Here is a 124,230-nt window from a genome sequence, read left to right on the forward strand (position 1 = left end):
AGCTAGTGCTCAGAAATCAGAAATGGAGCGGCATGATGTAGTCTATGAAGGGAGACCAAGAGATGCCAGCCCCTGCATCCCAAAGGCTCATAAAACACTGTGGGCCCTTAGAAACAGAAAATGAAGGCACAAAAACTTGTAAATCAAGAAGAAAGAAGAAAGATTAAGTCCTTACACCTCCTTAGTGTTATTCTTTCCTCAGAGATCTGCAGAGCAATTAGTAAAAAAGAAGCCAAGCCAAGTTACCCCGTTCCAGATTTCAGGATAGTCCTGGGATTTTTGCCATCCTCTTCTGATGCTCCTGAAATTTACAACACTGATCTCAATGTGTAGGATTGGGCACTGCAAATCCCACACTAGTAGGGCATGTAAGTTCAAAATTAGGACTGGCCAAAAGTCTCCAGCCTGGATGGTCACCACATTACAAGAAACCAAAGAGTGTAGGAGGCCAAAGGAGTGAAGACCTAAGCCACAGGTATCAACAAGGATCTTTATTAACAAAAACAGATCCTAAATGGCCATGTTTCAGCAGCAATGCCTACGTCAGGGGTCTCTGTTGTTTCAGGAGACAGATGTATATGATTTTGGCCACTGTAATTGTATTAAAAAACAGACAAAATCATCTCGCAATTGAAAATGGTACAATACTCATAAAACCGTGGCTCTTTGTTGAGTATTGTGCCATTTTCGGTTGCAAGACGTTTTTGCCTGTTGCTTGATGACAATACAATTGCTGGAATAATATACACCTGTCTCCAGAAACAACAAAGACTCCTGTTGTAGGCATTGCTACCAAAACACGGCTGTATCAGGTCTGTCATTATTAATAAACATCATTGTTGATACCTGTGGCTTAGGTCTTTGTTCCTTTGGCTACCTATGCTCTTTGGTTTCCTGTGATGTAGTGACCCTCCATATGTGCACTGAAACAGGAGTCAGAACCCCTTTCTACCCTCTGCAGAATAACAGGGACATTGCCATGTTAATGAAAGGAACCGGCTTTATTTTTATTAATTAGAAATATGCAGTAAGGGAGTCACTGCCTCCGCCAGTGGAGTGCAAGGTACCATGATAACATTTACACAGTGCATTTGATCTCGTGGATCATAGAATTCTGATTAAATATTTAGATGCAATTGGTATTTTGGGTTGTGTTCTCCAATGGTTTGAAGGGTTTTTAAAATAATTCAGGTTCGTATTGATCAACAATATTCTCATGTCTGGAGTAACACAAGTGGAATTCCGCAAAGCTCTCTGCTTTCTCCCTCACTGTGCAATGTTTATTTGGAATCTTTAGGCAATAAACTATTAAGTCTAGGCTTGAAATTATAGAGTTATGCAGATGATATTAATTTATTTATTTAAAAACTTAATAAACCGACTAGAGTCACAGCGGTTTCCAAATAAACATACGTAGATCAAAAACAAAAACAATACAAATCATTCTTCAAAATAATATCAACACATATGAAAACATGACCGACATATTCTTTAAAAATGTTACAAAAATGCCCAAACAGTGTTAGGAAAGACAGATCAAAAGTTTGCATCTACAAACAGCTCGTTAACATCGGATACTCAACATTTTCTATCGGTCAAAAGAATTTAGACTAAAATTAAACTCTAATAAAACTAAGATTTTTTGGGCAAGTCCAGAAAATTCTTTAACGTTGGATTGAATTAATTATCCTTATGTTCTATCAGTCCAGCTATTAAAATCTTAGGAGTATATCTTGACCAAAACTTATCATTCGATGCTCAACTTGATGCTTTAGTAACAAAAAGTATTTCACACTATGGAAGCATCGCACAATTACATCTTATTTTGACTTTTTGTCTTTTAGATTGATTGTGCAATCCTTGGTTCTGAGTACTTTAGACTATTGTAACATCATTTATCTAGGTTCTTATCAAAAAATCATTAGGAGGATGCGAATCATCCAAAATACGGCTGTGCATCTAATTTTCAATCTAAAAGAAATCAGAACATGTAACACCATACTGTCGAAAGTTGGATTGTCTTCCGGTAGAGGCAAGAATAATTTTTAAATTATATGGTCTTCTACCAAGTTACCTTTTAGATAATTTTGAACTCGTATAAAACAGACGTTCTTCACGAAACACAACCTTATTTTTTCCCCCTCAATAAAAGGTTGTGTACTTACTGTATACAAAAGACTTCTTCATAGAACCCTCTCCTTTCAGGCAGGACTTTGGAACAAAAGTTTTAGTGGTTTGATCTTAAATTCTTCTTTTTACCAGGCCTTTAGAAGATTGTTAAAAACTTATCTGTTTGATAGCACAGTTACTTACAGGTGTTATCCAGGGACAGCAGGCAGATATTCTCAAATGTGGGTGACGTCATCCACGGAGCCTGAATGCGGATAGTTTCGCAAGCAGACTTGCTTGTAGAACTTCAGAAAGTTCGCAACTGCCGCACCGCGCATGCACGAGTGCCTTCCCGCCTGCGTAGGGCGCGTCTCTCCTCAGTTCAGATAGCTAGCAGAGAAGCCAACCAAGGGAGGTGAGTGGGTTGTGAGAATATCTGCCTGCTGTCCCTGGATAACACCTGTTATGGTAAGTAACTGTGCTTTATCTCAGGACAAGCAGGCAGCATTTTCTCACATGTGTGTGACCTCCAAGCTAACCAGAATGGGATGGTGGGAGTGTTGGCAACTTAGAAGAATAAATTTTGTAAAACTGCCTGGCCAAATGGCCATCCCGTCTGGAAAAAATATCCAGACAATAATGAGAAGTGAATATATGAACAAAGGACCAAGTGGCAGCTTTGCAGATTTCCTCAATAGGAGTAGATCTGAGGAAAGCTACTGATGCCGCCATGGCTCTGACTCTATGGGCTGTGACTCGACTCTGTAGATGCAGTCCAGCTTGAGCATAGCAGAAAGAGATACAAGCAGCTAACCAGTTGGAGATAGTGCGCTTGGAAATTGGATGTCCCAACTTCTTTGGATCGAAGGAGACAAAAAGTTGAGGTGCAGATCTATGTGGTTGAGTGTGTTGCAAGTAGAAAGCCAAAGCACGCTTACAGCCCAGAGTGTGAAGAGCTGTTTCTCCAGGGTGAGAATGAGGCTTTGGAAAAAACACTGGAAGTACAATAGATTGATTGAGATGAAATTCTGAAACCACTTTAGGTAATAATTTAGGATGAGTACGAAGGACCACCTTGTCATGATGGACTCGACTCCTTGTATAGAGTGAGGAGGATCAGCTCGAGGTACAGCCAAGCACTCGGCTCCTTGTAATATTGCTAAGTGCTCAGGCTGGATTGCAGGAAGCAGAATCGAGGTAGGAGCATGTTTGGCAAGCATATTACCAAACTGATGATCCAAGATGGTCTAGATCATAGACTCCAAATGTGACACCGAGACCTGAGGATCTGGTACATTTCGTGTGGCTATAGTCTCTGAGGAAGAGGAGGAAGCATGACTCTTCGACTTGGAGACTTGCTTCTTGGGTATCTCAATAACCATTGCTGGTACCTGACTTGAGGGAGGCAGTGAGGCAAGCGTTTCGTCAGGAGAAGACTTAGCAGATTTACTCAAGAGGATGGCTTGATTAAAGTTGAAGCCGAGGTCAAGGCAGAAGGGGGAACTCATGTAAGCTTGACTGGATTTGAGGTCGAGACCGGGGCAAGTGGATCCATACCTCCGAAGAGTTTTTCCACCTGAACTCAACAACGTTTGCAGGCACAAGGTTGAAGGGTAGCACAGCGAACACACGACTCCGGACGATGGTCAGGTCCCAAACACTGAATGTGGGTCAGTGAGGTTGATCGCGCACTGCCAATGGCTACACTTCTTGAAGCTTGTTACTGGCCAGGACATATACGGGAAGATATCATTAAAAGAATTGCAAACAGCATTGAAATCTCTTAGAGTAGGGACCGCTCCAGGTGGTGATGGTTTTACGGTAGAGTTTTATAAAACATTTCAAATTACCCTATTACCTTATTTATTAAATTTATACCAGAATCAACTAAATAAAGGTTGTATTTCAGGCACTATGGCAGAATAGTTGACCATTGTTTTGCCAAAGCCAAATAAAGATCCCATATTGGTTTCAAACTACAGGCCTATTTCTTTGATTAATGTTGATGGTAAGTTATTAGCCAAGCTTTTGGCCATGCGTTTGGCAAAGGCTCTTCCTCATATAGTTGGTATGCACCAGACTGGTTTTGTTGCTCAGAGACACTCTTCTAATAATACTAGATTGGCTTTGCAGATGTTATACCTAACAAAGGAAATAGGAAATCCAGCCTTCTCTGTATCTTTGAATGCAGAGAAGGCTTTTGATCGGGTGGAATGGACGTTTATGTATCAGGCTATGGAATGGTTTGGCATTCGTTCGGGATTTATACAAATGATTAAAACCTTGTATAGCTCTCTTGTTGCTAGATTATATATAAATAATAATCTTTCTGATTGTTTTAAATTGCAAAGGGGGGTTAGGCAGGGTTGTCCTTTTCTCCTTTGCTTTTTGATATAGTGCTTGAACCCTTATTATTAGCTATTCAACAAGTGAAGGAGATACAGGGTATTCCACGTTCTGGAAAGGAATATAAAGTATCTGCTTATGCGGATGATATATTGCTTCATTTGAGAAATCCTGAAACAACTATTCCATGTTTACTTGAGTTGATTGAGAAATTTGGAAAATTCTCAGGATATAAAATACATTGGTCCAATCAGAAGTTCTTCCTTTAAACGTGCATTGTACAAGAGGACTATTTGATGCATTCCCTTTTATATGGAAAGAAGAAGGAATAAAATATTTAGGTATATGGTTAAAAAATATACTTGATGAGACAGTAAAAGTGAATGAAAAATTTTTATTGCAAAAAGTAACAGAGTTATGTGAGCAATGGAATCCTTTACATTTGTCGTGGTGGGGAAGAGTACAAACTGTCAAAATGATGATTTTGCCTGTTGTTTGTTACCAAATGGGAATGATTCCAGTTTTTTTCCAGGGGTCTTTTTATAAAAGTTAAACAGTATTATTACTAAATTTATTTGGCTGGGTAAAATTGCTAGAATTGCCTTAGTGACTTTACAAAAACTAATTGAGGAGGGAGGGGTAAATTTGCCAAACTTCTATAGGTATCATCAATCTTATATATTGCGCCAAGGTATGTACTGGGTCCTCCCAGAACTCATGGAGAAACTTCCGGACTGATTATGGTTGGAATGGCAGCTTATGTTTCCTATAAGGCTTCGTCATTTACTTAGTATTAAAATGCCTAGGATACGAAAAAGTAATAGGATAATTATGGACACATGGAAAACTTTAAAATATATTAATAATTTAACTCCTCTTACAATTCAAAAATCGACTTATCAAAATATATGGCTAAACTCCAAGATCCAAATAGGCGGTTTTAAGATTGTCTGGAGGGATTGGATGAAAGCAGGAATACGTACTCTAAATGATGTTATAGAAAATGGTAAAATGCTGGAGTTTTTACAATTGCAATCTAAATTTGGTCTTGATAAAAAAACAAAGTTATAAATGGTTGCAATTGAAGCAGGCTATTCAGGCGGGGTTCCCTGAATGGAAATTACTTAATAATCAATTTAGCTTAGAATTCTTATGCTTTCAGGCAGACTTTCTGGGTCACCAGGCCGCACAGTGGTATAAAGTATTATCTGGCTATTTGAACAAGAAACCAAAAAGTGGACTTAGAGAAATTTGGAGCATTAGATTAAGTATCAAATTAATGCATCTCAATGGCCACGCATTTGGTCTTAGAGGATGAGATGTACAATGTCTGCGTCTATGAGGCAAACATGGTTTTTCCTGTTGCATAGAGCACTCTGGACCCCTGTGCGTTTACAAAAATTGGATTGCTCTAAGTCTAATAGGTGTTGGCAGTCATCTTGAGGCTGGAACTCTAGATCATTTATTATTTTATTGTCCTTTTATTAATGCTTTTTGGAAATTGATTTGGGATCAAGTAAATTGTATGTTAGAAAATCCTGTAGCTTTATCATATGACACCATCTTATTTGGTATGTCTATGAGGGCTAAATCTCAAATATCTTCCAATAATAATAAGCTTTTAATGATTCTAACAGGAGTTGCCATTCAACAGATAACTTTTAATTGGAAAGATTACACAAGATTAAATTACTCTTTTGGGTGGAATACGGTGTGTCATGTGTATAAAATGGAGAGAATATTAGCTGTTAGAAAAGGATGTTTTAAGAAATTTAAAGATGTATGGGGCCATTAATGAATTATTATAATGAATAATCAGTATTTTTCCCCTTTTTAATATAGATGGTATAGGGAGGGTGGGTGGGTTTTAGTTTTATTAGGGTTAAATGGAAAAGATGTAATATTATATTATGGGATATCTATTATAAAGTTTGTTGTATATGGGGTGGGGAGGGATTAAACTTTTTTCTGTGAGAATTGTAGAAATTCAAGTGGAATTGTATATTATATGAATGATTTTCTGTACGCTTGTTGTAAAATTTAAAATGAATAAAGATTTATAAAAAAAAAAAAAAAGGACCGAGAAGGAGAAAATTACATTTTTTTTTCCAAATCTTTATTCATTTTTATATCTCACAACAAGTGAACAATAATACAACAATTGATTCATACAAATCACTTGAAAATCTTTTCTACTATCATTGTAAGTACATAAATTTAAATCCCTCCCCCACCCTCCCCTTCCACCAATAATATAATTCAAGCATATTATACATATATTATATTCAAAGATACTGAAAAGCCAGTAAAATAACAATATACCCCCCCTTTCCATTCTTATAACATACTATTTGTACAAAAAAGGTGTCTAATCATCACAATATGCTGTCAATGGCCCCCAAATCTTTTTAAAATTATTATAGTTCCCTTTTTGTATGGCAATTATTCTTTCCATTTTATATATATGGCACAGTGAATTCCACCAGAAGGTGTAATTAAGTCTGGTGTAATCCTTCCAATTGCTGGTGATATGCTGAATGGCAACTCCTGTCATTTTTAATAAAAGTTTGTTATTATTTGCTGAAATTTGACTTTTTATTCTCATAGATGTTCCAAATAAAATTGTGTCATACGATAGAGCTACATGATTTTCTAATAAACAATTAATTTGAGACTAAATTGAGTTCCAAAAGGCCATGATGCAGGGACAGAAAAATATGAAATGATCAAGAGTCCCTACTTCCAGATTACAGTGCCAACATCTATTAGACTTAGAGCTATCTAACTGGGGTCCAAAATGCTCTTTGTAATAAAAAGAACCAAGTTTGTCTCATAGATGCAGACACTGTACATCTCATTCTCCAAGACCAAATTCGTGGCCATTGAGATGCAGAAATTTGATGCTTAATCTCAATGCTCCAAATGTCTCTAAGACCAGTCTTTGGTTTTTTTGTTCATATATCCAGATATTAATTTATACCACTGTGCGGCTTGGTGCCCGAGAAAATTACATTTTTCCTTCCATTGGTCTACCTTCAGTTTTAGAATGGGAACAGCCAAGTTACCTAGTTCCTGGAGGGAGACGTTTTAGCCAGTCGTGGTTTTAAACATACATCCTAAAGCAGCATGGGATTTGTAGTCCCTGATTTTACCCACTGAATTTGGTGCTGCAGATCCCATGTAGGGCACCCCGCACCAGTTAAGCTTCCAGTATATCCAAATGAATACACATGAACTAGGATAGAGGGTAATGGATTTGATATACAGCTTTTCTGTGCTACAACCAAAGTGGTTTACATTTATTATAAGAAGGTACTTTATAGTGGACTCCCAGTCTAGGTTTTGTTCTTGGGGCAGTGGAGGGTTAAGTGACTTGCCCAGGGTCACAAGGAGCCACAATAGAAAGCAAAACTCAGTTCCCAAGGTCTCAACACACTACGTTAGCCACTGGGCTTCTCCACCATGCACTGCCTCCTTGGTATGCAAATCTATCTCATGCATATTCATTGTGGATATCCTGAAAATCAGACAGGCTGGGCGTGCCCTGAGGACTGGGTTGAGAAGTAAAGCCATAATGCATCAGGATGAGGTAGTCAGAAATCCAGAACTGGCCTGAAATCTCAACCCTGGAACTGGGTAATCTGGAGGCTCTGAATGTGCCTGAGGTGGTCACTTGGGCTGCAAGGCCTTTGACCCCTTTGCAGCACAATCGCAGCTAGAGAAATCTTTTGCAGCTTCCAGTCAAGGCCACACTAATGCTCCTCTTCAGGTCAGTTCTCCAAGCCACGGGAAATTCTGTCATCTCTATTTATACTTATGGTGACTAGTCAGTACCTTATGTTCCATAGTATGGCCTCGCTGGGAGCAGTCGCAGCACTGAGAAACCAGGGTATGGAAGGACTTCCAAACCTGGGAGTCACTGGTGCAGACAGTGCCCCCGCCCCGCTTCTCCTCCTCCTTGTTGCGATTCATGTCCCCAATGCAGGTCCAGGGTCTGCTAGAGTTGGAAACGCCCCATTTAGAGTGATCAATGTGCGAGGAGAAGCTAAGTTCCTGAGAGAAGAAGATTTGTTCCACATTGTAGACATGGTAGGAAAGGCTGCAATTGGACTGCAAGGTACCTCGAGAGTTGAGCCAGAATTGCACTAGTAGATCAACCTTCAGGGCTTGGGAGACCCAGCCAGAGTACAGATCTGCAAGGCAGGAAGGAAGACAGAGCTTATAATGCGAAGCAAGTTATGGCAGCCACTTCTGACATCCTCTCTGCCTCTGTCTATGGAAACCAGCCTCTTCCTAAAGAGCAAAAGACAGCACACAGAGGGTCTGGCCAAAGAGAGACAGCTCTCCTCCAATTCCCCCCAGTACACACCATTACAGCATAGAGCTCTCCTGCCAGAACTGATGTTAAACATGCTGGGGAGACCCCAAAGCCCACAAGCAGGTTGTACCTGTATATTATTTGGAAATGCTTTGATTGTAACCACAGAAAGGTGGTATATCAAATCCCATCCCCTTTCCGATTTAGGCAGGCTTGTTTGCAACCTCATGATGCCAGTCAGCCCTGCTCCCTGCACACTGAGAATATGTCCATAGAGAGACAACTCTCCTCCAATCTTCCCAAGCCCCCTGCCAGCTTACCATCATCAAACAGCTTATATTTAGAAAAGCTGATGAATTTCTTCCCACCCAGTGAAGTGAGCGTCACTTGACGGTTCCACGGAGCTGTTTTCAAGTGCATCCTCTTTGCTGCAGACAGAAGGTCAGGAAAATCCTGGGCAAAGGAGCCAGTTATGGAGAAATCATAGGAAAAAATATCATTGTACCGGAGCTGTTGTCCTGCGTAGAGGAAGAGATGGAGGAGTATAGCTAGAAACCACCTTGCTGGCTTTGAGAACCAGGCAAAAGACCACAGTAAAGCAGATAGCATGCTCATTTTGCACTGAGAAAATCTCCATATACAGCTCTGCCCTCTACTGTTCCAGTACTGAGACCTCCATAAACAGCTAAGAATGCACCCTATCCCTGCTATTCCAGTACTGAGAAATCCATAAACAGCTCTAATCGGTGCACTTCAGTCCTGAGATCCTCACATACAAATCTCTACCAATGCACATCAACCCTGCTAGTCCAATACTGAAATTCCCCCCAACAGCTATATCAATGCACCTCAATTCTGCTCTGCAACACCCCTTACTAGTCCAGTTCTAGGGCCCCCCCCAACCCCCAGCTGAGTCTGGATTGTCCAGCTTCACTCATTACAGCTCAATGCTCACTCACCGATCTCTTTGAATTGGTCAAAGCCGTAAGTGATGCACAAGAAGGACTGACCGTTATGCAGCCCACTTTCTGGCCAGCTGTACTCTTCCTTTGTTGTGGGAGGAAAATGAGGTGTGCTGTGGACTAACCAGAATCCTTGTGCTTTATCAAGCAGGACAACACCTAAGATGCAAGAAAAAAAGGCCTGTTCTTGAAATTCCTGGAGAATTAATCTGGTGTCCCACAAGACTTTTTGCCCTCCTGGAAGTTGAGCACTTGACTCTTGCAGGGTTGTAAACCCTATATTCTTTTTCTTCATCACTCATTGCACTTACTGAGGAAAGAGACTTTTATAGACCTGAGCAAGCTGTACCTTTTGTGTGCCCACCATTGCTGGGATTGAACCCATTCGGGGGCTGGTCATTGTACAGTACGTAGGCAAAATCTCCAGTCTGAAAGACAATAGAAAAAGGCGCTTCAGGGACTTGTTGGGTGATGGGATTGACATACAAGGAGGTGTTACAGCTGTTGAGATACACAACAGCCATCAGTTACATCTACTCTATGAAATCTGCAAGCTACAGGGCAGCCACCAGATGGCACTGTTCTGTGTGTTGGTTGCTTTCTGTTATTAATCCACTCACTCCATCCCAAATTGTGAAATGGGAACTAAACAAAATATCTCCTGTTGGCACTCATTAGACTTACAAAGGAACTGGTCTGCATTTCCATTTGACCTCCTTGATAAGAAGGTAAGACATGCCAGATCAGATCAGACCAATGGCCCATTAAACCCTGCCCCATATCCGTCTCTGGAAGTTTCAGCAGATCCTAAAAAGACAATCCCTATCTTGCCACTCACTTCAAGAAATAAAAGGTAGTGATGGTCTCTTCCACCTGGCTAATACTTCTTAATGAACCTGCCCTTCAGAAATGTCTCCAAACTAGAGAATAACAAATTTCCTCATCCCCGTCCCGTCCCCATTCCTGCAAGCTCTGTCCTCATCTGCACAAGCCTCGACAGGGCCTTGGACAAAGTTCATAGGGAATGGATGGGGATATTAAGATCCTGTGGGGATGGGGACAATTTGTCTCTGTGTTGTTTCCCAGTTTGGAGAAATTTCTGAAGGACAGAAATTTGTCCCCATGTCCTTCTCCACTCCAAACGCTATAGCTCTACTATTATCTTTGACTCAAAATAGATGTATAGTCTACTACACCCAAATTGCAACTCAGCTTCAACACAGGTTGATAAAGGGAAGTAATTAAACTCAATCGCCAAATCCTCCAGCAACAAATTCCACTGTCTGCACCTCCACAATCTAGGAACAGAAGGGCACCTTTTTGGCTAGAGGTGGTCAAAAACAAAATCTTCATCCCCACCTCTCTAGTACCTGATACTGTGTTGGACATACTAGGACTAGAGGATATTCAATGAAGCTACTTAAAACAAACCTGGGAAAATATTTCTTCATTCAACATGTAATTAAACATTGGAATTCTTTTGCCAGAAAAATGTGGTGATAGTAGTTAGCTTAGTAGGATTTAAAAAAGGTCTGTATAATTTCCTAAAACAAAAGTTCATAAGATAGTATTAGGATGGATTTGGGGAAGTCCACTGCTTATTCCTTACTCCTTGGGATCTTGCCAGGTACTTGTGACCTGGATTGGCCACTCTTGGAAACAGGATACTGGGCTTGATGGACCTTCAGTCTGTCCCAGTTTTCCCCCACTACTTATGCCCACATCTTACCTGGTTCCCTCTAGCCCTGTAGAGCTGTTGTAAGGTTCTTCCCACTGCCCCTTCTGTACTGTTCATGAGGGCCTTGCCACTCTCCCAGCCACAGGTCATAGCATCCTGGTACATGTATCTCATCCCATCGCTCAGTGGAAAGTTCTTAAGTTTTGGCAGCTTGTAGACAATAAACCTATACATAGAAAGGGCATCCTGAGTCAGAGGCCAGGCAACAATAGGCAAACTAATCCTGCACTTCACCTACTGTGTTTTGGGCATGGAGAACTAGCTAGTAGATAAGAGCAGCAACCCTAGAACAAAGGAAGACAGGGTTCAAATTCCACTGGTGACACTGAGCAAACCAATTCATTCTCTGCTGCCTTGGGTAGAAACTTACTGTAGATTGCAAGTCCTCTAGAGACAATGGGACTGACCAATAAAAGGCATGGACTATTATTAAAGGCAATATAGCAAAACTATTACGGTAAACTAAATACATAAAAAATATAGTTCATATACTCATAAGAAAAGCAGGACTACAAGACTATGACTGACTTCCTTCCACCTACCTGTCTCTGAAGAGTTGCATCAAGTTGAAAAAGAAAATAATGGTTCTAATTGAGAGATGTCATCACTAGCACATAAAAAGAAGTGCTATGGATGGGGGAGTGACAAAATCTTTCAAAATGTTGGACAAGCTTCAATAAACTATGAAAAGGTAAAACCTGGCTTAGAAGAAGTTCAAGAAGAGTGTTTTTGGATGAGAAGCTGCAGGAAGGAAGGTGCTGAGGAAACCTGAGAAAATATTTTTTATTGAGAGAGTGACTGAAGTCTGAAAAGCCTTCTGGCAGAGGGAATTTTTAAGTCTTGGGAAGTCAGGTAGAATGATGGTAAAGGGCTTTAGGTGGATAATCAGTAGAAGACAGGAAAGAAGGTGGTGGTGGAAGTGGGGTTGGAGATGTGGAAGGAAGCTGCTGTTGGTTTGTACAATAGGAACATACAAACTCATCTACAGCATCATAATCTGGGTGGACTGGTTGGGCCAATTAATCTGCTACCTCTGTAAACTGATGACTTGATTTCATAATCTCTTGCAAAATCACCATCACTGCCAATCAACTCACCAGTCAACAGGCTGCCCACTTTCACCATAACAGGAAATGCTTGCCCTGGTACAAAAGGCAAGGCTGGTCAACACAAGAAGGTGGTACATGATGAAACCACACTGGGAAATCACTGCAGATTCAGCCTGTCAGTAAAGTTTGAAGAGAAAACAATTTACGAGAAAGAAAAGCTTCCACTGCCAAATAGTTTCAGACATAACAAAGAGGAATTTATTCAGGTGCTTAAGCCATAGTGAAAACACTTTGGGAATAAAGGCATGCTGAGCGAAAAGGTATCAAAAGTGGGGGATGCGATTTATTTATGAAACAAGGTAGAGAGAGGGAGAGACTCAGCATAATCCTGTAAAATTTCAGCTTCAGGTATGAATTAATTATGTCTTGAAAAAATTAAGTACCTACAGTGCTTAGGCTGTAGAACATAAAAGCATCAAAGTTATGGAAAAAATTGCACTGTCCCATTCTACTGACCCCATAGGACATAAAATGTTCAGAAATGAAAGCTGCCCCTCCAAAACCTTTATAGGCTTAACTTTTGTTATGTGTAATGCCGCTCTTGGTACCTTTCGCTCAGCAAGTCCCATATGTATTGGCTTTCTTTTGCTGTGTGAACATAAGGATTGCCGCTGCTGGGTCAGACCAGTGGTCCATTATGCCCAGCAGTCTGCTCACGCGGTGGCCCTCTGGTCTAAGACCAGCGCCCTGAGACTAGCCCTATCAGTGTATGTCCTTGTTCAGCAGGAACTTGTCTAACTTTGTCTTGAATCCCTGGAGGGTGTTTTCCCCTATGACAGACTCTGGAAGATTGTTCCAGTTTTCTATCACTCTCTGGGTGAAGAAGAACTTCCTTATGTTTGTACGGAATCTATCCCCTTTTAACTTTAGAGAGTGCCCTCTCGTTCTCCCTACCTTGGAGAGGGTGAACAACCTGTCCTTATCTACTAAGTCTATCCCCTTCAGTACCTTGATTGTTTCAATCATGTCCCCTCTCAATCTCCTCTGTTCGAGGGAGAAGAGGCCCAGTTTCTCTAATCTTTCGCTGTACGGAAGCTCCTCCAACCCCTTAACCATTTTAGTCACTCTTCTCTGGACCCTCTCGAGTAGTACCGTGTCCTTCTTCATGTACGGCGACCAATGCTGGACGCAGTACTCCAGGTGAGGGCGCACCATGGCCCAGTACAGCGGCATGATAACCTTCTCTGATCTGTTCGTGATTCCCTTCTTTATCATTCCTAGTGTTCTGTTTGCCCTTTTTGCCGCCGCCGCACATTGTGTGAACGGCTTCATCGACTTGTCGATCATAATTCCCAAGTCCCTTTCCTGGGAGGTCTCTCCAAGTTCCGCCCCGGACATCCTGTATTCGTGCATGAGATTTTTGTTACCGACATGCATCACTTTACACTTATCCACGTTGAACCTCATCTGCCATGTCAATGCCCATTTCTCAAGCCTGATTATGTCACGTTGCAGATCTTCGCAATCCCCCTGTGTCTTCACTACTCTGAATAACTTTGTATCGTCTGCAAATTTAATCACCTCGCTTGTCGTACCTATGTCCAGATCATTTATAAAGATGTTAAAAAGCACGGGTCCAAGCACCGAGCCCTGTGGCACCTCAGTGGGTGCACTGAGTTCAAAGTGCAGTGCTTGTCCTTTCAAGTCATGCACGGTTTCTGTCCTCCTTATCTGACTTTGCAATCTCGGATATGTTCTTCTAGACAAAATTATCAGTATCAATTCAAACTTTTTTTTCTTATTCAATAATTATTTTTGATCATTGTTTATTGGGAACTTCAGAGTTTACGGAACTCTTTACCTTTCAAATTATGTACTGAAATAAGTTACCCTTTATTCAGAGTGCCTAAACTTGGCTTCTTACAAAATAATTATCTTTAAAATTGTTCTATTATTTTAATGATATGATTTTTAATGTGATTTTATATATATATCTCATTATATTAAGATAGTTTTGTAAACTGCCCAGAACCTGCTATATGATTATATCCACAGATTAATTCTTTATGGACTCTCCAATTAAGATATAATAACAGTACAGTTTCTTCACCAGAAGAGGGTGGAGTACAGTTAACAAAGGATGCCCTTAAAATAATATTTTTTTCAGGGTATAACTTTCATAGGAGTCCTTTTACAAAGCTGCATTTTTGGATTGTGCGTGCTATCCAAGTACTAAAAAATAAAGGGCCCCTTTTACAATGCCACAGTAGTGATTCTCCTGCAGCAAAAGCCCATTCAATTCTTATGGGCTTTGATGCATTTGCCATGGGAGAAATGCTACCGCGGCTCTGTAAAAAGAGGCCCAAAAGTTATGTTTTGGCACCATGGGTATGTTTAAGGGCAGACAGTAGACCTGTTTTGCGCTGACTGGCTACAGCAGCTACACTGCCGTGCACAAACTGATTAGCATGTGAGCCCTTACCGTCTATATAATGGGTGGGCAATGCCCGCATGCTAATGGTAAAATTAGCATATGAACATTAATTAAAAAAAAAAAAAATAGAAAATTCAGCTATTTTACCCCAGCAATAAAAATGTCCTTAGTGCATGGGAAAAGCCTTAACGCTAAGCGCTTTTTTACCACTGTTGGGTATAAGTGCTCTTTTGTTTAGGATATAGGCTCAGGAGTAATCTAAGGAAATACTTTTTTACAGAAAAGATGGTGGATGCGTGGAACAGTCTCCCGGAAGAGGTGGTGAAGACAGAGACTGTGTCTGATTTCAAGAAAGCCTGGAATAGTCACATGTGATCTCTTAGAGAGAGGAAGAAACTGTTTGTTCTAACAAACTTCATTAAAACCTCCATTTGTTTTGTTTCTGGTGACTTTAGTCATTTTTTCAGGCTGTGTATCCCAAAAGAGCAGAGGAAGAGAAGCACTGGCTGTTAGTAGCTTACGGATCAGATGTCCTGTTGTGTGTTTGCAGATCCTGCTCCAGGCTTGCCTCTGCTCAGTGATGGGGAGACGGGACCTTCTTGTGCAAACGCTCTGCATATGGTGTTCCACTTCCTGTATTCTGTGTACAGATCATGTGCCCAGCTCATCACGTGAAACAAACTCTTCCTCTTCTTCCCACTGCTCCTAAACAGCTTACTCAAACAGACAGCGTGAATAGCAGGACTCTGCATGCAATGCAACACCAGTACAATACAATACGCATACCTATTGGCCACATCTTACCAGAAGGCTTAGAGCAGACTGGAGTATAATTATAATTATGGGAGGGGGGTTTATAGTTATAATATAGGTTTAATTAATATTTATGAATATAGCATATATATGTTAATTTTTGATTATAATATCTGTGAATGGGGGAGGGGGATAATTTATGTACTTCAGATGATAATAGAAAGAATTTCAAGTGGTGTGTATGAATTAATTGATGTAATATTGTATACTTGATGGAAGATGAAAAAAGAGCAGACTGGAGAAATTTAAGGCAAAAAGACTTTCCCTGAAATACAATACAAAAAATTACAATCTTCATCCATGAGGCCAGAAATTTGTAATATATTACTACTACAACTACTTACTACTTATCACTTATATAGCCCTGAAAGGCAAACACAGTACAGAATGACACAGGGACAAATTTGTCCCTATCCCCCCAGGAACTCAATTTCCCTGTGAGTTTTGTCGCTGTCTCTGTCCCATTTCTGTAAGCTCAAACATTTATGATTTTAAAGTGTTTGAGGCTTGTGAAGATGAGGACGGAGCTTGCAGGAATGGGGCAGGGACAGGAAAAGAACTCATGGGGATGGGATGGGGAAAAATTTGTCCCCCCATATCATTCTCTAGTAAGCAGTACTCTACATTTTGACATTTATAGACAGTCCCTACTCGGAAGAGTTTACAATCTAACTTGGACAGACAGATATGACATATAGTGTTGGGGATGTAGAACCCAAGGTGAGAGGAGTCGAAAGCACTCTCAAAGAGGTGGGCTTTTAACTCAGCCTTGAACACTGCCCGAGACGGAGCCCGCTGTAGGGATTCGGGCAGCTTGTTCCAAAAATTTGGTGCAGTAAGGTAGAAAGGATAGAGTTGGCAGAGGAAGAGAAGGGCACAGATAGGAGGGAGTTACCAGCTGAGCAGAGCTCACGGGGGGGGGGGGGGGAATCATAGGGGGAGATAAGTGAAGAAAGATAGTGAGGGGCAGCTGAGTGAGTGCTTTAGAAGGTCTATAAGAGGAGTTTGAATTGTATTCAGAAATGGATGGGAAGCCAATGAAGTGACTTTAGGAGAGGGCTAACGTGAGTATAGCAGCTCTCCCTGAATATAAGTTGTGCAGCTGAATTCTGGACGGATTGGAGTGGAGCAAGATGGTTAAACAGAAGGCCTGAGAGTAGCGAGTTGCAATAGTCTAAGGGCAAGGTGATGAGGGCGTGGATAAGTGTTTTGCTAGTGTGCTCAGAGATTTCAGTAATTTCCAAAATCTGAGGTAGGAAGACTAATTTCCAGGGGTAGACAGTTCCCCTATTTAACAACCTGATATGAAAAAGAGGCAGTAAAATTCCAAAAATACACACAGAAATGTATTTCCACTTATGCAGTGCAAAGTACAGAAGACAGTCACATTTTTGCAGAAGTGAGAGAAAAACAAAAGAATGACAGGAATGAAAAGATGGTTCTTTGTGTAGGGTTAAAAACCAGCGACTGCCATAGGAAATATATGCTGATGAAATGGCCATGAAAATCCACCTGGAAATGGTGGTCTTTGGCGCTGGTCTGTCATATCGAGCTTGACTGGGGAGCACAAACAGATGGGGAGCAGAGGAGTGGAATTTTTTCTTTAAAGTTTTTTGAGCTCTTAAGAGACTGACACCCAGCATATAAGACTTGTGTCTTCTGAACTTGTTCCGTTTTGGCTTCCTGAAGAAATACTGAAATGTGGCACTTCAAGGCCAAAGAATTTTATTTAACAGATAAGTCTTACTGATTTTTAAAGCATTGCATAGTAGTATTAATCTGTTAATTGAAAGTATTGCAATGATTGGGTGGTGAGCTTTTTTGGCGAACTTGTTCCCCTTTGTCCTCCATGTCTCTGAGCACTATCTTCCTACATGATAATATGCATTGAAATTAGTTTTAAAGTTTTTTGATATTAACACAGTTATTGTGTAAGCATGCTATCATTTTTTGTGCTGAAGTAATAAACCTGGACATTGTCTACTCCCACTACATGCGCTGCCGAAAGTTCCTGAAAGTATTACTCTGCTCACCAGAACAATAAGCGGGCCTTCAGACTCAGCTGGGAACTCTTGATGCCTCCTTGGCGATTGATATACGCCACCATTGTTGCATTGTATGAGAAAACTCGGACTGCCTGATCATCCAGCCTCTTTTCCAGCTGAATGGCCCAGAGCTCCAATCTGCCGTCATATTCTATTCTATTCTATGACCACCGACTAATGTCTGTGGACTGGGTGCCCATTGCAGTGATCTCCCCAGCCAAACAGATTGGCATCCATGGTCGCAATCACTCACATAGCAGAGACATCTGCAGAGAGTCTGATTGGGGTGCCCATTGTGATAGCAGTGGGTTCTGATGAAAGCTGCTTATGAGTTTTCGCACACAGAACCACAACTATAGTGGCCACAATGGAGCCTAGCACTCGCAGGTAGTGCCATGTGGACGAAGCTGACTTGGCTCACAAAGATGGGGAGAAACAGAAATTTGACAGCAGAAGAGGTAAAGTTACCATATGGCTCCAGAAAAAATGAGGACGGATTGAGACATCTGTTGAAAGCAATGGATGTCTCAGTATATCCTCTTTACTTCCATTGCTTTCAATGGAAGTAAAACCCGGATGACTCAATCCGTCCTCTTTTTTCTGGAGCCATATGGTAACGGGTTACCAGATGTCCGGATTTACCCGGACATGTCCTCTTCTGGGCATCCAGATGGGTTTTGAAAAGCTTCCACCTCGGGACCGCATCGGGAGGGCATCTGCGCATGCACAGATGCAAAACGGTGGCATCACACGCACGCTCGCATGCGTGATGTCATCACATTGCATCTGCGCATGCAAAGATGTCCTCCCGACGCGGTCCCGAGGATGAGAACAGGTTGAAGGGGCGGGGCTGGGTGGAATGATGGCTCATCCGCTGCATCCACTATCCCCTCCTCTAAGAGATCCCACCTGGCTGTCCCTAGCGTTCAACATGACAAACCTACTGCACTAGAAAAGGGATTATGCACTAACTCCAAAATGAAAACTATGAGGCCTTTCTGAATCTTGCACCAATTCGCCCTCTCCACTCTCTTGCCATCCTGGTGCTGTAAATTAAAACAACAGGACCCTGGGGTGGAGGCAGAGCTGCTTGCTTTTATTCTCTGCACTAAAAAAAACAAAGGCTTTTCACAGCCTCCTTCAAGCAAGCCCTCAAAACAGTAGCTGTGACTCAGCATCTGATTGGGAAGACAAGGCTTCCCTTCCCGCCTTTCCCTTGCCCGCCATTTTCCCCTCTATCGCGCCCGCCTTTTTTTTTTTTTAATAAACGACGGCGGGTCGGGTGTTGAGCGCATGCGCCTGACAATGGGGCGGGGGAGCGGAGTCGGAATTGCTACGAGCGCGCTCTCTCGCCGTTTCAGATTGGTCTCTTCTCCCGCCCCATGATTTTTTTTAACCAACTCCGCCTCCACCACGGCCACGCCCCATCTACTACGTGGTATCAAACGGCCGTTGGAAATCGCGCATGCGCAGCTCGTGAGGGCGGGAAGCGTCCTATGGAGCTGGTGTGCGTTATAATCCAATATTTCAAAATTGGAAAATGCCACCTATGTATTATCTATATTAATAAGCATATATTTGACAGTTAACTATAGAATATTGGGCTTTGTTTCTTTTTTAAATTTCAATGTATTTTCAAAATGTTTTTAATCATTTAATTTCTGAGTGAGGGTGTGAGAAAAGTGACAATATTCCTTCCAACACCATGTGGTCAGATGGGGCCTTTTCAACAATCACTAACAGCTCCTCCAGCCAAACAAGGAACTTCTACATCTGCTTAAAGTTCATGATGTTCTGCTTCAACGTCATCATATTTGTGCGTATTATTTGGGGCAGGAAGACAGTAGATTCTCTATACTGCGTCTAAACTTAGGCATGGTTTAGACGTCCCGTAACGCGTCTGTAGAACGCTGAGCGCAAGGTAGAAGCGGCTGTCTCAAACGTCATCTAGACGTCTGATTTATTATCATTATTTCAACATTGTAAGCTTTCACATAATTAACCCAAAGTATAGGATCATTAAAAAGATAATAAAAACACATTATACCATTTTTAAAAGTATATTTTGTATAATAATAATAATAATAACTTTATTCTTATATACCGCCAACAATCTTGCGACTTCTAGGTGGTTTACAATGAAGAGAAACTGTACAGACAGCGAATTACAGAGTATAGCATTGAACATCTAGTGATAGTAACAGGAGAGTTACAGGGTCTGTGTATTACACGGTTTCACAATGAGTAGCATTATACAGTCGACGATATTCAGAGCATAAGTAGGAGAAGAGAAAGGAGATTGCGCTTTGAGTTACAAAGGTGCAAGACTGCGAAGGTGAAAAAGATAACATAAGATGTTGATGAGAAGTAAGTTGTTAACTTGGTACATTTGAACGAAGGACGGGCACCAGTGGGAAAAACTGGTAACAATTAAAGATAGAAATTTTGGCAGAAGAGGGTAGACGGACTCCTTGGGATGGGAGGAGGCTCCGATTTTAGGGGAGAAGTCTGGTTAGGTTATAAATTTCTTAAACAAGGTGGTTTTTAGTTCTTTCCTAAAGATACTATATGATTCTCTGGTGGCATCAGTGAAGTAGCCTGTCCAAGTTTGCAGTCTACCTGCTTGGAATTTGAATGTTCTATCAAAGAAGGTGCGATATCTACAGCCTATGATATTTGGGTAGGTAAAGAGGTTACGGTTTCTGGTAGGCCTAATAGAAGAGTGGAATTCGAAGCGAGGTAGTAGGTAGCTGGGGGCCAATCCCCAGATTAGTTTATAGCAGAGGCAGGAGAATTTGAATAGAATTCGTGCTTCAATTGGTAACCAATGAAGGAGTTTGTAGAATGGACTAACATGATCGCTCTTCTTTAGTCCGAATATTAGACGGATGGCCGTATTTTGAACTATTCTCAGTTTTCTCACATTTTTTTTAGATATTCCCAAGTAGACAATGTTACAGTAGTCCAGGGTGGATAAAATCAGTGATTGTACCAATAATCTGAAGGATAGCGGGTCGAAGTATTTTTTTATGGTTTTCAGTTTCCAAAGGATGAAAAAGCATTTTTTAGTCACCGAGTTTATGTGCTCGGTCAGGGTCAGATGGGTATCCAGGGTGACTCCCAGTATTTTTATGGTTTTTAGTATTGGGTGATCATGGCCGTTTATATATATTGTAGTTGCGGAGATTTTCTCGTTTGGGCTAGCAAGGAAAATCTTTGTCTTTTCTGAGTTTAATTTCAGTTTGAAGTTTAAAGTCCATTTTTCTATTTCGAGCATGATGGAGGAGATATGTTTTGAGTTGGTTGAGGTCACATTTGTTATTGGTATTAGTATGGTGATGTCGTCTGCATATATATAATAAGTTAGGTTAAGCTTTTGTAAAAGGTGGCCTAGAGAAGAGATGTATATATTGAACAAGGTGGGAGATAGGGGGGATCCTTGTGGGACTCCCGAGGGGCTTTTCCAGGGTTCAGAGTAATTTCCTTCATGGACCACTTGATAAGATCGTTTGGTTAGGAAACCTTGGAACCAGGTCCACACTCTTCCTGATATTCCCATTTCGTCGAGGCACCTAAGCATAGTTTCATGGTCCACGAGATCGAAGGCACTGCTGAAGTCTAACTGTAGGATCAAGGCGCTGGAACCTTGATTGAAAAGGTCATATAGGTGGTTAAGGAGAGAGCCTAGGACTGTCTCGGTGCTGAATCCTTTTCTGAATCCAGATTGGTGATCATTTAGGAGAGAGAACTTATCTAAGTGATTTACTAATTCCAAGTTGACCAGCCCTTCCAGCATTTTGGTGAAAAAGGGGGTGCTCGCTATGGGTCTGTAGTTGGACGCCAGTGTGAGCGAGATCTTCTGGTCTTTGGGTATGGGTGTGATTAGGATGTGTCCCATATTTTCCAGGTAGGTTCCGTTTTTGAGAGAGTAAGTTGCCCAGTTAAATAGGCCCCTCTTAAATTCTGGTATTGCATCTTGCATGATCTTAGTTTCAGCGGGAGTTGATCTGGGAATATCACTGAGTATATTGAAAAAGATGACATGCTAACCTTCAGTCTAATCTGTTGTGCTAGACAACGAACCATGTAATAATAGCAATTCTGATTTGATTATACTACACCTTATAGGTAGGGAATGGCAGTTAATTCTGCTAGGAGACAGAAAACACTGCTGTGTTGTATCTTTATCCTTCATGATTTTTTAGAAGTGATATTTTGCTCTAAATAACACTCTCCTCGTCTTAAAACATTGCTACAATCAGCTCATTCTTCAAACCAAAGGGAATTCCCATAACTTACAATGGACAAACTTAAAAACAGAATAAAAACACAGAACAGACCTGAATGTGGCTTCTAGTTCATAGCAAAAGGAAGTAGCCAGCAGCACAATGCTGACCTCATTGTGACATCATCTAGGTGCACCTGGAAGGTAGATATGCCACAAGTAAAAGACAAGCTGGGAGTTTAACTCACAACCTCCGGAAGATCAGTATAGTGCTTTTACTGATTGAGCTACAGCACCTTTTACTCCAGTATCTCTGGCTCCCCTGTCATAGCATACCTTAATGATCTGCTAAGGTATAATCTGCTTAGCTATTATCTCACAGCTAGCTGAGACAAAAGACTGGTAGCTCAATGGTTTAAAACACTGCTGTCAGTGATGCAAAACCCATATTCTCAAATATGGTTCAATAAATGGAGTCAAATTATGCTGTTTTCTATCAAACGCAAGCTCAACTTTTTAATGTATTGTGCGTAGTATTGCTAATATGTTTGAGATGAAAATTAGATGGGATTGCTCTGTATCTTGTAATATTAAAATGAGTATTGTGTCAGCTGAAGGAGTTGAGGGAGTCAAACCCAGACCATGCTCATACGCTAACCTTCCTTGTAACCACTGTGCTACTGAATCAGGTATAAATTTGTAAGTATTCTTCTGTTTCACATAGGCGTTGTATGCGGAAAATAGGCGTAATTTGCGCTTTACGATCAGCGTCATTGTGGATCTATAAGCACGCCTACCCTAACCCTAATCTATAAGCACCCCTAACCCTAACCCTAATGATGAAAACAGCAAAGTCCACCATATATATATACTCCTTTGAGAGCTAATAGGAAGCTGTGAAAAAGAGGGATGGTGAGGGTGGGAGTTGAACCGGTGAGCTTGAGAGGTTGGACCAGGCGCATTAATCTAGTGAGCAAGAAATGCTTTCTTTGAGCTAACTGTGACATGATAGCTAATGAGATGATACATAGGCAGGTTAGTCAAGTATGATATGAAAGGGCAGTGAGATCCACCTAAATAGAAGCTGCTGTAGCTCTATGGGTTAAAATCCTGTGCTAGTCGTACAGAGATTGTGAGTTCTACACCCAGCACATCTTTTAATTGTGGCATAATATCTTGAAGGTGCAGCTTGATCTCACAATGAGGTCAGCTTTGTGAAGCTGAAGAACTCCATTTTGCAATGAGGGAAAATGCATGTTAAGGTGTGTATCTGGTTTTTCTCTTTTTAAGCGCTGAGAGATGAAGGATATATTTCTCATGTTCTTTCTTTGCTCTCAAGAAAGAGCTGATTGCAGGACTGTTTGTTGAGAAAAAAAGGGGTTCTTTTTAAGCAGGAAAACCAGAGGTGGTATAATGAGCAAACTATATTACCTTTTGGGCAGAAAAGTGCTGTTTCCCATGCAATATGTTTATATTTATGTGCTCTATTGATATGTTGGCTTATTAAATCTATTAGGAGGGAGAAAAAAGAAGATAAAACACATATTCAACATCGCTATAAAAAATATTACAGATGCAGAACGGACGTCTAAGTGAGTTGGCGGGACAAACGTTGAAACTGCGTTGCGATGAAAGAGATAGACCAGGTTTTCGTTCGCCTATATTTTAGACGCTAGTTAGATGCTCTGAAGTGTGTATTTTAGCGTCTAAGCTGTGCCTGCTGGTAACCACGCCCTGGTTATGCCCAGTTACGTCCACGTCCATAAGGTTGGACGCGTGTAGGTACTACCTCTGCGTCTACCTTGGCACAGCGGGTTCTAGACGTCTTACCGACGCCTAAGTCCCAATTAACGCTTAAGATCATTAATTGGCTCATTATCTACTTAACTCGGACGTCTAAACCACGCCTAAGTTTAGACGCAGTATAGATAATCTACTCCAAAGAGCTTATTTACAAAGTGAACACTATGGGCTAGATTCACTAAGTAAACTGATCGTGTACCGATCGGTTTACAAGCCTTTTGCGACCCGATTCACTAACCTGTGTCCTGATCATCCTCCGATCCGTGCATGCAAATGAGGGGGAACGGCATTCAAATGATGGCAGGCAGCGATTCACAAAACAAAACCCTGCAACACTGACTGGGCTGGCCGATCACAAACAAGCGACTGCTGAGGACCAGTCGCTCAGGTCCTTTCCAACTGCCCTGCCTTCTGCCCCGTTTTTCTGCTCTGTGCCCCGAACTCCTGCTTTCAGCCCTGATCTCCTGCAGCCTCGACTCTCCCGCCTGTCCTGATCTGCTGCCCCAAACTCCTGCAGCCCCAACTCTCCCACCCTTCCCTGCAGTGCAAGCCCATGGTTTTAACCCGCAGGCTTAAAGCTGGCTAAAACCACAGGCTTGCAAAAAAACCCAAAAAATTCCTACTGAGAGCATGCGCAGACCATCTAATATAGGCAAGAAAGATGGTCTTCGCATGCTCAAGGATCGCTCTCTAGCGATTCATGCGGTGGGTGGGGGGGGCGTGTCAATGATCGTCCCCATTTGCATACAGGCCTTTACTGAATTCGTCAGCCTGCATGCAATCGGACATGGAATCGGGGCTTAGTGAATCTAGCCCTATGAAGCCTGTTGGATATTGCTTCTTTGAGATAGTCCAGGTTTTATTCTCGGCCTAAACAGAAAAGAGAGGATTACCAGATGTCTGGATTTCCCCAGACATGTCCTCGTTTTCGAGGACATGTCCGTCTGGCTTTTCAAAACAAGGCACTTTGTCCGGGTTTTGAAAAGGTTCAAGCTATCAGTGACATCCGGACAGCATCTGCGCATGCGTGTGATGTCCTCCCAACAAGTGACTGGGTTAAGGGGGTGGGCCTGGATTTTTGGTCCCGAAAATCTGGTAACCCTAACTCAGAGTGAAAATGAGACTGACACAGACTGCCTTGGAAGAGGACCCTTAAAATATCCCTTAATTTTCAGAATGTTTTTTTCAATTAGCCTTAAAAAATGTTTTTGGTTTAGTCTGAGGAGAAAGAAGGGCGGAGTGTTAAGTTGCCAAACATTAATTTCCTGTGAAAATAGAATACGATTCCTTACTGATGGATTAAGCAAGGATCACACAGTGAATTAGTGGGAATTGAGGGATTTGATCAGCTTTGCCCACCAAACAATATGACCACATAAGTCCCTGTCTACGGAGATGTGGCACTGCTTTTCCTATTTATTTAAAAATATATAGCCTGCTCTGTCCAATGTACTAGAGGTGTTACAATAAAATGCACTGCCAATAATATAAACAAACAAGTTACATTAATAATTAAATTATATTCTTATGTTCCTCATCTGTATTTGCATTATCTGTCAATATGTATCATCTACTCATACTATTCTGAAAAGGCCTTCCTTATGGGATGCCATAGGGAAGACTACATATTTTAATACTGGATGGGTAAAGTTAGACGTGGAACTGTGTGGTCACTCTATCATAAACCTCATTGTCTCCAGCTATAACCTGAAAACAGCATCCCAGCTCCCACCAGGGCAGGATTAACCAATAGGCCAAGTAGGCACGTGCCTAGGGCCTGAAATGTTCAGGGGGGCCCGATGACGAAGGGCATCAACATTGGTTTTTCCAAATAGCGATGGGCCCCCCCCAGCATCAATCGGCAACGCAGGCCCCACCCCGATCGGCAATGTGCCCCCTCCAATTGACGGAAAGTAAGACAAGCAAGCAACAACGCTTATAAGAAAGGCAACGGGAACTGTAAATGTCCAAAGCTTCCCTCTGACGCAGCTTCCTGTTTCTGTCTGGGCGCATGGTGGGGTGGGGTGGGGCGGGGCAAGGGGCCCAGTGTACTTGTGTGCCTAATCCTGCCCTGGCTCCCACCCCACAACAGATGTTGTTTGCTGCTTTCAAAACCATTTTTCCTCCCCAACAACTGAACAAAGTAGAATAATTCTTTCATCTTTTCCAGGTTTCTGGCGGCATTCTGCTTGGTTTGGGTTTATGGATCAGATTTGGTGGTTTGCTATTTTCTAAGATCTTGGGATACTATGCCGTGCATTTCCTCAACATTGGATGCTTTAGCATAGTGATAGGCGTTATGCTCATCGTGCTTGGCTTCCTCGGATGCCTGGGTGCAGTGAAGGAAAGTCGCTGTCTCCTCATGATGGTATGTGAAATAAAACAGAACAAACCAAAAGACTACTATTTTTGATTAGCTTTTGAAGGCAAAACTCTCTTCTTCCGATCTAATCTGGTCTACCCCCTGTTAGGACTCCCTTCCTTCCCTTCCTGCTGATATTAACCATCCCTGATCTTTCCCTTCTCCCTAAGCCACTGAACATCTTAACACTTCACCCTTCATAACTTACCTCCTAGCAGGTTGAATGTTAATGATGTATTGGAAGCCACTGGAGTCCAGAAAAAATCCCTACTGGTGGCTTTCATGTATCAAATCTGATTGACTAATTTGAAGACAAATCTGAATCTCCGTTCTAAAAACTATTATCTGTTCACTAATTACATTTCAGTTCAGAAGTAATGTCTACCAACTAGAAAGTTCAGAACAAACAGAGAGTATTTGTCTTGAGCAAATGGGCAAACAAAACAAAAGAAAAAGGCAAGAGAGATGTCCTAATCAACCAATATATATGAAAAGGGTCCCAAGGATCCCAGTTTCGGCACTGAATGATGCCGTCCTAAGTGTTAGAATATGCAGCTGGGAATGTCGGTGAATCACTCAACAAATTATGCCCATGCCCACAATTAATCTCCTCCATCGCCACCTGTGCCAGCAAAAGTCAAGGCTATGATTTCCTTGCTTGAAGCCCTCTGTTTCTACCCAACCCCAATAGCCTGAGTCTGGTGTTCCAGCTACCTCTCTAGGCATTACAAGCCTTATTACTTAGCACTTGCTTTCTTTTAGGCCTCATTCTGGTACTCCTGTTGCCTCTCGTCACCCAGAGGTTTGGACTCCTGTGGCAACTTCTTCCTCACCCACAGGTTCTGCAGGATTCCCACAGTTCACATTCCTGTGTTGTTTAAAAAAAATCCAGGTGGCAAGTGGCAGTACTGGCTTTTAAGAATTGGTTATTATGGGAGAACTGTTATAAAGCATTTTCTGCAGATGCTAACAAGAGCATGCATATCTTTCAATGATTTGCACATGGGATGGCATTTGGCCAGAGCTGGGATTTAGTTTGGTTGCATACATGTCCTTTATAAAGTATATGCAGGTGTCCAGCACTAGTCACTTTACAATGGCTTTATAATTTTTTAACTTTGTTTCCTATCAAATATGGATTTCTTTTAGCTATCAGTTTTACATATATTTGTACACCACCTGACATTTTTATAAAGAGTGGGGTAACAAATTGAAAATAAGCACAAAGAGGATATTTTGGTAAATTTCAGAAGATTTAGGGACCATTAACAGATTTTTGTAATGAGTAATAACGTTTTCCCAAAGTAAGGGGTATGGGTGGGTAATAAAGATTAAATCCTATAATGTATAAGAGTATTTAACTGTTTTTGATGTATTGGGAATGGAACTTTTGTAAGGGGAGGGAGGGGTTGGGAGGGTTTTCTAACTTGATATCAATTGTTTAGATACTTAGAATATAGGTATTGGCTTAAAAGTTATATTTTTAATGATATATGAAAGTTAATCAAGTGTATATTTATAAGTTTGAATGATTTTTCTTATACACTTGTTGTAATATGTAAAAATGAATAAAGAATTAAAAGAAAAAGAAAATAAACCTGAATTAAAATAGTAGAATATTACACCCAACAAATGCAGCCGTTTCACTTGAGTTGAGCATATCATTTGTGACACACCACCACCACCTTTAAATCCCTTAGGCTGCCAAAAGAAAGTTTGGAATTAGAAAGAATCAAAACAGGAAGCAGAAAAAGTCACTTAACGTAAAAAAAAAAAAAAAGAATCCCAGTGTGATATGTGGCAGAAGTGAAGGCAGAGCCAGGCAGTGAGGTCAAAGAGATTGTGGAACTTAGCCCAGAAAGGGAGTGGGCCAAAAAGGTTCTCTTCATGCTTTTTGCCCATTCTTTGCACAGGCCCGATTAGCAGACATTACCGGTACCTTTTGGAGGACTTTCAGGGATATTATTAATTCCTTGGTTGCTATTATATCATCAAGTATGCTTTATTTTCATGGCCTGTAATTCAGAACTTTAAAAATATCTACTTATTTTACAGTTCATCATGATAATGTTGGTAATTTTTATTGCAAAAATTGCCGCAGCCATCCTAGCTTTAACTTTCGCACAAATGGTAAGTCGAAAAGTCACTTGTATTATCCCCCAAAAGCTTGAACTTTGTTTACAGTGAACTGACCCTAGCTGGTATTTAGTTTTCCTTCCACTGTTATCACATCGAAATTCATTTTCTTATTCCAAGAAATGTTTAAAGATTATGTAATCACATAAATTCTTAAAAAAGATGAGAGTACACAAAGTATCTTTTCTGTTGCCATGAAATGAGATAGAAACGCTTTTATTTTTCTCATTTTTCTACCTTAATAGACTAGTTTGCCAGTTGTGGGAATGGAACAAATAATTACCCCTTTTAAAATCAAATGGGCATTTGTGATTAATAGCAGCCAGTTATGGTACTTTCACATTTTATTATTTATTTCTGGTCATTTGTCTTTAAGGTTGAGACTGTTCTTTATGAAAGAGGATCAAAATCGTTAAAAGAACATTATACTGCTAATGGTAAAGATGATGCTGTGATTCATGGTTGGGACACTGTCATGCAGAAAGTGAGTTCACAAAACGAAAAGACTGACCTGTTTCCTTTCTGTGGTGTCTATAAAGGTTTATTACTCTGGACAGCACAATGATTACCAGATGCAGTTCTGGACTTTCTTAGCTGCATTTCCTCTGTCTACTCCTACACGGATGAATTTCAGAGACACAAGAGTCCAGCAAAAATGCAAGCACTTTAAAAAGTTAGCCAATATTTACTCTCTCTCTCTTTTTCAGTTGAAGTGCTGTGGGTTTAATAATTATACCGACTTTTCCGATTCCGAGTTTATAAATAATACTGGCCAGTTATACCCCAAGACCTGCTGCAGGGCCCCAGCTAATGCTATCTGTGATGGAAATAATATAAACAGCACTATCATTTTTATGAAGGTACGGAACTGTTTAGTTTTATGGTCCTCTATGTAAATCACATCTTCATTTTTTTTTTTTCTTATTAGAAAATGATTTGTTCCATTTGGATACACTTTACTAAGCTGTGTTGAGAAGATTGCATGGTAGACCCACAAAAGCTGCTTCGATAAAAATCCAAGTTAGCTGCCTAACCACGGGAGTGGGCATGACCTGGGCATGACATAGGCAGCTGGAGGTAGCACACAGGTCTATACTGCATGCTAGCTGTTAGTACAAACAACTCAGAAGCAGTGAAAAATCTAATATCAATATATAAAACACATTCACATGGATTGTGCAAAAAGTACAAATAGCCTCCCACCTCCACAGCTGTGGCATAGGGTGTTTAGGCAGAGAACCTCATTGGCAAAAAACCTCCCGTGGGGCCTAATAAAGCTCTGTTGTGCAATACAAATAAATAACAAATGGTCAAAAATTTAGGTATGAAAGTGACTCAGACTTATCTTTTCCAATGTAATAATTTATAAAGCTCAGCCAGCGTTTCACATAATGCTGACTCAGGGTGTAACCTCTGATCGTGAGCTAAAATTTCAAAGAGAAAAAGCAGATGAGAATGAAAATATAAATTACCTGAAAATCATGTCAAACAAGTAAAGCCTACCTATCAAAATGGGGCACGCTAAATCGTGTCTCCTTACACAAAAAAGATGGCGCCTAGAACACAGAGATGGATGGGATTTAAACTAACTGATGTAAAGACGCAACCAGAAGTGACCTCAAGGCACAGTCATTGCAACAGCCACGCCACAGAGAAAGGCCACCCAGAAGGCGTCAAAATTTAAAAATGAAATTTGAAAAGATTACCAACATTGGCTCCATTCGATCTTCTGATTTTTGACCACTTGTGATTTATTTGTATTGCACAACATAGAGCTTTATTAGGCCCCACGGGAGTTTTTTTGCCAATGAGGTTCTCCCCCTAAACACCTTATGCCACAGCTGTGGCAGTGGGAAGGCTTTGTCTGAGGCTTTACCTCTCAGTGGTGGGTCACTTGACTCATGTTGTAGCTATTTGTACTTTCTGCATGCCAGTGGCACAATCGAATTTACTGCCAACTCAAGAGGCAGTAGATGAAGCTGTACTACCAGGAGTACATCAAGATGGCACTTCCCTCCTCTCTCCACCTCTGTTTCAATCCCTCCTGTCACATTTTAGACTATCTCTATATCAGCGAGTCTGAACACCCCCCCCCCCCCAGTGACCAAGGCTTGATTCCCCTATCACATCTGATCAAATCTAGACCTCTTGTGCACACATGCAGAACTATTTGGAAATTCTCTAAAGTCAACAGATCCTGTAACCTACAAACCCTTCTTAGTTTAAAGAACACATGACCAATATGACTTCATAGATAATTTAGTTTATCCCAGGACAAGCAGGCAGCCTATTCTCACATATGGGTGACGTCATCCACGGAGCTTGGATGCGGACAGCCTCGCAAGCATACTTGCTTGTAGAAAACTTCAGAAGTTTCAAGTCAGCCGCACCGTGCATGCATGAGTGCCTTCCCTTTCAGCACAGAGCGAGTCTCCTCAGTTCTCAGTTTTCTGCGGAGCCAAGAAGTCTGTACTTTGACGTTCTGTGCTGAACTTCGTTCGCTTCATGCCTTCTCTCACCGCGGTTTGTGCTCATTTTAGTCACAAATCGCTGTGTTACTTTCTTTAATTTCTATTTTTAAAAAAGAAGACTTTTATTTTTCTTCGTCGACTGCGGCCGCAGCCTGCGGGCTTCAACTTCGCCGCAGCTATCTTCCATCCTATGTCCTGGCCAGTCACGGGCTTCAAAAAGTGTAGCCAGTGCAAGCGTGTGATTTCTCCAACAGACCCATACCGCTGGTGCCTTAAGTGCCTCGGGCCTGACCATAGTCCTAAGTCGTGCGAGCGCTGTGCTGCTCTTCAACCTCGAGCCCTTAACGTCATCGGGTTTTAGTGAAAAAACTCTTCAGGATGGACTCTTCAGTGACACCCTCGATTTCGAGTGCTACCTTGGTCCCACCTTCCACGAGGGTCCTCCTGCTTCCATGACTCCGACCTCGAGTCTCATCAGACCTTCCTCGTTTGGATCATCTTTGGCAGTGGTCTCAAACTCAAACCATTTGCAGGGCCACATTTTGGATTTGTAGATACTTGGAGGGCCGCAGAAAAAATAGTTAATGTCTTATTAAAGAAATGACAATTTTGCAAGAGATAAAACTCTTTATAGTTTATAAAACTTTCCTTTAACAGTTAAAAGGAAAGATATATAAACTATAAAGAGTTTTACCTTATGCAAAATTGTCATTTCTTTAATAAGACATTAACTATTTTTTCTGCGGCCCTCCAAGTACTCTATTTTTTCTGCAGCCCTCACATTTAAAGTTTAATATCTTTTCTTTCTCAAAACTGACACATTTCAATCACTATATTGAAAATAAAATCATTTTCCCTACCTTTGTTGTCTGGTGACTTTATTTTTCTGTGCTTTCAACTATGTTTCCAGAGCTTTCTTGTCCTTTGACTGTTTTTCTCTCCGTCTTCACTTTCTGCCTTGCATCCATCTTTGGCATTAACTTAATGTTCAATTTTTCTGCTTTCTTTTCAAAATCATGTCTTGCCTTCCCTTCCTATCTCTCTCTTCTTCCGTCCTATTTCCATGGCCTGGCATCTTTCCTTCCTTTCTCTCCCTCCCTCCTTCCTTCCTTTCCCCTGGTCTAGCATCTGTCTCCTTCCCTTCCCCCATGCCCTGGCATCTCTCCCTCCCCCTCCATGGTCTGATATCTCCTTTCCTTCCCTCCCTCCCATGAACTTGGCTTCTCTTGTTCCTCTCCTCTCCCTTGTCTTCCTTCTCCTTCCTTCCCTCTATTTCCCCAATTGGGTGCAGCAGCAACAGAAGCAGCATTTCCCTTCCCCCTTTCCTGTGCAGCAGAAGCATTTCTCTTCCCCTTTCCCTTCCTCTCCCTTTCCCTGTGCAGCAGCAGCAGCAGCAGAATTTCCCTAGGGTCCCCCTTTCCTATGCAGCAGAAGCATTTCTCTTTCCCCTCCCCTTCCGTTCCCTTCCTTTTGGAGCAGCAGCATGTCTGGCCGGCTCAGTTGATCGTTCCGTTCAAAGCTGCGGTTGGCGGCTCCTGGCGAGATCCGCGCCTGCGTCTGAAGCCTCTCTGATGTTGTGACGTCAGAGAGGCTTCCGATGCAGGAATGGATAGCGCGAGGATCCGCCAACCCGTGGCTTTGAACGGAATGATCGACTGAGCCGGCCAGATACGCTGCTGCTCCAAAAGGAAGGGAAGGGGGAAGAGAAATGCTGTGTTGATCACGTCTAGACTGCGGGCCGCAAAATAGCACCCGGAGAGCCGCATGCGGCTCGTGGGCCGCGTGTTTGAGACCGCTGATCTTTGGCCTCGAGTACACCTGCTTTATCTTCTCCTGAGTTTCCCTCGAGTCAGATACCTAAGCAGAAGGTTCTGGTGGTAGTCTTCAAGCTCTCCAAGACCTCCAAGTCGAAGCATATCTCCACTGCCACTTTGGAGCCTTCAGCCTCTGCAAGTGGTCCAGTTTCAGACGTGGATCCACATTTTCAGGCTTTTCTCCAGACCTTGTTGGAGCAGCAATTTGTTCAGTTACTGAGCAAATATGGTTCTGCCTCAACTCTGCCTCCTGTAACCCAGCCTGGGCAATCAGCAGTCTTCCGCAAGGTCGAGTCCCTGCTTGTGCCTCGAGCTGAAGCTTCACACTCTGTGCAAGGAGTCGAGTCTTTGTGAGTGTCTGGTCTGGCATATACACACTCTATGCAAGGAGTAGATTTTTTGCGAGTGTCTCGACAGTAATCCTCACATTTCATACAAGGAGCAGAGTCTTTGGGAGTGCTTCGAGATTCCTTGATCCAAACCACTGAGTTTCGATCTACAGCTTCTAGCCCTATCCATTCACCAGCAGCGTTACCTGTTTCCATTCATAGGGCGAAGTCTCCTCGATCCTACTGGAGACCTGCTTCCAGACATCACTCTCGACGTAATCGAGGCCCTCATTGAGGCATCCATCAAGGCGCTGGTCTTCTTCCAAAGAGCAGCCTTCCTCGTTTAGGCCTCATTCAAGACCTTCCAGCTCTTCGAGGCCTCCAACTCCTCGATCGAGGTCACTGCTTCCTCAGACCCTGAGGAATCAACTGCTTCCATTGCCTCCTCCAAGTCTCCATATTCTTTGGATTGCCACTACTCCAGAGAGGCTTCACCCTCGTTCTCTGCTCGAGACGCCTCAAGGTCATCGAGCCCCTCGAGGCAGGGCCCTGGTGGATCAGCTGTCTTTCTCTTTCTTCCTTCGTCAGATGGCTGATGACCTGGAAATTAAATTAGATGCTGGTTCTAAATGCTCTAGGAAATGCATCTGTCTCAACCTCCTGCAGAGTCACTTAAGCTCCCTCTTAACCGGCTTTTGTCTCAAAAGATGCCTGGAGACTCCTTATGCTATACTGGCTATTCCAGGCAAGTTGGACTCGAGGTATAGAACTCTACATTGCAAAGGGTTTGAGAATTCACAGTTATCTCACCAATCCCTCCTTGTGGAGTCATCATTGAAAAGAACCCACCCTTCCAGAGTCTATGCTGCAGTTTCTCCTGGAAAAGAGGGTAAGACCATGGACAAGTTTGGACGTCGTCTTTATCAAAATGCTATGATATACTCCAAAGTCCTCAACTACAATTTTGTCTTCATTGCTTATCTCAAGTTCCTCATTGATATTCTTCCAGGTTTTCTGAAGAACCTGGATCAACATAGGCATTTCGAGTTCCAAGAAGTCACTGCTACTCTGTCACAACTCAGATTACGTCTTCTCCAGTCTTCTTATGATGCCTTTGAACTGTCTGCTAGGGCCACTGCTTTCTCTGTAGCGATGCGCTGCTTGGCCTGGCTTCATACCATTGACATGGACCCTAATCTTCAGGACCATCTGGCTAACATTCCTTGTGACGGCAATGACCTCTTTGATGAATCCATAGAGACTGCCACTAAGAAATTGTCTGAACATGAAAAATCTTTTGCTTCTATTGTCAGACCAAAGCCAAAGCCAGCTCCTGCAAAATCTTTACGCCCTCCTCCAGTTTTCCAGAGGCGTTATACTCCAAGGGCAGATCCTTACACTCAAGCACCTCCCAAGAAACCACAGCAGCAGAAGTAACAGAAACCTCAGCCTTCTTCTGCGCCTAAGGCTGCACAGCCTTTTTGACTGTTTAACACAGAGCATAACCTCCATCATTCTGCCTCTGTCCTCCCTTCCCCCCATAGGCAGTCGTCTCTATCATTTTTACCATTGATGGGAGACCATTACATCCGACCTCTGAGTGCTGTCAATAATCAGGGAAGGATACTCTGTTCATTTCACTCAGATTCCACCAGAGCTTCCTCCAAGAGAGTATCCTTCCAAACCATCCCAGACCGCCTTCTTCTTCAGGAAGCTCAGGCTCTGCTTCATCTTGGTGCCATCGAAGAAGTTCTTCTGGAACAGCAGTGCAGGGGTTTTTACTCCCGTTACTTACTAGTTCCAAAGAAGACGGGCGATCTGCGACCCATTCTGGATCTCAGGGCTCTCAACAAATTTTTAGTCAAAGAAAAATTTTGCATGTTATCCCTGGCGTCCCTTTACCCCCTTCTAGATCAGAATGATTGGCTATGTTCTCTAGATCTCAAGGAGGCTTATACTCGCATCCCCATCCATCCGACCTCCCGTCAGTACCTCAGATTTTGGGTGGGGAATCTGCATTACTAATACTGGCTCATCAAAGATTCAACATCTCAGGGGGTTATTGTAGCGACCCAATGGACTACGTAGTTCCTACAAAGCTTGGAATTTGAAATCAACTTTCCCAAATCCCAACCTCAGCTCTCTCAGAAATCTACAATTCATCGGTGCTGTTCTGGAAACTATCCAACTAAGAGCATTACTTCCTCAACAATGTCTGCAAGCTCTTATTCAAATCTGTCACAAAGTGCCTTCCCGCTCTTCACTCTCAGCATGACACACGATGGTACTACTAGGTCACATGGCCTCCACAGTACACGTGACTCCTTTTGCCAGACTTCACCTCCGAATTTCTCAGTGGACCCTGGCATCTCAATGGACGCAGGCTTGCGATCCACTATCTCGACATATTACACTCACTCCTTCGTTGAGACAGTCTCTCCGCTGGTGGATGCTCTCTTCCAATCTCTCCAGAGGCTTGCTGTTTCAAACGCCCCCTTATCAGAAGGTCCTCATGACAGATTCCTCGACCTACGCTTGGGGGAGGGCTCATCTCGATGGTCTCCATACTCAAGGCCATTGAACCAGCACGGATCGTCAGTGTCACATCAATCTGTTGGAACTCAGAGCAATCTTTAATGCTCTCAAAGCTTTCTAACATCTTCTTCACGACCAGGTAGTCCTCATTCGGACGGACAACAAGTCGCCATGTACTATGTCAACAAACAGGGAGGGACGGGATCTCTCTCCCTTTGTCAAGAAGCTCTGAAGGTTTGGGACTGGGCAATCCTCCACAACACCTTCCTGAAAGCTGTCTACATCCAAAGGGCAAAAAACTGTTTGGCGGACAAATTGAGTCATCTTCTGCAACCTCACGAATGGACACTCAATTCCTCGTCTCTTTGTCACATTTTTTCGCAGTGGAGAACTCCTCAGATAGATCTCTTTGCATCTCCCCACAACCACAAACTGCCTCAGTTCTGCTCAAGGATATATTCATTTCATCGCCTTGAGGCAGATGCTCTTCTACTGGAATGGACGAATCTCTTCCTGTATGCATTCCCTCCATTCCCTCTCATTCTCAAGACTCTTGTCAAGTTGAAGAATGGTCATGCCACCATGATTCTGAGAGCTCCTCGGTGGCCGAGACAACCTTGGTACTCCCTTCTACTTCAACTCAGCAGCACGGAGCTATCCTTCTACCAGGTTTTCCGTCTCTGCTTACACAGAGTCAGGGATCTCTACTTCATCCCAACCTGCAGTTTCTGCACCTGACAGCTTGGTACCTCTCAACATAACTCCTCTTCAGTTTTCTCAACCTGTAAGAGACATTTTAGAGGCTTACTTGAATAAAAAACCAAAGAATGGTCTGAGAGACATTTGGAGCATTGAGATTAAGCATCAAATTTCTGCATCTCAATGGCCACGAATTTGGTCTTGGAGAATGAGATGTACAGTGTCAGCATCTATGAGACAAACTTGGTTCTTTTTGTTACATAGAGTGTTTTGGACCCCTGTTCGTTTACAAAAACTAGATAGTTCGAAGTCCAATAAATGCTGGCACTGTAATCTGGAACCTGGGACATTAGATCATCTACTTTATTATTGTCCCTATATTAAGATATTTTGGAATTCAATATGGTCTCAAGTAAATGCATTATTGGAAAATCATGTGGCACTTTCTTACGATACAGTGTTATTTGGAATGATGATAAGTTTAAGAAGATTTGGGGATCATTAACAGATTTTTGTAATGATTGATATAATTTTTCCCATAATAAGATACTTGATAAAGAAGGGGGGGGGGTAGGTTTATTCTCTTTATCATAAAATATAAATAAATTATCATAATAGTTGTTATATTGTGTGCAACTAACAAAATAAGGGGAGGGAAGGGGATTCATAATTGAATAATAGTTGATAAAATTATTAAATTTTATATGATGTCTAAAATTGTAGTAAGGATTATATAAGATACTAGTCTTTAAGCCCGTTAGATTAATGGGTGCTAGAACATATGTGTGTGTGTCTGTCTTTTTTTCTCTCTCTCTCCTTAGCCGCTTTCTTTCTTTCTGCCTTTCTTTTTCCTTGGCTGTCCATCACCACCCCTTGCCTGCTCCCCCTGTCCATTTTCCCTTCCTTTTACCTCCACTGTGTCCACCACCACCCCTTCACTGCTCTCCTTATGCAGCAGCAGCCCTTCTCCCTTTGTTTTACCTCCCCCCTGTCCAGCAGCACCTCTTTCCTTCTCCCCCTGTCCAACATTAGTCCTCCGTTCTTTTTTCTTCACCTCCCCTGTCCATCAGCATCTCTTTCCTTCTCCCCCTGTCCAGCAGTAGGCATCCCTTCCTTTTTTATCCTCCCTCCTCCTTCTTATCCCTATGATACTCTTACCTTGCTCTGCCCCTGATCAGAGGTTCCCGACAGCTGCCCAGTTGCACTCATTGGAAAAGTTCCCACTGCCGCATCCCGCACCCCTCCTGACGCAGCTCCCACTGTCCTTTCTGTCTGTCTCTGTCCCTGGCCCCCTTTGCCTGTCTGTCTTTCTGTGTATCTCCCTGCCCCTGTGTCTTTCTTCTTTCCTTTCTGTCTCCCTTCCTCTCTCTGTCTGTCTGTCCAAAGCAGCATTCCATCCCCCTCCCCCTCCCCCCACACCAGTTCCCTGTGCACCTGCCCCTGTGTCTTTCTTATTTTCTTTGTGTTTCCCTTCCTCTCTCTGTCTGTCCAAAGCAGCATTCCATCCCCCTCCATTTCCCTCCCCCCACACCAGTTCCCTGAGCACCTGCCCCTGTGTATTTCTTATTTTCTTTGTGTTTCCCTTCCTCTCTCTGTCTGTCTGTCCGTCCAAAGCAGCATTCCCTTCCCCTCCATTTCCCTCCCCCCCCCCCCACCAGTTCCCTGTGCAGCAGCATTAGCGTTTCCTCTACCCGCCCCTGTCCCTTCCCCTTCCCGCGGGCCGGACTACAAAGGTGGTGATTCCAGCAGCGCTTTTATCAGTCTCCACACGCTGCTTCGGGCCCTTCTGCCCTGATTTACTCTGGCACGTCCCTATTGACATCATCAGAGACGCGGCAGAGCAAATCAGGGCAGTAGAAGGGCCCGAAGCAGCGTGTGGAGACTGATAAAAGCGCTGCTTGAATCGCCATTCGGACCCGCGGGAAGAGAAGGGGGTGGGCGGCAAAGGAGAAACGGAGATCGGCGGCGGCGACAGGAGAAACGGAGAACGTCGTCTGGCTGCGGTCCGGCTTGTGGAGGCGATCTGGTTGTGACGTATTCGCGCGCATGCGCACTCCTTCGGCCACAGACCTACAGCGCACGGAACACGAAAATAGGACTGCGCATGCGCGAGTTAGCCTTTTATTATATAGGATGTTGTATGTACAATATGTTATGGAGATATCAAGTGTATACTTAAGGTAATTGTATGAATTTTTATGATACACTTGTTGTTATATGAAAAAATTAATAAAAAATGTTAAACAGGAATGATGATGAGAAAAAAGAGTCAAATATCATCAGAGAACAACAAGCTTTTATTAGTTATGACAGGGGTTGCCATCCATTGGAAAAATCACAGCAACCTTAGTTATACTTTTTGGTGGAATACATTATGCCATATATTTAAAATGGAATGAGCAATAGCAGTACAAAGAGGGACATATACTAACTTTATAAAAATATGGGGGCCATTGGCAAAATATTGTGGTGAATAGTCATCAATTCTTTACATAATTTTACATAATATGTTATAATATGCTATATAATATGTGTATATTCCTATTGAAAATGTGATAAAGGATGGGTGGTTGGGGGGGTTATTGCATCATTAGATTTTTATGTGGTAGATATTAATGTGCTATTGTGGAATAATTTGTATAATATATTATTTTGTGCACTTGCTATTCAATTTGAAAACGAATAAAGAATTTAAAAAATAAAATAAAATACTGGCTGGCACTGTGCTGTACAGAGTAGTTATAGGCTCATCGTGAGGCTAGTGTTTCTAAGACTCCATCTGCTGGTAGGAGTTCATAACCCACTCATCTGAACTGGTCTGAAGGAAAAAAAATGATCTCCTTCAGCTGTATTATCAAATGCTTGACCCTTGACAGCCTTGTACTGGCCCTGGCCAGCTTATTTTATTAAGTTGTGAATTTTAATGAAGGCTCGTTGTGTGGTTTAGGGCTGTTTTGAGGTGATGCGTGAAAAGCTTCAGAATAACAGCCTGTTTGTCGGTGGAGCTGCAGCTGCTGCCACAGCATTAGAAGTAAGTAAAAAAAAAAAGTAAATCTCCATTGCAGAGCATGGACTTTTCAATATCAGGAAGAAAGCAGAGTCCAGCTGGGCAAAGTACAAGTAACACGTTAAAGATCGCTCTAAAGCTATTCCAGTACAGTGGTGAAGCAAAGGTGATCAGTGCCCCCCTGCCGCACACCCCTTCTCCATACCAGCAGCCACCAACATACTGCCCACATCGGCTTTGGCACTCTCTCTGATGTTACTTCCTAGGTGTGGATCCCGAAAGTGACATCAGACAGCATGCCAAAGCCGACGAGGGCAGTAAGTTGGTGGCTGCTCGTGCCTAAGTTAAAAAGGGAAGGGAAGGGGGAGGGTTGCCAGCGTCCCAAGAAGATAGCGCCCGGGACGGACCGCCCCCCCCTACTACGCTACTGTTCCAGTGCAATAGGTGAGACATTATAGACAGATGAGTTATATCCCTATAGCCATGTGTATCTGCAGAGGGAATCCACTCCGGATTTTTCTTCTTGCCCATGTCCATGGAAGGAAGGATTAGGTTCTTACCTCGATGATCCTCTTTCCTGTAGAACAGCCTTTGATTCCTTATGGATGGGTTAAGCACCTCATCTTGTGAGTTGCTTGCAGAAGACATCAATTTTTTTTTCTCTCTCCACCCCCTTGTCTCTCTGGGCAGTGCCCACTCTCCTCAGTCCATAGTAATAACCCTTAGGGGGAAATGAAAACAAGGGGAAACTCCCCAATCCAGATAAGTTCGATCTGCTCTGCAATAGTAAATAAGAGTTAATAAACAACCACCCAATAGGGCAACAAAGAATGGTGGTGAAACAAAAAAAACACCTACCTGTGTGCAACTGGCACTAACACTTGTACATCTCTCAGCAAAACATGGTGATATGGATTTCAGCACTAATATGCCAGCTAGGAGGTGCTACTCAGAATGGTCAGTGGTAAAAGGAAGCAGGGGAGACCAAAGGCCCATTGGCTGGATACCATCATGAATGAAACGGGAATGAACATCAAGCAATTGAAAGAAGCTGTGGAAAACAGGGAAACATGGTGAGGACTGGCCTACACAGTATCCATGGGTCGGACATGCTAGTATTCAAAGGCCTCTGTTTCTCTTCCTTGGCTGCCTTGAGCCAAGCTGCTGGATATTCTTCCTAGCCTATAGACCAATGTAGGCATATCATCTATCTGACAGGGTGAGGCATAAGTAGATTGCAGTAATCTAAGTCTGAGGTTACGAAAGTGTGGGCGGGTAGTGTGCTTAGAGAGGAAGGGACGAATTTTGGTGATATAGAAAGAGAAGCGACAGGCCTTAGCAGTTTGTTGGATGTGCATAGAAAATGAGAGGTTGGAATTGAAGACGACTCCAAGGTTGAGAGCAGAGGAGACTGGAATGATGGCTGCAGGAGTGTTTGTTCTGCTCTCCACATTTTATTATTTTATTGAGTGTATTTTCATCCCTTTTTTGGGGATTCTGGCACTTGGAGCATTTTCTCAGCTTTGCCTGCTTTGAGAACACACAGTCTTCAGTCTGTAGATGACAGGCCGATCCCACTGGGTACCTGTTAGCCAGCCTCCATTGTTTTCTCCGAAGCTCAAGCTCAGGGCCATCCCTGCTGTGTTATCTGGAGGTCACTAACAAGTTTTGTCTCTCTAACCATTTGTTTGTGCTGACTTCCAGATGGATTCGTAAGACCATTTCGTAAGCCTACATTCTTTCTGGGAAACAGTCCTCCATTTCTGTCAAGGCACATTCTACCAAGAATGTGGCTTCTTCGTGAGGTGCAGCTGGAGCTGTCTCCCCTGCGGTGATTTGCAGGGAGGCAATGTGGTCTTCTCTTCACACTTTTGCAGAGTTTTTCACAGTGGCTGTGGTGGCAAGACATGACTCTGCCTTGGGGTCCTCAGTCTTAAGGTTCGGCACAGCAAGCCCACCCTAGCTTTTTGGGGACTGCATTTGTACGTCCATCTGTCTAAAAGGTCTCACCTATTGCACTGGAAAAAAAAGAGATTATGTACTTACCCTGGTAAGCTCTTTTCCAGTAGATAGTAGAGACATTCTAGACTCCCAACTAGTCCTTCCTACACCTGTCTATTGTTTTAGTCTGTTTATGCTTCTCCAAGTTGATTCTTGGATGTCTGTTAGCCCTTGGGAACTGGGAGGAATACTATATATATATATATATATGTTTCTGTTTTCTGTGGAGTAGTTCTGAGCTCCTTTGAAGTCTTTGTTGGCGGTTGACATTATTGTCAGATATACTTCTTGAGCAGAACAGTTTATTGCTAAGCCTGTTGCTACAGAGCCCTCTACTTCACGTGTATTGGGGTGGCTCTCAGTGCTTGGGTACTAACTGTAGATGGAGCTAAGGAGCCCAGTGAAGTACAGCAGAGGCAGAGTGAAAAATCTGGTGTGGATTCCTTCTGTAGATGCATTTGGCTATAGGGATATAACCCATATGTCTAGAATGTCTCACCTGGAAAAGAGCTTACCAGGATAAGTACATAATCTCTCTTTCTTTTGGAGAAAAAATTAATTTTTTTTATTATTTATTTTTATTTGAACAAATTGTCAAGAAAAAACTTCTTATACAGAATATGATTAAGACATCATTAATATAACAATCAAAAGAAAAATAACAATTAGAAGAGAACTTATTCACTTAATCATTTTAAAGTCCCAAATATAGAGATCCAAGATGCAATCATGAGTGAAGAACAAAATAAAAAAAAAGAAAAAGACAATGTCAAATTACCAATTAGGCGGATAGCTGAGAATGGTACAAGAGTAATCTAATAAATTAGGTTGTTTCTGTAGTAGTGACCTGTCAGTTTTCCTATGTCTGCCCTTTAAGCACAATGGACGACAAAAAGAAAACAGGGTCTTTGTACAAAATGCAATTAGTATACAACCATGGTGAATAGAAGGTAGATCGAGTTGTTTTCCCATTATCTGTTGGTCTTTTCCCAACAATATTATGAACCAATTGTCAGGGGGCAGTTTCTCACTACAGGAACAGCCAAACATGCTCATAAAATCAGGGGCTTTCTTGAGCTTTGAGAGAAGAACAACTGCTGGGGGGCTAGGGCTACTTTCCACTTTTCTGGGTACAATACCAGGTGCTGTCAATGAGGAAAACCCCTTCTTCACTTACTTCTTACAGTGGCACTTACTGTTGTAATTTTTCATTTCAGCTGGCATCCATCTTTGTAGCCATGGTGCTGTTTCTAAAAGTGGGCTGAGATGTGTTCCAGTATCCTGAGCTTGTAGTAGTAGCAGCATCAGAACCTGCACTAAATCCCAGTCAACACAGAAAGGAGCCAAGGCATAAATTATATGCAGACATCATTCTTTCTCCAACAACACCCAACGATGCCTTTTACTGCCTATCCTTTTTGTCTTGGAGCTTGATCCTACGGCAGATGTCAAAGGAACCATGCATCGACAGTTAAGGAATTTCTGTGCATTGAAAGGAATACGGTAGCCTTCTATGCAGATGTATTGCTATTCCTAGTAAATCCAGAAAATATGCTCCCAAAGCCATCGTCTCTTATTGAGTAGTTTCTGGGACTGGTGAGATAAATATCTGAGACGATCCTGCTATTAAAATGTCCAGTTCACTAAAGGTTTATTTTCTCAGTTCCTTTTTAAATGGGCTGAATCTGGACTGACTTATCCTACCATCCAATGACTAACAGAGTTCAAGCAAATGGAGATTGAGCCAATGGAGATTGAGTACTTCTGTAAGTTAAAGAGCTCTGCTTAAAGTAGAGCCCCTTATTTCTGTTGTGGAGACCAATCACAGATGACTGTTGCTCCTATGAGCATAATACTAATACTATCCCCCCCCCCTATATCTGTAAAGAACTGCATTTCTCCGGAGACAAGAAAGGGATATGCAGGCACACTTGAAGGTGAAGTCCTCTGACTGAGCCTGAGTGCCAGTGCTCTCCCCTAGCTTATGGTAAGCTTTGAGCTTACTGGGCATGCACAAGGGGACCCTATTCTTAGAGCCCTTCCCTTTGCCCTGAAAGGTTGCAGCTCTCACCCTAAAAAAAAAGAGAGATTAGGGAAAGGCAAGATAAAACCTAGCTTAAAAAGGAAAGAAAGAAGTAGACTGAAATGAACCTTTATTTTAACTTCTTAAAAAAAAAAAAGGGGGGGGCGATATACTTACAACACATTATTGAAGAGAGAACGATAAGTATTTCTTCTCACCGGATTGCGAAGATGTTGCTTTTGGCTACAAGTTACCACGATGTATGATGCTTCCTCCACAGCTCCTCTTCACGCCAAAACTTCAAAGAAGGCCACCAGGACAGAAAATTTGCAGCTCCCTCCCTCCCCCCAGGGCCCTGTCTCAGTACTGCAAGAAAAAGTGAGCAGACTCGGCAAGCCACAAAAAGCTCCTCCCAACATTGGAAAAATGCATAGAAACATAGAAAAATGACGGCCATAGCCCATCAAGTCTGCCCACACTAATGACCCACCCCCCTAACTTTGCCCTCTTAGATATCCCATAGCCCATCAAGTCTGTCAACTCTGATGACTCTCCCCCAAGTTTACCCTCTTAGAGATCCCACATGTGCATCCCATTTATACCAGATTCTTAGAATCTGGCACGCTGCTGGCCTCGATCACCTGCACTGGGAGTTCATTCCAATGATCAACCACTCTTTCGGTGAAGAAATACTTCCTGGTGTCGCCATGAAATTTCCCGCCCCTGATTTTTAGCGGGTGTCCTCTTGTGACCGAGGGACCTTTAAGAAAGAAAATATTATCTTCCTCCTCGATACGACCAGTGATATATTTAAACGTCTCAATCATGTCTCCCCTCTCTCTATGTTCTTCGAGAGAGTACAGCCGCAATTTAGTCAGCCTCTCTCCGTATGAGAGATCCTTGAGCCCCGAGACCATCTTGGTGGCCATTCGTTGAACCGATTCAACTCTCAGCACATCTTTTCGGTAGTGTGGCCTCCAGAATTGTACACAGTATTCCAGATGAGGTCTCACCATGGATCTGTACAAAGACATTATGACCTCGGGTTTCCTGCTAACGAAGCTTCTACGGATACACCTTCTTCACTGGCAGCTACTTTGACACGGAGCTTGGAATCTGGAGCAGTTACTGTAAGTTATAATGTTTCAATGAAGGCTCCCTTGGGCTCTGTCTCAGCTTCACGGTCTTCTCCTGGCCTCTCTCAACAAGATTCGGCTGTACAACCAGGTACCTCTAAAGCTGTTAAAGCCTATTTAAATCTAAAAGAACAACCTTTCCACTTCCTCCTGGTTAGGAACCAGTTCCTCCTAAGTGTCTCTCTCTCTCAGTTCTGTCAGAGCCATTTTCCAGTACTTTTAGAGTCCATACAGACAGTATAAAATTTTTTCCTCCTTCTTCAGATGTTTATGCAAGATAGTGCAGCTTTAATATAGCCTTCTACTCCTACTCCTTCTATGCTTGTTAGTGGCCCAGTAATGTCCTGAATGTGTAGACCAGGATCCTTCAGAAGATATTCCTCTGTCCACTCCCTTGGAAGTTCGTCAAAACATAAATTGGAACCCCTGTTCTTACCCAGCGCAGGGAAAGGTTTCTCTTCATGACTGGGCAGATCAGGAAGATAATGTCATTTCCAATATGGTCCAGCCTGCCCATCCCCCACCACAACAGGCCCTCAACTGAGAAATATTCTTATCCAAAGTCTTTGAAAAGGTTTCTGATCTTTTGAGTCTTAACCAGGCTACAACACCTACAGGAACTAAGGATTTCCAAAGTATCCTCCAATCTTGTAAGACTCCATTAAAAGAACTAGTTGCACTTCCAGTACATCAGGTATTGCAAGACTTACAGCTTACTAACTGGCAGAAGTCCTTATCAGTGTCTACAGCCTCCAAACATTTAGGGTTAAAAGTATGAGGTACAAAAAGCACCTGGTCATGACTTACAGCAACTCCCAGTGCTCTACTCCATGGTGTCAGAGTCAGTTATCAAAGAGGCCAAGATGATAAAGTCTCCCTCTGTTGTTCCTCCAGGGAAAGATTGATTCTATAGGACGCAAGGTCTATCAAGGCTCTATGCTGTCTTCCAAGCTCCAAGTTTTGCATTTTCAGCATTCTGTTCTGCAGCAACTTGACTCTGCTTCTCTGGAGGCGCTCCCGAGTCTCCACATTGCATTGCAAGACTCCACTAATTATGATGCCTAGAATACGATGTCTAGAACGGCAGCAGTGGCAATTGCATGGCTTAGGGCATTGGACCTCAGAGAGGACCTCCGTAACAGGCTGGCAGCTGCCCCTTGTTGGCAAAACTCCCAAAAGTAGCACCATTCCATGCTACCGATCCAGCAGCCTATGTATTTTTCCTCCAGGAACTTGTCCAAACCTTTTTAAAGAGCATGTACTTTAACCGCTGTTACCACATCCTCAGAGAACACGTTCCAGAGCTTAACTATTCTTTGAGTGAAAATATATTTCCTCCTATTGGTTTTAAAAGTATTAATGCCCTGTAACTTCAAGTGTCCCTTGGTCTTTATAATTTTTGATGGAGTAAAATAAATGATCCACTTTTAACCAAAGTATTTATATGAGGTTCAGAAGATAAATTCTGTTTACCAGGGGAAAATATCTGAGGACAAGCAGGCATAATATTCTCATATGGGGGTGGCATCATCCACAAAACCCAGGACAGACATACCTGGAGCGAGCAAGGTTTGAATCCAATCCAACAGTAGTAATTTAAATTAAAAAGGTGCCGATTTATTTAATTCATTTTCCCCAAAGAGCTCAGAACGAGTTACAGGTTAAACATACATAATATACAGTTAACAGGTTACGATTTGCCATAATGACAGTACAAGTTTTCATCCTAGGGGTCTAAAACTAATATACATAATATACAGTTTACAGGTTATCATTTGCTATAGTTGTCCTTACAGTGCAAATTGGACAACTGACTGACAGTGTTTTTGAATATTTTAAAAACAATGCATGGAAATGTCTCCATTTTACAGTATAGGAAAGAAAATCTAGCCATATCCTAAATATCCCACAATTCCAGCTTCTATTAACAGTCTTAGAATAAAACGTCAACACATACAAATATAAGCCCTACCACAGCACAGTTGCCTGCCTCAAATTGCTATAACAGCAGCCTACTAGGGAAAGCGCAAATGGTCTTCCAAAAAAATCTGGGATACGAAATTTGGAGTAGCAGCGCAACAGAATAATTTTGGAAGAATGCAACATCTGGGGTCCTAAAATGATTGCTCTTCTTCTTGTGGACTTCAAATCACATTGAATACGTCCCTCTCCAGCTTGTTGGTCTTACAAATCGAATATTGGTACACTAGATCAGTGTGGACATGTACAAGCATTCTGAGAGAAAATAAGGTTCAAAATTCAAGCTAGTTTTCTGTTCCAGGCATCACTCATTTAATAAATCACCCTAACATTACTTCACTTGCCTAGAGGGCTACCAAAAGAAGGTGGTCACTTGCTGAACATATTAAAAATATATCTGTGTCAATTGGAAGACATTACATTATTGAATTAACAGTATCTGATTCAGTATGTCTCACTTGTAGATATGAGCAGCAGAGTTGATACAGGAATGGAGGTAGCTATAAGGATATGTAGAGGTATCCAAATCCAAGTCATCGTATTATGGGCTATTGGTTAGTTGTTGCCAAGATAAGCTGACCCACTTTGCACACTGGTGAATGACTAGCAATCAAGAATCTTTCCAATGTCCAACACCATTGATTCTGCACCTCTTTTAGCCTATCATGAGCAAGTGGATGGAAGGTCAGTATGTAGCTAACCTTTGGGTCTTATGTCCCTCAAGCACCTGACATACATGCATTTCTTTCCAGAATTATGGTAAGAGTCAGCCTACTTTCTTCCCTAAGGTTGTCTCCAAATCCTACCTCATCCTGGGTCTCTTCCAAAGCTCTACTTGAACAAGGGAAATGAACTTTATGCAGCTTGGACGTCAGACATGCCTTATTGTACTCCCTACAGGACACCAAAGACATATGAACATTTTCACAGCTTTTTATTTCTTTTAATTCCGACTCACATGTAGCTAAACCAGCTGGTTCCACAAGAGCACAGATTTCTATCCACTAGCTCTGGACACTGCTGACCTCTATTCTGCATCGGTACTAGATATCTACAAAGTGGCTACTTGGTCCTCCATCCGTCTGGTACTTGTTTGGCGATCTCCATACAATTTGTTCAGTAAATTCAAAAAATGATTATTGTATGGTTTGATTGTACATTCGACAGTTAATTTGCCATTCATAAAAATAAAGTTTTATAGGTTTGGGATTTTTTTTCTAATGTGCAGCAGCCACTTCCTTGTGTGTAGCCAGCAGGGAAATTGGCCATACTTTCCCACCCTCTTTTCCTGGTGTTCTGTTTTGATAACATAGCTATATACAAATTGAGTTATGCATGCCCGGGAGCCTTCAAAGCCACGGTTTGGTTCCAACTCCTGGAAGGCACGTTTCTGCTGTCTATAGAGGACTGCTTTACAAGCGAGCAACTGTATCTGAACTGAATGGTGATTTTAAATGTTGCTAATAAATCACAGCAAAGGGAGCTAAAAATTCTGGACCACGAGTGTAATTGCAGGAGTGCAAAGCAGTGTTTTACACTTAATAAAATGGTCTAGAGATAAGTTCACAGATGCAGAGTCTGAATTTGTAGGATATACTTAATGTAGGTGTTGCACTTACCTAATTACTTAAAAAATATATATATGCATATGGAGCAGGTGAGCGTGTGTAAGGTCCGTTTAAAGGCCCTAAGTGCCTTTTCAGTCACTGACTGTGTGAAACAAATGCGGTGCATGGCATAGCATGAAACTCTGCAATCAGACTGAGATGAAGATATTAGGACTGGGACTAGGCTTTGCTGGTCTTATTCCAGTTTGTACAGCCTATGATCTCATGTGCTGGCAAGAATCAAAGTACAGACTCCCAGATAGTCAAGCTCTGCATACAATGACTGAAACCTTTATTTTCCCCTCAGACTTTACAGTGAATGGATTGTTCACATTTAAAGACTACATAGAACAATATAAATTATGGCATATGCGCTTAGTAGTGTATCAACATTGGGGGGTTTGTGGGGGGAAGGGGGTACGATGAAGAGCATTAGTTAATCCCTTTTCATGCCAATGTTGTACAAGAGAAATTATGGCAGAGACAATAGCAACAGATTCCACAGGTCCCTGAACATCAGACATAATGTAACAGGTTGTGCTCCCAACACACTGTGGGCTCTCTAAAAAAAAAAAAAAAACCCTAAATGAGAAGTGTTTGCTTCTAGAGCAGTGCTTCTCACCCCATTCCTTAGGGCATACATAGCCAGTCAGGTCCACACTGAATTGGCATGCTGAGAAAGCAGTGAATGCAAAGCTGACTGGGTAACATTTCCAAGCCTTGTATCTTGAGCTCTGTTCTTGCCAAATCCCCCCAAACATATACACACAATATAGCCGATCTACAGCAGGAGTATTTTCACCTTACTAAGAGGCTCTTATCTCAAACTTCAACCACATTTGCCAATGAAGAGGGCCAGAAATACATGCATACAGATTAGCTGGACATTACAGCTGCAGTAGACCCACACCTAAAAATGAAATGGAGAGGGGAAGAGAGACGCCATTAGAAACAGTTTGTAAGCTCAAAAAAGGAGGGAAGGAGACTCCAAAAAGAGGAAGGGAACAGTTGAAAGTCACTGCAACAGAGTACAACAATTGTAATTGCTAAACATGAGTGACTATCAAGGAACATCCAGGTCCTGAGGATGCACTGGGCTGGGTTTCTTTTCTTCAATGCTTACAGAAAACAGCTTCAACAAATGAAACCCCTTAATGTACATTTGTGGGATCATATTTTCATCCTGAGGATAATTGACATAATAGTAGCTTCAAACACCAATGGAGAGGAATCCAAACAAAGCACCAATCCAATTACGCTCCCACCAAGAATTCTCATTTTGTTTTGGACCATCAGAATTTTACTTTTGCAGGAATAAGCATTTCTACGCTCAATGCCCATCCACTAAAAGCTAATAATGTATCAGATACAACACTTAGCTTAAATATGTCTTCAATGACCAAAATATCCAAAACCATGGCTTTCCAAACTTCCAATATAAAGTCCCCCTTACAAGCTCATTTGAAAATAAGGGTTCTCATCTCAGTCTTCAGGAAACACTCAAGTCAGTCAGGTTTTCAGGATCTCCACAGTGAAAATGGAGGAGATAGATTTGCATACAAACAGGCATGCCTATTCTTTGTGGATCCCTGTTCAAAGAGCACGGGTGACTACTGCATCCCGCATCACTCATGCAGCTTCACCAAACGCCCAGGCCAGCAATTAGTGAGAGCCGGGAAAACTGGAGTTCAAATGCCAGAGTTGGTGACTTGGCTAAGTCATTTGCTCTCCTTTGCCTCAGGTACAAACTAGATTGCAGACTCTCTGGGAACAAGGAAACATAAAACAATGATCAACTGTCATGAGATTTCCTACTGTTTTAAAAGCAATTGTTTTCCCAGATGGAAATTAATACGGGGATTAAATCAAGCCCAGTATTCCTAGTAGTTCATCCCCCAAAAAGGCATCATGGCATGTGAGGAGAATGTGTCCAGTGCTTTCACTGTTTATTCCTGCTTTTCCCTATCCTATAGCAAGTAAAAAGGAAAAGCTTGGTTCTGCAGCAGAGTTGGGCATGACAGGGCAGCAAGAAGTGCAAGTGCTACTGGGTTTAACAGCAGCCATATAAATACTTATTATTCTGAGTGCTGTTACACATATCCCTTTGTTGTTTCAGTATTCTGAAACTCTTTCGGCCTCCAGGAAATTCAGTTTAGAATAGCGAAAGCAATTATAAATTCCTCAGTTTCTTTGTTTTTTGACAGGAGATTAACAGGTAGAATAAAACTTATCTAATGGACGGGCACCTTTGTCACCCGAGATCAGATTTCCGTAGCCTAGCCTTTTTCTAACAGAGGCCCCTGGATGACATGTGCTTTCTAATCTAGTTCTCCTTTCCACTCTAACACAGTTGGTCTTTATTCAGTACTAAACTCAAGCCGACACATCTATAGGCCTTTAAAAGGGTTGATCTTTCTAGGCTCAGCCTTGCTTATAGTAGGGCATCATAAATCCAGACCTAAGATCTCACAGGTCTTTAGTTTAAAGTTAAATCCAGCATAGGTGGTAATCCAAGTCAGAGTATCAAAGATAAAGGCATTGCGGGGAAGCCTATCAAAATTGCACAGATTCTGTATTAAAAATGTGTGTGGATATAAGTGTATATTCCATAAAGAACAGGGAGATGATAGAGACATTCAAATACATAAAGAGGTCATGCTATGAGATATGGGGCGGCAGATGCATGGAATGGCCTCCCAGCGGACATGGGATAAAAATGGCAAGAGAGTCCAAAAGGATCATGAAGACGGGAATGACGTTTATAGAAAATGGCCCAAAGTGCTTACTGGTACCTAGAAAAATAGCGCCTTCATCACAGCTACAGAGGCACTTTATGACATCCAATGCCACTGTAGGCGTGGCTAACGCTGGACGTGACGTTAGATATTGTAAAGCGCTTCCATAGCTGTGATTCATGTAAAAAGGTAGGCCTTAAAAACCTTGGCCTACGTTTCTGGCGCCTTTCATGAAGGTGCGGTTTTTGAAACGGCGCCTTTATGCGATTGACACGTGATCAGCGGCACTGTTTATAGAATCCAGCCTTTAATACTTATTTTCACTACCCATCACCTCAGTTTTAAGCTACTTTTCCACTGAAACTTAGGCACCTGAAATTTAGGAACTGAGAATTCATTAAAATTGACCCTAAGGTAGATGGGCACAGAGAAAAGTAATGAAGTTATGAGAGCGGGTTAATGGTAGCTGGGTTCTGTTCAGCATGGGTAAGAGAGAATGAGAAGGAGCTTGTTGGCAAGACAGGAGTGGGCTTATGAATGCAGTATGTATTGATTGCACATATTTTGTAAGTTGTGATGAGCCTTTGGTATGCAAATAAATACAATTTGGACTCGTGTGTTCTCATCTACCTAGGATGAAGGGGCAAGACTGGTATTTTACAAGAGTTCTTGTTTCTATGGCCAACAGCTGACAAACATCTATGCAGACTAGATGTAGCAATTGGTCTTTTTCTGCCATCATCTAACATGTTAAAAGATTATGTTTGCTGTCAGTGCTTTTGCATACTTCTGAAAAGGTCTGGTCGGTTTATTGAATGGTTAGAGCAGAGAGAGAGGGAAGGTTTAAAAAATGCCAGCATTTACTAAGGACAGAGAAATTGCAAATCAGGGAAGGGAAGGAGAATGATGTGGGACACTGCAGGGAGAAGGAGGGGAGAGAGACAACGGGGAAGTACGGTGGAGAGAAAGATAAGACTGCTGGACACCTGGGGGAGGAGGAGGAGGGAAAGAGAGAGATTCCTGAGGATGGGAGATGCTGGGCTACAAACAGGTGAGAGCACATAGCTGGTGGTTTGCTTAGACTGTTGCATATCCTTGAGCAGGTCCTGCAGAGACTTGCAAACAAGTCCCTACCTAACGGAGAGCACCAGCACTGGCTCCTCTTGCACACAGATAAGGAACCCAGAGAAGTAGTGGAGGACAAGAAGGAAGCGAGACATCACCAGACAAACTTCACTGTAATAAATATCCTTCCTTCACAGCCTTGGGCACAATAGTGCCTGCTGTCATCATCTCAAAGGCAGACTGTGCCTTGGTATTTCCTACTGGGCAAACTATTTATTACTTTTGAGTGCTAGGAGTGGAGTGGAGTGGCAAAAAGGCTTGAGAATCGTAATATTGCACTAAATCTCACATTTCCATAGAAACATGTGCCATCATAAAGGGTGTCTTGCCATTATAGATGGAAAAGGCTTTGCTGAATGCAGGGCACATCTTGCAGGGAGAGATGAGAGATGGGGTGCAGAAAATGAGGTCATGGGAGCCATTGGATTCTTGCAAGCACACACACTGAATTGTTAGCTATGGGAAGCAGTGAAAGACGCAGCAGTAGGTATTATAAGTCTTCCTCCCTTTTGTTAACAGATTTGACCCTGCCAGCTCTCCACAACTTCTTTTCAAGTTCAGAACTGGATTCTGAAGCACCTTTTGTCCTGTGAAATGATGGTGAGAGAGTAAAGCCTAGTATGGCCTGATCATCTGGTATCCATTTGTAGAACCGGAGTTTCCTGAACTGTAAAATCAGAGCACTTCAGAAATTACAGATGTGGACAGAAGGCACAGCTGTAGAAAAGCTTGCCAGAGAGGTAGAGGTGAAAATACAGTGTTCCAACTCAGGAGTTAGGCAAAATGAAGCAGAGGGCAAGGCAATACAGAGTGCTAGGGCTTAAAACCCCCAAAGTGCATTCTCTTCCTCCCCGCCGCTAGAGCTCTAGAAGGAGATGACTATTTTTAACTAGTCAAACTCATCAACTTTAGACATTTTAGCCCTCTTGCAAATACTGTTCCCAGTTTCCCCACCTGGACCCTGAGTTGTGCACTTCCTTTGACGTCACCTTGATTTTCTTCCCTGAACAGTTTGCCTTGACTAAGGAAGCAATGCGTTTGCATTTTGGCAATTATGTTGAGAAGGGGAGCTGAAGGGTGGGGGATAGAAGAGGAAAGCACCAACAGGAAAAGTGGAGGTATGTCTTTGGTTGTTCAGCAAGAGCAACCACTGGATTGCTGCGAGGGGGCCTCACTCAGATTGGCACTCTTGCTGTTGCTGGTGGGGGAGGAATTGGCATCTAGGCTCTCGTTCATCTTTTCACATATAGTGTCCACCAGACGCTCAAAAACCTGTTTCACATTGATGTTCTCCTTTGCGCTGGCTTCAAAAAATTCAAAACCTGGAGGGTAGAAGGGAAAAAAGGAACATGAAAAGTCCTGTGAGCAACAGCCCAAAACAACTAATTCCCAGGCGTGTAGGCTGGCATGATGTGAAGCTCATGTTCAACTTATTAAATCCCGTCTCAATTTTCTGTAACACGATGTACTGATCTAGTAAGAGGGAGAAGGGTGGTCTACCCTGGGCACGGGCTTCCTAAGGGCCCTGTACCCTTCCTCTTGTTCATCCCCTCCCATGCACGCACGTCCTTTGGCTTCCCCCAGCACGAGGTTGCTGACTGCATTGGCATTGGTGCTCTCTCTGATGTCACTTCCAGGACCCGTGCCTAGGAAGTGACGTCAAAGGGCGAGCAGACAACGATGTATGGGTAAAGGGAAGGGGGCACATGTGCAGCGGGGGGGGAGGGGGGGCGGGAAAGAGGGAAGGAGAGGAGCACCATCGCCCTGAGCGCCGCTCACACTTACTACGCTATTGCCTGTAGCTTGCTATTGTTCCTGTACTATGTGTGTTATTTATCCTGAAAACTTCTTTGTACATATTCTTCTAACCCGTTCTGGGCTCCTGGGAAGGATGGGCTATAATTAATACGACCAGTTGTGCACATTGACTTCCTGTAAGGGGGCACAGCATTCCAGCCTCCAAGACACTGAGAGGGGACATGATCGAAACATTCAAGATAATGAAGGGAATAGACTTAGTAGATAAAGACAGGTTTTTCATCCTCTCCAAGGTAGGGAGAACGAGAGGGCACTCTCTGAAATTAAAAGGGGATAGATTCCGTACAAATGTAAGGAAGTTCTTCTTCACCCAGAGAGTGGTAGATATCTGAAACGCTCTTCCGGAGGCTGTTATAGGGGAAAACACCCTCCAGGGATTCAAGACAAGGTTAGACATGTTCCTGCTGAACCAGAATGTACGCAGGTAGGGCTGGTCTCTGTTAGGGCACTGGTCTTTGATCTAGGGGCCGCCGTGAGAGCGGACTGCTGGGTCAGACCAGTGTTCCATCGTGCCCAGCAGTCCGCTCTCACGGCGGCCCCTAGATCAAAGACCAGTGCCCTAACAGAGACCAGCCCTACCTGCGTATGTTCTGGTTCAGCAGGAACATGTCTAACCTTGTCTTGAATCCCTGGAGGGTGTTTTCCCCTATAACAGCCTCCGGAAGAGCGTTTCAGATATCTACCACTCTCTGGGTGAAGAAGAACTTCCTTACATTTGTACGGAATCTATCCCCTTTTAATTTCAGAGAGCGGCAATTCTTATGTTCTTAAATACTGTTATTGAATTAGCGCTAAGTGTGTCCCATTGCCACACCTAAATCTAGGGGCCAGGTTAAAGCATTGGTCCCTCAACGTTCAAACAAAAATATGGAAGAAAGGAGATGTTCTCCTCACGAGTACATAGTCACAAAAGAGGAGGGAAAGGCACCCAAACAAGAAGGCTGCAGTCAATTCAGTTCCAAATGTGAGTTTGTGTTCATAAAACAGTGCCCAGTCTCAATTCCACTTGCTGGGTTGACTCAGGACTGCTGTATTTCAGGAGAACAGCCTGTGTCAGGAGTCAAAGTAGCTCTTAAAGTGTGAAAAGAAAAAGGTACACTGGAAACGAATTGGAGCCCAGTGTCGCAAAAAGAAACAGAATCTTAATGGTGTACACACCACCTCATTTTTGAGACGCTGTTTACTTGTGATACATGAGACTGGGCTTCAATCTTTTCACACTTTTTTAAAAGAGCTACGTTGTCTCATTCAGAAGGTCACTTTGTCTCCTGTCACAGACTGTTCTGCTGAAACACAGCCATGTCACATCAATGTGTCATGTGGAACTGAGACGACTCACAAAACAGTGTATCTCACATTTGGAGCTGAATAAAACTGGTCAACTGCAGCCTTCCTGCTTGGTGTCCCACTTTTCCCTCTCCATAACTAAAAATATTATAGCTCATATTGGGCCATCTGGATTTTCAAACACAGTTTTGTGATGGGAAAAAGTTTCCTAACCGTTCCATGAAATCCCAGAAAGTGATGGGGCACTCAAAAGAGTAGAAAGGAACATTCCTGACCTAATTCATCAGCCAATCGTTTGCCATCCTCTGTAGGGATCACCCGGTCATCTTCTAGGTCACACTTGTTCCCCACGAGGATCACCTGGGCGTTGTCCCAGGAGTATGTCTTGATCTGCGTCGCCCTGAGCAAGAAGGGGAGAATGGAGGAGAGATGAATGCAGGGTGATCATATGGTGGGAATTGTAACTGAAGCCAACTTGTCCTCCAAATCCTATGCTTCAATCCTCTGAATCCTGTGCTTTCTACCTGGAGGATTCAGTGTAGCTCTGGCGGCTTTTAAAAGGCGGAAAAGCGTAAGATCCAGAGAATTGCCCACTGGATATCTCCAGGTCACTGGGGCAAGCCAAGTCAGTCCCAATTTACTTCTGTTTCATCCAAGGTCCTCCAGTTTCTGCTCTGCTTGGAATGGACTTCCCAGATAAGTCCTGGGGACCTTAGAGCAAACTGGGTTTCAGGACAACCACAAGAAGTAGACAATAAATTTGCACCCTTGGGAAACTTGATATATGCAAACATCTCCTGTGTGTTCAGTAGGACAAGTGGGGGAAGTTGTTCCCTAGAGAAACTGGAAGTATAAAAGTCAACAAAGACGGGGTTAGAAAATACGGATAGAGGTGAATGTAGAAGGCATCTTACCAGTCCTGCACTGCATTGAAGGAATCTTGGTTTGAAATGTCATACATTAGTAAGAAACCCATGGCTCCTCTGTAGTATGCCGTAGTGATGGTTCGGTACCTCTCCTGGCCCGCTGTGTCCTTAGAACAGAGTAAAAAGAACAAATTAAGCAGCGATGGTGAACAAGGCCGACTCCTTGGCCCCAAACAAGGCTTGCTTATTACACAGGAACTCACTTTCCCGTTCCGGTGAGTTCTTTTCCTGTCCCTGCCCCATTCCTGCAAGCTCCGTCCTCATCTGCACAAGCCTCAAACACTTTAAATTCATAAGTGTTTGAGGCTTGTGTGGTTAAGGCAGAGCTTATAGGAATGGGGCAGGGGAAGGAACAGCAACAAAACCCACGGGGAAATTGAGTTCCTACAGGGACAAATTTGTCCCCGTGTCATTCTCTATTGCTTATCACAGAACAGCAACATGACACTGGAAAGGAGGCTCTAGGCCTGCAGCAACATGGCTGTCTCTGCCAGTCCAGAGAGAAACGTGGAGCCTGGGATATGCTCCATTGATCCAGGTGCCCTGATTGAGGACACGCTGACCAGAGCGTTCCAGCATGGCAGGTCAACTCCATGTTTCATTTTTCACTTCCAGGATCAGAGCCGAGATTCTGAAAGAAAGTGATTTGCTTCAATGTTACACAGAGTCTTTGAAGGAATCAGAGATGAGGCACAGGGAGAAAGAGTTAGCCCTGATATCGCACACAAAAAGCCAAAGATTAGGACTCGTCTCCCTCCTTCCTGACTGTCTCAATTAAGGTGGAAAGTGACGGGTTGGAAACAGCTGTTTGGTACAAGTAACGTACGTCAGTTTCCACCTCAGCAACCCACGGAAAACAAAGATCAATTTAACACACCAATTAACATTTCCGGAGTTGAAAGGGTTCATTCTTCTTTGTGGAAAAATCAGGCCTTGGTGGCTGACTTCAAGCGTTGACAAGGAGAGAGTGAGCTGTGCTCTGACGTCTCCAAACCCTTGCACGCACAAGCTTTTGTGTCAGAGCCCAGAGATCGGGTCTGTGTTGCTCTCTCTGACCAACACATCAGACATGGCTGCCTTTTCTCTTCCCCCCATCTCAAAGGCCAAAGAGCCAGAGTCTGTCTTCCCCTTACTTCTCAGACCTCTAACTTCCTCTGCTCTCTACCAGGAGAAATCAACCTCAGAGATTTCCACTCTGCCAGAAGGAGTGGGCCCACAGGTGGGCCAGGTTAGCTGCCAGGGATCCACCAAGCCCTGCCAGTTGAAGCATTTTCCCCTCCCCTCCTAGTATTGCAACCTACCCTTCCCCTGGTGCATCTGTTTAAAACATATATGCTGTATGGTCTGGCCCCCACCAGAGCCTTCCCGCAAACAGTCCTGCCTATGCAGAAAGAGAAGTTGCATTGGAGACTCAGGGGCCAGTGTAAACAGCATGTGAGAGTTTCGGCTCGCTGCTAGTGACCTCTAGAAGTGACTTTTTGTTAAAGTATGTGTTTGTGTGCGGGGGGGGGGGGGGGAGAGATGTGTGATTTCAGAGAGTGAGGGAAATGCCAAAGCCGGATTGCCAAAGGGAGACATGACAAACCACGGAGCACTGGAAAGAAAAATTGTGCCCACTCAAAACTAGCTGGAAGTTTATAACATACGGGGCTATTTTTAAACCTTTCAAATACAAACAGCAGATTGAAATTGAAGGGCTAGATTTCAAAAGAACTTCCCTGTCCATGAATTTTCAGCAGCACTGTTCCCATAGCCCTGCTGAAAATTTACAGACCACTGTCTGCATAGTGTTGAGGTTGAGCGAGAATATCCTGCCGAAAATATGGCTAGCCAATAAAGACAATCAGTGGCTGAAAGGCATCTGCTATGTGTACAGTGATGTTGGTTGCCATGAATAGTTCTACTGAATATAGATAACCCGTTTCAATGCTATGGTCAGCATTCACAAAACAAACCTGAGAACTGCCATGTGATTTTTAGATCTAATCCGAGCCCAAAGATGGGATTTATAGGATTTTTTTTTTTCCACTTACTTTCCAACATCAGGCAGTTAGAATTAGATGGATCGACAATTATGGCTTATTTCTAACTTTTTTAAATACATTGCAGCAAGAAATTTATGTGATCAAGGAAGATATGATAATGTTATTGTAATTCCTGGAATAGCCAGCTATTTCCTAGTAAGCTGTATGGAACTCTTTTAGGGTGATTGTGGAGTAGAATATCAAATCGTATTGTAGTTTTTCATGCAGTACACAACTGGGGTTCAAGTTGTTTAGATAAGTTCCTGGAAGAAAAGGCCATAAAAATGATTAGCCATGTAGGCTTGGGATATCCCAGAGCTATACCGAGGCAAGCAGAGGTGCAGGAAAGGCAAGACACCAAAACAGCCCCCACCCTTTGTCTTCTCTTCTTGGCTGTGACATAGTGGGCAGGTGGGGGCACCAGAGGGCATGCCACACAAGCTATGATTCCAGCTCAGTACGATCCTGCTCATTCCTAGAATCAGATCTACTTTTGGGGGCCTATTGGTTCTTAGGATCTGGACTGGGGTGAAAAGCTTGATGGACATTGGTCTGACTCAGCATGGCTGTTCGTATGTGGAGCCACTCAAAGATGTTCATCCTTTAACAGATCTACACAGTATTCTTTGGCAACCGGGGACTACGCATCCCAAAATGCACCAGGCCGTTAGATAGCAGTATCCCCTTCTCCTGCTGCCAAGCCACTAGAATGCAGGGAAAGACATGATAGGATAGCTTCTCACTCATACCTTGGTCTCTCCTCATCAGTATGCTTCCAGGAAAGTGGATAATCATCTCTCAGTCACTCTGGTAACGGAAGCTAAGTAAATAAACATCTAGCCCACATCTGTGGGAAAGCTAACAAGGCCTTCTAAGGTTGCTAGCAAAAACAAACAAACTGTGGCCTCTTGCGATCCTGATGAGCTAAGTACAGACAGTCCACTAAACACCTCCACAGTAAGGTCTACAAATAGTGCACAGAGCTGTGACACCGCAGCTCTAGCTCCCAATCCCACTTCTGCCACCAGCCCTCTCCATGTGACCTTCAGCACAGTCAATCAAAGCTGCGACACCTCAGCTCCAGCTCCCAATCCCACTTCTGCCACCAGCCCTCAATGTGTGATTGTTGTTCTCTACATGTAGCTGTAAATGCTTATATTAAGGGGCATTTGTATACATGCATTTGTGGCATGAGTGTGTTTGTGCTGTAGGTGTCTTATTTTCCTTTATTTGTCTTTATTATTTGCTTCTTGCTGTCAGTCTCTGGATCCTGGTAAACAGTCACATCCTGCAATCCTCTTGTCTGACTCTCCTCAGGGCCTCTGCTTTTTGGTGGGCTAAGATCCCTTTTACATAGTGCTTTCTGAAGACGTGTTCTACAAGGCATACTCCTTCAAGTTCTACAAATGATGCCCAAAGTAAAATGTACAGTTATAGTCAGTTATCTGCTATCACAGAATTCACATTTAGCACCCAGTGGATTTGTACAGATTTTTGAGTGACTTGACTTGCACCCACTCTCTCCCCCAGAAAGATGCTATTTCAGCATGTTTCTGAAGATCAAACTGAGGGGAGAATGGGAGTTTTGTAGGGAGGCACATTTGGTTCATAAGCACACCTCTAAATATCCTGACAACACAACTGGATTGTGGCCCTTGAGGACAGAAGTTGGATGGCAAGAATTAGTTCTGCTTTTGGGGGATTTGCTGGGTACTTATGACCTGGAGCAGCCACTGTCGGAGAGGATGCTGGATTCAATGGACTCCGGTCCAGCTCCGCATGATTTACATTGTGTTCTTACCTCATCTTATCTCATTCATATCCTCTTGTATTTGTTCTCTCCCTCAGGATAACATGTCTAAATGTCCTTTTCCTCATTTTTTTCAAAATTTAGAATAGCCTGGCACTTTTAATTAGGTGTTCATTCTGCTGCCCCTCAATTTCTCTCTTCTTATACACCTCCCAGAGAACTCCGTTCCTCAGATAAGCTGCTCCTACCTTTCCCCTTCTCCTCCACTGCTAATTCCAGACTTTGTTCCTTTCATCTAGCTGCTCCCTACGCCTGGAATAAATGACCTGAGTTTATCCGTCAAACCCTTTTCCTTGTTTAAAAGCAGACTGAAAACCCACCTTTTGGATATAGCCATCAATCCTTAACCCTACTCCTCTGCCCTCCAACTCAGCCCGCTGATTAACCATTCCCCTTAACTGTATCCATGCCATTCTGTTTGTCTGTCTTGCCTGTTTAGATTGTAAGCTCTTTCGAGCAGGGACTGTCTTCTCTGTGACTCTGTACAGCGCTGCATGCGTCTGGTAGCGCTATAGAAATAATTAGTAGTGTGAAGTTTCAGTCCTTGGGAAGCAGAGCTGAGATTGTGATGTCATAATGCCTCATTCCACCAATAAGAGCCAACCTCATTAGTGATGTCACAATGGCTTGATTGTCCTGTACTCCCCTCTGCCCTCCAACCCAGCCAGCAGATTAATCGTTTCCCCTTAACTGGATCCATGACATCCTGTTTGACTGTCTTGCCTGTTTAGATTGTAAGCTCTTTGGAGCAAGGACTGTTTTCTTACTCTTTGTGATTCTGTGCAGCGCTGCGTGCGTCTGGTAGCACTATAGAAATAATTCATCGTAGTAGTAGGTGCTCTATGATTTTTCAGCTATGAGAATTTGAGAAGTTCTCAAGGGACAGAGGGGAAGCAACTGAAGCCTGAATCACAATCCATGATTTTAAGTGGAGAGCAGGCCCTGCAGTCTAGGTGGATGGGACAGTTAAGGCGAGACGAACTTAAAAAGCTCTAGACAAGGTAGTTTCACAGTCTGATTAGCAAAACAAAATGCTAAAAATGGACCTGGAAACAGTTCTGTTTCTTCACCAGGCGCAGTGTGCACGGAGAAGCACAATAAGGCAGCCCAGTTAATTCACTGGAAACTATGTAAACACTTGGAGATTGATAAATCAGGTGCCGCTTTTCTTTATAACTTTTGGGCGCTGAAACAGAGACATTTTACTTTTGAGAGTGGCCTGGACTTAACTTTATCTATTGTGGTAATACCTAGCACCCAACCAGGTAGGTTTAGCCTGTACTGCATGAATGGCAGGTCTAACTATAAATACTAACTCATAAAGAACATAAGAGTTCCCATACTGGGACAGACCGAAGGTCCATCAAGCCCAGGATCCTGTTTTCAACAGTGGCCAATCCAGGGCTCAAGTACCTAGCTAGATCCCAAGTAGTAAAATAAAATGGCCTATGGACTTTTCTTATAGGAAATAATCCAAACCTTTTTTAAACCCTACTAAGCTAACTGATTTCACATGAATTTCAAAGTTGAATTACAAGCTGTGTGAAGAAATATTTTCTCCGGTTTGTTTTAAATCTACTACTTAGTAACTTTATCGCATGCCCCCTAGTCTTAGTATTTTTGGAAAGTGTAAACAACTGATTCACATCTACCCTTTCCACTCTACTCAGTATTTTATAGACCTTTGTCATATCACCCCTGAGCGGTCTCTTCTCCAAGCTGAAGAGCCCTGGCTGCTTTAGCCTTTCCTCATAGGAAAGTCGTCCCATCCCTTTTATCATTTTCATTGCCCTTCTCTGTACCTTTTCTAATTGTGCTATACCTTTTTTGAGGTGCGGCAACCAGAATTGCACACAGTATTTGTTATCAACTGTGAAAAGGGCTTGTGAACCACAGTATCTAAAGTTTTGTCCTGGAGATAGAGGACAAAGTGACCTGCCCAAGCTCATAAGAGCAGAAGTGGTAACTGAATCTTGGCTTCCCTGGTTCAAAGGCTACTGTTCTAACCACTGGCCTACTCCCTACTCTTTCAGATATGTTTGTGTATTTGCTGTTCCACCACATACAGTCACAAAAATATAAATAAATTACTCTGACCATAACCCTGATAAAGAAAGGAAGACTGATCATCTGGGAGACTCCCAGCCCATCATCTGGGTCTGACCAAAGGTTCTAAAACAGACCTATTACTGGTAATTTGCAACTTATTTCTCAAATCTGCCTCTGCACGTGAGGACTGAAGAGTAGCCAAAATCATGCCAGTTTTCAAAGAGGGCTCCTGGTGAGCCTGACATTATGAAGCTAAATCTAGTTGAATGGAGAAGAGCCAGCACAGATTTAGAAAAGGGAGGTCGTGTCTTACTAATATATTAGAATTCTTTCGGAGATGTGAATTTCTATGTGGACAGAAGTATGTCGATATAGTATAACTGGATTTGAGGAGGTGTTCGATAAATCTTTGAAGTGTAAAAAAAAAAATCACAAAATAAGAGGCAATGTCTTACTGCAGATCACTAAGTGGTTTAAAGATAGGAGGCAAATTTGATCTAATATCTAGAGTGTAGTCACTAGGGAAATCTACTGTAACAGCATTTAATTTTCAAAAGAGCAACAACAATAAAATGAGAAAAATGGTTAAAAAGAAGCTAAAAGGTTTGGCCACAAAGGTGAGGACTTTAAATTGGGCATGAATGTTACCATTTTGGAAGCCCAGACCAGATGCATTCCTCGAACCGCTGCTGTTCAATGTATTTATAAATGATCTAGAAACAGGGACGAAGTGCAAAGTAATAAAATTCGCAGATGACACCAAACTATTTAGTGGAGTTAGGACTAAAGAGAACTGTGAAGATTTACAAAGGGACCTGAACAAACTAGGGGCATGGGCGATGAGATGGCAGATAAAGTTTAATGTAGAGAAATGTAAAGTCTTGCATGTAGAAAACAGATACCTGAAGTACAACTATACAATGGGAGGGCTGGTAATGGGTGAAGGTACCCTAGAAAAGGACCTGGGGGTAATAGTAGACAAGACAATGAAGCTGTCGGCACAGTGCGCAGCGGCCTCTAAGAAGGCGAACAGAATGCTAGGTATAATCAAGAAAGGTATTACAACCAGAATGAAATAAGTTATCCTGCCGCTGTATCGGGCGATGGTGCACCCGCATCTGGAGTACTGCGTCCAGTATTGGTCACAGTACCTTAAGAAGGATATGGCGATACTCGAGAGGGTTCAGAAGAGAGCGACGCAATTGATAAAAGGTATGGAAAAGCTTTCATATGCTGAGAGATTGGAGAAACTGGGGCTCTTTTCCCTGGAGAAGCGGAGACTTAAGAGGGGACATAATAGAGGCTTACAAGATCATGAAGGGCATAGAGAAAGTGGAGAGGGACAGATTCTTCAAACTTTTGAAAACTACAAGAACGAGAGGGCATTCGGAAAAATTGAGAGGGGACGGATTCAGAACCAATGCTAGGAAGTTCTTCTTCACCCAAAGGGTGGTAGACACCTGGAATGCGTACGGTATTGGGGTTCAAGAAGGGATTAGATAATTTCCTGAAGGAAAAGGGGATAGAAGGGTATAGATAGAGGATTACTATACAGGTCTTGGACCTGATGGGCCGTCGCATGAGCGGACTGTTGGGCGTGATGGACCTCTGGTCTGACCCAGCAGAGGCACTGCTTATGTTCTTATGAAGAGAAAACAAGAGCTGGCATGGTTAAAAGATGAAATGAAAGATGCTATTAGAGCCATAATACATAATTTAAAGAAAAGGAAAAAGGATCCAAATGAAGAAAGTAAGACGCAACATAAGCACTGGCAAGTTAGATGCAAAGCACTGATAAAGACAGCTAAAATAGAATACAAAGAGAAACTTGCCACAAAGGTAACCTTTTTTAAAAAATTTTTATTTTAGGTACATCAAAGCAGAAGGGGGACACCACCCCAACCTAGGTCTCTCATCCATTGCACCCAGGGATTTGTAGTGTACAATTTTTAGGAAGTCCACCCAGCAACCGGAGTGGAACCCCATTTCTCCCTGGACACACACACAGAGGCAGAGTGTAAGCCTCCACACCCTTTGGGTACACAAAGTGAGTCAATGTTATCCTGAGGAGGAGCTAGGAATGTGTGCGAACTCTACCAGCAGAATTGGTCACTTCCACATGCTAAGCGGCTATTCCTCCCCACCTCCTAAGCCTGCCCGTTTCCACTAAAGTGCTCGAGGAAACAAGAAGATGAAAAATATTATAAATATATACATATCTGGCAAAAAAATAAAGAAATAGGAGGAAATGAAAAGAAACTAAACTAAAACCCAATCTTGAATGCCGTTCTGTGCTGGGACCTGCTACCCTCTGCCCACCGAGCCAGGCACTCACCCAGATCTGCAATTTCACCCTCTTCTCATTGCGATACACTGTCTTCACCTTGAAGTCTATGCCCACCGTGCTGACGAAGGCAGAGGTGAAGGAGTCATCTGCATAGCGGAAGAGGAAGGAGGTCTTTCCCACACTGCTGTTGCCAATGATCAGTAACTTGAACATGTAGTCAAAGTTCTGGTCCGCGGCATCTTTCTGGTTCTGCCGGGAGTCATTGGCAGAGGCCATCTGAAAACAACAAGAAAAGGCAGGATGGAGTGAGAAATAAGGCGGGTCCTGCCTCTGCCACCCCCTGGCACCTGCAGCTCAATTCCACTTACACTGTAAGCTCAGTAGGGAAGGGGGAAACAAAAGGAAAAATGTATTTACAAAGTGGATTTGGCCCTTTCGCCTAATGATTAGAGCAGCAGGCAGAGAACCAAGACAACCAGGGCTCAAATCCTCAAATGCTCCTTCTAATCTTGGGCAAATCAGATGCAGTAGATTGGTGTGCAGAGGCCCAAATATCTGACTTCTAGATATGATACAGACATTTATTAAAAGAGAACCAAATCTTTTCCAGAGAAGGGAAAATGGTAAAACGAGAGGGCATAACTTGAGGTTGCAGGGAGAAAAACTTAGGAGCAATCTTAGGAAATTCTTCTTCATGGAGAGGGTGGTAGATGCCTGGAATGCCTTCCGGAGGGAAGTGGTGGAGAGGAAAATGGTGATGGAATTCAAAAAAGCGTGGGATAAAAATAGAGGATCTCTAATTAGAAAACAAAGAATGGAAATTAAAGAACTAAGGCCGGTACTGGATAGACTTGCACGGTGATGATTTGGTGTGGGATTGGGCTGGGGAGGGCATCAATGGGAACTCCACTAACTTGGAACATGAGGATGTTCCTGGCCAGACTTTGTGGAAGATATCCTGCAAACAGGATGGTTGGATAGGCTGGAGTGAGCTTGGACGGCAACTTCAGCATTTGGAACCTAGGACAATACCAGGTGGACTTTACAGTCTATGACCCAGAAATATCAAAGAAGAGTTAAATGAATCATGTATTTTTAATGGGTATAGCTAATGGGCAGACTGGATGGACCATTCAGGTCTTTATCTGCCGTCATTTACTATGTTACCTGGCAGAAACCCAAAGAGTAGCAACATTCCAGAGCTGAGATTGTGATGTCATAATGCCTAAGAAGCCAACCTCAGCAGTGATGTCACAATGGCTTGATTAGATGGCAACTTCAGCATTTGGAACCTAGGACAATACCAGGTGGACTTTACAGTCTATGACCCAGAAATAGCAAAGAAGAGATAAGTTAAATGAATCATGTATTTTTAATGAGAATAACTAATGGACCGTTCCGGTCTTTATCTGCCGTCATCTACCATTTACGTGGGAGTGTGTGGTGCAGTGGTTAGAACTATAGCCTTGACACCCTAAGCTTGTGGGTTCAAATCCTGCACTGCTCCTTGTGACCCAGGGCAAGTCACTTAGGCCCAGCACCTAATATTAGGCACCCAACTAATTGATCAACAAGCCCAATTAAGCTTTTTAACCAGCAATAATTGAAACTTAGGCACCTATCAAGAAAGAGTGATTCTGTAGCAAGGTGCCTCTAAAAATTTAGGTGGCCTTCCAAAACATAGGCGCTATGCGCCTTGTTACAGAATGGCTGCTCTTAAGTGTGCTTAAGCGCTCACATGGCCGCCTTTTACTTGTGCCTAGAGCTGGCCTATTTCTTGGGTGTTGCTCAGCGTGATTCACTAAACGGCAGCCAACTGTACTTAAATCGTGCTGAATGGTGCCCATTCTTATAGAATTTGCCCCTTACTCCCCATTGCCCCAGGTACATTAGATAGAGTGGGAGCCTGCCGGAATAATTTGTAATCCACATAGAATTGTAGGATATGCAGACTATAAATTATTAAAGAAAGAAAGATACTATGTTACCATGCCATGTATTATAATCTTGTGTGTGGAAAACCTGGAGCAAATTGGGGTGGGAGGAGATCAGGAGTTTCAAGTTTATTAAAAGATTTTTTAGACCGCTTAATCAAATATCTAAGCGGTTTACAATATAGAATTACATAAAAACATATAACTTTATAAAAACAAATAAAACAAGGGGAACTGGAAGACAATCCGATTATTAAAAGCACAAGACGTACGGACCAACTGCCGACAATAGGGGAGTGGGAGAGAAGTACAATTTTTATAGAAAAGATTCAACATTAAAGGAAAGTACGATAGGCTGGGGTAAAAGATTAACAATTTACATTATAATGGCACAAAATGGGGGCAATCATACCATACACACAGCTTCTTGTGTGCATGTCCAAAAGCCCCCCAGAAGTGCCAGGACACACTGGCATCTGTTCTGTGCCTAAATAAGAGCCAATGTGTGCTTTCCCTTCTGGTTTTGTTCAGCCATGCGTACAGGTCTGTAACCTCCTGCCTTCAGATTGCAAAAGGAGACTTCTCTGCTGAAATCCTCTCCAGGAGCCCTTCTCACGGAAACCATCCGTCAAAAGACCCTGTTCAGGCCCTCCCTCTGGCTGTTTTCTTCACAAGATAGGAGGAAGTGGTTGAGAGGAAGATCCGGAATGTTTGAAGGACAGTTATTTCTCAATAGATGAAGAGAATGCATTCGGAACTGCCCATCTCCAAGGATTTCCCAATAAAAAAGTTTGAAGGCAGGTGGTGAAGTGGATATCATTTTGACACACACACTGAATACATTGTCATGACCTCACATGGTGGCTCTCCCTCAGCTCTTTGGATCAGAAGTGGCCCCGCCTTAAAGTAAGTGAAAACCACTGAAAAGACCCAAGTTAAATCCATCATCTCTTCTCCCAGCCAAGTTTTCAGGATACCCAAAATGAATTTAAAATAATAATAATTTATATTCTGCATATCCTACAATTTTTATGCAGATTACAAATTATTCAGGTACTCAAACATTTTTCCTAACTGTCCTGGTGAGCTCCCACTCTAACTAATGTACCTGGGGCAAAGGGGATTAAGTGACTTGCCCAGGGTCACAAGGAACAGTGTGGGATTTGAACCCAAAACCTCAGGGTGCCGAAGCTGTAGCTCTAACCACAACATACATAGTAAAAACAACACTACATTAAGAACTATATCCATAACGCTTTCAGGTTCTAAATCCTTTCAAATCTTATAAAAATGCCACTACAAATAGTTTTCTGAATCACACAACTGGCTCAGCAAATAACAGTCCCGCTGGTTTCCACATATCTAGAACTTCCTCTCATCCACTACAGTATCTTATGCATATTGATTGTGGGATGCAGAGGGCCTGACTGGCTAGGTGTGTCCTGTGGACTGGTTCAAGAAACTCTTTTCTAGATGCAGTCTTTCAGAATGTTCTTGCATCCACCTTGGGTGTCTCGTTAGGTCTTCAAGGGCCTGATGCTAGAGTTCAAATCCTTGCACGACATGGCTATGTGATGGCTAAACTTCCTCCGTATGTGCCAAACCGGTCCCTCCACTCCCAGGATGAAACATGCCTCAAAATGTCCCCCTGGTCGTGCCCTTCAACCACAAACTGTTAAACAACGGTCCTACTCCCACCGAGCCACTGGAATCGACTGCCATCACAGATCAGATCTCTTGAAGGTCTCCTCAACTTCAGAAAAGCAATAAAAACCTACCTCTTCCTCTGACCCCCCTGCCCTTGATCCATGGACTACAAAGAATTGTATATTAGTAACTGAACCAGTCTGTGTCACATAAGGAAAATGGCACCTAATATGTGTCAACTAGGATGAAAACTTGCATTGTAATCTTGTAATGGTATTACGTATATTTAACCTGTAACCCATTCTGCACTCTTTGGGGACAACGTAATAGAAAATGAATTAAATAAATAAATTGTAGACAATTTGATGAAATCTTCCGCCCAATGTGCGGCCGCGGCCAAAAAAAGCAAACAAGATGCTAGGAATTAAAAAAAAAAGGGATGGTTAACAAAACTAAGAATGTCATAATGCCCCTGTATCACTCCATGGTGTGACCTCATTTTGAATATGGCGTTCAGTTCTGATCTCCTTATCTCAAGAAAGATACAGCGGCATTAGAATAGGTTCAAAGAAGAGTGACCAAGATGATGAAGGGGATGGAACTTCTCTGGTATGAGGAAAGACTAAAAAGGTTAGGGCTCTTCAGTTTGGAAAAGAGACGGCTGAGGGGAGATAGGATTGAAGTCTACAAAATCCTGAGTGAACTAAAATGGGTACAAGTGGATCAATAATTCACTCTGTCAAAAATTACAGACTAGATGAAGTTACATGGAAATACTTTTATAGCCAATAGGAGGAAATATAGTTAATCTCTGGAACGCGTTGCCAGAGGTTGTGGTAAGAGCCGATAGTGTAGCTGGTTTTAAGAAAGGTCATTGGCCATTGGCCATTGTAAGGATAAGTTCCTGGAGGAAATGTCCATAGACTATTATTGAGAAAGACATGGGGGAAGCCACTGCTTGCCCTGGATCGGTAGCAAGGAATGTTGCTACTCTTTGGGTTTTTGCCAGGCTTGGCCACCGTGACCTGGATTGGCCATTGTAAGGATGGGCCAGATGGGCCACTGGTTTCAGCCAGTAAGGCTATTCTTATGTTCTTAAGAGGGGGAGAAGGAAGTGCAAACGCTATGAAGAAAGAGAGTGAATGCTAAATGAAGGGAGGGGGATGATGGGAAGGGGGAAAGCTGGGAACTTCTTCAAAAGGGCTGAATTGCTGGAATTGGGGTTGAGGCCAGCTATCACTTTTTCAAGGTCAATAAAATTCTCCCTTTCACTGGAAGAAAGCTTGGCACAAGGCAGACTGGTAGCTTTGAAACTGAAAGTTCAAAGCTTCACTGAAGGAGCCACCTCCTGCACGGCACTTGGCATAACAGCTGAACCAGAATCAAGAGGAAGCCAATCTATCCTTGCTCATACATCTCAAATCTGCCCTACCTATGAGACTCGCCAGATTCCATATCAGAGCTCTCCAGTCCTAGAGGTGACAGACTGTATCCATCCCCTGAACCCTCCAGTCCTTAGAGGCGACAGGCTTTGTATCCTTGTGTAAATCCCCTGAACCTTCCAATCCTAGAGGCCACAGGCTCTGTATCCCTATGTCCATTCCCCGAACCCTCCAGTCCTAGAGGTGACAGGCTCTGTATCCCTGTGTCAATCCCCCGAACCCTCCAGTCCTAGAGGTGACAGGCTCTGTATCCCTGTGTCCATCCCCCGAACCCTCCAGTCCTAGAGGTGACAGGCTCTGTATCCCTGTGTCCATCCCCTGAATCCTCCAGTCCTAGAGGTGACAGGCTCCATATCACTGTGTCCATCCCCTGAACCCTCCAGTCCTTAGAGGCCACAGGCTCTGTATCCTTGTGTCCATCCCCCGAACCCTCCAGTCCTAGAGGCAACAGGCTCTGTATCCCAGTGTCCATCCCCTGAACAGTGTAGTTATTTACCTGTAACGTAGGTTCTCCGTGGACAGCAGGATAGTCAACCACATATGGGTGTTGTCCCAACAGCTCCCAATTTGCGGATAAGCTCTCCAATAGCTCAGAGAGATTTTTTTTTTCTCTCTCTGAGCATGTGCAGTGCCCGGGCCCCACTGGGCATGCCCAAGCCCTACCCATTTCCCCCTGTTTCCCCCTAATCCCCAGTCTTTAGTTTCCGCCCGTTCCCATCGGTTGGATTTTCTACAGTGAGGCGACAGGCTCTATATCCCTGTGTCCATCCCCAAGCCCTCCAGTCCTAGAAGTGACAGGCTCTGTATCTGATCAGAAACATAGGGTGCGCTGTGTGTCATACATACACCTAGACCTGTGTTTGAGAGTTGGTGGGTGCATTCCTGCTCAGTTAAGGAGATGTCCTTACAGGGTGCTGTTTATTGAGTGGGAAGGTGCTGCTGGGCTTTTCTCTTTCTCTTTAGTGCCTGCTAATGTTTGCAGAGGATTCAGTGAAAGGTTCTCACTCAGCATCTTTGAAGCTTTACCCCCAGTCCCTGAGACATCCCAAAGGGACTTCTGAATGCACAGGCCTACCTCTAGTTCTTTGCCCTTGTGACCAGTGGCATGGCATGGCCTGGCTTGGCTCAGTGACATACTACACTACTGAAAGAATACTCTCAAAGCACCCCTGTAGCCTGAGCTTAATCATCCTCACACCTGGACAGGTAAAAAGGCTTAAGATATTCCGCAGGGCGGTGGCACAAACAGGGTTTTCCAGTCACCTTTCCTGTTCTGATCCTGACAAACAAGTTTTGAGTGAATCACACAGGACTTACTGCAGCAAGAGCCAGAGGGTATCCTGTAGCACAGCAGTACGAGGGGCCGCTGAAAAAGTTGGGGTAGTCTCCATTGAAGGTTATACACTTTGTTAGGTGCCTAGCGACTTGATGAATTACAGATCTAAAAAGAAATTGGTTTTGTGCTAATCACAGTCCAGCGATTTTCTACTTTTTTCGTTCTGTATTTTTCCCGAAGGAATGAAAAAGTGGAAAGTCACTGGACTAAGTGTATAGCCCCCATTGGAGACTTCCCCAACTTTGTTAGACCAGAGGGCTGCCGCGTGAGCGGACTGCTGGGCATGATGGACCACTGGTCTGACTTGTGTTCTGAGAACTTTTCACTGGTCCCTTGGATACTCCATTGTATTAATAGTTTATCTCGCTGCAGACGCCATTATATAATACCTCATATCACACACACCTCATCTAATAATATCCCTGAAACACACCGAGGACTTCCTTATCACACATACTCCATCGTACAGTCTCATAATGAATTAGATTGTGAGCCTGCAGGGACAGAAGATACGCTAAGTATTTCCCCTGATTATTATTCAATGTAAACCGCTTAGAATATAAATGGAATATAATAAAGTACAATACATAATAGACTATGGTGTGATACAAGACATGGACGGCCATTTTGGATAGAAGTCCAAGCCCAAATTTGGGTGTTCCCGCAAGATGTCCAAAGTAGGAGGCACAGAAACATCCATAATTTTTGAGAAATTGTCTACTTGGACATCTTGGCCACCAAAATATCTAGACTAGAGAACGACCCGAGGACACATTTTTCCCCCTCCCATCGAGTTCTTTTCCTGTCCTGCAAGCTCCGTCCTCATCTGTCCAAGCCTCAAACGCTTTAAAATCATAAGTGTTCGAGGCATGTGCGGTTAAGGCAGAGCTTACAGGAATGGGACAGGGACAGAGACAGCGACAGCGACAAAACTCATGGAGACAGGACGCGGAAATTGAGTTCCTGCAGGGACGGAAACAAATTTGTCACTGTGTCATTCTCTAGGTTAGACTACCAGGACATCTAACTTTATTTACCATTTTCGACCACAAAAACATCCAAGTTAGAAACATCCAAAGCAGACATGAGAGGGGCTAGCGGACTGGCCACAGACATGCCAATAGAGCAGTGGGGCACCTTCGAGGGCACTGCTGTGAACTTCACATAAAGGGTGCCCTCCAAAACTCCCCCCCAGCCTGTCTCCCACCCCAACAGCCCTTATGGCTGCAAGTGGCACCTATGTGGCAGTATAGTAGGGTTTTAGCCTGACACTTGGCCATAAATATAGTGGCTAGAGTGGCTTCTAGACCTGGTTCATCCTCTCTGTCAAGTCCACGCTCTACTAGGCTTCCCGATTGTAAGTGCTGCTGATCTGGGCACCTTAATGCTTCCAGTGGTCGTCTGGTCATTTAGACGCTTCTAAAACAGGTCTAGGTTCCATCTAGGACTTCTTGTGAAAGGTTCAATTATTATCACTGAAACTCGTCCAAGCCTGAGCCAACCCAAAGCCCGCCCAAAACACACCTCTAACATGCCCCCAAGATGTCAAAAATACATTTTGAAAATCAGCACTTGAACGTTTTGCCGAGCAAAATGTCCAAGTGCCGATTTAGACTTTTGTGTTTTGAAGAAGCCCCTAAAGGTATATCTCACCATAATTTAAATTTAGTATGGAATCTGTTTTCTCCTCTACTGTGAATAGTTGAAAGCAGATTACAACGAAGCCTCCCATATTATATAACCTCTTCCCAATCTACTCTTTTCCTTTCCTTTAACACTGCATAGGTTCCATCATCATAGAAACATGATGGCAGATAAGGCCAAATGACCCATCCACAGCATCCATCTCCTCCTCTCCCTAAAGGCTAAGGCTCTTAACACTTGCATTGTCAGGTCATAGAGCTTTATGGTAATACAAACATGACAGCAGATAAAGGCCAAATGGCCCATCCAGTCTGCCCATCCACAGCATCCATTCCTAAAAGATCCCACGTGCCTGTCCCATGCTTTCTTGAATTCAGGCAGTCATCTCTACCGGGAGACTATTCCATGCATCTACCACCCTTTCTGTAAAAAATTAAAAAAAAAAAAAAATTTCCTTAGATTACGCCTGAGCCTATCACCTCTTAATTTCATCCTATGCCCTTTCCTTCTGGAGTTTTCCTTCATTTGAAAAAGACTCACCTCCTGTACGTTAAGGCCACATCATCTTTCTTTTAGAGTATACATATTGAGGTCTCTAAGTCTGTCTCCATATGCTTTATGACAAAGACCATTAATCAATCATAATATCACATATTCCATTGCAGTATAGGGCTGGATGTGAACCATCAAGGTATATAAACATATGTTACATTTTTCACCTCCTATCAGCTCACCTATGCTATATTTACACTCTCATTTTCTATGGTTCTAGTTATCTTATTCCTCTACCACGTGCCAGTGCATCCTTGGAAAGCCCAGGACTTCAGCAGGTTAGGTCAGAACCTGCTTTTACTTCTGACCCTGGCAGGTCACAGCTGTGACCCGAGAAGGCTGCTCAGGCATCATTATCCCTCTCTCTTCTCCTGCATTAAAGCTCAGAACTCTGTTCACTGGGCAGATCCCTCCTCATTGTACCCTTCTCCTCCCCTGCCAACTCCAGACTGCGCAAGTCCTTACGTCAGGCTCCGTCTCTTGCAACTGTTTTCAACTCCTAACTCCCACTCACCGTAAAATTACCTAAGTCCTCTCTGCAAGCACCTCCCCTACCACATATATGTCCTATCTGTCTGTCTGTCCAAATTAAATTGTAAGTAGAGACCACAACTGGTCTCCATTCTGGCCCTAATGCCTTTCCTTCTTGCCCTGGGATTCCCATAAGTATATTTGTAGCAACATGCCATCAGTCTGTACCAGAAAAGCGCATGCAGCCACCCCAGGGTGGCAAACATGGCTACTGAAGTCTTCTGTGCACCCGCGCTTGGGGAAAAGCTCTGTTATTACAGGCATGAAAAATAGTGGCCCTTGATCTCTAAACACACTTTATTTTATTTGTTTAAAATTGTTATTCCGCTTAAACCTAAGCAGATTACAATAATCTTCAAATATCAACAAAGTCCTCAATATATCACATCCCAAGACTGCTATACTTTGTGATCTGCTTCCATTACAGGATGGGGGGAAGGGGGGTCCATATCACTATCCACACTGTGAGGATAGGGAAGTTATAATTGGTAGCCTGGTTCATCCTGTCGGGGGCATTTTCTGAAGCCAGACTGGGATACAACCAAGGGGTGCAGGTTACGACTCTCACAGGAATAGGGGTGTCTCCAATTGGCAGGTCTATGGTAGACTACCTGGGAAAAGCTAGACCAGACTCTAGAGACCTGTCTGAAAAAGCTGAGAAAGAGCACATCTGTCCATGGCTGGCCTGCCAAGTGCCCTGCTTCTCTCCTGCCAGATGTTTGCCCAGACGAAAGAAATGCAGAAGAGAGCCCCTGGAGATTGCACCCCTTACCTCACTCAGCTGCTGTACTGCTGCGTGGGAGCCGCCACCTCTTCCGAGATCTCTCCACCCGGATCTGGCTTATTTGCAGATCTTATTCTTTGTAAGGAAAGCTCAGGGAAGGAGAGTGCACAGAAGAAGGTGTGTCTACGCTCAGCAGGCAACCTTCCACATCAGCCATCTCCTCCCGTCAGCAGAACTCCTCCTCTGCAGGGCCCAGCCCTCCCTCCCGTCACTGTACACAATCCAGACTCTGTGCCCTCCCTTGAGCTCAGCTCAAACCCTCCTCTCACTGAATATGGCCCAGGCCACCCTCCCTTGGCACTGTTTAGCCTTGAGCCCTGCCCCCTTCTCTGTAATTTTATACAGCCCAGGGCCTGCTCAGTCCCTACCCTTAATGCATAATGATTAGGATTCAGAACAGTGACTGCACAAAATATCACTCTGGGCAAAGGCTGATTTCAGAGTCACTTTCTGAATGCCAATTTCAAACAGGTGATAGTGCAAAGCCTTAGACCCTGAAAGGGCCCAGATTCGGCTGTCAGGATCTCCCTGATGACTATGCAATACCATGGAGTTGCTAAGCATACCACTCTCATGCATATTCATTAGGATATCCTGAAAACCTGATCCTTTAGTGGTCCTCAAAGACTGGAAGTGAAGACCGAGGCCTTACCTTCTGGACCTCTCCCCCTGCCACACTGCAAGATGCATTAGTTTATGTGGTGTGCAAGGGGCTGAGCAGAGTCCTGTAAGAGCTAATGAGAACAATTCTTGAGCAATTGCCACAAAAGGAAACTGTGTGGATAGCAAGAGGCTTAAAGCACAGATGTGGTTAGTTTGCTTATGCTTTAATCCCGCCACGTTTAGGCCTCCATGCTAAAACCTGGCTCTGTCACCGACGAGACTCACTTTACAGTCCTGCACCTCAGTTCTAATCCCAAGGCTTTAACACTGGAGCTGTGCACAAGGACATAATCAGGTCTCCATCCTTTCCTGTCCCTCTATTGTCCTGGGTCTCAGTTCTAATCCCCGATTCTGGCACCGACTATGTGACTCAGGGCGAGTTCCTCTACCGCCCTGGGTCTCAGTTCTAATTCCCGGTTCTGGCACCGACTCACTATGTAACTCGGGATGAGTCCCTCTATCGTCCTGCATCTCGGTTCTAATCCCTGGTTCTGGCACTGACTATGTGACTCAGGGAGAGTCCCTCTACTGCCTTGGGTCTCGGTTCTAATCCCCGGTTCTGGCACCGACTCACTATGTGACTCAGGACAAGTCCCTCTATTGTCCTGTGTCTCAGTTCTAATCCCTGGTTCTGGCACCGACTATGTGACTCAGGGCAAGTCGCTCTACCGTCCTGGGTCTCGGTTCTAATCCCCGATTCTGGCACCAAGACCCTTTATCATCCTGTGTTTCGGTTCTAATCCCCAGTTCTGGCACCGACTATGTGACTCATGGCAAGTCCCTCTACTGCCCTGGATCTCGGTTCTAATCCCCAGTTCTGGCACCAACTCACTATGTGACTCAGAACAAGTCCCTCTATCGTCCTGCGTCTCGTTCTAATCCCGTTCTGGCACCGACTATGTGACTTACGGCGAGTCCCTCTACCGCCCTGGATCTCGGTTCTAATCCCCAGTTCTGGCACCGACTCACTATGTGACTCAGGACGAGTCCCTCTATCGTCCTGCGTCTCGTTCTAATCCCGTTCTGGCACCGACTATGTGACTTATGGCGAGTCCCTCTACTGCCCTGGATCTCGGTTCTAATCCCCAGTTCTGGCACCGACTCACTATGTGACTCAGGACGAGTCCCTCTATCGTCCTGCGTCTCGTTCTAATCCCGTTCTGGCACCGACTATGTGACTTACGGCGAGTCCCTCTACCGCCCTGGATCTCGGTTCTAATCCCCAGTTCTGGCACCGACTCACTATGTGACTCAGGACGAGTCCCTCTATCGTCCTGCGTCTCGTTCTAATCCCCAGCTCTGGCTTCGTTGAGCACTAAAGATGATGTTCTTTTGGCATATTCAGTATTGCATCCCTCGGCACAATGCTGCTTTTGTTCGCCTCCTTCCTTTTATAAAGAGGGTGTAGTGAAATGTAAAGGTCATTATCTGCACAAACCACTCCGCTTATTAACCCTGTTTTCTCTCCCTGTGAAGGCTGCCACCCGGGCAGAAATTGCCCAACAAGGAAGGATTTGGGGGCTGATGAGGACAGGAGGAAGGCACTTGCACAGTGCTAAGACTTCCTGATTGGAGTTGTAATCTTTGTGTTCTGCTGAGACATCGGTACCATTGCGTTAGGGCCTCATCCTTTCTAGATCTGCCGCACCTCCCCCCTGCAACAGGACTCTGGCTAGACTAGTTACTGCATCCACCTCCTATCCATCCGACTGGCTACTGGCCACGCAAGCAGTGAAACTAGAAAACCACCTCTCCAACTTACTGACTGCAAAACCTTCAGAAGAGAAATAAAAACCGTGCTCCTCAGGAAATGTATCAAGCCAGACCCATGATATAACCAATTACCTCCCTTCTATCCCCAGCAGCTAATAACCATCTTGTAATCTTACTAGATAAGACCAGAATGCCTCTTTTTGTAATCCGCCTAGAACCGTAAGGTATCGGCGGAATAAAAGACACCAATGAACACAAACACGATCTTTCTTCATTTTCTTACAGAGTTCTTGGTCTTTTTACATCATCTGCATTACACCTGCTTTGCCATAGTTTGCCACAACCGCTTCAATTAGGCTGCTGAGGGATTTCTTCCCCTAGTTTCCATCTTTTCCCCTCTCAAGCCCCTGAACCCAGATACTCTAGTACCTATCTTTCCCAATAAGGAAATGGCATTCCTTTCTTATTATCTTCTTTGATTTTTAACATACATCACCTTGTTATTTTCCCAAGGAAAGCCGAGTCATTAAAATTTTAATAAAGCAAAGTGGTATTTCTTGGCTGGGAGTTCCAAATCAGGCCACCAGATGTCACCACTGCATTGCTCGCTCTCTCTGCCCCAGGGGCTGGAATCGGTTGCCGCAGCATTCCCAGTTCTGTGGAAACTGAACCCAGATCACCTGCATGGCAGGACACAGCACAACCAGCAAACCTGCCTCTTTGCCCCCCGGTCTAATCTGGAAGGAGACAGTCATTTTGCCCCTTATCATCTTAGATTATTGCAACGTTACTGAAAACAGCACGTCGAGGCTGTCCTGTATTGCACAGCAGGTGCTTCTAAGCCTAAAGGCACTGCAAGAGGCTGTTCTGATGAAAAGTACTGCACAACAATTATGAAAAATGCATCCCCCCCCCATCCTTACACAGCACTTCTGCCAGGGTTTCTCTGCAATGCAGCCTTTCACTGGAACACATTCTGGCTCTGGCAATCCCCTCACCCACACAAGGGACCCGCTGCCAAGGCACTCGCTTCCCTACCCTGTCCAAAGATGGGACACAAACCTGCAGGCTCAAGGCTTGGAAGGTATTTGCTCCCTCGTCTAACACAAGGTGGGGGCAGGGGGGTGCTTGGCCTCCCCACCAAAAGAACACCCAACCTCATTCTTCAGCATTCATTATCATTTTGCCCTGAAGCTGGCACTGTTCACCTTTGTGAGAATTTGCCATCATTCTTCCCCCCCCCCCAAACGTAACCCAAACCTTTTATTAAAGGGGGCCCTGCCCCACCACAAAGACTTACTTTGTAGGTGGTAAAAATTACAACCCAAATTCCCACTTCATTGCACCTGTGCTTCCACCAATGTGTAGCACAGTTAAGGCACTACCCACCCATGGGTTTTCCATCTGTACCAATTCAGGTAATACAGTAGACGGTCCTAAAACACCAAATGCTGCCATATCCTTCGTCCTACCACTGGATATCAATCAATTTGTAGTTCTAATGTTCTGAAGTAAACAGCAGGAACAACAAGTCCACAGTACCTAGCTCAGCTCATCCCTGCTAAACTGGGACCAATTGATGGATACCATCAACCCATGCCTCCAAACCCATAGTGTTGGACAGTTCAGAAGTCCAGTCCTGGGCAAGGAGAGGAAGGTGGTACCACCTGCTGGAGACACCAGGTATAGGCAGTGGTAGCACTGCAGCCCTAGGATATGTTCCTCAGAGCCCCCCCCCACACACACACATTTACAAGGATTTGTTATAATCGCCACTTGCACAGAAATGTACTGCAAAGTGATCTACAATAGGATACAGGGGAAGAAAGGAGAGGAATGAGAAAAGTTCAAGGCAAAAAAAGAGGGATGGGGGACTGAGGGAAATGAAGCAGCTAAGGAAGGGAAAGAAAGAACCTCCTGAGAGACTGCAAAGAATCAGGCTGCACCGTTTTTTCAGTGGTGTCGTTCTTGACTCAAAGAAATCAAAGGGCAAGACCATCTTTTGTGCACATGTGACGCGCTCTCCTGGACTCTGCCTCTCTCATGCCCCAATACCCACCCCTCATCCTTGGCTCATTCTACACAACCCATGAAAGGAGCAGAGTTTGTCACAAGTTTAAGACATGGGTCACATTTTCTCCCAACATTCCAGCAGATGAAAACCTATTTATCATGGGATAGCACCGTTTTCCCTGCCGGGGCCAGGAGCAGAGTCTGCATTGCGGTCAAACAGATGAGGATATGAGCCAAGAGCTAAATGCCAGTATTTATTCATTCATTCAATTTTCTATACCGTTCTCCCAAGGGAGCTCAGAACGGTACTCAAGTATCTTACTAGGGCCTCCTGTAAGGGAAGGGAATGGGGACTTGTAGATCGTCTTTTTTGTGTGCGGTGGGCACTGGAGGATTAAGTGACTTGCCCAGGGTCACAAGGAGCAGCACCGGGATTGATCTCACAACCTCTCAACCAGTGAGCCACAGCCCTTCCTGTCGAAAGAGCAGAGCCACCAAACTTTCCTCGCCCCATTCTTCTTAGCCATTCTGAGCCTGGCTCCCCCCTGCACCCCCACCCACTGCCACCTGAGGAACTTTCTCCATCCAAACACACTCCCTTCTCCTTAGGGATCCTGAGCCTGGCTCCTTGACAGCTGTTAGGGCTCTTTCCTGCCCCCGAGGAGATAAAAAATGCTTTCGATACACCAGGTGTAAAACATTGAATATGTATTTGTGAATGTTTTGAAAAGTATTATGTATTAATGTTAATATATTTTATGTATTACTGTTTAGATTTGTGGTATATAAGAATTTTTTTTTTATTAAATTCAACTCCGTCCTCTCACATAGACAGGGCTGCTCAAGGTAGCTTTAAAATGTGTTTATTTCTTGGTCTCAAGTCACTGATCTTGTCAGCAGAAGATGCAAGCAAGCGTATCACACAAATGACAAAACCTGACCCTCAAATCACTGCTTCTGAACATAACAGTTAACAAAAATACATTTTAAAATGATATTTTGACTAGAAAACATTAGTCCCAATACATTTTCTGTAGCAAAATTCCCAGCTTTTGCCTTCCCTCTCTCAGAGAAGGACTTGCTTTGAAATTTTTTTTTTAAAGTCCAATGTCCCCCCCCCCCTCAAGAGCCTGTTAAGCGTGATCCAAGAAGTTTCTCTTCATATTGAGCTCCACACACAGAAGAATGAAGCACGTGGAGATTTTTCAATAGGACTTGTAGCCGGTTTTCCCTTGGGTCAAGTGTTTAAACACTGAGCTCAAATCTCACTTACAAGACTGGGAATATTTTTTTAGAAATTGAAAAAATTGGAATGGTCTTTGCTGGACACTTCAGGCAATGCTCCCAGATCTAGAGGATTTGATCAGGAGAGGGACAGTGCTGGCTGATAAAGGGTTAGCAACCTCGGAATCATGTTTACAGGGCACTGAGGTGCAGGGCAGCGCAGCAGAGATTGACTCCGGTGGCCAGAACACAGACAAGGTTACAGAGAGATGAGAGGCCGTGATAACGGAAGAACTTCTGTCGCAGGCCCTTGTACTTGGGGTCCTGCTCCCGTAGCTTCTGATATGCTTCCCGCTGGGCCTGCAACCCTACCTCCATCCCCAACCCGTGCTCCTTCTCAATTTCCTGCATCTTCAGCATCACCTTGCTGGTGGTGGGCGAGAACCAGCGGGCATTGACTGCTGCCAGAACCATGCAAACAAAAAACAGGGAAATCTGGGGGAGAGAGAAAACACAAGCAGATGAAGGGTTGTTGTCCTGGAAGCAGCAGGCACAGACGCTTCTTGCTAACAGCACATTGCAGAGTGTTTGAATTGCAAGCAAGCGCTAAAGTTTGCAATGGGCACGCTATAATGCATTTTCTTAAGAGCAGGGTGGGCAATCTTGGCCCTTGAGGGCCACAACCCAGTCAGGTTTTCAGGATTTCCTCAGTGAATATGCACGAGATCTATTTAAATGCGCTGCCTCCGTTCTCCTGCATATTCATTGGGGAAATCCTGAAGACCTGACTTGAGTTGCAGCCCTTGAGGACTATGTAGCCCACTCCTGTCCTAGAGAGGCTGGTTCCTTAGTGCAGAACATACCTGCAGGGTCTCGCCGCTGGACAGCAGTTCCCGCAGATGATACATGGCATATAGCGCCAGGTTTAGGAAAGAGCAACCCAGAACAGCGTAGAAATAGAAGGGAAACAGCTTGCTCTGAACCAGGCCAAAGGTGTGCCGACTCACTCCCCGAATCAGCACAAATCCTGCCAGAGAACGCACACAGTCAGTGTACAGCATGCAGTGAGAAAACATTTGCATACAATTATATACATGAGCTATTCTTCACGAAGGTCCTACTTAACAATATTAAATTACTACAAATTTGAAGTTGTGTATGGGAAGCATACTGGCGAGTCCAGGCCTCTTGGGAAGATTGTAAATTGGAAGCGTTTCTACGTAGATGTTTACAAAGGAATTGCATATCTGACTGTACACTTCTCCCTCCGTATTCGCTGTGATAGGGGATTAACAGAACCGCAAATACAGAAAAACCGTGAATAACTTTTCATATGTTTTTTGCTGTTTTCTATTAAAAACCATTGTGAATATAGTGAAACTGCGAATAACATGGTGGGAGACCCGGCCTATTCCTGAACGAGAGACAAAACACGGTGAACAAAGTGCTGGGAATCAGTGATTTCTCTATGCCAGCTGATGTAATTTGGAGGGAGGAGCCAGCAAGCTAAAAACCACGAATAATCGAAACCGAAACGGCAAATACGGAGGGAGAAGTGTAGTTACATTTCGTTAGAGGTTCTGATCTTTAAGGTTTTAGGGGATTTTGTTGTAACATATTAAAACTCAATAAGATTTATGGCAAACTGTGGATGGGGTGGGGGTTAGTTTAGATTTCTGGAAGGCAGGTGGTAGCAACTTATTCTGTAAAGGAACGTAAGCAGGAATTCATGTGCCAGCCCTGGAGCACCCAGTAGGCACCTAATTTACACATCTGTTACAAAGTGGCGTTCGGTCTCACTTTTCTTGGGAGTCACGGAGAGTGCAGTTATTGACATATCCTTCTGTAAAATCCTGCCATTACAAGAAGTTCCATGATAGAACTTTTTCTTTCCAGGCCGCCTAATTGAATACTTGGCTTGGTAAAATGATGTTAGAAGCTTCTTCTTATTTAGATTTTAGGAAATTTTTAAAGATTTATTTATTTAATAAGCTGATATCTTAATGGTTTTCTTTTAATTTAATTATGTTTTTATCACTTGCATTTTTATTCTGATGTATGTATTTCACCAGGATACTTTGATGGAATCGTATGTATTGTTCCCTGTGTTGTGAGCCGCATAGAACCTCTCCAGTAGGGCGGCATACAAATAAATTATTATTATTATTATAGCCCTGCCTGGTGTCTGCCCACGCTCCACCCCCCCCCATGTAAAAGTATCCACATGCCAGGCAGTATTTGCAAAATAGCACGGAGATGCCATGCTAATTCTCAAGTGCTGGCGTCCAGGCTAAAGAATTACCCACTCAAGTACTGAGTCAAGGGTGGGAAGACTCGGGAAACCAAGACTTGTTAATTACTCTGTTGATATGTCTAGAAGTTCCACTTCTGTACGAAAGAGCCAAACATGTTGTCAAGTTCAGTGGAACAACCTCAGACTAAAATAAAGCATTGTTTGGACACGTGTGTGTTAAATATATACATAAAACCAAGACACGCATCTCCTTTTTCCTATATTGGCATGAAAAAACTACTTCTTCTCTAGTTAATACCGAATTGTAAAGATAATATTTGCTATAGTTCCTTATATCCCAGTTGGATGGAGATATGTATAACATAAAAAAATATATGCATCTCTTTCATGCGTACAGAGTGTACTTTTAGTAATGTGCAGGGTGCAGCTCTTGATAAGAGGGTGACGGGGCAAGAGAGTTACATCAGTTTTTTTAAGTTGGGTTGTTTGTTTTTTTTACTTCTGCCTTAGATGAAAGTCAACTAATGTTAATGCAATACTTTCATTTGGAAAAAAACAACAATGCAAGCCACCAGCTCGCCCCCAAACAATTATGAACATAACCTAGGCCAACTCCAGCGCTTCCTCCCACCCACAGGTCCCAGAGTTGCTACAGAGTGTTCATAAACCACCAGGGGTTTCTATTTACAGTTAACCCCCTCCCGTAGTCGGATGTTTTCAGGACTGCCTTTGGCCAGGGAACAGACATCAAGTAACCCTTGCAAGACAACCACCACCACCTCCTCCTGATAAAACAGAGCACTAACTCTCCTTCCCAAGAGCTGCTTACCTGCTACGAATGTCACCCACACCTGCATGCCCCAGGCAGTGGAGAGGAAGAGTAGGTGGGCAACTTTCACGAGACTGGTGGGATCCCCTTCCATAGGCATCCTGCAGCTGCTTTGGCCACGGTGAAGAAAAGGAGAAGACAGGTTAGAACCCAGAGTTCTGCTCCTCTGTTCTTCCACTTTCTTTAAGTCAGACACCTAGCATTTAAAAAACTCAGGTACCTAGTAATGTTTAGTTGAAGGAGGGAGGAATCATTAAAAGTAGGAAAAATGTGGGTGCAAGCCAACGGTTAAATAAGTTCGTGTTTCCTGGCTACAGCTGTACTGCACTATTGAGCTGAATATGACTAATGAAAAATATTTGGACGAATGTGAACAAGAAGCAATGTGAAACTGAAATCAGAGATCAAGTGATTATTTCAGTGGGATTTAGCAAGTAGAGCCCTGGATTACTCTTATTCAAATTTAAATTGCTATTTGAGCTAATACGATTAACGTTCTCCTAGGACAAGCAGGATGAGTCAGCCACATACGGAAACTAAAGACTATGTGGCTGACTATCCTGCTGTCCACGGAGAACCTACGTTACAGGTAAGTAACTACACTTTCTCTGTGCCAAATCAAATCAGATATTCAGCATAGCTGTAGTTTCCCCAGCTTTCTAAGCCCAAGGCACACCAGCCCTAGTGGAGCAGGTAGCGTAGACATGGGAAAGAATTCATATGGTCAAAATAAGAGCTAGGGAAATATTGAAAGAATCAACAGAGGCCAAACACTCAAGGCAGGAGGAGCTCTGTAGAATGCGTGTGCTGTACAAAAGGCTTTACTGAACATATCCTGCTTGTTCTTTAATGCCCACGCCCAAGGGTCTGGCTGTTTCTAGGCAGCACAGGCATGTATGACACTGTATGTAAGAGTGCCTGCACGTTTTTGAGCCATCAGCGGTATCTTGTGGCCACCCTGAGGAGATCAGAGCAGTCCAGGTATTGGTCTGGATCTGAGCATCAGGCAGCGTTGACTTTCCTGGTGCATGCCTGATGAAATCTGAAGACAAACTGGTTAAGAAACACTGTCAGAAGAGTGATAGGGGAAAGTACTAGAAGGGATACTGAGCAGGAGTGAGATGCCTTGAAAAGCTGTGTCTAAATGCTGAAAAGCAGAGGCTGCTGCTGGGCACAGCGAGGTCTAATAGCAGAGAAGTGTGTATGCAAGGGTCTTGGTACTGGGTGCTGCAGGACAGGAGTGAGGTGCACTGGCAAAGCTTTGGGGTGTCTCAGTACTGGAATAGCAGGGGGTGCTGCAGGGCAGGAATGAGGTGCATTAGCAGAGCTGTAAGGGGGTCTCAATACTGGAATAGCAGAGGTTGCTGCAAGGGGGATCTTAACACTGGAATAGCAGGGGGTGCTGCAGGACAGGAGTGAGGTGCACTAGCAAAGCTTTGGGGTGTCTCAGTACTGGAATAGCAGGGGGTGCTGCAGGGCAGGAACGAGGTGCATTGACAGAGCTGGGGAGGATCTCAATACTGGAATAGCAGGGGGTGCTGCAAGGCAGGAACGAGGTGCACTGGCACAGCTGGGGGGGGGGGTCTCAGCATTGGCAAGAGCTCCAGGGGGAACCTCCCGGGTACCTCCTCTCCGCAATTCCAGCACCCGATCTCTCTCGCACGCGCACTAACCCTCTGCCGCCCACTTCCGCCTTAAAGCCTCGAGAGGCCACGCCCACACCCCGCCCCCGTCTGAAACCAATCAGGAGGGGTCGCTAGTACGCGTCTATGTATGGGAAGAGGCTAAGGCCAAACGTGCTTGAAATGCGCTCGTGTTTCTTGAGCCCATTGAATGCATCTCTTTGCCTGAGGACGCTCCGAGCCTTATGGCCAGTCCTGGATGTCTGACAACCACCTCCTGCTGCATTCCGGGACTACAAATCCCACACTGCTTTGGGAAGGCCGTTTAAAACAACGGAGTCACTTGGCAATATGCATGAGATGATTTGTACCAGAAAACAGTCCCTGCTCCAAAGAGCTTACAATCGAAACAGACAGCATGCCATGGATACAGTTAAGGCCTGGGTTCAGATGCAGAACTGCAGCAGGTTTGCAGGATATCCACAAGATTGATTTGCGTGCATGTTGCTTGATATGCAAATCTCGATATCCTGAAAATCTAACTGGCTAGGCTTCTTCCACAAATAGAACCCCCCCCCCTAAAAAGCAGAAGATAAAATTTTATTTGGGCATCAATCACAAATTAGAATGTAGATACAGTAATAACATATATACCTATAACCACAAACACATAATTAAATCTACCTGAAATACAAGAGGGTGCTGAAAAATTCTCAGCCCAACCAACCAACTTCCTAAATTTATTTATTTAAAAATGTATATCCCACATATCCAGCAATTCTATGCGGTAACAAAAAACATACATAAAACATGAAAATGCACATTGAACATATGACAGACAAAACAACACATCCTACACATTTCTCTTATGAATCAACATTGTATAATAAAATATAAAAGCAACAGCAAACAGCCCCTTCCACACATTAAAAGTTCTGTAGCTTCGTTCAGTGCCAATTTGCAGAAATGAAAGTCTTATGATTTGACATTGTTTCAGATCATTGATTAAACCATATCCATGTCATTCTCTTCTTGGTTAGGCTGAATACTTTTCAGCACCACCACCTTCATAAAACCGTGCCAGTCGCAGCGGTAAGACCTCAGACACTCATAGGAATTCTATGAGCATCGGAGTTCTTACCACCACAGCTGGCGCTAAAAATGCTAGCGTTGCTTTGTAAAGGAGGGGGGACAAGTTTTCAAACATAGATAAAGCCATAATAATACATCAAACTATAATAAAAAGAAATAGACATTATCAATTAAAATTAATAGCAATCAAAACTAAAAAAAAACAACCCAGAGGAAAAGAAGAAAAAGAACCAAGAGATGTGTTAGTAAAAATGACCTCTCTAATTGCACCACTTTGAATAATGTCAGAGCCGTCCAAAGCCTTTTTATCGTCTGCGTTTTACCCCCTTTGCTGTTGGTTTTGCCCCTATTTTTTCCTGCCATGGGGTTATTCCAGGGCAGAGGTTCTCAACCTTTGTCTGTTGCAATACCTGATGGATAATATTTGTGTGTGACACACTGAACACAAATCCACAGCTGAACAAAAATGACTTCCTAAATATTGCGTTGTTGATCATCAATTTAGGCCATCTTTACTAAGATGTGCATGTTAGTCTATGGAGGGGGTTAGTGTACAAATAGAAATTAAAGTCCTTTATATATTGAACAGTCGTCTCGAAGGAAGAGACTTCAAGAGCTTCTCAGTGACAAGTAAATAATCTTGTCAGTCAGAAAAAGCTCTTTATTGTGAAAACCATAATCTTACTTATAAGAACATAAGAACATAAGACTTGCCTCTGTCGGGTCAGACCGGAGGTCCATCGTGCCCTGCAGTCCGCTCACGCGGTGGCCCCTCAGGTCCAGGACCTGATAGTGCTCCTACCCTAAAACTCACATACGCTTTTCGCTTTTGTCCTGTAGAGTAACCTTCTATCTATACCCTGCAATCCCCTTCGCTTCCAGGAAGTCATCCAGTCCCTTTTTGAAACCCTCTATTATACATTTAGATATATAGTTTGAGATGTTTATGATTTTATGATTATGATGTTGTTTTTATTGTGATTCTTTTATGTTATAGCGGCAAAACATGGCCTCGTCCGGTCATTAGATCAATAAATGGGACTTATTTCTAATCGATCAGTGATCTCAAACTCTTTGCAGGGCCACATTTTGGCTTTGTCGGTACTTGGAGGGCCTCAGAAAAAAAGAGTTCATGTCTTATTAAAGAAATGAGGTAAAACTCTTTATAGTTTCTAAATCTTTCCTTTTAGCTAAGTCTTAATAATAATATTGTCATTTATAGCTAAAGAGACACATGAGCAAGAAACACTTTTATTTTACTTTTGTGATTATGATAAACATACCCAGGGCCTCAAAATAGGAGCTGGCGAGCCGTCAGTTTGAGACCACTGTATTAGATTGATCTGCTTTCTGGTTTGTTGCTCTGTTTGTAACAGATCTTTTGTCCCTTTCGTTGTGTTTATTTTAATATATGTAACCCACTTTGGTTATATCACAGAAAGGCAGTACAGTATATCAAATCCAAGGTCCTTGGGGGGGTGGGGGAGGCTCTTTTACGAAGCCACGTTAGGGTTTTGTATTGCCAGCCATGGCAGAATTGGCTCTGATGCTCATAGACTTCCGATGAGCATTGGAGCTAATGCTGCTGAGGCTTCATTAAAGGGACCTTAGGCAGAGCAAGACTGGATTCTTTGTGAAATTTTAACTTGCTACATACAGTTCCCAAGCCCAAAAGGTATTTGTTTTTAAACAATATTTTTGGCACATTTCATTTAGGGTCTCTTTTATAAAGCCTGATAGCATGGGCCAATGTGTTAAATAGGGACTGAATGGCCGTTGGAACATTCTGGAGTTTAATCCCTTGTCAGGTTTAAAAAACCCAGTGCATTTCGTAAATGTTCTGAAAGTCTTTTAAAGAAGTTTTTGGATGCTGATTTATATTGTCACTTTACTTCTAATTCTCAGGGTCGATTCTGGTTGTTCTTAAGACTGGAGTCTGCATCGAACTGTGAAGTAATTGTGGAACGTGAGACTTTTTGAATATACAGAAATTTTCCACTCAGCCCTGGTATATTTTCAGAGGTCAATTTAGGAGTGTAACTCTCGCAGTTTAGAGCACAAATATTTTGAATATTAAGAGGGGGGGGGGGCAGAAAATGTTTGCTTTGTGTCGTGAACAGGAATTGTCATTTTGTTTGGAGGTTCAGGGCTCCCCTATCCATGAACTCCTTAAAGCCCCCTCCCATGCCCCCCAGTCCCTTTCCCGTGGCTCCCCCCTACTCCTGCTAGGGCCCCCGGGTGAAAGGTCATAGCCACCATATTTTGATAAGTCTTCTTTCAGATTATTAGTGCAGTCTTTGATTTTGAGTATTCTGGACTATTGCAACATCGTTTATTTTGCAGGCTTTCAAAAAATTTTCCAAAGATTGCACATTATTTAAAATGCTGCAGTGGGATTGATTTTTTAATTTAAAAAAAGTCAAATCACATAACACCCTACTACCATAAATTATGTTGGCTCCTAATAAAGGCAAGAGTAATATTTAAATTTGGATGCATACGCCACAAGGTGTTATATGGCCTTACAGCTGATTATCTTGTGGATCATTTCATTTTTTCTAATTCAAGATGTCCACAACACATCTGTTCTTTTTTTATTTTTTGCTTTTCCATCAGTTAAAAAACATTTTCATCGACTTCTCTCATTTCAAGCGGTGATCAGGGATAAAGAGTTTAATCATTTAATTGTTAGCTCTGTTTCTTATCAGCATTTCAGGAAATGATTGAAGACTTATCTATATGATAAATTTTTGTGATCTCAATGTCTATATTTCGCGGTGACCGTCCAGTCTCTTTATTGTAAACCGCATAGAACTGCAAGCTGTTGTCTATACACAAATAAATTCTTATGTTATGTTGGCAGGAGTAAACCCAGTGGCGTACCAAGGAGGGAGACAGGGGGTGGTCCACCCTGGGTGCTCCTCTGATCTCTTTTTATATTGGGGAGGGAGGATAAAAATGATTTGCCCTGAGTGTCATATACCCTAGGTACGCCACTGAGTAAACCAGTATCTCTCCTTCCTCAAAGTACTCTGCTAGACCATTGGGGATGTAGGTTGATACCAGGGGGCCTATTAGAAGTAGGAGAAGGGGAGGGGTGATGGAAAGAGGACCCTGTCATTTGTCAAACAAAACCTTGCCCATTTTCCTGGAACATTCTTCCGGAGGCTATCGTAAGGGAAAACACCCTCCAGGGATTCAAGACAAAGTTAGACAAGTTCCTGCTAGACCACAACATACGCAGGTAAGGCTGGACTCAGGGCCCAGGTCCTTGACCTAGGGGCCGCCAGGGGAGCGGACTGGTGGGCACGAAGGACCACTGGTCTGACCCAGCAGCGGCAATTCTTATGTTCCTCTGTCATTCTTAACAACTGCCCATCCTTATTAAATATTGGGCCCTACAAGAGAGATATGATACCAGCACTGCCATTAACCACCCCCAATGTGTGCATTATCGTAACCTGGTACCTTATTGCATAGCTGGAGGGGCAGGAGCATAGGAGCCAGCGCTGTGGGTGCTTGAATACCCCCAATATGGAGCAAACTTCTTATCTGTGTCCACACAGAGGGGTAATTTCCATTGGGTTTAGCACCCCCAATCATTTTGAAAAGTTGGCTCCTATGGGAAGGGAAATACGTAGGGGCCATGTGTGGACTGTTTAGTGTCATTAAACAGCTGAGCTGCAGAAGGACAATTCCTGGATGAGTTCATCCTCATTTGGAGATTTTCTGCTATACTAATTTGTCACAGTTTTTTCTCTCTCTCTCTCTCTGCCTGTTACTTCTTTCAGGTCTGGAGTACAACAGCCAGAAGAAAGTTAATCTTTGGCAGAACAAGAGCCACAAATTGGATGGGGGCAATTTGAGGGAATCTACGGCTGAATAGGAGGGGGTGAGAGTGCAGGAGAGAGTCTCCGGCTGAAAAGGAGGGGGTGACAGACTCCAGTTGAACCAAGGACCTAGAGACTGAAAGTGTCAGATGTGTCAGTGAGGGGTTTGTGAATGGTTTAGCCCTTTCAGATCTGACCCCCCCAATGCTCTTTCCTTCCCACTCCTAGAGGATGCAGAGGATGTGTTCAGCATCTCAACGAGATCCTGGCGCTTCCCCCTCCTCTCTTCTCAAGCCACCTCCTCTCTCTTCCTCTCCACCTCCAGCCCGGAGCAGACGGTGGCCGGAGGGGGGAGAGTGGCTGGTGCTGATGCTGTGACCAAGCTGTGGCGATGGCTCCTGTCTGAGAGGTGAGGAGGGGAGCGTAGCTCCCCACCATGGGGATCCCTTCTTGCCCCACCCTACTTCTCCCCATCTTTCCAATGCATTGTTGCATTTCATGCAGTAGCTGCTAAGAGATCCTGTAGCCTCCCAGCATGGTCTGTTTGCTTTCTTGTTTGTTTGCATTTGTGGATGAAACAGTAATTGTGCATTTTGTCTGATCTATCAATATTTTGATGTTCCATTTTCCCATACATACAGAAAAAGGGGTGGAGTCTACGACTGGCTGAAAAATGCAAGCTCCAGCATGGGGTGGGTTAAGTTTCCTATGTCCCTGTCGCCTAGCTTGGGTGCATCAACTGACTCCTGCTCTTTTTGGACCATGTCCAATCCAGTCCTGGTTTATTCCTCCTGGGAATTATAGTTCTGATTTTTGACCAGACTTTAACTCCATACAGGTGGTGGGGCTGGATCAAACTGTACTAGTTTTCAACTTGCATCCCAAAACAGTGTGGGGTTTCTAGTGCTTGATTCTCTCCACTGAAATCAGTACTACAAGTCCCATAATGAATGAGGTGATCAGGAACCAGAATCTCCAGCTTGGAACTGGATAACACCTTTAGATTTTTGCAAAGGGTGTGGGAAATGGTGGATAACTTTAAGCCTACAGGAACAGGAGGAAGTGGCTCTGGTTTGTAGAGCTGTCACTTGGGTTTCTTGTTTGAGGTGGGAGGGGGGGGGGGATTCGTTTGACAAATAACAGAGCTTCCAAATTATCCAGTTCCACGAGGGAGATTTTAAGCTGGTCTGCTCTGATTTCAGTGGGTAGAATAATAATAATAATAATTTATTTCTTATATACTGCCAAAGCTATAGTAGTTCGAGGCGGTTTACAATGAAGAAGGACTGGTCAATCAGCTCAGGAACTACGAATCCCACGCTGCTTTAGCATGTGATTTCAAAACTAGGCCTGGCCAAAAAAAAGCCCTCCTCCTGGAACTGGGTAACTTGTCAGCTCTGAAATAAACAACAACATCCTGTAAGGGTTGTTGCTGTTAGCCTGAAGTGTTCAGAGGGTCCTGTAGGATAGTGTTACCATATGGCTCCAGAAAAAGAAGGACGGATAGAGACATCCGGGTTTTACTTCCTTTGTAAGTACAACCTGGATGTCTCAATCCACATAAGCACATAAGCATTGCCTCTGCCGAGTCAGATCATAGGTCCATCATGCCCAGCAGTCCGCTCCCGCAGCGGCCCCCCAGGTCAATGGCCTGTAGTGATCTATTACTCTAGAGCATTTCGTACTGTATACTAGTAACCCTCTAATTGTATCCCTGGATCCCCTTTTCCTTCAGGAACTCGTCCAGTCCCTTTTTGAAACCCAAAGTCGTACTCTGCTCTACCACCTCCTCTAGAAGCAAGTTCCAGGTGTCCACCACCCTCTGAGTGAAGAAGAACTTCCTAGCATTTGTTCTGAATCTGTCTCCCTTCAATTTTTCTGAGTGCCCTCTAGTCTTTGTTGCCCCCGCCAGTCTGAAGAATCTGTCCCTCTCTACCTTCTCTATACCCTTCATGATCTTGTAAGTTTCTATCATATCCCCTCTAAGTCTCCACTTTTCCAGGGAAAAGAGCCCCAGCTTCTCCAGCCTTTCAGCATATGAGAGGTTTTCCATGCCCTTTATTATTTTTGTTGCTCTTCTCTGGACCCTCTCGAGTATCGCCATATCCTTCTTAAGGTACAGTGACCAGTACTGAACGCAGTACTCCAGATGCGGTCGCACCATCGCCCTATACAGCGGGAGGATAACCTCCTTGGTTCTGGTAGCGATACCTTTTTTGTTAATGCCCAACATTCTGTTCGCCTTTTTTGAGGCCGCAGCACATTGTGCCGCCGGTTTCATTGTTTTATCACCAAAACCCCCAAGTCCTTTTCTAGGTTGCCTTTCCCCAATATTATCCCCCCCATCGTGTAACTGTACATCGGGTTCCCTTTCCCCATGTGCATAACTTTACATTTCTCTACATTGAAGCTCATCTGCCATTTATTTGCCCACTCACTCAGTTTGTTCAGGTCCCTCTGAAGTCCTCTACAGATCTAACCTTGCCAGAGAGTTTTGTGTCATCCGTGAATTTTATAACTTCGCACATTGTCCCTGTTTCCAAGTCATTAATAAATATATTGAATAGCAGTGGTCCCAGCACTGACCCTTGTGGGACGCCACTCGTGACTCCTTTCCAGTCTGAATAGTGTCCCTTTATTCCTACCCTCTTTTTCCTGTTCGCCAGCCAGTTTCTGATCCATCGGTGTATGTCCCCTTCCACCCCGTGGTTCCACAGTTTCCTTAGTAGGCGCTCGTGAGGTACCTTGTCGAAAGCTTTCTGGAAGTCCATGTATACTATGTCTATGGGGTCACCTTTGTCCAAATGTTCGCTTATCCCTTCGAAGAAGTGCAGCAGATTTGATTGGCAAGATCTTCCAGTACAGAAACCATGCTGGCTTGTTCTCATCAGCTTATTTTTTTCTATATGCTCATTGATACTTTCCTTGATTAATGATTCGGCCATCTTCCCCAGAACTGAGGTTAAGCTGACCGGTCTATAATTCCCCGGGTCGCCTCTGGATCCCTTCTTGAAGATAGGTGTAACATTTGCTATCCTCCAGTCTTCCGGTATTACCCCTGTTTTCAAGGATAGGTTGCAAATATGCTGCAGTAATTCCGCTATTTCGTCTCTAAGTTCTTTTAGTATTCTTGGGTGGATTCCGTCCGGGCCCGGAGATTTGTCAGTTTTTAGCCTATCTATCTGCTTAAGGAAGTCTTCGTGGCTTACCTCCATGCACGATAATTTTTCCTCTTGGTCCCCCTTGAAGAATTTTTCCGGTTCCAGAACATTGGATGTGTCCTCTTTCGTGAAGACCGACGAGAAGAACGTATTTAATCTGTCCGCTACTTCCTTTTCCTCCGTTACCACTCCTTTCTTGTCACCCTCATCCAGGGGTCCCACCTCCTCCCTTGCCGGCTGCTTTCCCTTCACATATCGAAAGAAGGGCTTAAAGTTCCGTGCCTCCTTCACAAGTCTCTCTTCATACTCTCTCTTTGCTGTTCTGACCATGCGGTGACATTCTTTTTGGTGCTTCCTGTGCTCTTTCCAATTTTCCTTGGTTTTATCCTTCTTCCACGTCCTGAAGGATTTTTTCTTATCCCCTACCACCTTCTTTACTTCTTTGGTTAACCATGCTGGGTCTTTTCCTTGATTCTTTCCGCACCCTTTTCTAAATCTGGATATATACCAGTTTTGTGCCTCGTTCACCATGTCCTTGAATAAGGTCCAGGCTTGGTTCACTGTCTGTGCCTTTCTGGAGCTGTTCTTGAGTTTTCTCTTTACCATTTGTCTCATGGCATCATAGCTCCCTTTCCTGAAGTTGAATGTTGTTACAATGGTTCTCCTCCCCTTTGGCATACTTAGTTCCACTTTGAATTGGATCGTATTGTGGTCACTGTTCCCTAAAGGTCCCATTACTTCCACTTCTTGGGCAGGTTCTCTCAGCCCGTTGAGGATTAAATCCAGAATAGCTGTCCCTCTCGTTGGTTCCTTGACAAGCTGTTCCAAGTAGCAGTCCCGTACAGCCTCTAGGAACTCCGATTCCTTTGAACATTTTGAGACTCAATGGTTCCAGTCTATCCCTGGGTAGTTGAAATCTCCTATAACTATGGTGTTTGCATTTTTACATTCTCGCCTCAACTTGGCTCTCAGTTCTTCATCCATTGCTTCTATTTGCCCGGGTGGGCGGTAGTACAGCCCCATCTTTATCTCGGTCCCCTTTCTTCCTGGAATTTTAACCCATATTGATTCCAGTTGGCCATTTGTTATTGCTGCATCCACACCGGTCGATGGAATGGTTTCCCTTACGTAAAGTGCTATTCCTTCTCCTTTCTGATGTGTCCTGTCTCTTCGATAGAGCTTGTACCCTGGTAGTGCTGTGTCCCATTTGTTGTCCTCGTTCAACCAAGTTTCCGTGATTGCTATGATGTCTAGATTCTCATCTTTGGCCCTGATTTCCAGTTCCCCCATTCCGTGCTCCTTTTTCTAGAGCTTTGTGGTAACCCCACCTTAGGAGGTTGGGTCCAAGTATAGAAATGGCTTAGAAACAGGACCTTTTAGGAGCCGGGACAAGGTTCATGTGGTCTTGCGCTGTGCGTAAGTCACTCTGCCTCCTGCTGCCTCAGGTGCTCACCTAAGCTGTAAGCTCTTCATAGAAGGGACTTCTGGTGACTGAATTTGTAAAAAAAAAAAAAAAAAAAATGCTGACAAACACCTGGAGCAAGGTTTGAAAGAGCATCTAAAAATCCACATTCATTAATAGCAAGAAACTGATTTTTCAAATTTGCAATAATATCATGCCAGTCTTTGTTGGAATTGCTCTGCTTTAGCTAACTGTTCTGCTTCTGGGGAGCAAAAGTCCAACCCAGTGCATATTTTATTTATATTTATTTATTCAATGGTTTTACATGAATTTATTCAGGTACTCAAGCATTTTTCCCTGTCTCACAATCTATCTAATGTACCGGGGGCAATGGGGGGATTAAGTGGCTTGCCCAGGGTCACAAGGAGCAGCATGGGTTTGAACCCACAACCTCAGGATTCTAAGGCTATAGTTTTAACCACTGCGCCCCACTCTCTGCATATTAACTTACAAAACCACCGAGTTAGCCAGGTCCAGGAGGGAGATATTTTGGCCAATCCAGCTTTTAGTATTCCCATCCCAAGGCATTGTGGTATTTGTAGTCCCTGATTCTGCCCAATGAAATCAGTGCTGCAGGTATTATAATGAGTCAAGATACATAGGTTAGAAATCCAGGGCTGGTCTTACATCTCCCTTCTGGAGCTTGTAGGAGAGAAATTTGCTATGAAGAAACCTCATAACCGAAAAGCATATTTGAGAAATGTAAGACAGCAGAAGTCTGAACAATTACAGTGAGGCCCTGGGAAAAGTGAGGTTCCCACCATGTGACCTTTCATGCCTTCACCACACGGGCACTTTGGGAGTTGTAGTAATTTGTGGGAAGTGTGGCCCAGCTGCCTTGCAGCTCTGCCTCAGTGATATTTCTCAGTTTTGTCAAGGGACCTTCTAGGGGTGCAGGGTCCCTGGGAAATGCCACATCCCCTCTCATCCTCAAACTCGGTCATGGTTGTAGCCACTTGTTCCTCTCGTCTTTATCCTGCAGGTGCCAGCCAGAGCCGGGTAACTCTGTAACCGGACCCATTTGAGATGGCCAGAGGGCGGATGAACACAAAGCGCAGCATCTCCATCGTCCCCTGTTTCGTGTTTGTGGAGGTATCGTTCCTTGCTTCACCCATTTCCATAGCGGGGATTATGATGACTTCTAACGGGAACCGAGGGTGTCCTTCCCAAATTTCTTTATTGAGGCATCTGGACAGAGAGAAGAAAAGGGCAGAGAGGTTAGGGAGAAGGGGAACCTATGACGTTTTGGATGTGGAGGGAATGTGTGAGGCCTCAAGTGAGCGAGGTACTGCGCAATGCTCAGACTGAGAGAAAGGCTCAGTGAGGGGTAAACATGTTTCAAGTTTATTATGGTTTGCTATACCGCTTTAGCACCAAAGCAGTTTACATCATAAAACAAACAAGGGAAAAGACAGACATGGGACAATTTGAATTGTCAAGACATGGCATAGAAGGAAAGAAGGGGAAGGATTACAATTTATAACATAAAACTTGAAAAGTTAATGGGAAGAACGATATGGAAAAGGGGAAGATTTGCGTGATCCATTTATCTAAATCTCAAAAGCATCCTTGAAGAGAAAGGTTTTAAGGTTAGCTCTGAAATACGAGGGTCACTTCATAAATAATGGACACAATGTTTTATTTTTTTTTCAAGTATTTCTTTGCAGTCCTTCAATATAGTCTCCCTGCTTTGCAATGACCAATTCCCGACGTCCGGGAAGCTTCATTATTCCATCCAAGACACTGTTTTGTTCAGTTGCCAAATGGCTCAGGTACCGGCGGAGAAAAGCTCTTCCAGAGATGCAAAACGATATCCACGCATAGGTTGTTTCAACTTTGGAAAAAGGTCAGAGTCTGGTGGACTGTAGAGAGCATGAGGTAACACCTCCCAGCCGTATTCGCGTAGTTTTTCAATGACATTCCCTATGTGCGGGCGAGCGTGATGAAGAATGAGTGGCCCAGCCAAGAGCAACTGAGGTCGGGTTTTGTGCATTTTTCTGAGTATTTTTTTTGCAAAAAAATCATGATAATACATTGCCATGACACTTCTTCCACATGGAACTTTGTCTGTGATGATGATGCCTTCATGATCACAAGCAAAAATCATCATTTGTTTGACTTTTGATTGAGCTCATCGAAAATGTTTGGGTCATGGGGAAGATGGAGCTCTCCACTCGTCATTGAAAAACTATGTGAATACGGCTGGGAGGTGTTTCTTCATGCTCCCTACAGTCCAGACATGAGACCACCAGATTTTGACCTTTATCCAAAGTTGAAACAACCTATGCGTGGACATTGTTTTGCATCTCTGGAAGAGCTGTCTTCTGCCAGTACCCGAGCCATTCAGCAACTGAACAAAACGGTGTCTTGGATGGAATAATGAAGCTTCCTGGACGCTGGGACTCGGTCATTGCAAAGCAGGGAGACTATATTGAAGGATTGTAAAGAAATACTTGAAAAAACCCCAAACATGTAAATTTAAAAAAAAATAAAAAATAGTGTGCATTATTTATGAAATGACCCTCATACTTAGAGTTAGTTTCCAGAATTAGTGCTAAGGGAAGTGTGGGAGTAACTACAGAATAAATGGTTTTGCGAGTTGTGTCATAAAATAACTGACTATCAGATGGAACCCATAAGATGTCAGAATCAAGGCTTAGCTCTCTGGGATCCTCCTCCTCTTTTTCCATGTCAGCCCATCAGGTCCCACACACACTTGTTTTTCTCTCCTCTCTCCTTTTCCATTTTCTACTTCCAGATGGTGATCATGGCTGGTACCGTGGTCCTGGCCTATCACTTCGAGTACACGGACACCTTCCCCACACACATACAGGGCTTCTTCTGCTACGACAGTACTTATGCTAAGCCATACCCGGGGCCTGAGGATGTCAGCCGCGCCCCACCAGTTCTGGTCTATGGTCTGGTGGCTGCCATTCCCACCGTGGTGGTAAGGACTGGGGGTGAGGCTGTGTGAAAGGTGGGTTGGGAGGTTCAGTCTGGGTACAATGCATGCATGAGCACCCCCGATATTAAGCAGGCGCCTTCACTGTGCTCAGAAAGCGATGATTTCCACTGATTTAAACCCTCCCCATTTATTCTGAAAAATCCTGCTGAGAAACAGCTGTGCAGGGTGATAAATGATGGAAATGAACACGGGCTGTTAACATAGAAATGTAGATGAAGGTTCCCATCAGAGGCCTAGGATTCACTTAACAAGCCAGTGAACCTGAGCTCTGTGCCTTTCCAAAGAGCACAGAGAAAGGAGATCCGCCTTGATATTTTGTAAAAGCTTCCCTTACATTTTACTTAACAACTCAGACCTGGCTGGGACAAGTGATCACAAATTCATATTGTGAAGGTTTCAACCATCAGAGCTTTAGGAGCTACAAGACAGAAAAACATTACTCTGGATTTTCTTCTCAGATATATTTAGTGGTATCCCTCATTTTCAGTCTCTGACTCACTTAGGTTTTGAGGTATTTTATAAGTTATTAAATGAAATGATTATATGTCATTATATATATTATAATGGTGAGAAAAGGAAAAAGAAAGTCAGATCTGTCAACACAGAAAATAGTAAAGAGGCTGGAGCTGAGAATTATTAAAAAAGTGATGATTAACAAGACTAAGAATGTCATAATGCCCCTGTAATCGCTCCATGGTGCGACCTCATCTGGAGTATTGCATTCAATTCTAGTCTCCTTATCTCAAGAAAGATATAGTAGCGCTAGAAAAGGTTCAAAGAAGAGTGACCACATTATCTCCTGGTATCTGAAACTGCCCTGGATTTCTTCAGAGTTGCTGTTTATCTAAAGTCTGGTTAGATTGGTGACCAGCAGTCATTCTTTGCATGCTCTGTTCAGTTAATGTACTCAGGTGCCTCCTCCCTCCTGTCACCCCTCCAGCTGGTTTCCTGGTAGGAAAAACGGGGTTACTTACCTGTAACAGAAGCAGCCATAACATCACGTACTCTTAATAACTCTAAAATTGACAATTGATCTACTCTTTACTTCACTAGTAACAACAATTGTGCTTCCATTGTTACCCCCTTTTAATTCTTTTGTAAGCCGCCTTAACAACCCGAGAAATGTTAAAAGATCTACTACTTACCTCTCTAGTTAATCAATAGTTCTCCCATTGTAACCCCCATTTTATTAATCTTTTGTAAGCCGCCTCGAACCGCAAGGTAATGGCGGAATAGAAATCCCTAATGTAATGTTCTCCATGGACAGCAGGATAAGTCAGCCACATATGAGTCTCTTCTATGGCTATTTCAGGCAAGGCGGACTCTCTAAACCTTGAGAGTACTGCCTGCTCTTAAGACCTGGCCGCGTCCCAGGTCTGCAGCCTAGGCTCGCTGTCCGAGGATGGGCGGACTCTCTATGCCTTGAGAGTGCTGCCTGCTCTTTCCTCCAGATCTGGCTGCATCACAGGTCTGTAGGCCAGGTGCAGCCTTAATGCCGGCTCACAGGAGAGAGATCCCTGAAGACTGGAGGGTCATGTGCTGGCTTTCCCTGGTCGACAGGGGGGAAGGGGGGTAGTCCCAGGAGGATGAAAGAAGACAAGTAAAAATAGGAGAGCTAGGAACCCGTCCATCCGCTGGCTGACTCATCCTGCTTGTCCATGGAGAAGCTTCAAGTTTCCACACGTGCTGAAATTAGAGAGAGGCTTCGGGTTCACAGCCTAAACATGCCCCGGACGCAGCTCGTTCAATGTCTCGTACAAGCCCTAGCGTTGTAATGCTGAGACTCGGACACATATCGCTGCCTGGTTTTCTCCTTCCCAGTTTTTGATAACTTGGGATCCGGGGCCTGAGCGTACCTCCTTTGATAGGCTTTTCTCTTTCATTCCTCAGATCCTGACTGGAGAGCTGGCGTTCTTCTTTTGGCAGTCGAACTGGAGAGAGGAAAAGACGATTGTCTCGGGCGACTGCTGCTACTTCAATCCTTTGCTCCGGCGCATCATACGCTTCCTGGGTACAGTTACAGCGCTGACCTTTCAGGATTAGCAGTGTCCACTTGGAATGAGCAGGAGATTTTAAGGAGTTGGGGGGGGGGGGGAAATACTGTGATTAAACGACATATAGAATTGTGACATCTGCAGACCAAATCCCACCATGGAGACAGATCTTCTTGGATGTCTTTCAGCCAGCCCAAGGGTCTCTGATACCTTAGGCCCCCATCCCAGAGCACCCAAGCCCCCCCCCCCCAACTGATGTCCATTATCTCCCTTTTCATATCCCTCCTTCCTTTGTAGAGAATGACCTGTCAGAATCTCAGAGTGTCCAGCATATCACTCTTTCCCTTCCCTCTCCCCTCAACATCCCTTCTCTCCCTCCCCAGTGTTCAGCAGATACGGCAGTCACCAAAGTCACTCAAGATATCATGGCTGGAGCAGGGCATTGAGCATTTGTGCATGGAAAGAGGCACTGGGTCCCTCCCCCCACCCCTTATGAAACAGGAAATTTGGTGGAATCAGAACCTGGCGGGCATCAAGCACATGTGGATACTCAAGGCCCTATGCGAGCCACAGTGACTTCCAGAGGTGCTGCCCCCCCACCCCAATTGTCTCATCATAGGTGGATGCCTGGTTTGTCTACTGAGAGAACCCCCATAAGCTCCCTGTAAGGTCTTTGGGTGATGCCTGCCTTGCACGTCTCACCGCCCCTTCCTCGTTCCTCTCCCTTCACAGGTGTGTACTCCTTTGGATTCTTCACCACCACTATCTTCGCTAACGCTGGGCAGGTGGTGACAGGAAGCCAGACGCCTCACTTCCTCTCTGTCTGCCGCCCCAACTACACGGCACTGGGCTGCCAGTCGCCACAGCAGTACGTGGCTGAGAAGCGGGCCTGCGCTGCGGGGAACCCCACCCTGGTCAGCGCAGCACGCAAGGCATTCCCATCCAAGGACACCGCACTGTGCGCCTACGCTGCTGTCTACACTGTGGTAAGACTCCATTCCCGTACGAAAACTTTATATGTTGCTGCTTCTTTAGCCAAAAAAACGGGACAATATGATAGACCAAACTGGCCAGATCAAGTCTATCACTAGAAAAAATGAAAAACTGGCCCAATGTGGACACTGTCAATATACTGAGTAATACTCCAAATGATCTAATTCAAACAGTGCTGAGAGTTTTCAATCTCAGGCCAAACTTTGGGTCATGCCCGAACTGTTGCACTTGTTTAATATTACTGATGTCCAATCCCTTTCCCCATTTCTTTGGAAATCTACTAGGGCTGAATGCTTAAAATCTTTGCTCAAAATCTCACTGAACTCCATCGTTTTGGAGAGGTGAATTTAGGGCAGGGAAAGAAACGAGGAGCTTAGAGCTGACTTTCGGCACTGGACTCGTAACTCAAACGGCAGGCCCAAATTTATGATCATAACATTTGAGATCCTAAATGAAGGGCAGTCCCTATGGGCTTCAGGGCATTTGCTGCAGGAGATGCTTACTGCATGGGTTCTGTGTTACATGGTAATGCAATGCTGCCAATGTGTGGGAAGAGGGAGCCACACCAACCAAACGGCAGCCATCATAAAACATTCCCCACCGTCTCATGTCCAGTCTCTCCATCAAATTTAGAATAAAAATGAAGATCTCTAATTCTCCTCCCCCTTGGTCTGATTTCATCCTCTTCCAAAAACCTCAGCCCCGATGAACCTCTCCCCCCCCTGCCTCGGGCCACAATAACATTTAACACACACAAGCTTTGTAAACTAAGTAATATCATGCCTATATGCTATTATTCACTGCCAGTTTTATCTGCTTAATAAATATTGCATCTTATGTAGCTATGGGTTGCATTTATGTGTATGAAGTATATTAATCCTAAGAATGGCAGGAAAGCTTCCCAGCCGCATTAATTTTCTCGTACCGTGGTCGGCTCTGGTTCTTTTAAGGAACTGAAAAGGCTCACAGAATGGAAATGTAGTGAAGGGTTGAGGATCTCTGTCTTCACGAGATGGCTGCTCCTGTGTTCAGTGGGATTACTCTGCTCTCTGGCTTTTTTCCACAGATGTACATTACCCTGGTCTTTAAGGCAAAAGGGTCACGCCTGGCCAAGCCCTCCGTCTGCCTGCTGTTACTGTGCCCTTCCTTTCTGGTTGGCGTGGTACGTGTAGCAGAGTACCGAAACCACTGGTCAGATGTGCTGGCTGGGTTTATCACTGGTGGTGCCATCGCTGCGTTCCTGGTAAGCACGGAGGTGAAGGTTGGCGCTGGGCTCTTTGGTGGTCTTGTTTTCTAACAAAAAGAAAATACCAATGAGAGAAAAAACATCAAACAAATAAATTCTCAAGGAAAATCAATACACACCAAAGAGAATTTAAATAAATGTCTTCTAAAATAACATTAGTTAAATTCAGTCGTTGAGTGCTCAGTGACATGAACATGCAAATATGCCAGTAACAGGCTAAAAGATGTTCAACTCTTTACACCATTGCAATAGCGTTCCCTGCCTCCATTGTGGAATCGTAACGCAAAAAGAATATGTATGATAAAAAGTTACTTAGCTCAATAGTTCTTGTAGACTCTTATGATTTCCAAGCAGGGGGGGCACAGATGCATGAGTTTTTAACCAGCTGGCATCAAAGTCTGTGTGTGCCCAAATCTCCAGTAACCACAAAAAAGTGCACAGAATAGATAGTCCAAAATCAAAAGTAAAATCTGTAACTCCAAATCCTTAATTCACATAGTCCATGCATTAGAAATAAATCCACCCTCTGCTTCCTTGACACAGATCGTGTTTCAAGAAACTCTTTTTCAAGAGGACGATAACACGGGTGGAGAGCAGACTCGACACACTACCAAGCTCAAACACTTCGAGGAAGCAGAGGGTGGATTGATTTCTAATGCATGGACTATCATACATATTCTTTTTGAGTTACGGTTCCACAAAGGAGGCACAGAGGGCTTATAATGTAGGTTGTTATGTCCACCAGGGGCGGCTGGTTAGACACCTGCTGAGGTCCCATTGAAACTCATTCTTTCTTTTTTTTTCTTCTCCTATGTTCTCCCCTCTTCCCACACTTTCTCTTACCGTTTTGCAGGTTGTTTGCATCCTGAAGAACTTTCACAGTCATCGGGCTCTCAGTGGGCCCTTGGCACCGGTGGGGCAGTTGGTCAGTGTCCCGGTTGTGGCCCTGCCTTGTGTTCAGAGTCCACTCGAAAAGTTAAGTGTTGTGCAGGTAAGGGGAGGGCTGCCAGTTCTCGGAGAGATGCCCTCTGGTGCCCTGTTCCAGCTCACCCGGATGCATCATATCCATCGCCGAGGATACAAAAAGTGTTGAAGTGTGTGTGTGTGTGTGGGGTGGGCCTGTGAGAGTGTCTGCAACACCATGGACAAGGTGGAATGAATGTGAATAATCTGTGGCCATCCCAGCTCAGTTTTGCACACTGCTGTGGAACTGATGTATTTGCAAGTACCTTATTGGCAGCTGTGCTGGGATTGACACATGTTAATGGGCTGAACCCTTCTGGTACTTCTAGGGATCTTGGACTGACTCAGCGTAGCTTTTCTTATGAATCTACCTGGGTGGATTGTCGGCTCCCTACAAGCAGCCACATAAAAAGAGAGATTTCAGGGGGTGTTGAAAGCTACTTGTGCCTGTCAGGCTAGCCAAGCTCTGTATCATTCCCAATATTCAAGAGGTCTAAGTCATTGCTCACTTGCAAAATCACAATAAGATAGTGTAAAAGCTGAAATAAATCAGAGGGAAGAAGAAACAAGACCACTCAGGATTTTAGAGCCCTCTGGCCTCCCTAGTCTGTTTTCACAGGAGAGTCCTCCCACCCCTTTCATTCTCTAATTTCATTGTCTCTTTTTTGAGATGTGGTGACCAGAATTGCACACACTGAGCTGACACCGAAGCACTACAATATTCTCTGATGCTTCTCCAATAATTCCTCCAACATTCTAGTTAGAGAATGACATGGAGACAAAGTTTGTCCCCATCCCTGCAAATGTACAAAATCTCATTCGTACAAAAAGCGAAAGATTGTCTTTTATCGAAAATGATGGAACTAATTCGGTGGAGTTTGAGCTTGAAGGGACAGGGTTGAGGGATAGACACTGTCCCCATGTCATCCTCAACAGTTGTCACACACCAGGCTGAGCATTTTAACTTGACTCCAAGATCCTTTTCTTGAGTGGTAAACTCCCATTACAAAGTCAGGCTTTGAGCAGATTCAGTGGGTCAGATTCTCTGTAAAATAGATGGACTGAATACTGCATTTCTCAAATCCCCCTAAAAGAAGACAGGTTAGGATAGGGAAGAAAAGTGTAGTTACTTACCTGTAACGTAGGTTCTCCATGGACAGCAGGATAGTCAGCCACATATGGGTGTTGTCCCAACAGCTTCCAATTTGCAGATAAGCTCTCCAATAGTCTCTCAGTGCCCTCTTCCTTAGCTTGTGCACGTGGAGACAGGCGGGCACAAATCATGAGGATCCAGTGTACTCATCCTTTTTTTGCATCCCGGACATTTCTTAGATGTTTCTGGCATCTTCAAAGTCTTGATTGTAGACAAAATGGTGATGGAGAGCTGTGGAAAAATCCGACCGATGGAAACGGGCGGAAACTAAAGACTGGGGATTAGGGGGAAGCAGGGGGAAATGGGTAGGGTTCGGGCATGCCCAGTGGGGCCGGGGAAGGCACGTGCTCAGAGAGAGAGAAAAAAAAAATCTCTCTGAGCTATTGGAGAGCTTATCCGCAAATTGGGAGCTGTTTGGGACAACACCCATATGTGGCTGACTCATCCTGCTTGTCCTAGGAGAAACTCTGTGCATGCATTTGATTTTTGGACATAAACTTCATGCTCTGCTCCTCCCTCTCTCCTGGTCGCCCATCCAAAGGGCCGAAAGAGCACAATCCTTGCATGTCCTAACAGGGATTGAGTGGGATTTCAGCAGTGCACACAGAATGGCGAAAGAACCTGCAGAAAAATCTCGTTAAGCAACTGCTTTTTCCAAAGGAGGGCGTGCATGCATGCACCTTCCCTCTAAGGACTGGGGGCTAATTTTATAAGGCTTTCCTGCAAGTTTTATAAATTTGTGTGAGCGCAAACTCCCACAGAAAGTGCAAGCCCAACTTTCTATACATGGCGCTCAGACTTGGATGCCGAAGATGTGGGTGCAGTAGTCTTGAGTAATAAAATTGTATGGGGCAGTGGTTGGATCTACAGCCTCAGCACCCTGGGGTGGTGGGTTCAAACCCCACGCTGCTCCTTGTAACCTTGGGCAAGTCACTAAATCCTCCATAGCCCCAGGTACGTTACATAGATTGTGAGCCCACTGGGACAGAGAGGGAAAAATGCTTGAGTACCTGATTGTAAAAACCGCTTAGATAACCTTGATAGGCGGTATATAAAATCCTAATAAACTTCAGATCATGAAGTTAATTGGCACTCATTAAAATTTCCGCGCTCTGTCCTATAAAACATGGTGCTTAAATCTGCTCAAAGGGGGGGCGTTCTGAAAAAGTGTCGAACAGGCCTCAGTGCACGTGACTTGGGTGCCAGCATTTGCACCAGGCTTCAGCAGGCGCCTAAAATCAAGCGTAGGAGTCGACGCTGTATGATTTATGATTTTTTTCCAGTGTCGAATTCCCTCCTCTGTGCGTATGTGTCCCAGGGGCAAGGCAGAGGCAAATGCATGCATTTACTTACATGCACAGCACACGTTACAGCGAAGGAGCACAACTGGGTGGAGCTTGGCAGAGGCACGAGCCAGTCTCCAAGATGCATGCATAACTTTTAAAATAGTGTCAACTGCGCACAGATCATGGAACACTTTTGCGCCACATCCTTGGGCTTGGGCTGGTAGTCCATGACGGCCTCTGCGCTCCCAGATGCCGTTATACTGTAGAATCGGCCTTAAAAATTATTCCCTAAGGGCCAGATTCTGCAAAAACAGCATTGATTGCGTTACGGCACCATTTGCAGAATGGCGGCTACTGTCAAACGTAGGCGCTAGAATTATAGGCCAGGGTTTTGAAGGCCTACATTGCCGGTGCCTATCTTTGATGTGAACCGCGCCTAAGGTCATCGCTGGCGCAAACCACACCTACTTTGACCTGAGGCGCTGCTAGGCACCTCTGTAGACACAATGCCAGCGCCGATTTTGTACGCATCTGTGTTTTTTTAAATGACTTTTTAATTTGTTTATAATCAGCGCAGTAATTGACTGTGCCAATTGAACCAATTAAAACAATTACCCCCCCCCCCCTCTTTTACAAAACCGTAGCATGGTTTTTAGAACCAGCTTCGGCGGTCACAGCTCCGACGCTCATAGAATTCCTATGAGCTTCAGAGCTGTTACCGCCGCGGCCAGCGCTACAAGCCACGCTACGGTTTTGTAAACTTACAGCACTGTTTAGAGAATTTGGGCCTTGGGGTCTGGTTCTGGCAGTCCAGGTGCCAAGTTGCTTTTATAATAGAGATGCCCTCTTGCATTTCTCCTGTTATAAAATTGCCCCCAGCAAGTGGTTCATGTCTCTTGGAGCCGGCCCTGGCCCTGGGTAAACATGCACTGGGGATTAGACGTCATCTCACTGAGGTCCATATTGTGATAAAGAGTTTCAGGGGCTCTCCCCTCTCTTCCTAGTTGTCCTTCCTGTGCTGAAACTCTTTCCCTTCCCTCTACCCCTTCTTCCTCTCCTCCTGCTGCCACCCTTCCCCATGACTGTCTTCCAGAATCACCGGACTGCCTTCGCAGATGTCACCTGACCCCCGGATTTGCCTCTTCCCTGCCGCCGTGACACCCGACGTCCTCATCCCTTCACGATCCATCTCCAGTGATGTCTGAGTCTCCAGAACCCTGCAGGTGGCCGCCATCTCTCCCTCGCACCCAACTTATTTCCACAGGGCAGATCATTCATCATTTTCTTTGTGTGTGTGTGTGTAGGGGGGGTGGTGTTAGCATGCTGTTTGTGGGATAGAGAAAAGGAATGGAGAAGACAAATGTAGGTCTCTGGGATGAGTGGGATTTTAAAGGTTTATTGCTCACTGTGGATCAGAACTTTGTGTTTCTGTTGGGACTTTCAAATGCTCTTCCACCCTGGCGAGTGGTTCTCTGGTGCTCTGTATAAGGCTTGCCTGGCCAAAACAAGGTTCTGAGGAACAAGGGGAAGGGGAAAATGAAGGGATGGGATAGGGGAGGGCATTTTATGAAAAATAATATAAATGATGTGTCAGGAACGATTCGTTGTCAGGCTTTCTTTTCTATTTACGACTATTGTTTGGTTTGTGGAGGTAGGACAGCTTGTGTATGTCATTAACTTGGAAGAGGGGAATTATTGTTATTTCACACCCTGACCTTTGCACTACTGTTAGTGCCACAATTAAAAGTGATTACAATTAAGCAGAGGGTCCTCTCACATACGTGGGTAATGGTACTTGGGGTGAACCTGGAGAGGGGGGGAGGGGTTGTATGCTATCCATCAGCAAGTTTATGGGGGACAGATTGAGAATTAAAGCCTAGTGCACAGAGACAGCACAAGTGTGGGACAGACGCAGGATTAAGGATTAGTGCACAGAGATCACATGTGTGGGACAGACGCAGGATTAAGGATTAGTGCACAGAGACAGCACAAGTGTGGGACAGACGAGGGATTAAGGATTAGTGCACAGAGATCACATGTGTGGGACAGACGCAGGATTAAGGATTAGTGCACAGAGACAGCATTGTGTGTGTGACAGATGCAGGATTAAGGACTAGTGCACAGAGACAGCACAAGTGTGGGACAGATGAGGGATTAAGGATTAGTGCACAGAAATCACATGTGTGGGACAGACGCAGGATTAAGGACTAGTGTACAGAGATAGCACATGTGTGGGACAGACGCAGGATTAAGGACTAGTGCACAGAGACAGCACAAGTGTGGGACAGATGCAGGATTAAGGATTAGTGCACAGAGACAGCACAAGTGTGGGACAGATGAGGGATTAAGGATTAGTGCACAGAAATCACATGTGTGGGACAGACGCAGGATTAAGGACTAGTGTACAGAGATAGCACATGTGTGGGACAGACGCAGGATTAAGGACTAGTGCACAGAGACAGCACAAGTGTGGGACAGATGCAGGATTAAGGATTAGTGCACAGAGACAGCACAAGTGTGGGACAGATGAGGGATTAAGGATTAGTGCACAGAAATCACATGTGTGGGACAGACGCAGGATTAAGGACTAGTGTACAGAGATAGCACATGTGTGGGACAGACGCAGGATTAAGGACTAGTGCACAGAGACAGCACTGTGTGTGGGACAGACGCAGCATCTCACCTCCTCCTCAGGAATGAGAAGTGATAGTAATATGCTTTGAGCTAGGACATCAAATTCAACTGGCAGCCACATACTTCAAACAGTGGAAAGGCCTCCCTACTCCTCTTTTTCATATCTCCCAGTGACCAGCTGAGTACCCACATCTAGACTGGATCTAGAGGGAAATGCCATCAAGTGCCAGTTCCTGAAGGCATTGCATGAACAAGAGGGGCTGTGGCAGAGAAATTATAAAGGAATTAAAGCAGAACCTGCCTTGCTCCCCTCGTTCTGCATATTACTGGTTAATCAAAAGTGTAATGCCAACCTCCCCCCCCCCCCCAAGGTGCTGAATAAAATATAATAATTTCCTTTTACTGGTTCTAGTCTGTGGTCTATGTCATTTAACCCACAATGGTGCTTACCTTATGTTTCCCTCACTCAACTCTGTCTGTGTGGGTTGACATGAATATGTCTTTATATTCAATGGCTTTTGCATTTCTAAAATTTGAAATAAATATTTACCCCCACGAACACTCTCTCTTGTGTTGATCCTGTTCTTTGAACCCAAGAAGAAGGAACAAATAGAAGGATTTGCCATGAACCCTGTACTTGGGTGTCGGATAATCTAAACATCTGTGATTTCCACAGTAACATTTTGGGCCTAGGCCCTATAATCTGTATACTAGAGATTTCCAGTGGAATGCTTTGGGCAAGTAATGCGTACATTAGTGGTTTCCAGAGGAAAATTTTGGGCCTGTAGTCTGTATACTTGAATTCCACCCAAGCAGCCTTGCTAGTTTGGGATGGAGAGGAGATTGGGTCCCTACTTGTAGCTATTTCCAGGTCTTCTGAGATGGACCTCACTGCTAGTGTTGTGTCCATCTGGAAAGTTGGGTGAACGTGCTGATCCAGGCCTCGTTTTGCTGTAGTTGTAGTCACGTAAGAGAACTCCACTCCATGCGTAGCACAGGGTAAAACTAGGACTGGATCAGCCTCTCAAGTTTCTCTGGGGTCCCCAATTTAGAGCTCCGTGTTGGTGGTTTCCATAGGAACAGTTCATCAGAGTGTTTTGTGGATTTGCCTCAAGCTGTTATTCGTACATTGTGGTTTCCATAGCAATGCAGATGTGAAGGAGACGGCTCTAAACAGCAGAAAGTTGTTTTTATTTCTAAATTAATTTTCCAATAATTGCACACAAAAACATATTTTGTCCTCCTGTCTCGGCACTAAGCTGTGTCCGACAATGGGAGGAGGAGGGATGTAGAGAGACAACTGTGCCTCAGTCCATTAAAGAAGAAAGCAGAGCTGGTGCCTGGTGAAGGAAGACATTGTGTAATACTAGAAAGAAAAATGGCTGCCTCCTTGTGGGGTGATGCCTGGGCTTCCGGGCACAGTAGTAACTGCTGCAGCTAGACTGAGGAGACGGAGGAGGCTTTAGGCTTTGGGCTTTGGCAGCAACTGGAGCTGGTGATCAGCGGATGGGAGGGTCTCTGGGATTTTTTGCCCAAAAGAAGAGCATTTATAAAAGGGGGAGGGGCGTGCATGTCTGATGTGATGCAACATTTGCCCCATCTCTGTTCAGATGTGGCAGTGGGGATTTCTCAGATCTCTCATCTTTAAATCATAGATGCCAAGTTACCCTATTGCAGGCTGGAGACTTTGGGGGTCAGTTCTGGTTTTGAACTTACATCCCAAAGCAGTGTGGGATTGGTAGTGTTTGATCCTGTCCATTGCAATCAGAGCAATTCGCGTTCTCCTTCCCAGGATGTGGTGGCCAGAAATCCTGGGACTGTCCTCAGATCTCCAGTCTTGTCCTGCTAACTTGGTATCTCTGTCTCTATTTCAGCAGAACTAATTTGCTCTTGGAGTAGAGGAAACTCTTTCCTACCTGCCAGCCCAGAGACAAAGTATCAGGGTCACCCTGGAGCCAGGGCCAAAGGCTTTACATTCAGTCTGGTCACTGCGATAAAAGGTCCGGGAGCTATAAATGAATGTTTTAAGAATGTGTTTGACTGACTGTGGCAGAAAGGGCAGTGGGCCATGGCCATAGCACTGGGGAGAGAGAGAGGAGGGATGGGAGGAGGAAATAGAAAAACAAACCAGGGAAAAACCTCCACAACCCAAACGGACATGAAAAAAACCGCAGTGGAGATATTAAGAAATGTTGGGGTGCAGTTTATTCAATAATCATAAAAGTCTGTGCGATGGCTCGACATGCCTGCCTCAGGAGCCTTAATCTGAATGTTCAATTACTTGAGTGGTGTGACCTACTATAAATAAAACACCTCAAGTATGAATTTTGGTGAAGATACTGTACAGGTCTCTGCACACGCACACAGCTAATTGAATTACCTCACTAGTTATTCCCATCTCTAGATCATTGATAAATAGTTAAAAAGCAGTGGTCCCAGCACAGATCCCTGGGGAACTCCACTTTTTACTCTTCTCCATTTCAATCAGTTCTCAATCCATAATAGGACATCACCTCCTATCCCATGACTCTCTCATTTCCTCTGAAGTCTTTCATGAGCTACTTTGTCAAATGCCTTTTGAAAATCCAAATACACAACATCGACCAGCAGGTTGTGGAAGAAGAAATGGTAGGGGCAGAAGCTGATGGGGGAGAAGTCTGCTCTTCTGTGGGCAGATGGGTCCTTGTAGAATGCCGTCCTTTCTGCTTGAATCCACCAACAAACTTAGGATTTGGCAGGGGGGAGGTGTAAGCCGCATTGCCTTGCTGCCACTCTCTCGCCCCATCAGCGGTTGGCACTGTTCTGTTGAAGAGGCTGGAAAACCTGCTGGTCGCAAGCTGACCCCTGGCCCTGGTGCACCCTGACCCCAGGCCTCGTTGGGAGCCAGAAGCTTCTCTATCAATTTCATAATGAGGGAAACATAATTAGATTCCCATCAATTGTTCCCAGCAATTGCATTACAGAAGCTTGAGAGGCTTGATTTACAGCTTAGGAAGGCATTAACAGAGCATGTTTCCCTTTCTGGATCCTTTCTATTCTTCTCTATTTCTGTCCTTCCCTCCCTCAGCTTTCCTTCCTCTCCCTATAATACATCTCTCTCCCAACTATCTATTCTCTGCTCTGCTCTTCTCCCATCCCCTCTCCCTTCTCTCTTTCCTATCTCTCAATTCTTCCTGTTTCCTCTGCTCCCTTCTCTCTATCTCAATTCCATTCTCTTCCTCATCTCACTGTCTCTTCTGCTCTCTTCTTTTTCCTTCTTATCCCTCAGTCCCTTCTAGTCTAATGATCAGAGCAGTGAGCTGAAAATCAGGGAAGTCTGGATTCAAATTCCACTGCTGCTCCTTGTGACCTTGGGCAAGTCACTTAACCTTCGCCTCAGATCGTAAAACCTTCTGCGGCAGGAAATACACACTGTATGTGAATGTAACTCATCTTGAGTTAATGTTGAAAAAGCCACAATCTAAAATCCAAATTCAACTCCCCCCCCAAAAAAAAAAAAAAAATTATCTGCCCACTCATTCTTTATCCCTTCCTCTCTTCCCTCCTCTGGTTCTCCCAATCTCTCCTCTCTCCTCCTTTCTCTCTCTCTCTTTCCTACCTGTTTTCGCTGTGTTCTCTCCATATCCCCCTTCCTCTGCAGTTACCCTCTCAAGTTGCACCCATCTTCCCTGTCAATTTAAAAAGTGCTGGGGGGGGCTGGGCAAGATGGTTCTTAAAAGGAGGAAGCAGTGTGAACTCAAACATATAATTTGATATAATATCACTCACATGAGAAACCAGCCTGACGGTCCAATGCCGCTGACACAGGAAGGCTGGCTAAGGGTTCCTGCTGGCTCAGGTGAAGCTCTTAGGGCCCAGCCCTTTCCCACCTCTGCTTTGAGGTGCAGTTTTAATTCCCTTAAGAAAGACAACTACAAGAACCAGAATGCCTCAGGGTGTGAAGGCCCTTGTTGGCCTTGGAGCTTGCTGGTCATTTTCATAGAGTGTGAGACACCAAGTTTGGCCCTGGACAGGGGGTCACCAGGCTGTGCAGAGAACTGTGTGAGATGGACTGGGGGTGAAGTGCATGAACTGAGGTCCCCAGTTTAGAGGGACCCTGAAATTTCTTCCTCTACCCGTCTTAGTAATTTAATTTCTTGAATTTTCAAGTGAAATAGTATGGTAGCCATTGTTTAAGGTAATCTACAGAAATTTCTGTCTGTTCTGTAAAAGCTTTCCCCCTTCCGTCCCCCCCCCCCCCTCTCACCACGGCTTTACTTCCTTTCCTCTCTCAGCACTCATCTTCCCTCTGTATTTTTCCTTCCCATTCCACATCCTATCTATCCATCCCTAGTCATTTCCCTCTTCCCTCTTGGTGGTTTTCCACATCCCCTCCCTCCCTGTATGGATCTTTCAGTCTGGCTCCCTTCACTGAATGCTAAATTTTCAATGACAGGAGCTGGACTGAGCCTGGAAACTGTCCTTGTGTTTTCTGGACGCCTCCATCGTATTCACAGGGACATGCCTTGATTCTTAGGGTGGTTGTTATATTTTTTTTCCCCCATTGGGTGTGGGGTTAGACTGGCTGCTCTTGATTTAGGGAGGTTTGGTGTAGATTCCCTGCTAATTAAAAAATAAATGATCCTTTATTTCCTCCCAAAGCTAAGCTGGGCTAAGAGGGGAGAGGCAGTAGACAGAGGCATCTGTAGTCAGTTTTGGGGCACAGCGGCATCTGCTGCAGACTGAGACCGAGAATCGCCATGGAATGGGATATGGAAGAAGCGGCAGTTGGGAGGTGGAGTGAAGCATGATCCTAGGGTGTGAGAGTCTCCACTTCCTGCCTAGAGGTCATCCAAGCAAACTCAACACTCCTGATACAGATGCTAAAGAGGTTCAGCTAGTGACAGCTCTGAACACAGAATGACCTCTTAATCTGTGAAAATTACACAGATAAATACCATACAACCTATCCAGTCTGTCCATCCCCATCAACTACTAATGTCTACAGTCCCTTCCTCTACCTCAGAGATCCTCTGTACATAGAAAATGAGAGATAAAGACTCTATGGCCTCTTCAGTCTGTCCATCCACACCATTAATCTCTACTATCTCTTCCTCTCCCTCAGAGATCCTGTGTACGTGGAAACAGAGAAAACGACACAGATTAAGACCCTACGGCCTATCCAATCTCCCATTCACACATTAATCTCTACAATCCCTTCCTCTACCTCAGAGATCCTCTGTACATAGAAAATGACAGATAAAGACTCTATGGCCTCTTCAGTCTGTCCATCCACACCATTAATCTCTACCATCCCTTCCTCTCCCTCAGAGATCCACAGAAACAGGGAAAATTACACAAAGACCCTACGACCTACCCAGTCAATCCATCCACACCAACTACTAATCTCTACCTTCCCTTCCTCTCCCTCAGAGATCCTCTGTACATAGAAAACATAGAAAATGACACAGACAAAGACCATGGGACTCATTTTCAAAAGGGAAAAACATCCAAAAATTGGCATAAAGGGGCAGATGGACATTTTTCTCCCCAAACCCTTCCAATTTTAGTTTCAAGTTTATTGATATCTGATATACTGCCTATCATAATAACTAAGCGGTTTACAAACAAATTTAAAATTAAAATACAATGAAAGAAAAAGAAGAATACAAATGTGAACGATGAATACTGTTACATGATACATTAGGGGAGACAGGGTAAAAGATACATTTCGGAAGAAAAAGCAATAAAGTGAAACTCAAAAGGAGGGGGAAGTTGATGACTGTTGTTTGATTGTCGGAACTGGGATTTAAATGTTGAAGGCATCTTTAAACATTAATGTTTTAAGTTCAGATTTAAATTTGGATATTTGTGTCTACTTATTTAAGATAAGTGGATGGAGCATTCCATAAAATAAGGGCCATAACTGAAAATATGGTTTTACGCGGGGTATCGTAGACAATTTAACAGATGGAGGAGATTTTGTAATGTTGTAGAGGCTGTGTAAGGAACTAGGAATCTATCAATGAATGCCTGGGAGTTATATAATTTTGTTTTAAATGTAAGAAGTAGAATGTTGTATGGGATACCGGTAGCCAATGAGCGTTTTTGAAGAGAAGAGTGACATGGTTGAATTTTTGATTTTGATAGTTGGTTTTTTGTGTGATCTGAAGTCTTCTAATTTCTTTTAGTGGTGTACCTTGATAGAGAGAATTTCAGTAGTCTAAATGAGAGCTAAACCCCAAAGGGGTGTGGTGTGGTTGAGACTAGGGGGAGCTTATAACTTGGATGTTTTTCTGCCATAATCAAACATTTTAGGAAACGTCCAAGGCACAATTTGGATTTGGGGGGGCTAAACCTGTTTTAACAACAAATAAGTGCCAAAAAGGGGCCCAGACTGACCAGTTGACCACTCCCCAGGTGGTCACTGCCCCCTATCACCCCCCAAAGATGTGAATGAAACAGTACATACCTGCTTATATGATAGCTTCAGATGTTATGGTCAGTCTTAGTACAGCAGCAAGCAGGCTCCTGGAATAGCCTAGTGGGCAATATATTAGGGGTTGTCATTATTATACTTAAAGGTGTTATTATATTTGCACAGTGCTGACTGTGTGTATGAGACTTTATATATACAGTGCTTTCAGTGTCTGAATGGGGCTGTCTATATATAATCACCCAGGGTGTATTATCATTGAGGTTTCTTCATGAATGCCTTTGGCTAGGCCCCTTTGGAAATTAGGTCTGACACATCTTAATCCTTAGAAGTCAATTGCAGACAGCATAGGAGCAAATTTGTCAAAATGCTAGAAGAAGCCAAACTAAAATTAGCCCTTCCTGCATACAGTGAAGGAGCTTGCTGAGTGGTGGGGTGCTCAAGTTCCCCTGCACCCTCCCAGCTGGGGCTCATAGCAGGGCGGACTGCACAGAAACCTTCTGTCTTCGTTCGTCTCTCTCTCTCTCTGACTTTACCCTGTTTATGGTGCTCTGCATCAAGTAGATGAGAAGCAGGGACACATCATCTGTCCTACAGGCACATTTGGAGACTTGAGGAAGAGGGAAAGGATGGGATTCCTCTTTAAGGCTGAGCTTTAAAGCATTTCTTTTGACCTGGAGTATTTCTCATGGGCTTGGATCCTCAGTCATTGATTCTTTTCCCTCAACCTCTGTCTCCTCCTCTGTAGCACCCCCTCCGCAAACAAGTAATCCTTCTCTCTTCATTTTTCCCAAAAGGCTGGTAATCAAAGCGTGGTACTGGTTTGGGAGTGGAGGTTTGTGAGCTCTTTGATTCCTCTGCTCTGGGTGGGATGAGTGACTGTGTCAGTCTGCATGGAAGGGAGGGAGGGATGGAGGGAAGGGCTCCTCAAAGCGGATTCAGGGGGTAGTGGGTCAGAGACATCCCTAGGTCTGGAGAAGAGGAAGAGGGGGCGCAAGAGTACAGCAGGCGGACCTGGATCCCTCTTCTGGAGCTGTCAGACAATAGAGGGTGAGTGGAACCTCTTGCTGGTCGGGCTGAAAGGGAAAAGCCATTGAGATTTTTTTCTCCTCTCCACTGCAGACTCATCACATTTTAATGACTTCTCTCCCTCTCTCCCTGCCTGTTCCCTACTAACAAAGGTGGAGTAGCCTCCCTGGCTTGGGAGGGGGCTGCCTCCCCCTTCCCTCCACCAGTCCTGGGATTTGCATTTGAAGCCTCTTTTCTATGATCAAATACATACAATAAAAACAGGAACATCGCTTCCTCTCAGACTTTTGACAATCTGAGAATACTTCAGCCATCATTGCTCAGTGAAATTCCAGTTACCGTCTCGACATTTCTCCATACTCCAAGTCTTTAATCTAGGATTTTGTGTGTGTGTTGGGGGTTAAAGAGAAGGTTAGCTCTGTTTTCTTTTAAAAGTGTTCTTTGGCTCTTTGGGGGAGCAAGTTTATAGAGAGTGTGATGTTCTAAATAATTTGATGGTCATATACTGTGTGTATACATCTATTTATATATCTGGAGCTCTTTTAATCAATGTGTTTTCAGCCTCACATATGGATTTTGTATGCTGTAGAGGAGGTGAGAGGGATTGAATTTCAAAAGCTTTAAAATACCGTCTCTCCGAGAAAGCATTGCCTTGAGTGCTGTGGGTTTTAAGATGTCTCTGCTGCCACTGATTTCTTCATCAGCCCTACACATAGACACACGTTTGCGCTTCTAACATCATCTGATCTCTGTCTAATTAAGGGATCTTATTAGCTGTAACCTCAGCATAAATGTTTGTATCAAGTCTCCGTGCACAGTGCCTGAGCTCGGTAAATCCCTTTCTGTGCTTGTATGTTCAGCTTCTCTGTATTATACAGAGCTGTTCTTATCAATCCCAGATACAAGATCTGTCTGTCTTTCTATCTATCTACCTGTCTATCACTTTTTTTGAATTTAGTGAATCACCTTTTCAGTTGGAACAAGTATAGCTATGTTGTATAATCCTCTGGAAAATAACATTTAATGCTATCACAGGGCCACACCCTGGTCTGTGTCCTGGTTGTATCCCAGGATGATGGCCTCTGCATGAAGTGTTCCATAATTATGCTCTTCTTCCAAACTCTCTCCCCCACCTACCTTCTTCCTGGAAGAAGTTTGCCATCACCCCCTTCTCTCCCCAGGAGAAGAGTGAATCCCCTTCTCTGGTATTGTATGCTGATTCAAACTCTATTCGTGTAACACAGCTGTTACCTCCACACCCACCAATCCAATCCTATGGGACTCCCCATAGCCCATCTTGTCCAACTATCATATTTCTTCAGGTGGGACATTGAAGCCTGATTTGTTGTAGTTTATTCTTTCAAACCCAGAGTAATATTTTTTTTTTTTTTTTGGGGGGGGCTCAGTGAGGAAGGGGTGAGTGAAAAAGGCAGAGATGCTGTTTGTTTGTTTTTTCTCTCCCTTCTGCTTTACTATGGGGTTTAGCAACCCTGGACAGAGCAAAGGACCCTCCTGATGGGAGCTGTCTTTGGTGCTGAAGTGATCCTTTTGGGGTGACTTTCTGTTAAAGCGCTCTACATCCAAATCAATGAAGCTGAAAAATGAGTTCTCTTTATTCTGGCCTTTGCTAGGCTTTCAGAGGGTTCTGTTTCAAGATAATCATATATTTGGAATTTAAACTAAATTAGGTGGATTCTGGGAAGCTGGATATTGGCAGGAGCCCGAGTGCTGTAAGACTAATTTTTAACAAGACCTTGGTTTTATTTTTCCTCAGGCAAGAATCATGCTGTTAATTAAAGGAGATCTGTCCTTTCCTGTGTCTCTGTCTTTCTTCAGGCTCTAACTTTGCATGTAGATTTAAAAGCAATTATACCTGATCTACTCTCCACTTACTCTGGAAATGACCAGAGATCTTCCTCTGTAACCCACTTTCTGTAACTCTTTTGTAATCCGCCTTGAACCGCCAGGTAATGGCGGAATAGAAATCTCTAATGTAATGTAATTAAAATTAATTTTAAAGTGTCAGTACTTTCAATTCTTTCATCTGTTTCAAAAGACAGATTTCCTATGTTGACATCTTTTGTAGCTCATCACCATACATCATACTTCTTGCGAGGAGTTTTCCATTTAATTTGTATTTTTCACGGTGGCTGCTGGGACTTAAGGGTGCTTCTGTGACAACTGACTCTAGGAATAGGGGCCGGTGCCCATTTTTATCTTTCAGAAACAGCAGCTAGACTTAAGCCACAAACATTTCCTCTGCTTTTGAGCAGGTTCAAATGTTAACCAGTAATGTACGTGGCTGTGTGCACATACATCCCAGCCCCAACCATGATCCACCCAAACTCATGCCCTGAACATGGCTCCTCCAAAGTTGCATAAAAATAGACACTTAATTGCATCACATGTGCTTTTATAAGTGGTTTCTAATGTGCATTGATTGGTTGGAAATTCTTTATAAAATGACCTCTACTGAGGCCATCCCCTCTGGCGGAAAGAGTACAAAGCAGAGCTGGTGTTCCAGGGAAATTAGCTGTGAAGCGTGTCATCCTTCTGTGACAGTTTGAGCAATGAAACCCAATGTCAAATCTTGAATCTAGCAAAGTGATCAGGAGATGAAGATGAAAGGAGATGGGCATGAAAATACTTGTTCACAAGAAGGGTAGAAGAATCTCTCATGGGGATGTAATGGAGACCAAAATGCTATGGAAAGAGGATGGGGGTATTGCTGCCAGGTCTGGCCTGAGGGGGGACACTCAAGGAGCCCTGAGCCACATGGACAAAATAAGTGTGAGGCCCTGGAGTCATTCACATGCTCAAGCTAACGCCTTGTTCTTCCAGCATCTCTCCCAGTGGGGAGTAGAGCACCCAGCAGGTGAAAAATCTGATATGAAGTTGTGAACTGCACGGACAGGAAGCCACAATATTTCCAGCAACAGGAAGAGTAGGTTAAAGAAGCACTAATGGACAGTAACATCCCATCAAGGTGCCCTGGCCGAGACTGTCCACTGCTGGAACAATTCTTTAAGGTGCAATTGTTACACAGCAGGTGGTGATCGATCAGTGCTTCGGGACAGCTTCTTGGATTTCTCATAGTGAGGAAGAGGTAGTTCTTGGTGGCTCATATGTGGACCGGCCCTTCTTTAGCTGACAGGGGTCATTACTGTAATTCTGAAGAGATGGCCCAGCACAACTTGCCAGAACTGTATAAACAGGTATCCCGGTATGTTCAGTGAAGAACTTCTTTCTGCAGAAGTCCTCCCCTGCCATGCTCCGCAAAGCGGCCGAGGAAGCAGTGACTGGCTCCCTTTGATCACGGGTATTCTTGGGTAGATAATACAGATTGCGCTGTTATTGCTTGAGAATACGCGTAGTTGAGGGGCTGCCCCTACTTCTCTATCCTGCGGAGGGTGAAAATGGTTCTGACACGGCAGCGCTGGACCCACAGGTGAGGAACACGTGTGATGGTACCTTCAAAAAGTGGTGGATCAGCAAAACATACGTAACTTCCCTCTGGCTCCAGCTATCTTTATCTACATGTGTAACGAGAGTCTGTTTCTCAGGTTTAGTGTATTAGCATGTGATTGCACCATTAAAATAAAACCTACCTTTTTAAATTAGGTTCTTATGTCTCCTCATTATAAAAGGACACAGACAACAGCAATTTCAGTTGCCGGTCCATGATTGTGGAACCAGTTGCCAGGTCATTTGAGATTATGTAGGGAGTTAAAATCTTTTAAAAAAAGAATTGAATATTGGCTTATTTGTATGAGCTTTTTTTCTAGAGCGAAATGTTGTGAAATATTCCTTTTTGATTGAAATGGCTTTGTGAGATTTTATATTTGAAATTTTAGAAGAGGGATTGATGTAGTTGGGTGACTTGTTGCAGTTTGTTTTATTGTGAAGATTATGTGAAATATTCCGTGTTTGTTTTATTGTAATCCACCTAAGTTATAGGCAAAAAAGAAAATTGTAAAATAAAATTAATTACCATATTTTTCACTCTATAAGACGCACCTATGTGTAGAGGAGGAAAAACCAAGAAAAAAAAATTCTGAACCAAATGGTTTGCCCTGTCCCGCCTCTGGCGGTCTAGTGGTAGGCCGGCACAGGGCCCTCCCCCGGTACCTTTTTTAATTCTGGTGGTCCAGTGCTTTATATGGATCAGTGTGATGTGTGCCTGAGGCTCTAGAGAAAATCTGTTCAGCTATCTGGGGTGTATTCATGTTTTAAATGAATCAGTGTTTGTTATGTCTGCTTGGGTTTCTTAGTTTTCTGTGCTGTGTTCAAGCTTTACCTGTATCAGAGGGAGACCCACACAGGGCTCTGATAAAGATCTGCTTTTCAGCTCTCTGTGCTCAAATAATAAATAGCCAAATGTGTGCTGGTTAAATATCCTGACGGGGTGACCACTGCTTTTGTTCCTTTCTTGTGTACAATTTCTCTTAACTCTTACTTTTGCAAACCTGTTCCTTCCTTTCCTCGTCTTCCTGTATGGGGTTCCTCGGTTTTCTTTTCATTTATCTAAGGGGCTCATTTTCAAAAAAGGATAAGATGGCACTTGGACATCTTACGAGTCAAAACATCCAAGTGGACATTTTCAAAACTGGCTTTTTAGACCTTTTGGGGGTCATTTTGTCTCCAGTGCATCTAAATCTTAAAGGCGGGTGTTAGAGGTGTGTTTTGGGCAGGGCTAGGGTGGGATTGGCACTTGGACATTTTACAGAGATAATCAAACATTTTACAAAACATCCAGGGCACAATTTGGACATTTTGGGCTAGACCTGTTTTTAAAACGAAGTGCCAAAACGATACCCAAACTCCTCCTCCTCAGTGGCATAGTAAAGGGCATGTGGACCCCCCCCCAATTGCCAAGTTGGTGGGGGCGCTGGCACCTCGTCATCCTGCCCTGCCACACCATGCCTCATCACCACATTATCTTCACTAGTGTGAGCAACTTCTGCCTGTTGCTCGCGCCAGTCTGGTTCCTCTCTGAGTCACTTCCGGGTCACAGGGCCAGGAAGTGACGTCAGAGGGAAGCCAATGCTGGCGTGAGGAACATGCTCCTGAAGCCACCCGCGCTGTTGGGGGAGGAGGGGGGAGAGTGGAATGGGGGCTGCGAAGGAGTGGGGGTGCGGAGGGCACCACCTTCCCGGACGCCTCCTACCCTTACTATGCCACTGTCTCCCATGGTCACTAACCCCCTCTCACCCCCCAAATATCTGCATGAAACAGTACATATCTGTCTCTATGACAACTGCAGGCAGGTCTCTGGAGTAGGAGGGGACCCAGGCCCATATGCCAGCCTAACTAGTGCACTTGTGGTGGAAAGTGTGAGCCCACCAAAACCCCACTGTACTGCCATATAAGTGACACCTGCAGGCATAAGGGCTATTGGGGTGGTAGACAGGTGGGTACAGTAGGTTTGGAGGGCTCACCACATAATGTACAGGGGTTATGGTGCAATATGTCCCTGGCACCCTCAATGTGAAGTTCACAGCAGTGCCCCCTAGGGTTCCCCACTACTCTGCTGGCAGGTCTGTGCCCTGGCCCCTGCTACCTGCAAATGGCTTCTTTTGGATGCTTTTAATTTGGACTTTTTTTCTTTGTTTGATAATGGCAAAAAGAATTAGACGTTTAGCTGGACAAAACATGTAGCTGGGCCATTTTCAAAAAAAAAAAAGATAGATGTCTTATGTTTATGAAGAACTTTATATACTAAAAGGATCTAAGCGGTTTACAATACACAATTCATATTCATCAAGAGAAGAACTCCATTAAAAATAGAAAAGGAAAGATTAAGAACAAAAGTTAAAAAAATTTTTTCATAAAATATCATAGCAAGCATCTCAACAGTAACAATTCTAATAGTAAAACCATAAAACACAGATCACAGGCTCAAACTCTGTTCTAAGTTGAGAAAGCCAATTGGAAAAACTGTGCTTTTAAAATGTATATATGATTCTTCTTTTCTCAAGTCTATGGGCAGATTATTCATAACCGTGGAACAAAATAAAAAAATGCACACTCTCTAGTTGATGGAAGATGTGCCTTCGAAATATGAGGAACGACTATGCTGTTGTCATTCAGAGATCGTAATAAATGCCTTGAGGCATAGAATAGCACCAATTAGAAAGATATGAAGGCTGTAACTGGAATAATTCTCTATGTGCTAACATTAAGATCTTAAATTCCATTGATAACCAATGGAATTTGAAATACAAAGGTGTCACATAACTGGCCTAGTAATCTGATTGCAGTATTCTGCACTGTTTGCAAACGCTTCAACTGTCCCAACCCAATGCCTGCATAGACTAAATTACCATAATCTAACGTTGACAATACAAAGGCATGAATTAATGTATGCAATGATTTCTCAACCCAAAAATCTCGAATGGCTCTAAGCTGTCTTAGTGCCCCACAACCTTTAGCAACCGCGCTTGATACCTGTTCCTGAAAATGTAAATGACAATCGATTATAACCTCCAAATATCTAAAACTATCTACTAGTCTTATATTTAATGAAAAATCTAGTTGAGGTGTTGCTTTATCTCCAGAGATACAACATGCTATGGTCTTAGACATATTTAAAACTAATTTATGATCACTCAACCATTCTTCTATTCTATTTAAGCTAGCCAAAAGAGGACCTAGCTTTAACATAGCAGGTGATGTCCCCTTGTGACCGAGGGTCCCCTGAGAAAGAAGATGTCTTCTTCCACCTCGACACGTCCCGTGATGTATTTAAATGTCTCAATCATGTCCCCCCTCTCCCTGCGCTCCTCTAGAGTGTAGAGCTGCAATTTGTTTAGTCTTTCTTCGTACGAGAGACCCTTGAGCCCCGAGATCATCCTAGTCAGTTCAGCGGATGGCCACTAGGATGATCTCGGGGCTCAAGGGTCTCTCGTACGAAGAAAGACTAAACAAATTGCAGCTCTACACTCTAGAGGAGCGCAGGGAGAGGGGGGACATGATTGAGACATTTAAATACATCACGGGACGTGTCGAGGTGGAAGAAGACATCTTCTTTCTCAGGGGACCCTCGGTCACAAGGGGACATCCATTCAAACTCAGAGGAGGGAAATTCGATAGTGACATAAGGAAGTATTTCTTCACAGAAAGGGTTGTAGATCACTGGAACAAGCTTCCAGAGCAGGTGATCAAGGCCACCAGCGTTATTGACTTTAAGAATAAATGGGATGCCCTAGTAGGATCCTTACGAGGGTCGATTTAAGGAACTAGGTCATTAGTACTCAGACTTAATGGGGTGGGTCAGTAGAGTGGGCAGACTTGATGGGCTATAGCCCTTTTCTGCCGTCATCTTTCTATGTTTCTATGTTTCTATGTGATAGTCTATAGACTAGTAGAATGTCATCTGCATATATATATGTACTAATCCCTAATTCCTGGATTCGTCTTGCCAAAGGGCTCAAGAAAATATAAAATAAAACTGGCGATAGGGCTGATCCTTGTGATACCCCACTCTATCCTGAGATATTGATCCCTCAGTGACTACTCTAAAAGTACGTCCTAGGAGTAATGCTGAAAACCAGTCCCAGACTACTCCTGTTAAGCCAATCTCTTGTAAAAAATGTAATAAAAGACTAGATCAAACGCTGAACTCAGATCTAATGAAACTGCCATTGCAAAACTCCCCCCATCCAAGATAGAATAAACCTCACAAAGAAAAGCTGTCTCATTGACCGAAACCTCGCTTGCCTTGGGTTAAGCTGTTCCAGAGCTATCCTCTCTGTTAGTTTTGCTAAAAAGCAAAGATTAGAAACTGGTCTATAGCTAGCTGGATTCAACATATCCAAATCTTTCTTCTTCAAAATTGGTTTAATAATTGCCTTTTTCCAACATGCAGGTACCTCTCCACTATTTAGACTATTCTGTATCATAATTAAAGCTAAGGCCATTAGACCACGTCTAGAACTTGAGAGCCATTTTGAAAGTATTGGATCTAAATCACAAAAAGTTGAGTTTGAAAATGGGACCTGGGTTGGCCTACATTTATGGCACCTACTTTATACGAGAATCGCATCCATAGGGGCTCCTACCAGTGCCTATAGTCACTTTCGGCGCAAGCCATGCCCACTTTGACCATAGGCACTGGTAGGCACCTCTGTGGATGGGACATCAGTGACCTGAGTTTTTTTTGGTCTTACATGATGCACCAATTAAGTTAGATGGCGATAGGACGCCTACAGCCGCATAACATTCAACATCCCTATGAAAATCACGGCCTAATTCTATAAATGATGCCTAAAATTAGGCACCAGATCAGTGTGCCAAGCCAATCCGGGCACCTAACTTACCCCCCAGCCACTGTGGTAACTCCCCCGAAGCCCATAGAGATTTAAGTGGGGTTAATTACTTTTTTAAACTCAATTAGTGCTGATAAGCAATTAGCACCTCATAATTGACTGAAATTAAAATGAATCGGGTGCTAGGCACCTACCTCAGCAGGTGGCTTCAGGTAGGTGCCTTGTCCAAGGTGCTTACCGGAAAGTCGGCATGGTTAGGGGTGGATTGTGGGCATCTTTTGCATGTAGGCCCCTAAAGTGGACTTAGGTGCCAGCATTTAAATTATTAAATGATTGAAACATTTATAGAGTGCTTGTTTATATACAAACTTAAAATACTAAAATAAAAAAAAGAGTAAACCAAAAACCTGGTACCAGGCAGTGAAGCAATAAAGCTAGAGTTACCAGATTTTCCAAATGGAAAATCCAGACCCCCTAGACACGCCCCACCCGTCCCGTTATACCCCATCCCTGCCCCAGGTCCGCTGCCTGCTGTCCTGCCCAACGGCTTTTTTTTGGAAGCTTTTCAAAACCCGGACAAAGTGCTGGGTTTTGAAAAGCCGTCTGGGGCAATCCAGACATCTGGAACCCTAAAGAAAGCTGAGCCTGAAGACAATTCTATCAAAGCAGTGCCACAGCAACCTAACTTCCTTTGAGATGACATAATTTCTTAGATATGCGCCTGAAGAGTCATTCTTCTATTTTATTAGATTTCTAAATATTTACAAGGTCACTCTTGCATAAGAAAAACAGAAAGGAACGCCATGATTTGCAAAATTAAGATATTAAAACAGACACGATGCTGGACATGGCATTTACCGCTGACTGACACATGGCAGGCATCGTTTCCAGAATCTGGCCCTTAGTGCACACTTTAGTAAAAAGAAGAAGGTTAAGGCCACTTTTTATTGCAGATGTCTTCCTCCAAGACAGAATGTGGTATGATACCTAATTTGGGGAAGAGGGAGAGGAAATGCATGTGGCCCCTTCTATCAAACCCTCCCCCATGGACTGCTGATGATGCCCAATTTTAATTATGCCCCCCAAACAAAAAAGTGTTCCGCTGCCTACGACTATTTGAATAAAGTTGGGATTAACGTTTATGAATTCCATATTCTTAATTATGCCACTGTTTTAACTTTATTAGATTTTAACTGATCTATTTTATTGATTTTATCGTATTCAGACCGATTGTTTTATTGTGTATCTTAAAACATCGACTATATGCATTTTATGTTGTGAACTGCTTCGAACTTCTCGTATAGCGGTATATAAGAAATAAATTATTATTATTATTAAGTATGGTAACATCTATGAGGTGAAAATAATCAGGTGAATCGCTGGCCCACGACTTATCCTGTGTTTTAGATTTCAGCCCCTTATGTGATTGAGTTTGACACCCCTGGCTTAGATCATAATCAAGCAGCCCTCAAAACAGTAATTACCTAAGTACTTTAAGAACAGATGTGTTTTTAGGTGTTTCCTGAATTCCCCATAAGTAGTAGGCATG

The 124,230-nt window shown here is 43.8% G+C and overlaps 3 protein-coding genes across 12 annotated transcripts; 1 reads left to right on the plus strand and 2 right to left on the minus strand.

The window, feature by feature from the left end:
- Positions 1 to 7,336: 7,336 nt before the first annotated feature.
- Positions 7,337 to 15,649, minus strand: DNASE2 (deoxyribonuclease 2, lysosomal). Its single transcript, XM_033924698.1, has 7 exons — positions 15,478 to 15,649; positions 12,571 to 12,695; positions 11,465 to 11,639; positions 10,085 to 10,163; positions 9,733 to 9,894; positions 9,094 to 9,291; positions 7,337 to 8,648 (listed from the first exon to the last, which is right to left on the minus strand). Exons 2-7 carry the CDS (start codon positions 12,657 to 12,659, stop codon positions 8,260 to 8,262), a joined length of 1,092 nt encoding a protein of 363 aa, XP_033780589.1. The 5' UTR covers positions 12,660 to 12,695; positions 15,478 to 15,649; the 3' UTR covers positions 7,337 to 8,259.
- Positions 15,650 to 48,721: 33,072 nt separating this feature from the next.
- Positions 48,722 to 84,275, minus strand: RAB3D (RAB3D, member RAS oncogene family). Of its 6 annotated transcripts, none has more exons than XM_033923895.1 (8): positions 84,243 to 84,275; positions 82,570 to 82,676; positions 80,350 to 80,513; positions 79,859 to 79,981; positions 64,052 to 64,279; positions 55,822 to 55,940; positions 55,183 to 55,307; positions 48,722 to 53,124 (listed from the first exon to the last, which is right to left on the minus strand). In XM_033923895.1, exons 2-8 carry the CDS (start codon positions 82,667 to 82,669, stop codon positions 52,937 to 52,939), a joined length of 1,047 nt encoding a protein of 348 aa, XP_033779786.1. In that variant the 5' UTR covers positions 82,670 to 82,676; positions 84,243 to 84,275; the 3' UTR covers positions 48,722 to 52,936. The 6 variants fall into 6 exon arrangements, with proteins under 6 accessions (XP_033779786.1, XP_033779782.1, XP_033779785.1 ...); XM_033923891.1 differs by having other exon boundaries at positions 82,570 to 82,679; positions 84,195 to 84,270; XM_033923894.1 differs by having other exon boundaries at positions 82,570 to 82,679; positions 84,243 to 84,267.
- A 2,011-nt stretch (positions 84,276 to 86,286) lies between these two features.
- On the plus strand, positions 86,287 to 106,132 carry LOC117350163 (phospholipid phosphatase-related protein type 2-like). 5 transcript variants are annotated; one of them, XM_033924223.1, is made up of 10 exons: positions 86,287 to 86,436; positions 87,189 to 87,305; positions 89,075 to 89,522; positions 94,719 to 94,828; positions 96,495 to 96,683; positions 98,592 to 98,712; positions 99,428 to 99,681; positions 100,755 to 100,931; positions 101,788 to 101,925; positions 105,430 to 106,132. In XM_033924223.1, the coding sequence occupies exons 4-10, from the start codon at positions 94,763 to 94,765 to the stop codon at positions 105,460 to 105,462; spliced, it is 978 nt and encodes a 325-aa protein (XP_033780114.1). In that variant the 5' UTR covers positions 86,287 to 86,436; positions 87,189 to 87,305; positions 89,075 to 89,522; positions 94,719 to 94,762; the 3' UTR covers positions 105,463 to 106,132. The 5 variants fall into 5 exon arrangements, with proteins under 5 accessions (XP_033780114.1, XP_033780110.1, XP_033780112.1 ...); XM_033924219.1 differs by lacking the exon at positions 105,430 to 106,132 and having other exon boundaries at positions 87,189 to 87,291; positions 101,788 to 103,212; XM_033924221.1 differs by lacking the exon at positions 105,430 to 106,132 and having other exon boundaries at positions 87,189 to 87,249; positions 101,788 to 103,212.
- Positions 106,133 to 124,230: the final 18,098 nt, after the last annotated feature.

This window comes from Geotrypetes seraphini, chromosome 16, assembly GCF_902459505.1.
Source record: "Geotrypetes seraphini chromosome 16, aGeoSer1.1, whole genome shotgun sequence".
Lineage (NCBI taxonomy): Eukaryota > Metazoa > Chordata > Amphibia > Gymnophiona > Dermophiidae > Geotrypetes > Geotrypetes seraphini.

Bases quoted from the DNA above. Each gene is read 5' to 3' on its own strand.
- RAB3D (XM_033923895.1), bottom strand. From the start codon at position 82,669: ATGCCTATGGAAGGGGATCCCACCAGTCTCGTGAAAGTTGCCCACCTA. The intron at 55,941-64,051 runs GTGAGTGCCTGG...CTCTGTTCTAAG, and splicing joins GGGTGAAATTGCAGATCTGG to GACACAGCGGGCCAGGAGAG. The intron at 55,308-55,821 runs GTAAGATGCCTT...CTTCTTGCTCAG, and splicing joins TTCAATGCAGTGCAGGACTG to GGCGACGCAGATCAAGACAT.
- DNASE2 (XM_033924698.1), bottom strand. From the start codon at position 12,659: ATGTACCACCTTCTTGTGTTGACCAGCCTTGCCTTTTGTACCAGGGCA. The intron at 11,640-12,570 runs GTGAGTTGATTG...TTCTATGTATAG, and splicing joins AGTGGGCAGCCTGTTGACTG to GTTTATTGTCTACAAGCTGC. The intron at 8,649-9,093 runs GTAAGCTGGCAG...CCTGCCTTGCAG, and splicing joins ATATAAGCTGTTTGATGATG to ATCTGTACTCTGGCTGGGTC.
- LOC117350163 (XM_033924219.1), top strand. From the start codon at position 94,763: ATGGCCAGAGGGCGGATGAACACAAAGCGCAGCATCTCCATCGTCCCC. The intron at 98,713-99,427 runs GTACAGTTACAG...CTCCCTTCACAG, and splicing joins GCGCATCATACGCTTCCTGG to GTGTGTACTCCTTTGGATTC. The intron at 99,682-100,754 runs GTAAGACTCCAT...TTTTTTCCACAG, and splicing joins ACGCTGCTGTCTACACTGTG to ATGTACATTACCCTGGTCTT.